The sequence below is a fragment of the Vicugna pacos genome, chromosome 20, assembly GCF_048564905.1.
Source record: "Vicugna pacos chromosome 20, VicPac4, whole genome shotgun sequence".
NCBI lineage: Eukaryota > Metazoa > Chordata > Mammalia > Artiodactyla > Camelidae > Vicugna > Vicugna pacos.
In genome coordinates this window covers 35,112,781-35,255,047 of record NC_133006.1, presented here as the reverse complement: position 1 = coordinate 35,255,047, position 142,267 = coordinate 35,112,781, and the positions used below count along the sequence as shown (strand labels likewise).

The 142,267-nt window shown below is 41.7% G+C and overlaps 2 protein-coding genes and 2 long non-coding RNA genes across 15 annotated transcripts; 2 read left to right on the top strand and 2 right to left on the bottom strand.

Annotated features, from left to right (window-relative positions):
- Nucleotides 1-25,032: 25,032 nt before the first annotated feature.
- On the bottom strand, nucleotides 25,033-47,515 carry MCUR1 (mitochondrial calcium uniporter regulator 1). Of its 4 annotated transcripts, XR_012062362.1 has the most exons (10): nucleotides 46,990-47,515; nucleotides 40,245-40,364; nucleotides 37,069-37,172; nucleotides 36,482-36,583; nucleotides 35,459-35,500; nucleotides 34,568-34,639; nucleotides 30,864-30,917; nucleotides 29,127-29,241; nucleotides 27,400-27,628; nucleotides 25,033-27,059 (listed from the first exon to the last, which is right to left on the bottom strand). XR_012062362.1 is itself a non-coding variant. In XM_006198690.3 (9 exons), exons 1-9 carry the CDS (start codon nucleotides 47,393-47,395, stop codon nucleotides 28,234-28,236), a joined length of 1,071 nt encoding a protein of 356 aa, XP_006198752.2. In that variant the 5' UTR covers nucleotides 47,396-47,515; the 3' UTR covers nucleotides 25,033-28,233. The 4 variants fall into 4 exon arrangements, 3 of the variants coding, with proteins under 3 accessions (XP_006198752.2, XP_072801754.1, XP_072801753.1); XM_006198690.3 differs by having other exon boundaries at nucleotides 25,033-28,289; XM_072945653.1 differs by having other exon boundaries at nucleotides 25,033-28,037.
- A 12,626-nt stretch (nucleotides 47,516-60,141) lies between these two features.
- RNF182 (ring finger protein 182) lies at nucleotides 60,142-119,149 on the top strand. 9 transcript variants are annotated; one of them, XM_072945644.1, is made up of 5 exons: nucleotides 85,552-86,883; nucleotides 110,962-111,090; nucleotides 112,229-112,489; nucleotides 113,336-113,414; nucleotides 116,013-119,149. In XM_072945644.1, the coding sequence occupies exon 5, from the start codon at nucleotides 116,228-116,230 to the stop codon at nucleotides 116,969-116,971; it is 744 nt and encodes a 247-aa protein (XP_072801745.1). In that variant the 5' UTR covers nucleotides 85,552-86,883; nucleotides 110,962-111,090; nucleotides 112,229-112,489; nucleotides 113,336-113,414; nucleotides 116,013-116,227; the 3' UTR covers nucleotides 116,972-119,149. The 9 variants fall into 9 exon arrangements, with proteins under 9 accessions (XP_072801750.1, XP_072801745.1, XP_072801743.1 ...); XM_072945642.1 differs by having other exon boundaries at nucleotides 110,962-111,254; XM_072945646.1 differs by lacking the exon at nucleotides 112,229-112,489.
- Nucleotides 119,150-137,757: 18,608 nt separating this feature from the next.
- On the bottom strand, nucleotides 137,758-138,612 carry LOC140687798 (uncharacterized). The gene is made up of 2 exons (XR_012062361.1): nucleotides 138,447-138,612; nucleotides 137,758-138,103 (listed from the first exon to the last, which is right to left on the bottom strand). It is a non-coding gene; the product is annotated as an uncharacterized lncRNA (long non-coding RNA).
- Nucleotides 138,606-139,533, top strand: LOC140687797 (uncharacterized). The gene is made up of 2 exons (XR_012062359.1): nucleotides 138,606-138,777; nucleotides 139,194-139,533. It is a non-coding gene; the product is annotated as an uncharacterized lncRNA (long non-coding RNA).
- The last annotated feature ends 2,734 nt before the right edge of the window (nucleotides 139,534-142,267 follow it).

The following is a 142,267-nucleotide window of genomic DNA, read 5'->3' as shown; positions in this document are numbered from 1 at the left end:
CCAGATTCACTCTGTACTTGCTCTGCTGCAGTCCTGGAATCAGCCATCTCTCTAAGGAGCCCTGGTTCCTTTTAGTTGAAAATGGCACTGAAGCCCAAATCTGGGCACTTGCTATGCTCCTTGCTGTTGGAGCGCTGTTCCCTTAGGGCTTCTCAGGAAGATGTAAGGTCCAGATACTACATGTGCTAGCTCTCTAGAGCTGCATAACAAATTCCCACAAACTGAGCAGCTGACGACAACACACAGTTATTATCATATGTTTCTGAGGTCAGGAGTCTTTCTGTGGCTTAGCTGGCTCCTCTGCATCACAGTCTCAGAAAGTGTCAGCTGGGGCGATGGTGGTGTCTCCAGGCTCCACTGGGGAGGGACCCACTTCCAAGCCCATGTGATGGCAGAATACAGTTCTTTGTGGATCCACTGGACCCAGAACCTCAGTTTCTTGCCAGCTGTGGGCTAGAGGTTGGGTTCTTTCTGCCATGTGGGCCTTTTCACGGGGCAAGTCACCAAGCAAAGCAGCTTTCTTCATCACAGCCAGCAAGGGAGAGAGTCTCCAAGCAAGATGGACATTATAATCTTATGTCACGTAATTGCAGAAACGACATCCTATTAGCTTTGTAGTCTATTAGTTGGAAGCAAGTCATAAGTCATGTCACACTCAAGGGGAGGGAATTACACATGGACCTGAGTACCAGGAGGTGTGGACCATTGGGGGCCCTCTTAGGCTCTTCTTACAGTAATCAGCTTACCAAGGGGCAGAGGCAAGGGGAGACCCAGGCCTCCCGAAGTGAAGAGTCGGAGGCCTCTTAGAGTCTGTCTGCTGCAGTAATGTGTGCACCTGCACATCTAGGCAATATTTCTGTCATCTGTCTAATCTCTCTCTGTTTCTGTCTTTCATTCATCTTTCTATCTGGAAAATCATGGTTCACGCTAATAAGTCCAGTTCCAACCCAACACCACCACGTTCATCGCCACCCCTCCCCTCTTACGGATGCTCTCCCCCCTGCTAGGGCTTTGATACCCGCCCAAGAGGATGCCTCGGTCATCAAGCTCAGCCTCTGACACACACGTGGAGCCACCCCGTACGTGGATGCCCCCACCCTGTGGGCTCTGACGCCCAGGTCAGGCCCCGCCTTGCACGGAGGGCTTCTTTACCTTGCTTGGGTGCAGACACACCACAGCTAAGCCTCTCTCCCGCACCATAGACGTCCACCTTGCTCTGTCCCGTCTAATACTTTAGGATGACAGAATCATTTGGGAAGAAAGGGAAGAGCAAGATGGGGAAAGAGCACACTTCTCTTTAACGATTCCATTTTTTTCTCATGGAACACAGTTCTCCTCCCCTCCCCCCGAAGATGGGAGAGTGGGTACGACACATTCCCTGGACAGATGGGGTACAATACAAGTGGTGAGTCTATAAATGTGCAGCCTATTAGCCGGAGGTGGAGAAACTCTAATGTGTGAAGCAGCAGAAAAAAATACAAAGGAAGGACAAAGGGAAACGAGCAAGCACAGTCTTTTCATTGGACCTCTGTGCTTTGCCTGCGCTCATCTATTTCTGGTCTGAAAAGCCCACTTTTCTGTCCCTTCCATTCATTCGCTTCCTCACTTCATTGAAGGGCCAGCTCACAAGGTTCTGTCTTCCACAGAAGACCCTCACTAACCTGAGCCCAGCCCTCTTATTCCCCCTTTTAAATTCCCATCCATGCTCCTGTCTCTGTCCCTGTGTTTGAGCACTCAGTTCTGTATGATCTTGTATCGATCTCTAGCTCTTTTATGGACACACATCTTTCCTCCTGAACTAGATAGTAAGTTCCATAAAGATACACTTCATTGTGTCTTTCACAGGATTGTTGAGTGATTGAAATCAGCTGCCCTGTGTAGGGACACGCTCTCGGGGCAAAGAGAGAAAGACAGGAATGTTTTCTGAAGGGTGGTCACTAGTTATTTCATCTCTTGATCTCATCTCATCTCTCAATTAGGTCATCTCTTGATTGAAGGCAAGCACAGTATCAAAAGGTTCAATAAATACCTACTGGATTATAATTTAGCACATCCAGTAACAATCTCTCCAAAATATGAGGGCCCCAGAAATCACATCCATCGTATTTCACCTACCCAAGATGGATGGTCAGTGACAGGCATATAAAACTGGGGAGATGGCTTTATTTATATCCCTGTTTTTCTGGACCCTGTATATAACACGAGCTCCATAATTTAGAAGAGTCTCACTGAATGGGGATGCACAATTATATTTATAAATCACTGAAAATGAGGGATCAAAGATTAAGATTGTCTTCTGGTACAGAGTGTGAGTTAAGAAAGGCAGCAGCTTTGGTTGCAGTAAAAAAATAGTGAGAACAATTTTCTAGCCTGACAGTCACCCTCAGTCCTCTATTGTGTCACAGCCATGGTGTTTAAGGCGGGTGCTTCTTGTGGATTCTTCAAAGCCATGCAGTAGCTGGAGCTGCATGTGATTTGAATTTCAGACTTATTTATAACAACCAACCAGAAGTTTGTCTTATCACAAAATCCCTAGTAACTGTGTAGGGGGTGGATATTAGTCATCACCGCAGAAATGTGAGCTAGTTTGACCCAAGTCACTGAGAAGCATCAGACCTGGAAAATCTTGACCTTCTGACCAGTACACTTCACTTTCCAAGAGGCCTTGTGGATAGTATCATTTTTTTTTCTTTTGGTGTTAGTAATGAATCAGATCGTGGCTTTGGGTAGTACTTCCTGTTCAAGTGATATTCTCAAGCCTTCCTTAATCCCTCCGATCTAACACTCAGCTAGTCAAAACAGACACAAAGCATAACATCACCTTGCTATTACAACATGCAGTGCCCCTGTCCTGCGGCTGCTGGGGTGACAGCCTGGTTCCACTCGGCTGCACGAGGCCCCTTTAAGGGGTGGAAGCAGGAAGGAAGGCGCTGCACGTGGGCTGCCAAAACACGTGAGCCTGGCGCAGAGGCTCCAAACTAGAGCCTGTGAAGAAGGTGAAGCAAAATGTAAACAGAGCTCTTTCTTCTTGGCAAAACCAAGAGACAAAAGACACCTCGGGATGAGGAGACTGAATTTTCAGATGGGCTAGTTCTAGCCATTTTTAGAGGATTTTCCATCAAATTCAAAAGTAGGCTTTTTTTTTAATAGAACATTTGATTCTAGTTCTATAGATTAATTGGATACACATGTACACACATACAAACACCACTTGCCCATTTAGTTGGCCAGGGAAAATCTGAAAAATGAAGCTGGCATTTTGACTCTTGTCCTGGATGTCAGAGACCACAGTGGTTGCCTCTAAGTGTTCTTGCTCCTTCAGAAGCTGGAAGGGAAAGGCTGCTGTGCTTTAGGAGAGGGTTAGGTCTACAGGGAACTGTTTGTTGAGGTTCTCTGAGTCCTTTGTTTGCTTTCCTACCATTTTAAATCAACATACTCTTGTGATCAAGAGGAGACCCCTTGCAAAAGGAGGCTGGACAATATTAGCACTTACCCAGACACACGTGCACTTGAAAACGTTCTCGATCCAGGAAAATGAGGAAGAAATGAGAAGCTTTTGCTTAAGAGAGGCTCTGTGATGAATTCTTCTGTTTAGCCAATACCCCAGTTATTTTTGGCTCTGTATCAGAATCTCCACTTATGAGGTTTACGTAGTGTAAGTTCTACCTGTATGAATCAGAATATTGTTGAAAAACACTGGAAATGATTGCTTTTTCGTTTGCCAGACCAGGAGGTAGTGGGCTTTGGAGTCAGACCTACTATAACCCGCCTCTGTCCCTAACTAATAGCAGGCGGGTCGTTTAGCCTCTCTGACCTTCAGTTTCATTTCCCAACCTCAGAGAGCACTCTGCAGAACCCAGGACAGCACGGGTACAGGGCAGCTGCTCGGGGAATGAACGTGACGATGGGTTTTGTTAATTACAGAGTCAGAAGCCTACGGAGGCTGCCTGTCATAGAAGGTCAGCAGTTGGACCTAATTCCTGCCTAGGACATGGACAGGGACAATCAGCAGCTCCTCAGAGGTTTCAAAATTGAGAGTGTGGATGCTGCAGGAAGAGCCGCTGAGAAACACATCCTTCAAAATCCACTGGAGACAAAAAAGGACAATTATTGGATAACTCTATTTATCTAAGGGACCTAGAATAGGCAAATTCATAGAGACAGAAAGTCGAATAGAGGTGACCAGGGACTGAGGGCAATGGGGAGTTACTGTTTAATGATACAGGTGTTCAGTTTGGGATAATGGAAAGAGTTCTTGAGATGGATAGATACTGGTGGTGGTTGCGCAACAGTGTGAGCATACTTAATGCCACTGAAATGCACATATACAACGGTTAAAATAGTAAACTTTATGTTGTTATGTATTTACCAAAATCCTTAAAAAAGGAAAAAAAATCCATTGGAGTAAAGCAAATCAAGATATATCCAATCATGGTCTACTATGTAGCTGTTAGAAAGAATGAAGATTTTATTCTACTAACGTAGAAAGATGCCCAGGATATGTTGCTAAGTGAAAAAACCAAGCTGCAGCCATATGTGTAGCATAATGCCAGTTCCAGATGCTGCTGCTTCCTCTCGCTTAAATTGCTTTACTTGACTAATCTTATCTCTCGTCATCACCTCTTTCTGCAGATGAGGAAGCTAAGGTTCAGATCCTTGCCCAAGGACATGGATTTAGTTAAGTGGTAGGGCCTGAATTTTGATCTAGCTCTGACTGCCTTGGTCCTGAACTCTGAGTTTTAAACTCTTTAGCATTGGCTTCATCTGGGAGCATTTTAGAAATGCGGATTCTCAGGCCCCACCCCAGACCCACTGGATCAGTATTGCAGAATAACAAGGTCCTCAGGTGATGCTTGTGTACATGGCAGGCTGGGGAGACTGAAAGCCAAACCACTATGTGACACTTTCTGCCAGTCTTAACAAGAAGAAGAATAAATACAGTTGGCCCTTGATCTACATGGGAGTTAGGGACACCCACCCTCTGCACTGTGGAAAATCCACATATAACATAAAATGTCTAAAGGGGTCCATAGTGTAGCAACATACGAGTACAACGTTGCTGAGAGGCAGGGGTAGATTGGAGTGTGGCCCTGGGGCCACCCAGACCCTGCATCCCAGCTCTGCCATCAGCAGCTGTAAGGCCTTCACCTTCAGCTCAGCTTACCCTCTTTCAACCCAAGTGTCTGTATCAGTGCAGCAGAGGTAATGGTGCCTACATCACAGAGCTGTAGGGCCGGAAAAGGAGACACTGCTCTTACGAGTGTTCTGGGCGCTTCGCTGCTTGTCTGCTTCTGATCTCACCAGCGGCAGTGTCCTGGAGGCCACTGTCTTCTCCTTCCACGTTGCCTTCTGCTTCCCTACATGCTCACTTCTTTCCAGAAGCCACTCGCTCCCACCACTATGATGGCGATCCTTTTTGCTCTCTGGACTTTTTTCTCTAGCATTTATTCTAAACCCTTAAACTGAACCCAAAGCAAGAGTCACCACCTTGAACCAAGGCCTAGGGGAAAGGCCAAGAGAGACGGAAGTTCAGTTAGATTATTTACCAACAATGAGCATCAGCTGTTTAGGATTAGCCAAAGACCGTGGTTTTGTCCTCATAATGTCTTTGTAATATACATGTCCCCAAATGTAAGGAAAAAATGTGTCCTGGGTTTTCCTTTGTATCATGTTTAGCTATTCCTTGCATCAAAGTTTTAAAGTAGAAACATTAATTGTTGCCACATTTAGTAATTTTTAAGAGCGGAATTTGTAAAAAAGAAAAAAAATTGTTCGTTTGTTCATTACGTGAGTCTACTCGACACCAGCTGCATGAGACATTGTGCTGGATGGCACACAGAGAGAAATAAGGCAGAGCTTGGTCCTCAAGGAATTTACAGGCTTGTAAGAGAAACAGAAGGAAATGGCAGTTGTACGGAGGGGGCCAGGTCCTGCCCAGAAACAGCTGTGCAGAAACCCTTGGGGTGTTCATTAGGTACCAGAGGCAGGAGCTGAAGGCCTGCAAGAATCTCGAGGCAGGTGAGAAACTTGTTCAAGTGGCTTCTGTCTACATCATGCTGTTTTTATCCGTCTCATTGAGACGGTAATTCTTTGGTTGTTGTGGAATCTTAGATCACAGTTCCCTGGATCCATTTTTTTAAAGGTAGAATTCCAGAATACTAAATGAAGTAAGCTAGTCAACATAACTGTCTATGTTTCTTTTTTTATAAGATCATCTTATTTTATTTTTATTTATTTTTCATTTTTGGTGGAGGGGGTAATTAGGTTTATGTATTTACTTTTTAATGGAGGTACTGGGGATTGAACCCAGGACCTTGTACATGCTAGGCACCGCACTCTGCCACTGAGCTACACCCTCCCCCAAGGCTGTCTGTTAGGTTTAAATGTTTATGAAGATAGACTGTTAATCAGGCATTTGAGAAAAACTGGAAGGATTTTTGTATGTCTGTTTCCTCCATCACCCTCCAGGAACCTTCGGGGAAGAACTGTATCATTTCTATATCCTGTGTCATCCCTGTATTCCACAGCTGAACACCACGCTCAGTAGCTCAGTCAATACTCAACTAACTGAAGGCCAGAGACACACTCCCAACCCCCCTCCCCAGCTCAGGCCTGGCTGGGTTGGGTGCCCTGTGGTGCCCAGGAGGGGGCACTGTGGACACAGGTCCAAGCCCCGAGGCTGGGCATTATAAGCCTTCTTCAGACCAAGGAACTAACAGCCTATATAATACTGTCCAGGAGGCTCAGACTATTCCAGAAAAAGAAAAAAAACAAATCCTGTGTTATGCCCCAGACCCAGGAGCAACCTTGCTCTAGATGGAAAAGCCAAACATGCATCAGAAACCCTGAACAAAAACTATCCTAAAAAGACAATCCAGAAGCCGCAAGAAGGGGGGGAAAAAAAAGAAGAAGAAGAAAAAAGAAATAAAAAGACAAGATTTTACTATATTAAAAAAAAAGCCTCTAGAAAACAAGACATTTAAAAACGTTAAAAGACATATGACAGGCTAAAGTATCTACACCACATATATTAGAATAAGGCTTAGTGTCCTAAATGCACACAAGGAGCCAGAGAGAAAAACTCAAAACTTAAGGGAAAGAGGCAACGGGAGCTGAACTAGCAATTCGTGTATTAGTAAAACAAGCGGCTGATAAACAGAGGGCTTACCTGCGATCCAAGAAACGCAAATTAAAGTGGCAGTGAGGAACTTTTTCGCCTCCTGGACTGGCAGCAGTGAAAAAGATCCAGTGTTGGTAAAGGTGGATGTCGAAGGGCCCTCTGAGGGAAAGGGCAACCCGGTTATTGCTGGAGGGCAATTGGCAGTTTCCACTAGAATTTAGAAGGTAAACATGCCTGTGCCCGAGAATCCAATTCTAGGAATTGAGTCTAATGAAACTAACATCAGCTAACCGTAACTGAGCGCTGCCTGTGTGCCAGATCCCACATCAGGTGTGTTACTGGGACCACTTTATTTCCATCACAAGATGTCCTGCTGAGTATAAGCCTGTAACTAACCTCCACTTTCCAGAAGGAGGAACTGAGGCTTAGGGAAGTTAAATTTTCACAGCGAATAATCAGTGAAGCCAGAATTTAAACCCAGGCAGTCAAATTCCAGAGCCCACACTTCTAATCACTCCCTGTCCCATAGCACAATTATAATACAGAGATTATCTTGAATTCTAAAATTAGAAGGATTGTTGGTTAAATCCCAGCCAACCGTGGGACATTATGCAGCAAGTAGGTAGTGTCGTTTGAATTGATTGGGAAACTACTCATATCATATTATTCAGTAGGAAAAACACATGAGTAGCATAATCAATGATTATTTTAAAAACCATACACTTGCATATAAAAGGTGAACACACACCAAATTGTTTACAGTAGTTATTCTTCTGATATGGAAGTGGGGGGACTTCTACTTCTTTACTTTAAAAATCTATCATATAGTTCTTTTCACCTAGTGAGTAACAGAAAACCTAACTCGAATTACCTTTAGTACAAAAGGGGACCTTTGCTCATGTAATTGGAAGGTTTAGAGGTCTGGTGTGATTTGGCAGCTTGCCAATGCCAGGATTGGTATGATTTGGCAACCTAATGTCTTCAAAGAGTTGGTTTCTTTCCACCTCTCTCCTTTGCCTTCTGTTGTGTCGGCTGAATTCTTAGGCCTGGTTCCCTCATGGTAGTAAAAGGGCTGCAGCAGTTCCAAGCTTCACATGTGCATCCCATGGTATCCAGAAGCAGAATGTGTCTGTGTCCCATAATTCTCAGCAAACATCTCCAGATTCAACACTGATTGAATCAATCCTGAATGAACCCCTGAAGCCAGGGGAATGGCAAATGCTGACTGGCTAAGGCGTTTTTGTTCATCTGCAAGATTGAAAAACCACATCTCCCTGTGGTTTTACTTTGCCTTTCTTCTGTCGTGTAGGAGGTTGAGAAGCTTAATATACTTCAAAGCCACAGGCATTTATTATTTTGTAAATCATCTGTTTGTGTCCTTTGCCATTTTCTCTTCTGTGCAACTGTCATTTTTCTTGGAAGGCAGAAAATGATGCATCCTTAACACCCCTCGATGGGAAGATGGAACTGAAAGTACATCATTATGTAGGCCGTTGGGTTACAAGTGGGTGTTGGAGCAACGGCGGTGGGTGGAATGGCCCAGAAAGAACCCGCAGGGTGAGGGGCACACGCAGACAACAGGAGTGCTCATCTAAGAAAGAGTTTTACCTTTGAAAGGGTTTTAAACAAAAGACAAATGAAAAACAAATAAAGAATATGCAATGAGGATCATGATGCCTAAAATCTTAACTATCTGGCCCTTTACAGAAAATGTTTGCTAAATCCCTGGAATCCGGGATGAAGGGAAAAAGAGGAGGCTGAGATGATGGTGTCGGGGAGGCAGGTGACTCAGACCCACCAGCAGCTCAGAAGTGAAGAATCCCAAGTTTTTATTAGATTGGAGGAATTATTGGCGTTGAGTTTGGCCAAGAATTCAGGTAAGATGAAGATTATGAGTGCTTTGGAAACAGCAATGAGGAAGGAGGTTACTGGGACCTTTGATAGAACAGGTTTGAGGGAGTGTTGAGGTTTTGAGTCACAAGAAGGAAAAAAAAAACAGGGAGGGAGGGCAGGAGAGACAGAGAGAGAGACAGAAATAGAGAGAGAAAGACAGAGAGAGAGTGAGCAAGCGAGCGCCTGGGCACAAAACATGAGTGCTTAGTAAAAGTGAGAAAAAACACGCATGACTTCTCTAAGACAAATCACTATTTTTGTGAATGCAAATGTTGTTCATTTCTTTAAAGCACACCTTGGATCTGTGTGACCTAAACTACAGATCTCCCCTTGTCCATCTCTCCCTCCATAAGGAAGTAAATCCCTAATAGGCGTACAAGCAGACAGTGCTGGGCTGGGAGAACCCTTGGGTGCAAGCCAGCCCCCGCCCGCGTGCTAGTGGGGAGGCAGCTGACAGCTCAGAGAGGAAGGTAACGTAGTCACCAGGCCGCAGTGCACTGTGCAGGAGCCAGGACCCCGGCGGTTAAGCCCAATCCTTTTCCTACTCTATGGCTGCCATTTTTATCTTCCATGACAGCATCTAACATCTTGCTGACATCAGTAGATCTTCCATAGATGTTTCCAAATATTATGTATTTATTTCTAGACATTGCATTTCACTCTTTTTCAAACTTCTATTTTGGACACACCCTCTTTCATTTTTGCAACATTATTGAAGTATAATTGTTTTCCTGTGGTAAAGTACATATGATACAAAGTTTATCATTTTTAAGTGTATAGTTTTATAGCATTAAGCACATTCACATTGTTGTTTTAGAAGCTCACATCAAGTACCATTTATTACCACCATGAAAAAAATGAATTTTTTCTTCTTCCCAAACTGAAACTATACTCATTAAACAATAACTCCCCATTCCTGGTTGGCTTATAATTTACATACAATAAAATCCCCATTTTAAGTGTACATTTTGTTGGATTTTGACAAATGTATACTCTTGGGTACTGACTATCATAATGAAAATATTCTCTCAAGGTACTTTGCAGTCAATTTTCAAACACACCTCTGACCTCTGATGCAGATTTATGTTTTGTTCAAAGCACATACTTTCGCTCTTCTGCAGACTGAAAAACCACACCACGTTTGAAATAGTAATGCCTTAGAAAAATATTCACCTTACAGTTCACACTTATCTGCCCCAAATTTCACCATTAACACTACTTTAAAAAAATTGGTGGGGGAAGGTATTTAGGTTTATTTGTTTATTTTTAGTAGAGGCACTGGGGATTGAACCCAGGACCTTGTGCACGCTAAGCACACACTCTACCACTGAGCTACACTTTCCCTGCTAACACTGCTTCTTAAGGTGCAAATACCATCAGCCATTAACCTATTGCTGCGAATTTGTTCATCATATCTTTGTTGATTAGGTAGTAATATCTTATAGGCAAGGAATTAGAACATTTTAAACAAGTAAGTACTTTATTCCAGAAAAACGATTTTAGCTAAATCCCACTTTGCGACATAGAATTGTTTAACTACAGGAACTGAAAAGGACTAGTTCTGTAACGTCGAGCCATGTGCTGCTGACATATAAAAGATAGTAGTTCCTTTTGTTCCTGAATCTGTGATCTTGGAGTTTTAGGCCTTAGGAGGAGAACAGGGTTGCAAGTAAAACAGAGAAATAATAAGGATATTGTATTGAGCCACTACCACGTGCCAGACACTGCCCGTGCGTGACATGTAGTCTTGTCCAATCACATTTAATCTCTGAGAACAGCTCTGCAGTAGATCATGTTCCCTGCCTCATTTACATCACAGGGATACTGAGGCTTGGAGAGGCTCTGTAAATTTCCTAAAGGCACTCAGCTAGTAAGTTGCAGCCCTGTTGCCAGAGACCATTCTTAAATTTTCACTCATTCATTTAACAAATATTTATCTGATCTCTCTGTGCCTGGCACCCTGCTACGAGCTGGATGTACAACAATGGATAAAGAGGGTTTGTGTCCTCAGACTAGGCTCACGCAGAAAAATGTCCAGTGCTGACTAAATGGCACTGCACCGAAGGCCTTTGGGAAGGAGGCTTCTGACATCCCCCCGTGGAGAGATACAGCCACAGGGGCAAGAGTAGGACTTCTTAATTTCTCAGAAACTGCCAGGCTGTCTTCACCTACTTTAATACCGGTGGGTGGCTCTGCTCTTAAGGAGTAAACAAAGGACGGCTTGGTGACAGCTGGCATTTTGTGGCTCTGCCCTACATCTAAAGTGGTGACAAGCAGTGGCTTGTGGTCTTGGTGGGTGAGGCCAGTCTGTGGAAGCCCTGGCCTTCTGGGAAGCAGCCACAGCACCACAGACTGAAGCTGTGAGAAGTCTTTGGCTAATTGGGTCTGAATTTTCTCAGCCATGTTTGTCTTTGGGGAGAAGAAAAACATGGTAGAAATTCAGCAGGCTGGGTGAAAAAGCTGGGGGCCTGGCTTTGTTTCAAGAGCAGGGCATCCGCATGCAGGCACGTGGCCCGTGTCTTGTCCTGATTATGGTGGGGGAGCGCCAACTGCGCTGGTGGGCAGCCTCAGAAAGTGACGACCTCACCTCTCTTCCCAGCTGAACATTTGACATAGTAAGTTATGTGGGGACCTTGAGAAGTCTTATCAAATGTTCATAAACTGCTGGGGCTTTAGTCAGAATCTCTTGCAAATTCTACATGGAAGTTCCCCATGAAGCCGTGGGAAGTTTTAGACCTCAGCGCAGATCAAAGACCTTCTCAGTGATTATTTGGAATATTACCCACAGGAAAGCCTTTGGTGATTATCTTTAGTCAGGAGAGTGAGAAGCTTCCTTGAAACACTTTCCCCTGCATGACTAGCAGGCAGGTGAGCATCTTTGTAGGAACTGCATATGGCGCTGCTAAGATGCTCTCGCCCACGACACAGGTGGGACTGGCCTCAAATGGGCAGCTCGAGCCAGAGGGGAGCAGCTGGAGACGGCAGTGTGTGAACAGGCTGCCAGGGCCTCACTTTAATCCAGTGTGAGCCGGGACAGCAGGTGCACCCAAACCAAGACATGGAGAAGAAGCCCGAAGACCATACCTGGGCTACAGAAAGGGCAACAAAAGGAAGTGAGGGGAAGTCAGCAGGATTCCCCTCACCTGAGGCCTGGGGGCCAGGGGCCGGGGTGTGATGGGCCAGGTCAGTGCCCTCCTTATCATTCGACATTAGTAATCCGCTGATTCATTCAACAAATATTTATCAAGCACTCTCTCCTCGCCAGGCCCTGGGGACACAACAGTCAACAAGGCAGACTCCCTACCGTCATGGGAAGGAGGAAGTTGGCCAATAAATAAATGTTCAAAAATGTCAGCAGAGACTACAGGGAACCACAAAGCAAGGTGAGGGGTGGGGGTGGTGTCTCCTGGGTGGATCTGCTGTTTTATGCAGGGAGTTCAGGGATGCTGTCTCTGATGGTGCTTAGCAGAGACTCAGAAGAAGCGGGGAGCAGGCTCTGCAGACCCTTGTAGGAAGAGCGCTTCAGGCAGAAATATTATGGACCTTAATCCCAGGAGACCCAGAAGGGCCCAAAACCTTCCATTACTGCTGGACTCCAGTGTCCACACAACCGGCCTAGCTCAAAAAGCATTGGTCATGGCTTCAATGATACCTGATTAGAATGAGACACTTGCATTCTTCAAAAAAAATTTTTTTTCAATTTATTCTAAGGTTGCGATGGAAGAAATAGTTGTAGCTTTCAAATTAACTGGTCCCGCAACTGGATTCAGGTGGAATGAGGCTGGCTGGTGCATTCAGTAAAGGCTTTCCTGACCAGGGTGAGACCAGAAGGATGAGAGAGTCAGTCAGGGCTGCAGGGAAGGGCTGAGTCATCCAATCAGAGGGAAGAGCATGTCGAAGGCCCTGCGGTGGCCCACTCATCTTGAAGACATCACTTCCAAAGGGCTACTCTTCAGTCTTGAGTCTCTAAGCACAGGGTGGGTACCACCTCCTTAGTGTAAACCAGAGCTGTTAGCCCCTCCGCCCTGCAGGCATTCTGGGGTGTCTTCTGTCCCCATGCCCCAGGCTGCTAGCCAAGGTTGTTTATATTAGGCGCTGAATTTTTTAAATCCTCCCCCAAAGCCTTGAAACCATTCCTTACCCCCTTGGGCCCTGAGGGTGACTGGTCTTCTGGCCTTGAACTCCTGTTCCCTTGCTGCATTGCCAGGCTTGGCCAGGTTTATTCAGTGACATCTGGAAAACGGCTTTCTTGCCCCATGTTTTAGTTTTTTCAAACTACGTGCCATTTTACCATCTCATGGTTATACTGGAATGGGCTCAGATGAAAAAAAAAGTTTAAGATCCTTTGAAGAAAATATTATGTCATGATATTCATTTTTTTTAAATTTTATTTAAAAAATTTGGGGGGTAATTATTTATTTATCTATTTTTTTAAAAATTTAACAGAGGTACTGGGGATCGAACCCAGGGCCTCATGCATGCTAAGCATGAACTCCACCACTGAGCTGTACACCCCCTTGTCACGGTGTTTAGCTTCATACTAGATGTTAATGTGGAACCGAAAGTGTCATGAGAGGTGTACCCCATTTTGGGGAAAACTGAAACATGGAAATTCTCATGACATAGTTACATTTGGAAAGGATTCCTCACATGAAGAAAATCACCCCTAATTTCCTCTAAATAATTTCCCCTGTGTCGTTAAAATAAGATCAGATTTTCAAAATAACTCAATCCGTAAACCACGTTTCAGCATCTGTAGGAAGAGAGTCATCGTACAAAGAGGGGCACATCTTGAATGGTTCTTTGGAGCAGAGCGAGCAAGGAAGCGGTGACAGAAAACACACCCAGAGATGTACGGCAAAGTGATTCAGTTATACGTGTGTGTGTACATATATTCTTTTTCATACTCTTTCCCATTACAGTTTATTACGAGAGGCCCTTCTTGACTCCCTTATGTAAGATGCACCTTAAGCACCACCATCAGCACAACTTCGATCCCCGTTTCTCGGCTGAATTGTTTTCTGTAGTATTTATCATATTTGATACAGGTATTTCCTTGTTTATTTTCTCTCACTAAACTCTAGCTCCGTAAGGACAGAGACTTCATCTGTTTCGTTCCCTGCTATTTCCATGGCAACTAGAAATGCCTGCCACAGAGCAGGCTGGAGCGGGTCTTGCTCTGACCTGGCTCCAGTCGCTGGCCTTTGCTATATTCCCTGTGGGTTTCCATCTTGACCCCTTTGATCCTGAGTCATGGCTTACATCCTCCATGACCGAGGGGCTGCCTTGTTGTCTCCTCCTCAGTCTGTCTAGAGATTGCAGTCCTGCCCCTATAGCCCAGTCCCTATATATTTGCTATTAGATTAGCAGGAATCCCACCTTTCACTCTCCAGATGCCATTGTATTGACAATTACTTGATCTCCCATTGCCAAAAGTCCCTCTCATCAATGTCCCATCCATGATCTAGGCAGCCTCCCTGAAAGCCATGTCCAAGGTGAACACACCTTGATCTTCAGCCTCAAAGAGGCATTGAAAGGCAGTGTCACTGCTGTAGGGAAAGAAGTTCGCATTTGGACGAGAACGGCCTGCGTGTGCAGCATCCCAGCTCTGTCACTGACAGTGGGGCACACTGAAAACAAGTCACTCACTACCCTGTGCTCCGTCTTCCACCCATGGACAGCAGTCAGTGACATCAGCCTCGCAGGGTGGCTGTCAACGCATGAAGCCATAAAGAAACACATGGAAAGGTCTGGCACAAGGCTGGCAGATTTTCCCCAGCTGTACTGAAATCCTCAGAAACATCTGCCCCGTCGTGTTCAGTAGAGTCGCACAATGTCCTCGGCCGAGACTGGGTGGCTCTGTGTGCAAAATAAAGTATTTCCCGTGGGAAAATATTCAGCATGACATGAAGTTCCATGATCATTTCAAATATATTGGAACAATACAATAATAACCTGCCCAGCAAAATTACACTGTCAGCCAAGTATCTGACGTCCAGGCATTGTCTCGTGCACAGGAAAGCATGGCTTCACCTCCACAAGGTAGCCTGTAGTGAACAGGTAGCACCAAGTACAATGAATAGACGGATTTCCCTCTCCCACCCTCCCCTTTTCCAGAGTGACAGGAAACATTTCTACTAACCCTTGCCAACTTCACAGAAGTTTTTCTAGTTCCCACTACTTTGCTACTCAAAAGGAAGGGAGTGATCACTTCAGCGGTAGGGTGTGGTGTATTTAACAGAGTGCTAAAGGCAAGTTCAACACAAATGACCGATGTTGGCAGATTGCACAATCCTAGAGTTATTTTTGTGATGGGCAATGTTTTCCTTTTTTATTCCACTTCCCTCCCTCCTGAGTTGGCGGATGATTTCCAATGACTAGAACTATGTCCAGTACAATCCAGTTAGCCTACACTGAATATCTGGGGTCACAGAGAGGTGCTGGGTTGACACTCTGTATTTTAATGAACTTCCAGTCTAGAAAAGATGGAAAATGACGCAGTTGGGATGTTCATTTGTAATTTGTACTCTTGGTTGAGAAGTGGGTCATCAGCTCAGCACAGAGAATATAAAAATACACAATAAAGTCACCACAATTTCTGAACGCTGAGCCATCATCTCTTGGGGAAATCAAACATGTGCAGACACATTATGAAATTGTTTAATATCCTACGTGACCAGGTACAGAGCTTCCCTGCCCAACGCAGATGAGCTGTTTCACATTGGCTTGGCAGGCAACCTCAGGTGTCACGTACATATCTAGCTCCCGGCAGTCAGTGGGCTGCTACGCTCACCACCAGCTGCCTTTTCTTTGAGATACTGTCGGGAAGAATGTGTTGAAAGCTGTTATTGATTACTATTGAATGTGACATAGTTTCTCCCCTCAGCACACTTTATCCATCCCAGTGGACAAGGGTCAGAGCATCCTTGAGGATGTGACATGTGCACCCAAGAAGGCAGAATCCACCTTCACATTCAGCTCATGACTGTTCAGAGATTCCCAAATTCTTCCTGGGGAGTTGAGTGCGGGAGTCAAGGCGAGTATTTGAGTCCATGAATATTTTCCAAGAGAAGCTTTGGCATTTAATCTCCAGATTTCATTTTTTAAAAGTATTACACGCTCGTGGTAAAAATGACAAACAAACAAACAATACATAGTGTAGAGTAAGTCTCCCTCAACCACTGACCCCTAGGTCTCTCCCCCAGGGACCACTATGACCATTTTTGTGTGTGCCCTTCCAGACAGAATCTATGCTGATCAGAGGAGCTTTGATTTCTGAAATGCATTTTTATATGTTAGCTGAAGTGGTTCATAAGACGCCTTTTCCAAATAACTCTCCATGGTAACATAACTTTGGAACACACACAACACACTCACACGGACATACGCCTGTACACACAGTCCTTCTTTTAAGCATAAAATAGAAGGGAAATGATGCAACAGAAACTGACGAGAAGATATATTACAGTAAACCACAGTGGTTAGTGATTCTCTGATGGTTCCAGACAGCTTTTTATACAGAAATAGCCCAGCGAGAACACGCCAGCCTATTCAGACAGCAGAACAAATCCCAGGGACTTGCTTTTGTGCGACCTTCCCTGTGAAGTTCAAGTCCAAACACATCAGAGCTTGGCAGGACTGCAGGGGTACATTAGCCGACAGACAAAACACTCAAGTTCCTCAGGCTCCCCTTGCTTTGACCCTCTGAATCTGCAGATTCTTCTAGTTTGCACCTGCTCCTCACCCACCCCTGCAAACACGCAGAAACTGACAGCCCCTCACGTTTCTCTCAGCTATGCAGTTGAATAAAAACCCAACTCACTCTCACACTCTGAAGGAAAGGAGGGTGGGGGGACCCAGTTAAGTACAAAGTTAAGATATATATGTGCATGTTTGACAGAAATTAGAAAAATCGTGCTAGCTACCAGACCATCCTGAAGCTAGGCAATGCATGGTGTTGTTCCAGCTGGGAAGGTGTCCTTGTCTTCAGGGTGGAGATCCCTGCAGGGGGTGATACACAGCGACTTGATAAGCTGTTGTCCTAGAGACTTTCTGTAACTGAAATGTGAACGAGGACGCTGGAGGACTAGCTTTTACCTAAGTAGTGATACAGAATAAAAGAGCTGTTGTAATTACTAGTAAGATCAGCCAGTCTATAGGAGCCTCATCAAAAGCCAACAGTCTAACATAGGAACCACGTGGAAGCCAATAGAAGAAGGTACTTTTCCACCGCATAGCGCCAACACTAGGCGGTAAAGATCTTCCTACCTGTTACTTACTGCTATTACTAAGGAAATAGTTACAGGTATGTATGGTTTTGGGGGAACATGAAAAGATCATGCTCCAAGAAAATACTGCCCCACCTGCTGGCTAGTGCCTGAAAATCCTTTACTAGTTGAGAGAGCCTTAAATTCCTCAATAGCAGATCAAGTGTAATAAGCAAAGTCCCCTGAATAGCAATAATAATGATGCTTATTTCCTGAGTGCTGACTTATGGTAAATGCTTTACTTATGTTCATACTCAGGATTTTACATAAATGATCTTCTTTAATCTGTGGGGTACTGGTCCCCAAGATGGCCCCTCAATGACTGTAGACTCACACGTAGCTAGTTAGAACAGGGCAGAAGTGACACCCTGGGAGGAGAGTGTAGCTCACGCAGTAGAGCGCATGCTTAGCAAGCACGAGGTCCTGGGTTCAATCCCCAGTATCACCTCTAAAAATAAATAAATAAACCTAATTACCTCCCTCCACCAAAAACCAAAAAAAAAAAAAAAGAAGAAGAAAAAAAGAAGTGACACTCTGTGGCTTCCAAGGCTAGGTTAGGAGAAGCCTCACAGCTTCTGCCTGCATCTCTTGGCCATTCTGGGCAAAGTCAGTTGTTATGTAAGAAATCTAGTTCTCCCAATACTACCATGTTGAAAGGAAGCCCAAGCCAGCCATGTGGGGTGGCTGAGAGAGAAAGAGATGCCCGGCCAGTCCTCAGCTATTCCAGCCGTCCCACACCAGGGACCAGACACGGGGAGGAAGATGCCATCCTGAATGTCCAGCTCAAAGCCTTTGGATGATTCTAGCCCCAACCAACAACGGACCCTAAAACTACACGTGAGACCCTAAGTGAAAATTGTCCAGCTGAGCCCAGTCAATCCACAGAACCATTAGAAGTAGTAATAAACTGCTATTTTAAACCACTACATTTTAGAGTGTTTTGTGACACAGCAATGGATCGCTGAAACAATCTCCATATTTACGCCACAAGATTTTGAACAGCACAGTTAACTCTCCAACATCCATTTCACCCTTTCCTCACTGTGCAGTTTGGAGAGCTGACCCCAGTCCAGGAGCATCCCTGATTAGTCTATGTTAGTAGTTCTCAACGTGTGGTCCAGCAGCCTGAGTGTCATCCCAGAACTGGTCAGAAAGGCAGGTCCTCAGGCTTTTCTCTAGACCTTCTCAGTCAGAAACTCCGGCACTGAGGCCCAGTTACCTGTGGGTTAATGGGTCCTTCAGGTAATTCTGATGATGCTCAAATTTGTGAACCAGGGGTCTATTTACCAATCGTGGTGATCCCGTCCCTACCTCGCTAGTAATTGGTTTAGGAGCCCAGGCCTAAGCCAATCAGCACATAGCATTCCCTTGGCATCAGCTATCAGTTCCTGGTTGAGGGAATGGCCTTCTGTCCTGCTGGCAGCCACTCTGACTGTGAAAAGAGCCAGCAGTCTTAAGATGCAGCTGACACTGAGGATGGAAACAGAGATGCAGAAAGAACCTGGGCCCCTGACACCAGGGATCAACCAGCTCAGTCCACCTCTGAACTTCTGATGATGTGGGTCAATAAACTTCCTTATTGGTTAAACTCACTTGAATTGGCTTTTTAGTTACTTGCAGCTAAAAGCACACCACCAGGCACGGTGAGTGTTATGATCTGTGTTTTGCATAGGAGACGTCGGGTAATTTGCAATAGTTCAGACAAGCAGGAAGCAGAAGAGTGAGGATCTGAGCACAGGTGTCTTTGTTGTCAAAGCCCACCCTCACAATGAAGCCACAAAAGGGTGAGATTCGCACTTCTCCTGAGAACAGAGGGTTTGGGGTTTGGTTTTGGTGGGTTAGGGTCTCGAGAATACATGAAGGGACTGGGGTCTGACAGAAGACTGGACACCACAGAATGAGGAGACGGCCCAGAGAGAGGAGGGAGAATGCAAACGCAGTTCCCATGGAATGCTGTTCAGGGCTGACCTGTGCTCTGGTGTTTCCTCAGGTCCTTAAGTTGAATGTTGCCCTTTCTCTTCTCCTTTTCCCCCAAACAGATGGACGTATCGTGTTGTTATGCAAGAACGAGGCTGGGAGGCTGTAAAGCAAGCGTTTCTCTGAGGAGCAGGCTGCCTGGTCCAAGCAGTTCTATACACGGCATCCGCCCACATCACGCTGCTTCAAAGGCAGGTTATGGTCACAAAAGGACCACTGCAGGGTTTCAGCTGTCAGCGCAGCCAAAACGTAGCAGCAGTGGGCCTCACAGAGTCACATATGCCACGATATGAATTCAGGATTTTTATAACTTTGGGGACCCCCAGGCTCTGGGGCCCTGCAGTGGGTGCCAACATTGGAAAGGGCTCTTGCCAATATCCCACTACCCTTCTGTCTCCACTGCAGGTCGGCTTCATCCATTCCCACCACTTTCCCCACCTTGCCTGCCCTGAGCACCATATTGGCCACCAGGGACGACAGAGAAACAAGTCTGGACTCTGCCCTGGGGGCGCCCACAGGGCTGCTGGGGAGACAGACTCATAAACGGACAAGTTGAGTTTCTCTCCCTGCACTGACCGGGAGTCGCCTCTGCCCCTCATAAAATATCATAAATATAGGGGGGATGACTAGATGACATCATTCAGCTATCGCTGAGCCCTAATAAAAATAATGAAAGATTTAACAGCAATCAAAGCGTCATCTGGGGAGGCTAGGCAGGAGTCACGTGGCTACGAGAGGAGCTGGCCCCTCGGATCCCAGTCTGGGCTCCCCGTCACCATTGTGTGACTCACACTGTCAACTGCATGATTCTCAGGCTTTGGTGCTTCATCTGTAAATGGAGAGTGTAGAATGGACTTTTTTTTTTTTTTTAAAAAAACAGCTTTATTGAGCTAGAGTTCAACATACGATTTACCCATTTAAAATGTGCCATTCAGTGGTTCTCAACACATTCACTGCGTTGTGCAACCATCACCAAAACTAGTTTTTAGAACATTTTCATCACTTGCTCCAAAAAGAAATTCTGTAGTATTAGCATTCACTTTCCATTTCTCCCCACCCCCAGGCAATTCTCAGTCCACTTTCTGTCTCTGTGGCTTTGCCTATTCTGGTAAAGTTGTGAGTGTGAATGTATGTATGTTTTATATATATATATATATATATATACACATATAACTTTTTAACACACGAGTTTGGGGTGAAAGTATGGTGTGCCCTCTAAGTGTACCCTCTCTTCCTCCACCTCTTTGAGATCTGAAGTCTTGCTTGGCTTGAGAAGAGTAGGAGACACATGGTTTCCACGGAAAGCTGAGAGCAAGCGAAGAAGGGTTTTATCCAAATAAAACAGACTTTGGATGAGATGTAAATGTTCCCAAGGGCCTGGTCAGGATCTGGGTAGCCCAGCTTTCTGGGAAACCTTTGAAAAGCAGCTGAAATTTTTCTCCTGTAGTCCTACAGATGGTTGACTTGGTTGATTAAGAATGAAATATTCTAGCTAACGATCGTGTCTCAAAAAGAAGGATGCCGAACTAAACCACAAGGAATCATTTAAGGCCTAAACGCTGGATGAACCAGTGGGCTTCATGCCAACACCAATCCTTTTATATAAAGATCTCCAAAGAAAACCAGAGTCACAGTCACCCTGGGGTTTCTGTGAAGGGCTGGGGCGGGGTGCAATCCCCGAGAGTGCACTCAGTGCCCGCAGTTACCCACTCTCCTCCAGCACCCGCTGCAGCCTCCACACTAGCCATTCAGAGCATTGTGCCCTTTGGCTAGGCTACTGCATGGCCTGTCCTGATGCTCTGGGCTGGTTGCTAGGGAACACACTCGGGGAAATTTACTTGTTCGGGTGGTGGTGTGGGTAATATTCCTCGTCACCGCTCGTAAGTGATGCCAGTTATCCCACATGGGCTGCAACATGTTTCTGTGCACGTGTGACTTTATAGTTTACAAAACACGTTCACACGTTTTGCCTCACTTGACTCTCACCAAGTGCTCTCAGTTGGGTCAGGCCCCTGTTCCTCGGAGTCCGAAAGCTTGGTTTGAATCTGGAGTCACCACTGGGTGCTCTCGGGCAAGTTATTCCGACTCTCCCTGCCTTGATCTCCTCATCTGTAAACTGGAGGTGATTATACAGTACTTACTTCATAGGGATGCCATGGAGATTAAATGAGCATGTGAAGACTTCAGAACTGTGCCTGAAAGACAGTAAACAAATGCGCTGTAATTATTCTCATTCTCCTTCTAATTGTTGTTATTTCAGAAATGCATGGACTAAGGCTTGGCAAGGTTAAACGTTTTTTCCAAGAGCACAGCAAGTGGCACGGCTGGGGGCTGAGCCCAGGGCTCCTGACTCATCATATTACTGGTTGTGAAATTATCTGCCTGTAAAAACTGGTGTTTAGCAACCAGACCAAGATATAGCGCTGCTGAAGCAAAATAATCATGGTTCTATTAATTGGCAGGAAGAAATCAACAGGCTTTTCTCCATCTTTTTCCCTTAAGAGTTTTCTTCAACCTTGTGGACCTAATCCTCCTTTCCCAACTGCCACTGGTTGATGCTCATGACCAGGCAAAGGCATTCACTTATGTATTAATGCAGAAAACCCAGAACTAACTGACCATGCTTAGTTCAACAGCTGTTTTTGCTTTCATGAGACCCTGACCTTGATTTCAATTGCATACACACATCAGAAGCAGACTTTCTGCAGGTACTCTTGTCCTGGGTTGTATGAAGTCATTAGACACGTCAGAATCTGCAGCATTTCACAAAGGACATATTGTCTGATAGACAACATGACACCTTCAAGGTCCACGGCCCCCTGAACAAGCCCAGGGGCCAACAACTGTGCCATAGTCATCCCTCGCCCACCTTGAATTCCACCAAACGTAGACTTGCTTTTTGCACTTCCCGCAACCATACGAATTTCAGATCAGGTACGCCTGTTCTGAATTATTCTGGCAGGAGACAGAGAACAGGAAACCCGGAGGCTGGGAAGAGAGCACAAGAAGGAGATGGAGTGTAGGATGCAGCCTAAGGCAGTGGGAGAGAAAGTCAGGGTCGGGACCCTGGACCTGCAACACCCACCCTGCTCCTCTGCACAGGAAGGGAGTGGTCCTGGGGCCGTGCTGTGCTTTGGCTATAATAATACAGCAAAGTTAAGGGTGTATAACCCTGTACATGGAGGAGGTGTTTTGAGAAATACTCAAATGTATAGGTGAAGTTTTTCACTAGCAACTTTATTTTTCTTCAAGCATGCTAGTTTTTTGGAACAATGGGGGAACGTGGAAACTAGTTACAAAATAAACACAGGAATTACGATTTGGTTAGAGAACCAGTGAAAATGTTATGTGGCACAGAATAAAATAAAATTACCCACATGTTATTGGAAATAAAAGGAAAGGACATTCTGAACTGTTTCTAGCCACTAAGGGATGGCAACTTTAAGCTACCCGGGTGGCTCTCTTTAGTGTACAGCCTGTGTTTTATTTTGTAAACAACACTGTTAAATGTCAACCCAACAACCATTTCCAGCCTCTTTCTTCAGTGCCCACCTCCTACCAGAGGGGCTGAAAAAGTTAAACACTATCTTTTTTGCAACCTGTCCTGCTACAGGTGGCCATGGGACCTAATCCTAGACTATGATACATAAAGGGAGAATGATTAAAGGGAGAAAGACATGAGAACTCTTTTGCATCTCTTTTTGCTTTACATGTTGCTGTGTAAGGATGTGATGCCTGGAGCTGTGGCAGCCATTTTGTGATCGGGTAACCCAAAGGCCGAAGTTGAAAGCTAACACACAGAGAAAGGCAAAGGAGGAAAGATGAAGGGTTGAGCTGCCAACCCAATCCTGAGGACCATCTATTGCTAGACTTCAGTAAGAAATAAAAGTCATTAGGTATAAGTCACTATTAGTTTTGTGTTACTTGCAGTTGAAAGCATTCAACTGACATAAATGTAAAAACAATTTTTTAAAGTGCTCTCTTGGGTTCACTGGATATCTGGATTCCCCCAAGCTTCTGTCTGTTCTCCGCAAAGTCTTACCACTGAGATTTTCACAGATAGCAATTCTTGAGGTTTGGGAGAGACACCGCCTATTATAGCACCTCTTGGAAGGCTGTGAAGTTTATGCAAACCGTAAACTAGGATAAAAGTAAAAGAGAAATAGTGAAAAATATTTCTGTGCTAGGCAAATGCTGACTTCCATGCTGAGGGTCAGGAGGCCGCTAAGCAGCTGTTTCTTTTCTCCTGGGAGAATGGATGTTGTAGAGTCTGAGATGGCTGGGGAGGAAAGTTTTTAAGACGTTTCTCTGAAAGACAGTAACTGCAGAAATGACATGCTGAGCTGAAGCTGTGAGTGCAGCTCCTGGGCTTTATGCTAAGCTGACTTGAAACTTCAGAGTCTTGAACAGCATATTAGGGTTTATCAAAACAGACTACGCAAAAAAAAATTAAATTGAAAGGAAAATTTAGGACCTTGTAAAATGTGAGCATGTGAGTATCAACTTCTTATTCCTGAGAGTGATGGCCTAAACATAGTTGTCTACATACCTGCGAAATGTCCAAGAAGACCAGCAGCTCACTGCTCTCAGCATATTAAGCTGAGGATGCCCAAGCTCCACCTGTGGTTGACAGTGGTCACCATGACCCCTCGCCAGGATCCTACAGTCTGAGATGCGCCGGTGGCAACTGCAGACTGCGGGCAGACACGGCTGCCAGCCCGAGGAACGGCAAGGCTGTGCTGTGGAATGCCAGGGGTGTAGATTCCAGAGACAAAGCTGTTTCCAGAAAATATCTTTCTTCAAAACAATTTTCTTAAAGAAATCAAAGACCTATGGCAAAGAAAAGGTCTGTCTGCACACAGCAGATGTGAAAGCAGGATCAAGGTGAGAAGGCAGGTGGAGGACCAACCTCTGAACACCGACGGCACGCCGTTTACACGTGAAGGCTGAGTGTGCAAACCATTCAGGGTCTTTGAGGAACTTGATGGCTCACCCTCCACTCTAGTTAGTTTATGTGACTCTCTAATTCTAGTAAAAGATTTCTGGTTGCAGAGAATGAAATGTACCTAAAATAGATTCCCGGGCTCTCTTTCCATTTCATTTATCCACTTTCCCACGACGTTCCTTTCTTTCCTCTCAAGCAGAGGTCTAGCACACGGAAGGTCGACTCAGAAGAGCTGGGCTCCTCAGAGGCGGGATGACAGCCATTCATTTCAGCTGCTGGCCTTGGATTCTTCCCTCCAGGCTCTTTCCAAGTGGAACTTTCCTATCCTGAGTTGTAGGGCAGGCGCTGGCTGCTTCCAATGCTCCCTACATGCAGTCAGTCAGAGAGGACGATGTCCACCAGAGAGAAAAGGAGGTAACAGGTGCCAGGAGGTGAGCTCTGATGGCATTTTCGTTTTGCAATTCCTGAACTCGGATCGTGTACGCCCAGAACCCTTTGCTAGAGCTGCTCTGATTTGGATTTCTATCACCTATAACCTGAATCTTCAGCGGGTTTTTAAAACTTGCATATATACCTTGTTTCTCCTCAAATAAGGAGCTGAAATACTTTACACGAGCATGCTAAAATAATTCTTTTGAGTAAGAAACGTTTATTTCGTAAGTCAAATAATCACTTTCGAATATATCTTCTATGTAAATCCATGTTTGGGCATTAGATTTTTTAAATAATATACCAGTGTTGTTATCATATACAATTGGAGGGAATAACAGTTGAAATGTAGTGGAGACAGAAGCTGATTTTTCCACATTCAATTTGAACAAACAGAAAAGTATATTGGTCACAAAGAATTCAATATTTTATTTTAGATAATAAAAATGTCACGCCCAATCTTATACAGTAAAATGTGACTGAATATTTGCTTAAGTAATGAAAGGGTTAAGAAGCGACCTGGGTTATACTCCGAGTTACAAATAAGTTATAAATCTGCAGAAAGATTGACATTTTCCGAGTGAAACTCCAATAAAAGACTAAACATTCTCAAACATTTTATATAAAGAATAAATCATCCCTGATTAACATGTTTTTGCTTTAGTGTCAGAAAAGTCACAACACATTTGATAAACATATGTTAAGAGCCAGTTTTCTCGGTGTGGGTTCCATGGTACCATCTATTGACATTTATTCAGAAATGACGCCAAAATTCTTAGAACAGAGCACATCAGGGTGGAGGAAGAGGAGCTCGCCAGCCTGACGCAGCCAGTCAAAGCGGGTGGGCGGGTGGGGGGGGTTGTCACTACGCAGGCAGCAAAGGGAAGGGCACAGCTGAGCCGGACGCGACCCCGGCAGGTGCATGGACACCAGGCTCGGGATTTTAGTTTTTAGAGTCCAGAGACAAATTCCAGCCAGATTTCTGGTTTGAGTCGAGCCTTTCTTCCTGAATTTGTGACTTCTCACCTGAGGTACTCGCATACTTAAGGGAAAAGACAAACACGTTGGGATTCAGTTTTGTTAGAATCTAAGCGGGAAACCAGCTGAGGACTAAGACCAGCCCAGGAATCAAAACTCACGTTTCCGGTAAAGAACTGTATGCACAAACGGACTTGGCTTGTTAATGGAGCAGAGAAGGAGTGGAGTCGGAGGTTAGGCTCTTAAAGAAAGAGAAAGAGCAGGGGAGGGGAGAAAAGAAAGGCGGATGCAGAGGAAGCGTCTAAGAACTGAGCGACATGCATCAACAGGAAATAGATTCGGTCCACTTGACATCCTGCTTTGAGCACCTCTGCCTAGAGGTGCTTTTCAGGGCCAAAAAGCTAATTTCCCATGTGATAGACAAAGGCCATCAGAAAGTTCTGCCAGGTTATCTTCGCCCTTCTGAATGCCCATGCCGAATTTCCTAAAGGGACCTGCATGCTTCTAAGCCGGACGAGCTCAGCCCCAGCAGGCTCACGCTGCTCACGGACCTGTATTTTTGGCTTCTATGCTTTTTGAACACATTTGACTCAATAAACCTGGTCCCGATCCCTCCTAGCCTCCAAATAAGCACGCAATCCACGCTACCAAAAGGAGGGTTCCTGGCTCCCAAGGCTGGGAGGAGGGGGGCTGCTCTGTACTGCAGGGAACTCCACAGCAAAATCAGTGGCCCAAAGGAAGGGACAGACGGACGCGGCCCACCACCACCAGTGCGAATGCCATGCGGAGTACTTTTGGCAGACGACAGAATGTCACCCAGCCAAATGTTACTTAAAAATATTTTATCAGGTTAAAAGATCACTTCGCTTTCTGTTTTTAATCTATAAAAATTAGTATTTGCTTAGGAACAGAACTGCCTACAGTACTTTTCTTCTTGGGGATTCTTTGTTTTGGAGGCGTGTCTGTGCCCCAGGCTCCTTCTCCAGGCTCCTACTAACCCAAGTTATGTTGCAAAGGTGGTCTTAACGGGATGTCATTTACTTAACTCTTTAAAACTATTAAGGCAACTGTTAAATGTACAGTTATTTCCTGGGGATTCTTCTCTGAAAGGGGAAGGATATACTGATAAAATGATATATTCTTCATGAGGCAGTTAAGATAATTTTGGATCTATTTGAAAAAAAGAATAATTATTTAGTTTGAAACTGGTATCACTAATGTCAAAGTATTTGATTTTCTTATTTATCTGCAGCTCAGACTCTGTGCTACACAAACGTTGTCAAACAAGGCAAAGAATTACACTTTCCAAGGTTTAGATTACATCCAGGGGACAGAAGGTAATTTTTGCCAGTGTGGACAGAACAGTGATGATGGGTACTTCATTGTACCAGTTTGATCAGGAGTCTCTGTGGTTCCTACACTGGACCAGATAACGTGAACACGTGTGTACCTGGAGAAAGAAAGGTGCTCGTCAACGTCATGGTTTCTCAAACGTTTATTTGCTCTACGTGCAAGTCATTCAACTAAGATGAGAAGGTGCGTCTCCCAAATACCCCCGGTTGTAAAATCTAGGAATTTACTTGTTTTAAATGTAGAGGTAAGGTCGGTATGAGAATGTCTTTAACAATCTAAGAAAGCAAGCTAGATTAGGATGACACCTGGCATGACCGTTCTCTAATTTTCAAAACCTACGACCTGAGCTTGTAACGGGCAAAGGCATATTCATGAAAGACATTTCTAAAAAGTGCATGCACCATCTAAGTGTCTAGATGTCGCTACAGAAGGCAAACCTTGTAAAAAAGGCTGATGAAGACCAGAAGGAAGTGGACACTGTCCCGCACACTGAAGCAGACTTCCACGCCGAGGATGAGCAAGGTGTCCAGGGAGGTAATGCCTCAACTGGGCCGTTACAGCGGCTCTCAACTCAAGAGGGAGAGGGAGAGGGGCCCAGGGAGCGGGAGGGAGGGAAACCAAGCACTTTAAGAAGGGAGGCCCCACTATAATCACAAGGTTCTCCAGCTGGAAGGCACATAAAAAAGAAACAGAACAACAACTTACTAAGACAATGGAAATTCAAGAAAAAAATCTCCTGCGGGTGTGAAGTACAGCTGTATCATGAGGATACGAACAAACTGGACTTGAAACACAACCTCTGACACAAGGACTGCCTGACGCCAGGGACTGGGTCAACAGGGAGCGAGGATTTGGTGCTTCTGACCGAGTTTCAGTGATTCTTCAGCACTCAGAAAAGCTATCGTGCCTTTGAAATGGAGACCCCAAATCCTCGATGTGACGAAAAGATTTTAAATTGTAGAGTTAATACAAATACTGAGTGTTGGTGTGTCCCATGGGTTAGACCAAGTTCACTGGTCCAGCTAAGTGGAGTCTTCCATGCTCTGTCCACCACCACTCAGAGTTATAAAGTCAACTAAATGGAAAAGACAAAAGGAGCAATTACGAATCTCTCACTTCTTTGCCTTGGTTACATGTCCATAATTTGCATAAAATAAATAATATGCATTAAACTAAAAATCAGCATTAAAATTGGAAATGAGAAAAGAAAAGCGCAGCAGTCTGGTATTCTTAAGGCCAAACAATAGAGTTCTCTTTAAATAGACACTTTATTATATCCACAGGCGATAAAATCCCAGAGCTACTGTTAGGCACGTAAATATAGATCCTGCAAGAAAACAAACAATTGTGCATATTATTAGTTCTATTAATAGTTACTCTGGGGGACATCTTTTTATTAAGAAAACAGACACTTATCCACCAAGAAAGTAAAACCAAACCCAAGAAACTTAGCTTGCTCACTGGAGTGAAACATTCCATGAAACACCTGCCTATTAAAAACCCCACGCCTTGAAATCATCATCTTCAAAATACAAATATATCCAAGAAAAATTTTCAACAGGAATGCAGAATCACAAAAATTCTGTGGGCACAGAGTACACGCATCTATACTACATAGAGACACTCTTTAACTTCCTGCGCAAAATTCACTTCTAAATACTATTATACGTCAAAATACTGATTAATCCAAAATGTTAAGATTTGAGTGCAAGTCATGGCTAAGTAATTTTGGGGGGGGGGGTACATGAATCTTCATTTCCTCTTTTGGCTCAAAAATTGCAAAAGCAAAATAGCTCCTTAAATGGAGGGCCACCAGTCGAAGCAGAGAGAGCATAATGCAGCAGCCTTTCATTCCATCTGTAGAATACTCCCTGACTTAAATGACACTAAAAAAAATTCTAGATAACTACAGTTCAATGATAGCATCTTATCAAATAAAGATTCACTCGATTGTAAAGTACCTCATTTTATTTACCACTAAGAGAGAAACAAATGCCAATTATGATTCATCACCTACTGGAAATTAAGACGCCTTCCAATTTCAAAGATGCTAAAATATGAAAAAGTGTTAGAATCAATGAAATGCAGTATCTATCTCTGACTTTATTTATACGTGTACTTCACTTTCAGCTTGCTGTAACTACCTAGGCACGAAGCGGCTTACCTGCTAAATATTTAATATTATCAAGCTTGTGCGACTCGAGCATGGTTTTGAGGCCAGCGACCTCGGTGTCTATCTTCCGGTCGGTCTGCGTGACGGCCCGATCCTGCTGGGCGTGCTTTTAAAACAGAGAGAGTCATGGCATTAGGCCACTTTGCATACATCCCCCGAGCTGTCAGTCCCGGAGCCCCTTCCCGTCAGGGTGCAGTCACGGGACGCCTGGGGTGGGACTAAGGAGACCCAGGCTTTAGTCTGAGTTCTACTAGCCTGATTCTGTGTTGCATTGGTCAGGGCCTCAAATGTCTCCAGGCCTGTTTCCTCCTGCTGGAAACAAGGGAAAAATACCGCCAGGCCTGCCTTCACATAGGCTGTTTCGAGAATCAAGTGTGCTAACCTACGGGAGAAGGCTTCTGTCAGTTGCAGACCGCTCTGCTGGTTAGGTTAAGGTCACGAGGCTTGTCCGTTCTCAGCGGCAATGAATATGCCTCACCCTTCTGACCTGCTCTCAGTGAAAGGTACACAAAAAATGCTGTTTTAAAAAAATGAACACAATCTTGTGTGGTGCTTGCCTTGACACTATTTCTATTCACATTCTTAAAAAGGTTTCTCCTCTTTCACAGTTCAAATGCCAAGTGTTTTTATTATTATTACGAGGCTTGGCTCTACTGAGAGCCTGTATGTGTTCTTTCCCAGATGAAATACAGTTAAACCAGATACAGAATTAACTCCCAAAGGGTGGAGAGTTCAGGTGATGTTATAAAGTGTCTGTAATATTTCATTAATGCATAAAAGCACTGGAAATACTTCACCAAAAATCCCAGGGCAAGGAAAATAGCTCCCTGTGGTGAACAATTCAGGTAATGAATAAGGAAATAAATGGATGAGTGAAATATTCCAGACGAATAGTTCAGGATTCTCTCATGGAAGACTCTTGCCGGTTTCAGAGGTCCCAGGTAATACAGGATGGAAAAGAAGTAATGCATGCCGTTAAGTTAAAAATTATAATTTAAAAAAAAAGCTCCATTCCTTATTATTCCTCAATGACCAAGGCTTAAACTTTCACTAAGATAACTAAGTATTTCATTAAGTACAAAAAACAAATCCTATGATATTCCACTTCTGGGTATATATACCCAAAAGATTTGAAAACAGGGACTCCAGCAGATTATATTTGCCCATGTTCATAGCATTATTCACAATGGCCACAAGGGGAGCAACGCCTTGGATAATCAAAACATATGTCCATCCAATGGAATATTAGGCAGCCTTAAGAAGGAAGGAAATTCTGAGACAAGCTACAACATGGACGAACCTTGAGGGCATTACACTAAGTGAAATAAGCTAGACACAAAAGGACAAACACTGTATGATTCCATTTAGATGAACTACCTAGAATAGTCAGACTCAGAGACAGAAAGTAGATGGTGGTAGCCAGGGGAGGAAGAAATGAGTTTGTGCTTAACGGGCAGAGTTTCGGTTCTGCAAGATGAAAAGCGTTCTGTGGTTGGATGGTGGGGATGGCAGCATAATAGTGTGAATGTACTTAATGACACTGAACCGTTCACTTCAAAACGGTTACGATGGTCATTTTTATGGATATTTTGGCACAATTAAACAAAATCCTATGACACTAAACCTGCACATATTTTCCTACGACACAGCATTACAAACAGCAGTAACCAGGCAGGGGTGAAGCAAAGATGAATAAAATGAACAAGAAAAGTCAGTCTCATGTCTTACCAAGGACACCATCTCTGTTTTTATTTCCAGGAGCTTCCTTTCATTTAATGAAAACTGAAACAAACACAGAACACAGGTCAGATTCTGATTTATTCCTTTCTCTCTCTCCTCCTCCTCTGGTGCCTTAAGTACGCTGGGCTCAGTACTTTCAAGAGTATGTAGTATGAGAAGCCACCCCTAATGAAGCAGCCTACTGCCTTCTCCTTTAGACCTGTTTTTTGAGCTTTCTTATTGATACTCATCACTCCAACATCTGGATTCCCCTTTGCCATCCTCTGCCTCTCTCTCTCTCCTTGTTTTCTCTTTTCAGCTCTTTGCTGTGGTGTCTCCAGGTCCCTCCCACTATTTTAACAGCGTTCCCAGGGACCAATTTAGATGGATGCTGAGTCATGGCTTTTCGGCTTTGAGAGGGTTGGAAAAAGCAGGGAACAGTTCAATCTAGGAGTTATCCCATCATTACTACAAACAAAACTCGTCAATATTTGAGGCTTAGACAAAAGACAGAAAAGATACAAAGTTGGGAAAAAATAGTTGCAAGGAATACTATTCTGTGACATAAATTTTGCCTTGTCATTATAAAACACTACGTAAATACGCAGATACAAGAAATATACTAAACCATCACATGCTGGTTTTAATTAAAAGCAAAACAAACCAAAAAACACAAACCCATGTGAAGGTTGTCACAATCCAGTGTTACTAATGGAACTGACTAGTTCCACCCAGAATTAAAACGGTATCTTGCCTTTGGCTATTAATGTCAGTGAAAAGACTTCTGTGCAATTTTGTTGACGCTGGGATGAGAAGCAGACGCGTCTCCTTAGTAGTGGGCATTAAGATTTAATTGAGCGAATTAAAATCTATAATTTAAGTGAGGAATTAAAAATTCTTCAATAAATTAATATTGTTATGGGGAAAAATTAATGCTTTGAAGTATCTAGAAACTTTCTAGCTACATAATGTTCCTCTGGGACTATCAGGGGGACACAGTATTAAAACAGCATTGCTCAGAAGTAAAAAAGGAAAAAAATCCCCAAACCCCAAACCCCAAACCAAGAGCTGGTCCCAGGACCCAAGAATGCTCATCTCCAGGTTTTTAAATGTCAGGGTTTCAGAGAGCTATGCACCAGATAACCACCAGAGGGCGGGGTGGAATGGGATTCTCCGCACCCCTTTAAACCAGTGTTCACTAAGGCAATATTGACTCAGCTGCAGGAGAAAAGAAAGGCCTCAATCTTGACATTGTGATGATTTTTAAAAATAACATCTATGTGGCCCCACCTCCCTGCACCCTAAAGCAGTTTCTAGGCCATACTGCTTTTGAAGCTGGCTGTAAATATCACTACAGTTAATTTTGTTGAAATAGTACTATACCTATTAAACAAGGGAACGAGAGAGTTAAATAACTCATTTTCATCAATGCATGTTAAATTCATGCTAGCTACATAATAATACACTGTCCTGCACGTCAGAGTAATCTGAATTTAGGATTACCAAGGATGACTTCTCCGCTAGGTTAGCAAATCACATAAATTCACTGGTTTTAATCCACCTTCCCATCTCACATTTCCCAATCTCCTAGGTACAGTTCTTCCCAGCTTGGTTAACTACAGGCATCTTCCTAAATTAAGTGAATTCAGAGTTTTCACTAAGCGCACAACCCTTAAGGAAAACGTAACCAAAAGAATTTTTCCTCTTGTAGATACTAGTCATATGCTAGTGATCATGATTGTATTTCAAGACTGGAAAGACTAGAAAAACAAGGACATAATAATTATTTTGCATAACAAAGCTCAGCTTAACTCATGAAATCGAGAGGTAGTTCTGAAATACAGTTCAGTACTTGTTTGATTTTTAATATTAGCTCCATTTATCACTGCAGCACATTTTGGTTAAAAGTAAATTGTGAAAAACAAGGAGACAACGAACAACTGTAAACACTATTTCTGCATGTGCATCTAGTTCTCTGTTAGCAAAAAATGCTATATACGCCCCATTTCTTATTATGCTGAGAATAAAGAAGGTATCTAACTAATATTATCAAATTCAAATACAGCCCAAATAGTGGCCCGTAAAATTCCAAACCAGATAATTCTAATTTAATTTCTGCCTATCAAACACCCGTTGGTAATTTAAACTACTGTGTGTAAATTTATCATTTCATTTCTCTTCCAAAACTACTGAGTATGACAGATGGGTTAAAAGTCACTAGAGGCAATCCAACACATACAAAACATCCAACTTATCTGGATGTTTACGTTCACTGCAGCACTATTTACAGTAGCCAAGACGGGGGTCGGGGGGAACCTAAGTTTCCACCAATGGATGAATGGAGAAAATGTGGTGTATATACAGGCCATGGAGTATGACTCAGCCATAAAATAAAAAAGAGATCTTGCCATTTGCAACAATATGGATGAACCCTGAGGGCGTTATGCTAAGTGAAGTAAGTCAGACAGTGAAAGACACATACCACACAATCTTACTCATACTTGGAATCTAAAAAAAACAAACAAAAAGCCCGAGCTCACAGATACAGAGAACAGGTTAGTGGTTGCTGGGGGTGGGGGCGGGGGGGGGAGGTAGGCAGTGGGTGAAATGGGTGAAGGGGGTCAAAAAGTATTAACTTTCAGTTATAAAATAGCTCCGTTCTAGAGAAGAAATGTACAGCAAGGTGACTAGAGTTAATACTACTGTACTGTAGAGCTGAAATTTGCTAAGACAGCAGGGCTTAAAAGTTCTCATCAGGAGTAAAAAAAGTTTTGTAACTTGTTATGTGTGGTGATGGACTTACTGGGACGATCATTTTGCAATATATACAAATATGGAGTCATTATGTTACACACCTGAAATATAATGTTATGTATGAATTGCGCCTCAGTAAAATTAGAAAAATTTTAAAAAAAGGAGTGTTAATGTGTGAGCTCTGAGGAAAAAGAATTGTATTTATATGCATTACCTTTGAAATGCATATAAACGGGCATTTCAAAGGGCAGCAAGGTTGCTCTTTCCAGTTTTTTCAGGCCCCAGGCATGATCCTACAAGCTGCTGTACTCACGTTATATATATATTACATATATATATATGTGTATATAAAATAGTTTATTCACAACCCACAATTTGTGAAAACTTTATGGCAATAAATGTACAGCACTACTTTTCCTAACTGAAAATTTCAATTTAACATAACTTAAAGAATCATTCAGAATTTGCATTTCAAAACAACACAATAAAGTCATTAAGCTTCTCTATTAAAAAAAAAAGACTATGTGGCAATAATTTAAATCTTGAATTTTCAATGTAGCATTTCATTTAATATTATGTAATATCAATAATTTAACATTATTCGAGTCAGATAACCAACTTCTGTAAAATCAGGGCCTGCGGAGGTTTAAGTCAAAGTTAAATAGATCAAGATTGAATTTAACTTCTTTATTCATGTCTAAAGGACCCATAATGTAATATCTCTGAAACAAACAAAAAAGATTCAAATTTGATTTGACCACGATTTTAATTTTAACGTTACTTCTGAAAGCATCAAATTTCAGCCCTAATCCAAGATATAATCAGAATAACGAAAAAACTGTGTTTAACAATGATATGCAGGTAAATACTTAACAATACTTATGTAAACTTAGACTTGACCAAGTGTTCCACCTTTCAAAGAAATGAACCCATACTCTGGTTTTAATAAAGGAACATACCAATTCTTTCACTCTGCTCTTTTCTAGACTGAAGTCTAATTTGGTATCTGTTCGGACTTTGACCACTTCATCCTAGTAGGAGGGCAAACGACAAAGAAAGAAAGAAAGAAATCCAAAGTAAGAAATGGATACTCTTTGAGGATGTAAGCCTGGGCCTGCTGCCTCTACTGCTCCCACCCGAGGGGCAGGGCCAGGGCGGGCAGAGAACTGGGATGAGGGACTAATGAGGCCAGGAGACTCTGGTCAAGCCATGCGTGAAGTCAGCCCTGTCTTGGGATTTCCCAGTTAAATATACAAATTATCCCCTTTCATGTTTGAGTCAATCCAGAGTGGGTTATTGTTATTTTTAACCTCAAGATTCCCAACAGAATCGCCTTGTGGAATTTATGAATCAAGCTGTTCTCTGGACAACTTTGAAAAGCTGAGATAGATTCAAAGAAGTAAAAGGTTAAATTCTCGTTTAAAAAACACCTTCCTTCTGACATCTGTCAAGATCTTTTCTTCTTTAACATCAATGACCTTTCCACTTAAAAAAAGAAAAATCAAACAGCTGTCACAGTCAGCCTTATAAAACCACATGTAATTCTTTAAAGACAGACTCTCCTAAGAGAATCTAAAAGTTCCATGTGGCTGTTGTTGAAGATTTTCTATTTTAAAATGTCTTCATTTCTCCTAGATCATAGTTTTCTTAATGGATTTCGTTACAGACATCAGTAATTTGACTGGTTGTGTTCTTAGTTAAATCCTCCAATGTGTACTTTTGAGACACAGCACACAAATATTTAAAACAGAATTAAGTTTTTAGGAACATACAAAGTATTTCTAACACTATATTTATCACTAAGCTAATGTGACCACAAACAAGCAAACAAACAGGACTGAGAATCTTACCGTTACTTGTTGTTTTAACCGATGTAGTTCAAGTTTGATTTTCTAAAAACACATTAAAAAGAAGTCAGTCAAGGATGTTTTGGAGGATAGAAGAAAAACATAAAGCTTGATAAGAAATATCAGAACATATATTTATGCACAGGTTCAAGTTCTTCCCTCATGACATGAATGAACTTGGCCACGTTCAGAACACATTAACTGAACAATCTCAGTGGCAAAAATGATTTTTTGTCGTGCCAAGGTGGTACTACAATCACGGATGTGTCTTGAGATATGTTTTAACTCATCCTGAAGGCCACACAAAATTAGTAACACAGCTGGTTTTTTTTTTTCAACATACTCATTTGCCTTCAGAGGCCCTGTTTTAATACTTCCTTCAATATTTTTTTAAATTCTGCCCTCAAACAGCTGACTTCAAGACAGCTTTGACAGTTTCAAACTTCACCTTCTGCTAGCAAAAGAAGGAATCTTTTTCTAAAAAGTTTCTTGTAAGAGTAAGATCAATAGGTAATAAATGAACATCCTTCATTTAAATAGGGCTAAAAATAAAAGGAAGACGCAGACAGCACTTAAATGCTGATTCCATACGCCCCACTTAAGAAACTAAGGGATATTTTACAGCAGTACTTATTCACAGTAACTCCAAACTGGAAACAACTCTAGTATATGCCACAGTAGAATAGTATGGCATATTCCTGTAATATTGTCAACAATGAAAAAGAATGGTCTATTATGCAAGACACACTATGTGATTCCATCATATGAAGCTCTGGAACAGCAGGGCTAGTCAATGGCTGTGTAAGCTGGGAGAGTGGTGTCGGCCGTGGGAGGAGTGACCACAAGGGGGCGTGAGCGGGGCTTTTCCGGGGTGTTGGCAACTTCTGCTTCTTGATCTGACTGACAGCCTACCCGGTGCAAATCCACCCAGATGTACACTTCCTTGTGCACGTCTGTGTGTGCGTGTTGTATCTCAATGTCTCAATGTAAAGCATTTTGTAAATGTGAGTGGTTCTTCAGTTTTACCTCATTTTCTGATCTGAGGGCTGAAAATTCACTCTTCTCCAAAATAATCATATCTTTTTTCACATTAGCAATCTGAGACATTACTTGCTGAAGAGTGATCTCCTGGAAAAAGAAACACAAAACATAGCCTAGCCCGGCCTAGAAGTCCACCTCCTTCCATCTCCACCTGGTGTCATCTTAAGTACAAACTACAACGGCGGCACAAGAGGTTCTGCAAGGTCCTCCTGTTTCAAAACAGGACAAGAATAAGGACTCAAGTCCAGCGGCAGCACCAGATGAATCACAGATAACAGGGTGGCGGTCAGACCAGCAGCTTGAGAACACACGGCTATCATTCTGGTCACACACATCTCCATTTATTCAAGTGTTGTTGACTAGAACAGTCAGTTTTCAAATGGGATCATTCTATAATAGCTCACTAACTCGCTTTGAGTAAATATTTCTTTATGCCTCTGGAATTATTTTCCTATGATGTATGGTTCAAAATTACTATATGCTTTTCAACAGAATGTTGTCCAAAAACATACATCACAAATAATATCCCATCTTCAGATTTTAAACTTGCTCGAGTGTGCCGGCAACGCTACCTGCTGCATCTTGGTGACCATATCTTTGTAGACAAGGTCCATGTTGGCTTCCATGATCTTGACCAAGGCAGAGACGATGATTTCTGCTTGCTGAGTAGTAAACCCTAGGCAAACACACAAAGACCATCACTCAGGAGACTCCAGTTATCAGGAAAAAAAAAAGCCTTCATAGGAAGGAAGAAAACGCAAACTCATACATGCAGGTGGGCATCTGAATTCAGAGGCAGGTGGAGAGTCTAGTGACGTAGGCGGGTGAGGAGTCAAGGCACAGGCTGTGATGTGTCTGTCACTTGGGACAAATGTGACACATCTGAGTCTGCCTCCTCGTGTCAGACGACGAGTTGGGCTGCCTGCCTCTGATGTCCTCCCTAGCTGTCAAAAACCATGTTTTCAGAGAATGTCTAATGACGAAAGGGATGCCTGCAGTGCAAGGTGAAATGAAAAACAGCAAGACTCAAAATTACAGATACAATGAATCGCTTTTGTAATTTAACCAAGATTCTGGGTAATTCTTATCTTCTTCTGTATTACCTAGGTATTCTACAATCTTAAAATGTATATGGTAGTAAAAAAAAATTTACTTCAGAAGAGAAAGCTTAATTATTTCATAACCGGCATAAATCGATCAAAGTATTGGCTATATAAATAATAATTTGGTGGTAACTTACTTAATGTTAAAAGACAAAATCAGTTCTTTCATTTTCCTACCCCAGTCCTCCTCAACCACTACTGAGAGGAGCCCAAACTGGAAAACATATTGTGATACTCAGTAAATGTTGCTGAACTGAATTATATATTCAACTCAGCAGTGCTACTGTTTTTAGTAACTTTAGATACTAACTTTATTTCACATTGTAAATTCTAATTAAAATGCTTAACACCAAGCCCCTGGAATGTAATTCTTTCTATTAAATACTTCCATCTGTAAGAACTTCAGCAGAATTTACTGATTCTTGTAATTAATTCATGGTACATTTGTTTGAATAAAGTTATAACTGATACAATTTGGATGAGATTAAGCACAGAACTATAGTTTTAAAAGACAAAAACACAGATTTAAAGGAGACCAAAAAAAGATCTCCAAAGGTCTACTTCCTTTATTTATTCAAAATCCTTTCATTTTCAACAGGTGGGTCATGCACAGCTAGAAAAATTGCCCAAAAAATCACCCACCAAAATGTTAACATTGTTCAGGTCTGGGGTACTGGGATTCTTGTTTCTTTTCTGTCCTCTTAATGTTCTGAAAATTACTATGCCTTTCACAATTTTTAAAACTTATTAATAAGAGTTCATCATTAAACATAATTAGTTTTGGAAATTATGAAGCAAAGAAAAAGAGACCGAAAGAGAACTTACGCTGATAATAAAACAAATAAACTCCAAAGTCTTGTAATTTAGAACCCCCTATGGGAGGAGAAAGGCTATGAAAAAGCAGAAGTTAAGCCTAAAAACCTCCTGTGTAGGAATGAGAGAACAGGACAGAAGCAGTGCTGGTGAGATTTCAGACACAGGAAGTTTTGTGAATCAGGAGACATAACTCTGGAGAAAAAAAGGATAGAGGATGGAACATTCCTTGGAGGGTTTTCCCTGGCCTTATCCTGACCCACATCTTAGACGTCCATCCTTCGCGTAAGCACCGTCATGCCCTCCACTTCAGTGGGGTCCTCATATCACTGGTCTTGAAATAAGCAAATATTCCTGAGTCAGGGCTTGAAATCAAGAAAAGCAGGAACTACATATACCAAAACATCACATTTTAAACATGAAACATATGCAATTTTTATTTGTCAAAAATAAATAATGAATTTTTTTAAAGGCGGGGGAGGGGGAACAAACGCCACCTCTCAATGAGAGAAAGGATTTGCATCCACTGCTGCCACCCTGCTGTGGTCACACTTAGCAAAATTAACGATGCTCCGTTGACATCATCCAACCCCTGTGTGTGTGTTGAAACACCCCCATTATCTCTAGTATGTCTTTTTACAACTGGTTACTTTGAATACAAGAATACAAGCTCCACCACCACACACACAAACACACACACACATGCGCAAAGAGAAAAAAGAAAAAGGAGAAAGACTTCTGCTTATCAAGATAATTTTAGATGCCCCTCTTTTCACTTCTACTTTTTTTTTTTAAATTCTGAGTTGAAAGAAGTTTGGTGAAAAAGGATTACTATTTCAAGTTTGAGAAGAACAGCTGTAAAAATGATCATTGAGTGTGTGACAATTTTCCTAACGTGCACTCTAGTACATTATCTAATGCTCAAATTCTTATTATGCCCATGCTACCAAGGAGGGAACAGGACCTGGGAAGGGAGAAAGGTTACTGTGGGGCCCCGCAGCTGGAACCTGGCAGAGCCAGAACCCAGAGCTTCTGCCCCACCCCCGCCCCATAAGCACAGAATCACCTTGCCCTGGGCACGGAAAACTCATCTATCTACAGGGGGGCAGCTTTTCAGGTATGAGCACGCACAACTGGATGAAAAACTGTGAAGTCCAAACACAGATGTGTTTATTTCAAAGGCATGAACTATGATATCTGAGATTCTGACTTGGAGAATATACGTGTCACAGGAGAGAGAATTACGATGTGTACTCAATTTATAACGAGTATTTGTCTAGATAAGATTAACTATGAGAATGCTACCTATGTATTAAGTGTACTTTCAGTAACTGCCATATGTCAGAGCAATCTTTTACATCAATTAACTCAAAAGCAGTAAGAGAAAATGTTAGCCTGAATATTTTCTTAAAAACCCACAATACGTTGAAATCATCCATACCTACTGCAAAGCAACATATTAATTTCATAAAAATTTTAAAAGCACACAAGAGGCACAGGAATAAAACTATCACTTTTATGCTTAGACGGTTGTCAAAGGAACCATTCTTGAGTTCTGCTGACTTGTGTCTAAATTTTTGTCTATAACGCTATACTTCCAGAGTGATGTTATAGAAACACACTTCACTTGGACAAAGAGAAAACGTGTGAGAAAAGTCTCAACTGTACTGAAGAGGTAGTAATGTCCTTGAACAAAAAATGAGGACTTGAGAAATGGAGACTGGTCAAAAGATTATCTGTAGACTTAGAAGTCAGAGCGGTGTGAGAAATTAGATAAGGTCATAAGAAGTCATGATCTGTAGTGTTTTTCTGCAGCAATGAGAGAGGATTACCATTTTCTTCGAGTAAACACACGAAGGCGTGGGTGTCAAAGTAGAGCTTCCTACACCCGGAAGAGGCGAAGTCCCTCCTTTTGCTCTCCAGCTGCAGGTTCCCAGCGCAGAGGCTCAGCTCTAGGGTGAAAAGACAATCTGGTAAACAAAAGTAACTCAGCACCAGGAAATAGTAAAGTATACCTCAAAAATTGGTCTTTTTTTTTTTTAAACAACAGCTTTATTGAGATACAACTCCCACACATACAATTCACCCATTGCAAATGTATATTTCCATTGTTTTCAGTATATTACAGAGTTGTGCAACCAACCCACTATCAACTTGAGAACATTTTCATTATCCAAAAGGGACCCTCCACCCTCCAGTGATTGCGCCCCAATCTCCTTACTCCCCCAGGCAATCACTTATCTCTTTTCCGTCTCTATGAATTTGCCTACTAGGAACACGTCATGTGAACAGACTCATTGGGTATGTGTTTTCCGGTGATCGGTTTCTTTCAAGTAGAGTGTTATTTTCAAGGTTCACCCACCTTGTAGTACTTAATACCTTACTTCCTTTTATTGCCTAATAATATTTCGTTGTATAGACCAATTTTTTTTTCACCTTGTCATCAGTTGAAGAACTAACCATAGGAGGGTTCCAATTTCTCCACCTGCTCAGCATTGTCAGTATCTGTCTTTTTTATTATAACTATTCTAGTGGGTGTAAAGTGGTCTCACTGTGTTTTGTTCTGAGTTTCCTTGATGGCTAATGATGCTGACCATGTGCTTATTGACCATCTGTATATCTTCTTTGGAAACATCCATTCAGACTCTTTGCCCATTTAAAAAAAAGGGTCATCTTTTTATTACCTAATTGAGAGTTCTTTATATATTTTAGATACACATTCCTTATCATGTATCTGACTTGAAAATATTCTCAGTCTGTGGGTTGGCTTCTGTCTTCTAGATGGCACCTTCTGAAGCACAAAATTTTTTAATTTTAAAAACTATCTTTTGTCCCTTGTGCTTTTGGGGTCGTATCTAAGAAACCATTGGCTAATTCAAGCCCACATAGATTTACATTTGTTTTCTCCCCTAAGTTCTGCAGTTTTAGCTCTTACCTTTAGGTCTTTAATCCATTTACTTTTTGTTTATGGAGTGAGATGGGGCTTCAACTTCACTCTTCTGCACGTGGATGTCTAGCTGTCCTGGCACCATCTTCTCCCTTAAATTGTCTTGTGACTCTCGTCAAAAAATCAACTGACCATAAATGCAAGGGTTTATCTCTGAGTTCTTCATCCTATTCCGTATGCCTGTCCTCAGGCCGGTGCCCCATTTTCTCGATTATCAGTAGCTCTGCAGTAAGTTCTGATGTCAGGAAGTGAGCCCTCCAACTCTGTTCTTTTTCAAGATTGTTTTGGCTCTTCCGAGTCCCTTGCATTTCCATATGAATTTAGGATCAGTTTATCAATTTCTGCAAAGAAACCACTTGAAACTTTGATAGAGGTCGTGTTAAAATCTACAGGTTAATTTGGGGAAGTACTGCTACCTTAACAATATTAAACTCTTCCAACCCACGTGCATGGGATGTCTCTCCATTTATTTAGGTCTTTAATTTCTTTAATAATTATGTGGGTTTCACAGTATAACTTTAGTGCTTTTTTTGGTTAAATTGAAGTATTTTATTCCTTTTGATCCTACTATAAAGGAAATTATTTTTTATACTTTTCAGACTGCTAGTTCACTGCTAGTGCACAGAAATACAACCAATTTTGTTTCTGTACAATTTGTATCTTGATCTTGGATCCTGTAATCTTGCTCCATTTGTTTTCTAGCTTTCATAGTTCTTAGTGAATTCCTTAGAGTTTTCTATGTACAAGGTCATGTCGTCTGTGAACAGTAATAATTTACTTCTTCTTACAACCTGGATGAGTTTTCACTTTCTTGCCTAACTGTCCTGGCTAGAACTTCTAGCACAACGTTGTATTGAATGGTGAGAGCAGACATCCTTGCTCCTGACCTTGGGACACAAGCACTCCTTCTTTTACCATCAAGTACAATGTTAGCTGCGGGTGTTTTGGATGCCTTTTATCAGGTGTGGCTGTTTCCTTCTGTTCCAAATTCGTCAAGTGTCTTTTAACATGAAGGGGTGTGGAATTTCATCAAAGTCTTTTTCTTTGTCTTTTGGAATTTTATCAAATTCTTCTTCTTTCTCTTCTTTTGAGATGATCATGTGGTTTCCATCCTTTATGTTGTTAATACGGCACACAGCACTGAACTGATCTTCAGATGCTAAGTGAACCTGCTGTTCCTGAGACGAAATCCCGTTTGGCCATGGCGGATCCTCTTTTTTTACATATTGCTGGATTCGGTTTGCTTGGTCAGGGTGCACAATGCTATTTCTATAACCAACACATTATTTTTCTATTCCCTCTGTGCAAAGGGAATCTAGCTTGTCCTTTTCAGCCAACTTGCCCTTGGGGCAGGAGGGAGGGAGGAGGCCACCTCTGGAGGGTCCATCTGATGGGGCCAAACCAGAAGAGGCAGGTCAACTGAGATGAGGCCCCGCAGAGGAATCCCAGGCCCTGGATGCTCACTTCCACTCCCTGGCACATTACAGCTTCCCAGCCTTTTCTCATCGCCTTGCCTTTCAGTGTCTCTGCTGGTTCAAACCCTGTTCGCCCTGCAAAGTTGGTCAGCACTGACCTTCTCCAAAAAGCCTGTCACTCTTCCTCTCCCTTTCCCATTTTGTCGTCACACTGGCAAGGCATGGAGGGGTGAAGGTGGGCAAATCATTAACCCCTCCTTTTCCTGTTTTCCTTATCTGAGGATCATCACAGAGTCTAAGTTCCCATCTGATCTGATGTTTAATGACCCTTTAAGAAGCAGGGGGCGAAAGAACAGAAACAGAAGTGTGTACAGCCAGAGTGTCAGTGCCCGTGTACAAGCTTATGCTCTGAAGGTCCTTCAGTCGCGTGTCTCGGATGGCGTCGCGTCCCTGAATGCCCACTGACGAATCACTGTGCAAATCTCTTCACGGGGGTCTACCTGGGACCCACAGCCCTCCCGAGCACCTAAGGTGGAGCGAGCCCTCTCGGAGCTCTTACTAGTATTTTCCTAGGAGATACTGGCCTGTAGTTTTCTTTCCCTGTCTCTGCAAAAGCCTACCTTTATGTAGGCTTTTTGTATTTATGTAGAAATAGAATAGTATTTATGTATTACCTTTTCTATGAATTTCTGTGCATCTAACCAGAGATCCAACCCATTGTGTAAACTTGTCAAAGGGCTCATTTGAAGTATTTTATTCCTTTAGTAATGGTTTCCTGGTTTTTGTGGTCCACAAACCACAAAGAGAGTTAAAAAAAAAAATGAAAAAACTGCAATGCGAATATGGAATTCTGTCAGGAAAGGACATTTAAACATAATAGCTCCTTACCCTTACACACTAAAAGAGACATTTTGGACTCAAAAGAAAAAAAAAAAGAGATGGACAATATAAAATAAAAACCCTTCACTTAATTGTAATAAAAACAGCTATACAGAAGTCTTGCTACATCTCTGTCCCTGCTTTTCTACGATGCCAGGTGTTGTGGCAGAAGAGGGAAATGTCATCTACTAACTCCAAGTTCAAAGGTGTTCCCAGCAGCTCTCCTCAATGACCAGAAAGATACTTTAGCTAATCAACTCTTAGTCTCAGTCCTTCACCCCTAAACACTCAAAGGAAACTGCAAGTAAGCAAAAGTGTGACATGATGCTGCTCTGTGAGCCCACAGCAGTGGTTCCCAAATTACTGGCAACCTGGAAAGGGTCTGTGACTGTGGTCACAGCAACAAGATAAGCTTAAGAGATCCAATAACCACTTTGTACCCAGCATTGTTTGTAGACTGACAAAATAAAAAAATGCAACAATTATACTATGTATATGTGTGGTCACCAGTTAAAAAAAAAAAGGCCCTCAGATTCAAAGAGCCACTAGCTTAGAGCACAAGGCCCTTGGCAAGGCATGCAAAGCCTGTCCTAATTCAGCCCACTTAACCCTTCCAGCTTTCTTTCTATCCACCTAAGCTACTGTTTCCTGCACTTTCGTACCTTGATACTCCATTCTTAAACCTGGCTTGCTCCACTTTCTCAACTGACCAATTTTAAGCATCCTTAAATCTTTATCTAATGTGACAATGTGCTAAGTAAGCACCCATTATGTTCAGGGCCAGGCACTGTGCTATTCTGTAAGGTTCTCACTGCTGCCTCCACCCAGGTCAACGAGTGGCCTTTACTGTTCCCTCATCTGTGTTCTCAGCCCAGGACAGATAACTCTAGTACAGCACTATTTTTCATATCTGTATATTAGTCCAAGCTACCTAAGAGCAGCCAGTCTTTGTCATTTTTGTTAGCATCTGCCAGAGGGCCTGGCATACTGCAGGCCAGAAATAACTTTTAAAAAAGAAATTCAACGGTATGGCCTCTAGGATCAGCATCATGAGACTACCTAGAAAGAAAATTTGAAATCAATTCCTTTCTCTTCTTCAACTCCAGTCTCCCGTTTCACACAAATGAGCTCACTTAAATCTGGTACCTCTTTTTTCACCCTTTATCTCTGGTCCTGGAACAAAAATTAGCCTCCACGGGAAAAGACCATGACACAGAACAGACCTAGCCTGAGACCCAGTGGTGGGTGACCTGAGACCCAGTGGTGGGTGAATGAATGAATGAATGAATGAATGAAAGCATCTCTCAAGGGGCTCTTCACAGGTTACCCCACCCATCTCAGAACCATGCCAGCCTGTCCCATGGGTCAGGGAGCTCAAAACACTTAAGTCTAGAACTGGCTTGTGGAAAGGGATGGGATTATTTGCGTCCCAAATTTCTTTCTTTTCCTCTTTAAAAAATTTTAATAGAACTGTTTTATATTCACAGCAAAACTGAATGGAAGGTACAGAGATATCCCGTATCTCCCCTGACCCTCAAATGCACAGCCTCCCCCGTTATCAACATTCCCCACCAAAGTGGTCCAAATTCCTTTTTTTCTAATAGCAAAATAATCATTTGTGAGTTAAAACAAAACACCCCCCTTATACACACACAAACCAAAAAACTATCACTTTTACGTTCTAAGCAAAAGCTAATTCTAATTTAGATACTGCAGATTTTTTTCTTTTCCAAAAATTGGAATTTATTTCAATCGCAAGTACATCTCAAAGAAATACTGCTACCTGAAAAGTGGAGAAAAGGGCTAGCCACCTGCTACTTGGCCCTCCGACCCCTGCGGATGGAAGGTGAAAGCCATCTCCCTTCCATAAAAGGGCAGCGCCCAAGGACACAGTTCTCCGGCCTTCGGAGCACTCCTGACTCACTCTTCCTCCTTTATTGTGACAACCAGTAACTATGGTCCAAGAACTACGAATTCCCACGAATAACCAGGAAACAAGTAAACTCAGCTATGTTACAGTGTAATATGTAATTCCTCTTGGAGGGGGGACTTCAGCCTATCAAAAGGATATTAAAACACACAAAAGAAGCCCAAAGTTAGCCGTGGACAGAGGACAACCCAGCACAAACTTCCTAGCCATACACATCCTTAAGTCTAAGGAGCTCTACTGAGAACCCTGGGCACCAAACAGGTCACAAGGCTGATGACAAAAGAACAAAACCCTCATTTGCTGATATAATTATGAGAGGAAAATAAATCACAAGTTACCACTTGCCAAAAAAAAAAAAAAAGAGCAACAAAAGACAAAGTACAGAAATAAAGACTCATAATTACTGCAGGACACTGCAGAGTTCACTCCTCATTCCCCATCCTCCGTATGTAAGGCTATCTTTACTCTTTTGCTCTGCCAGTTTCTCCCCCAGCCAAAGGTACCCTTAAATTTTAGATGCAAACAACACTAACAAAGCATTGCCCTTGAGAAAAATATTTTTAAAACAGCCGCCAGTGTGGTTACGGATAGCCATTAATGGATATGTATAAACTAACCAAAGTTATATTTTTGCCAGGTTTGCTAATTAGTAAAGATTACCCAAAGTGATTTTTTTATGAACAACTTGGGGCTAGTAAACTGAGCCTGTTTAGACTTTCCTAACCTAATGCACAGCCGTGACTGTCCTCACCTCCTTCAAGTATTTAATCAAATGCCACCTTCTCAGTGAAACCTATTTTGATGACTCTATTTATATTAGTAACTGGAGACCCAGACTACTTCCTAACCCTTACCCCCTCTATTTTTTCCCACATTTATCAGGTTATGTACATATATAATATAGGTATGCATGAATGATACACACACACCCTCATCTCCTCTGCCAGAATGAAGCTCCAAGGAAGAGATTTTGACTGATACATTCCGAGTAGCTAGAAAAGTGCCAGGCACGGATGAGGTGCCAGTGCTTAATGAATGAATTAATGAACCTGTGAGAGTTTGAAATTAAATGGTACAACAATCCTTCCATTTCTTAAAGCTTCGACTCTCAAACCCGCAAGCCTCCTGCACATCCCGTCACCCGGGTCGCGACACGTCGTGCACCGGACAAACAGAAACCTGCCAGCGGGCGCCACGCGGCAGCTCCACCACCGCGCGTGGGCGCCTCCCGCATCCCATTAAAATCTGCGCCGTACACTCCGAATAATTCGGATCCACTCAGCTGACCAAGCGCAGGCCAACGCGGACCAGAAGGGCGGGACCAGACAGACCGTCGTCCCTACGCTCGGGAAGAACCCGGCGACCTAGGCTGACCCGCCCTCCCGCCGCCCCGGTCCAGCCCTCACCTCTCCTCGAGGAAGCGAGCGCGGCCGCTCGGCCGAGGCACAGGGGGAGCGCGCCCGGCGGGCATCTCCACGCGCCGCCGCCGCCGCGCCCGGCCGGGACAGCCGAACGCCCCGCGCGCGAGCGCTCCCAGTCGGCCAGAGGCCTGCGCGGGGCGGCGGCGGCCAGGCGCGGGGAGGGCACGAGCAGGAGGAGGAGCAGCGGGGAGGCACGTGACGCGCCGCCGCGAGCGGCCGGGGCGCGGGAGCTCAGCGCCCCCAGACCCACCGGGAGCGCGGGCAGGAGGCGGCGCGCGGGGACGCCGCGGCCGCCTGGGCTTCCGCCGCGGCCGGCGGCCAGGAAGAGCAGAAGCCGTCGGCGCCCGGGCCAGCGCTTCGGTCTCTCGCCCGCGACGGAGCCGCAGTCCATCCCCGACGCGGTCACTGATCCGGGCGCGCGCTCATGCCGGTCACGAGCGGTTGCGGCCGGACACGGACGGCAGGAGTGAACGTGGGCCGCGCGCCGAGCCCGCCCTTTCCTGCCGGGCGGGGCTCCTGGAGGCGGGGCTCCTGGAGGCGGGGCTCCTGGAGGCGGGGCTCCTGGAGGCGGGGCTCCTGGAGGCGGGGCTCCTGGAGGCGGGGCTCCTGGAGGCGGGGCTCCTGGAGGCGGATCCGGAGTCCGCGAAGAGAAGAGTCCCGTCCCGCAGTAGGCCCCGCCCTCCTCGTGTAAGAGATCTGGAGGACCAAGAGATGGCTGCGGGCCTTCCTGGAACTGGAATGAGTTCGGTGCCCTCAAGATTTGCATATTCATTACACTATGTCCTTATAAAGACATTAACTACCTTGACGCCCTCAAGAATCCCAAGAAAAGTGCATGCACCACCGGGCTGCTGTAGGTTTTACTATTACAGCCCGAAGTCCCCCAGTGTGGCCCCTGGGGTGCATTTTAAGGAATTATTAATAGAACCAAGGGGACAGCACTTACATAGTCAATATATTTAAAGCTAAACTTTTAGAGATTTTGTTTCCGGATTAGTGCAACATAAAAATGAGAAAGTCTCAATCTGGGATTTAATACGTGGGGGCTTGAATGTTACATAAGACCTACTGGTATAAAAGGATATCTGATACTAGTGGCGTTCAGTTCAGTGAACTTTTTGAATGCCTATTGCACCTGTCTCAGTTACTGTCCATTGTGGGAACTCAGTAGTGTTCCTTGAATGACTGAATGAAATGTACGAGGCACCAGGCTAGGAGATACAAGGAAAAATGAGATACAAAAAAAGTCCTCATTCTCTAGGAGTTGTTTTCTTATACACCCATATGTGTACAATACATGCCGAAGAAGAAATGTGTCACAAGCCATAAGAGAGCTACAAAGTGCTGGTAAGAGAGAAGAGAGGGCACCTGGTTGTGGAAGTGATGTAAGTGACTTTTGAAAGATAAAGAATTAAAAATACTAAGTTCCCTGTTATGTTTTAGAATGTTTCTTAATTCACTAAGATAGATCATACACTGAGACCATAAAACAAATAATACATTTCAAAAGACTGAAATCAGATATACTCTGGCCAAGTTAGAAATAAAATGTCAGGGGAATAAATCAAATATTTGGAAATTTAAAAACATCCTTCTAAATAACCCATGGGTCAAAGGACACATGGGAAATCAGAACTTTTAAACTGAATGATAAAAGTATATCTTCCAAAAAATTTTTAAAAATTCTAAGGTGCAAATACACATTTTCATAAAAGGTTAGTAGGAGTTATACATTTGTAGAACTGGTAGGTAAAGCATTTTAGCAATATGTATCAACAGAATTTTATGTTCATAAAGTTTGCTCAAGTCACCACCTCTGTAAACTTAACCTAAAGGAATAAATCCAGAATCTTAAAAATCTATAGGATTGGACTATATGAACTTGTCACTTTTATAGGTCAAAATATTTAAGACTGGTAATTTCATTTGGATCAACCTGATATATGCATAAGGATATTCATTGTATCATAATTTATGCTTGTGAAAAAAAATGGAAGAAACTAAAGTCCAATATTAGAGGAATGGTTAAATAAGCTATGGCACAAACTTTATTTAATGAAAGCCCTTTGTAATTTTTTGAGGTTGAGGTATAATTTGCACATAATAAACATTCACAGTTCTTACTTCAATTTGATGATTTTCAACAATTGTATACCGCACATAACTACCACCCAAACAAGACATAGAATATGTCCATCGCTCCAAAAAAGTTCCTTTGTGCCCCTTTCCAGTTTCTTAGATAACCCCTCTCCTTCCCAAGAGACCTCTATTTTCTAATTTCAGTGACCAAAGATTAGTTTGGTCTGTTCTTGAATTTCATATAAAGGGGAAACGACTTCAAATGGCATTGCCATTAAGTTTTCCCGCCATTCTCCACTAGAGGGAGTTTCTCTCTTTTTCAGCAAGTCCTGCCCCTACTGTGTTCACTTCCACCAACCTTCCTCCCGTATCCGCCTTCTTTCTTCCAGAAGAAAGCACCTCGAGAATTTCTTGAGACTTCATCGTGTATTTGGTCTAAACATTTTCCATATAGATTCTGCCCAGGCAACATTGCGTTTCAAAACCAGATGGGTCCCTTTCGGGGTTTTCCAAAAGGTTAAACTGCTCAAATTTCCATGAGCTCTTTACGGTAACACCATTTCATTTGGTTATGCTAGTCTTGTTTATGGAGGGACAGCTTTGTTTATGGTGTTAAGTCTCATTAGGAGCCAAGCTCTGTTGTATTAATAGTTCTCAGATAACAGACAGGCTTTTGTTCTGGAATTCTGTCTACATTCCGAAAGTAAAGATCGAATGGCTATTGGTATTTGCAAAATATCACAGTGGTTAAGAGCATGAGTGCCCCACTGAGATTTACTATGTGTCCTTAGATGAATTTCTTTCTCTCTCACACTGAATCATCCCATTATTAAAGAGAATTCTGGCATAATAATACCATCTACCTCTTAGGTGAGAATTAAAATGAGATCATAAATGATCAAGACTTACTACTATGCATGGTCTATAGTATGTGATCAATAAATGGTATCTATTTTGTTTATTAATACCATATAAGAGTGCAAGGAACCTGAGTTAATAAGAGATTTATAGCTCTGTTGTAATGGAGTGTATCTTTTATAAATGCTCCTGGTTGCAGACAACAGAAAGCTTGACCTATGGTAGCTCAAACAATTAGGAGTTTATTTAACTTATAGAATACAATTGGAGATGGCAATCTGAGGCTGATTCGGTGTTCAGCAAAGCCAAGAAGGACCCAGACTCCTTCGGTCTTCCTACTCTGCCCTGCTCATTTGTTAGCAGCTAATGAGACCCCTGAATTGGAAAGCCCACCAAACATGCAGGCAACCCTGCCACCCCCAGATGTGTAGGTTCTTGCTCACCAACTGAGAACAAATTCTCAACAGAGGCAGAGGGACAAAGTGAAAAAGGAAGCTGCTTTATTACCCAGGGAGAGAAGAGACAGACAGACAAACAAACAAACAAACAAACAAACAAACACTGGAGCGGGGAGCTGTCAGCTGGGTAGCTAGTTGAGACAGCTCCAGCCCTGATTGGGCCATGGGGTCTTTTATTGAAAGGCCCTCCCATTGTTATTATCATTCTGATGGTGCCAAATTATGGGCTCTTTCCTCCCGTGGAGCTCAACTCTTAAACAGAAATTTCGGTAGGAGGAAGAGAACAAAGAGATACTGGGGTATGTCCTTGAGATCAATGCAGCAGTTGTGGGACATAAAATGTCTTGTATGGCTATGTCCTTGGAATTAAGATGCCAGCTGTGGGACAGAAAAATGTGGCTGTTTGTGTGGCTATGTGGAACCAAGAAGCCAGCTGTGGGATAAGAGAAAAAACCTGTTTTTTATAGCCTGGCACTTTCTTTCCCTCGTTGTTAATCAGCCAGGGTCAGTAAGCCTGCCTAATCACCTCTTTGAATGAAGGATCCAGACTCCTTTGGTCTTTCTACTCTGCTCTGCTCATTGTGTGGTTTCATTCTCAGTCTTGTTGGGTTCATGGTCACAAGATGGCTGCTGCACCACTAGGTATCACAACCACATTCCAGGCTGGAAGAATACAAAAGATAAAGGGCCAAAGACTTTTTCAAACTAGGACTTGCCTTTTATTTCAGGAATGGATGTTCTCCCCAGGGAATTCAAGCATTTACCTTCTCTGCCTCAATAGAAAAGGCAAAGGTGGAGAATGGATGTTGATCCAACCTATTTCATCTGGTAAGGAGTTAGTGTAATTTGGAGGGCAGAAATGGCAGCTTCTATGGAAGTGGCATCCTTTCCCTACTTCAGGGACCCATGGAAACCAGAGCTGCAGGATGTGGGCACAGGCATAAGCATTTAACTTCCAGCCAAGACCCTGGGGAAGGAAGAGAGACTCTGCTTTTTTCTTTCATAACACTTACCGAATGGCTGCTGTGAAACAGTGACCACACAGTTGAACAACATTGGCACAGTCACTGTCTTCGACGCTGGAGGAACACATACTTCTCACACTGTTTGGTATCCCATCCAGAGAGATAGTCATAGGGTGTTATGCGGAAAAACACAGAGGGGGCAGTATTTGGCTCAGATTGAAGAATAAGGGAAAGTTGCCCGAAGGAGGTGACAGTGGAGCTCTGTTTTGAAAGGTTACAAAGATTTGGGGAGGGAAACAAGGAGGAAGAAAGGTGTAACAGGCAGAGAAAACATGTGCAAAGGCCTGGAGGCAGAAAGACCACACAGATGACTCAAAGAACTCTGGGGAGTTTGTTGGGACTGGAGCATCGGGTCAAGTTGGAGCTTAAAGAGATTAGGACTCGAGAGGTAGGCAGAGGCAGGCTCAGGGAAGCCTTGTTATTATAAAAGATGCAAAAAAAAAAAAAAACCAAAAGAATAGATTTTGGGTGCGAATCTTGTGTGGTGATCTCATGAAATATACAACCTAAACACATGTGCACGGTGGCCCTGGGTGTGCGGACACTGAGAAAAGGCGGAAGACCGGGACCCACTGCCGCTTAATGTGAGGGAGGAGGGGGAAGACCAGCCACTCTCTGCCAGAGTGCCCTGAGTTGGGGTCATGAGATTTACCCTGGGGATTATTTTCCCTCACTCCCTAAGGCTGCAAAGGACCTTTTAGCCTCCCTTTCACCAAATTCTTTAAAGGGACAACTTGAGGGGTAAGAACGTTCAGTGTAGACATCTGTGAGGCTCGGGTGCACCCAATGGGAAAGGCACTTTGAGGAGCCCCGCCGGGCACTTTGGAGGCAGCAGGGGTGTTGTCACCTGCAGGGCTTACAGCAGGTTTGCAGAAGTACCACTTGTAGGCTCACTCTCCAGGGACCAGCAAGGAAGGGTCCTGGTGGTTAAGGAGAGGGGCACACCGATCTAAACGCCTGGGGAACTCCTAGGTAGATGGGTGAGAGCATCCTGTGGCTCTGATCCAGTCCTGCCAAATGAGTCATTCGGGAAAGCTGCTGTGGGAATAGGTCCAGAGATGAAAAGGAGGAGATATTCTGAAAATCGAAGAGAATAGCCCTTTTTCTTTCTCTCCTCCTCCTCCTCCTCTTTCTCCTCCTCCTCCTCTTCCTTCTCCTCCTCCTCCTCTTCCTTCTCCTCCTCCTCCTCTTCCTTCTCCTCCTCCTCTTCCCTCTTCCCCTTTTCCTTGCATTATTGGATGCTGGAGGGAAAGTAACAGTTTCTGCCACAGAGTATGTTCCATTATTTACGGCTGAGAATCTTTACTGGTTAAAGAGGATTTGGAGACTTTGTTAAATTGTAAAACTCATCTAAACTCTTGGGCTTATTTTTCTTTTTTTCTTTCTCCTCCTCCTCCTCCTTTTTTTTTTTTGCTAAATCAGAGAAGAAGCAGGCCAAATCAAAATAATTTACTTCAGATTATTAGTTAGGTTTCTCTCTTTCTCAATCCACCCTACATATTTCTGTCTTATTAATTTTTGGGGATTATAGCTCTGATGACTTTACTTCCTTCAACATTTACAAAAGTTCACTGGCTTTCCAGTCCTCCCAGAAATAGCACATGCAGAGGATCTGAGGTGGGGACGAATGTGAAAACCGTGGGCAATGGCAAACAGCGTGGTGTGACGGCAGCAGATCGCGGGATGGAACTGGGATCGGTGGATGGTGAAGCTGGAGACGTAGCAGGATCTTGGATTTTGGACTTTGTCATAATGACATGGGGACCCACTGGAGCATTTTAAGCAAAGCCAGGACATGATCAGCTTGTAGTTTAGACAGGTCATTTTATTTGCATTAGTCTAGATTCTTGCCAAAAAACTAAAAGCTGACTCTGGCTGGTTAAGCAGGGAAAAAAGGATTTAATTATAATAACATTGAGTCACAGAATTATTGGGAATCTGGTTTGAGGCTCAGCTTCCATGAACGGGGTCCCAAATCAAATGGCAGAACTGGCTTGATAAGGAACCTGCTCTTCCATTGTCACTGTCGTCATGGACCACGAGCTGCTGTCAGTGAGTCTGTGTAACCAAAACTTCTTTAGACGCCAGCACTGAAGCCATTTCTGCACCCTGGAAATCCAGGTGTGCAGACATTGCTGTTCCCTTAATAAAGGAGAGTCTGCATGGGCCAGGTTCCTCCAGCTCTCTACTGCGACGTCAGATTCTCACTTAGGAGTCAGGTTGGTGGAGTTTAGGTTGCAACACACCTGCAAAAAAGCCTGAGGAAGCAAATTTTCCAAGTCGATTCCTCAAACATAGAAAGGATGTTCAAAAGGTACCGGCCAGCCAGAAAACATAATAAATATCCACACTGGTAACTTTTTCACATTGTCCAGTTTTGTGGAAATATACTATCTGGACCCAGACATTTGTCTCGTGTTTTGTTTATTTGTTTGTTTGTTTTCAGACATTTATTTTGAATTTAGGCAAGAGGGAGAAAACAATGCTGTTTGCCAAGTGTAAGTAGGACTTGTCTTTCCAGTTCTGCATTTTAAATAACAACCACAGGGACACAGAGAGACAGAGAGAGGAGATGACAGTGAAAAGACACAGAGAAGGGGAAGGCCATGTGATGGAAAGTTGGAGATGGGAGGGATGCATCTGCAAGCAAAGGAAAACTAAAGATTGCTGGCAACCACCAGAAGCTAGAAGAGAGGTGTGGGACAGATTCTTCCTCAAATCTTCTGGAAGGAGCCAACCCTGCTGACACCTTGATTTTTCACTTCCAGCCACCAGAACTGTGAGAGAATTAATTCTTGTGGCTTTAAGCCACCCAGATTATGGCACTTGTTACAACAGCCCTAGAAAACTAACATTCTCCTTAAATTCTGTGACTCGTATGTAAAGAAGATATTTAAATTTTTAATTTTTCACTTCTAGGAAACAGACAAGATCTCTGAATTACAGTGGTGCAACTTTTACACTTTGTATAACTTTACATACTATTTATATCTGTAAACACAGGCCTTCATGTTTGCATACAAGTTCTTACCTCTAAATGAACATGTCTAGATGGTTTCCTTCAGCCAGCTTTGGAGTTCAAAAGAAATGACTATGCAAAAACCAATAATTTTGTATAAATATATCTATGTAGCTATTTTGAATTCACATATTACTCGTCTGCATCTCTCCTTTGGAAGAAATGGCATGATACAAATCCAACAGTACATACTCATCAAGGTACAGTACATTTTCTCTTCTGAGAAATTAGTCAGGCCATTGATAGAGGATAGAAGGAGAATCTCACAAATTCCAGAGCAATAAGTGGATCGAAATTGATTTCAACCTGTTAAAAATACTCAGGGGCACCTGATCAGTGGGGGAGGAGACTGGGGGCAATAAAAGCATATTAACCCTTACCCAGCAATGAAGATAAGTTTACTCAAGTTACTTGATTAATCAACAAAATTGCTTAATCAACACTATTTACTGATTGCTTACTCCCTGCTTATGACAAGATAATTACCATCATTATCCTTATCGTAAGAATATTGCTGCTATGGGTCTTTTTCTATCACGCTTGCTTCACCCAGCTCAGGCTACAGGGCATTCCAAGTCCAGTCCCTTAGGGAAGACTTGTTACAGTAGTGATACAAAGAAAAACAAGAGTCAATCTTTAGCTTCGGAGTTTCAAACCAGACTTCTGTTCTACAATGCAGGTTTTATTATTATTCAGGTCGGGTGAGTCTCCTGTGTGATCCTGTGCCCTAATGGCGACAGTCCTGTGCTTCTCAAACTAAGAAGTCTTCTCTGATTAATTTGTAATTTTTTTTCTGTCTTCAGTTGGGAAATAGTCATTTATTTGGATATAGATAAGCTTCTCCTTTATATATATCCAGAACTCGTTTTTCTTATCATTATTTTTCTTTTTTTTTTTTTTACATTTTTTAGTTTTTTACATTCATTATTTTTGCCATTTCTCTTACCACTAGCATAAGTGCATTCTTTTAGTGGATTGGAATATGGTTAGAAAAAGAATAGATTCTACTTGCTTGTGCTTTTCTTTCCTTGATCAACAGATATTTATAATAGACTTAAGGGATATTTATGTCTTCTATTTAAGATGTATAAGTGAAAGAACTATATGGAATCTGAATTATTGTGCTTTGAGAATATAATCCACATGGACATAAAGTAGTCACATAACTCTAATTATTTGATACTGGTGATTTTGGAAAACACACTTTTTTCCAAATTTGACTATGCTTTGTCTTGATAAAATGCCATTTTTGTAAGTTGCTCAGCACAGAAGACCTCCGTGAAGTAGCCAATGCAGGCATCCGACGCTAAGTCTGTATTAAATGAAGCATCTCTCCTAATGAACTTCAGGAATCCTAGAGTCTGTGGGAAGAATAAGAAGGAAGAAAGGGCACCAGCTCTCCCTCCAGATGGAAGGTTTGACTGTGGCCAGAACTGCGGTCACTGCGCTGGCGGGAAGAGAAGGCGCCATCTGTGGTGGCAACTGAGCTCTGGCCTTTCCCCAAGAGAGCCACATCCGTGCCATAGCTCCCTGTGAAACCAGAAAAGATAGCTACACTTTACAACTTTTTTCTGCTGTCCCCAAAACAATGACTTTGATTTTATATGAAAAGATACATGTTTACAAAACTGAGAAATTATGTGATGAATTTTCACTTGAGCATAAGGGTTAAAACTCTTAAGTTCCGGAGCCAGAATCCCTGAGCCTGAGGCTTGGTTGTATCACTTCCTACCCTCAACTTTGGGTAGTTCACACTATCCCTCTGTGCCTCAGTCTCCCAATCTGCAAAATGGGAACACTAACAGTATTTATCTCCAGGCTGTGCAAATAAAATGAATTAAGTAGGCAAAGCATTTAGAGCAAAGAGTAAGCATCCAATAAATACTATTATTATCATTGTCATTTAAATACTGGGCTCCTTTATTATATTTGAAATGTTTTATTATGGGGCATAGATGAAGGATCCCTGGACTTGGATTCAGAACCAATGGGTTTTGATCCCAGTTTTCCATTATCCTCATAAGACGCCTTGAGCATGAGCCTTATCATCTCTGGGCCTGAGCGCCTCACTTATAAAATGGGATAAGATGATATCTAAGTGCTCTCTCAACGCAGGTATTATTTGCCTCTTTTTATGACTTCTGCTGAAACTTACAGCTACCTTAAAAGACTTGTCCTAGAATTAAACCTACACTAATAGTATCTACACACACGCTCGCACACACCTTATGTGGGATTTACTTTACACACCCCTAGGCTGATGCAGAACCATTGAGCAAAACAGGAATTGTTTTCCTCCTTTTCAGGTCACAGTGATACCACATTGCAGAAAATTACTGAGTTCTGTGGCTTACAACACATACAGGCATAACCAAACAACCCCAAATTCCTACAAATAAGATTTTTGATATGAGCCCATAATATTTTGACAAGCCATTCAGCCTGGTCATTTTGATATAGATTCACTTCGACACAGCCTTCAAAGCTAACACCATTAAGAGGAAGAAGGAAAAAAAGTTAACATGAAACATACAGGTTTTGGAAAAAATTGTCATCATAGTTTGAGTCCTTCTGAAAGTTGAACCTGAATCAAAGACGTGAAGGAGGGGTGATTCTGGGAAACCAAAAAGAAGGGGTGGAGAGAGACCAGGAAAGAGGGAAAGCTGATTTATAGGTGAGATATCCAGGTGATGGGGGTTCAATTCCACCTGGATTCGAGAAGGGTACAGGTAGCCTCCCAGAATTGTCTCTCTGCAGGATGAGACGGTGGGGCACTCTCCACCACCAGCTCTGTCGTCCTCCATTGGTGGAAGGTCACCTGAGAAGTGTTCATTGCAATTGCCCTCCGTGTCCAGGCTGTGTTTTCACGAAGTCCAAGTGGGCTCCTGAGGGTTCAGAGAAGGACTTGTGGCTGGTCATGGAGATGGTCGTGGGCTCTGTAGGTCTGACTGTAAACCTGCAGGAACCATCCACTGCAAGTGTGACCAAAATCAGAGCAGAGTTAGGCAGGTGGGACAGAGGGCACCAAAAAAGTTTCTACATTTTGCTGTTAAATGGGTTAATGCCTCACCATGTCCGAACAGGCATTTTCCTCAAGACTTTTTCCATCATTGTTGGGAAAATGAGTGTGAGGAACGGGACGGGGCTGCCACAGGGGTAAAGATCAGGGGTATCTGTACGTCTGCGGCGAAAATTGATGAGAAAGGAACAGTTTTTACAATTTGGATGCAGTTATTTTGATGTGGGGGTAAGGCAGAAATGGAATGGGGCTCAGGGTGGGGGATAAGTGTCAGGGATGTTTGTTTGGAACATTACTAAGCCATAAAAGCAGTGTTTCTTCAAGCAATGTTTTTATGCATTTGACAACCAATTGGTCAAACGCCTTCCCCTCACCCTCCGTGTTAAAACAGCCGGTTGTGACCAGCAGTGTAAGCACATCCCACCTAGCTGGATGTAAACTAATTGAAATGAAAGTGGATTTTGGATAAGGTAATATTTATGCCAATATCTGTACAAAAAAAGCTACCAGGAGAGGGCTATTTGGGTGACACGTCATTCTTGCTACATAGCCATGAAAAGGGTGATCAATATTTTGACACAACTATTTTGAGAGTGATAATTTGTTACATTTAAAAAAGTCATTCGACTTTCAACTTTTTAAAATTACCAAATCACCTGCTTAACAGATACTTCCACCTCTCCAGGCCCTCTTCCTACCCGTGACTCTCATTCTTTATTCCTTCTCTTTTTAAAAATACTTCATTTTTAAAGGTAGAGTTTTGTTTATCGAGTTTTTCTAATTTTTAAAAATTCTGATGAAAATATACATAACATAAAATTCACCATCTTCGCCATTTTTTAAATGTATGATTTAGTGGCATTAAGTACATTCACATTGTTGTGCAACCATCACCATCACCCATCTCCAGAACTCTTTTCTGTCTTGCAAAACTGAAGCTTTGTCCACGTTAAATACTAGCTCCCCATCCCCACTCCCCCAGTCCCTGGCAACCACAATTCTATTTTGTCTGTGTGAACTTGACTACTCCAGGTATCTCGTATAAGAGAAACTGCAGTATTTGTCCTTTTGTGACTGGCTTACTTTATTCAGCTTAATGTCCTTAAGGTTCTTCCACATAGTAGCATGTATCAGAACCTCCCTCCATTTCACTGCTGAATAACATCCCATTATATGTGTGTTTCACATTTTGCTTATCAGTACACCTGTTTCTGGGGGCACTCGGATTGCTTTCGCCTTTTGGCTGTGGTGAATAATGCTTCCATGAACACAAGTGTATACATATCTCCTTGAGAATTTGCTTTCAACACTTTTGAATATATATACCCAGAACTGCTGGATCATACACTAATTCTAGTTTTAATTTTTTGAGGAACTGTCTTACTGTTTTCCATAGTGGCCGCAGCATTTTACATTCCCACCAACAATATGCAAGGGTTCCAATCTCTCCAGATCCTCACCAACAGTTGTTTTCTGTGTTTTTGATAGCAGCCATCCTAATGAATGTGAGGCATGCCTTCCCTTTTAACTGGTACAAGGATGTGAGGATTCCAATTACTTGAGATCAGTTGCCCGGGAGAGCTTCTGGGTAAAGACAGCCAGCAGCTCTTGGCAGCGGTTAAAGAATCAGTGCACAAGATATATTGAGCTAGAAAATGCATCACCACCCAAAAGTTAATTGGGATCACAGAAAACAGGCTCATCACAGTCACTGATGGTATTTTAATAGACTCAGTCAGGACAGAGGGAAAACAAACCCTACTGCGTTATGGTGCCGTGGCAGGGGAGAGGGTGAGCAGGAGTGCACACTTCTGTTTTGCTCCAGAAATTCAGCCAGAAGTAAAAAGCAGTGAAGAGATACCCATGAGGAATAGGGGTGGGACCAGTCAAAGCTGCTTTGACTTTTACTTTAGCGAAATGCTTCTTGGAACAAACCCACCTCTCACTCTCATTAGTGCTCACCTGGGAGCCTTAAGGTAGTGAAAGAAAAGTGTCCACCGGGTGGTGTCACCCCAGGTGAGGTCTTGGGGCTCAGCCCGCTCCAGCACCGTTGGCTTCCTCTTCGCTTTGTGCTTCCTCTGAGGGTGGTCCCAGGGATTTTTTAACCTCGTGTCTATACTTGTGGCTCACCCTCTTGGCATGAGTGGGAGTTACTTCTGTTGTAAGAAAATGTTTTGTTTTCCCCACACCCCCACATTTCGTTTTACCAGAGTTCAACCCCTGGAAACAAGTCTGTGGCACCCATCTGAAGTAGTTAAGATGGATCTGCACAGCGATATTTGTGAAGGAGGGGGATTAAATATGGAAAACTGAGGGATGGGATGTGTTTCCTGTGCCAAAAACCTAAGGGCCACCTGTGCACAGAGTTAAGACCAGGTGAGGACAGAGGGAGAAGGCGGCCGTCTGCAAGCCCGGGAAAGAGGCCTCTGAGCCAACCTTGCTGACAGGTTGGTCTGGGACTTCCAGCCTCCAGGCTGTGAGGGCATACATTTCAGTTGTTTAATTCCACCAGTCTGTGGTTCTTTGTTTCGGCAGCCACAGCTGACTCACACAGTGACTTTGTCCTGGCGAGATAAGAAAACCAGTTTGTCTTCTTTTCTTCTGTGTGTGTGTGTGTGTGTGTATGTGTGTGTGTGTGTGTGTGTGTGGTAGAGAAAGAGACAGATGGAGGGAAAGAGAGAGATTGAGAGAAAGAGAAATAAAGGTGGAGGAGAGAGCAGGTGGATCCTTTTTTGGAGAACAGAGTTAAGGAGGTGGTAACTATTCCTTCCCTCTGCCCTCCTTTGGTAGCCATCTCCTGGGCGGATGGCCTCGACCACAGGCTGAGTCACGCCGGGGGCGGGGCCGGGCAGGGATGGCTCGCCCACTGGATGTCGCGGAGGAGCGGCGCCTGGACCAGGATCTGCGCCAGAGCCTCGGGCGCCAACTCTGTAGACCCGGGCGAGAGAAGCCCACCCACGACTCCCCCCACCAAGCCCGCAGCGGCCGCCCGCCACGTGGGGGCTGGGACACGCAGGGAAGGACCTGGGGCCAGGCGAGGTGAGCACAGGTGGGGCGCAGGTGAGGCGGGGGAGGGGGCGAGGGACAGCGTGGGCGGCCTGGCCCCGCGCAGGTGGGAGGAGGGGGGCTGCCCCCTGGACAGAGACCGAAGCTAAGGAGACCCCAAGTGACACATTCACGGCTGGATGGAACTGTGCTTTACTCAACTGGGCTGAAATTGCCTAAAAGAACTGAAACTTAATTACTAGCTTTCAGTTTTCTCTCGTCCTGCTTCTGTGGCGCCCAGAGGGAGAGTGGGCGAAGTTTCACAAACCAAAGTCATTATCCACTACTGAGAAAAAGAAACCGCCCAACCCTTGGTCTCAGTGAGCTAAGAATCCTGTATTCTGAGATTCCAAAAGAGTTGGTTCAAGGACCACTGTTGGACAAGGACTATTGTGATAACAGAGCCTTTAATACACAGAGGAAAAAAAAAATAGGAGAAATAGACAAATCCAACCTCACAATGAGACATTTTAATACACTGTTTTCAATTATTTAAGATCAAAAAAGTAAATCAATAAGGACATAGAAGATTTCAAAACTACTAACAATATCATAACATGACATAGTATGAACTCTTGCATCCAAAAATTGGAGAATATATATATATATACATATACATATAAAAAGGAGCTTAACTTCACAGAGGGATTTACAGTGATAACATAAAAATACGGTTTTTAAAACCTTCCTATTACCCAAAGTCGTTACAGGATCATCTCCCTAACGGGCAGGCTGTGTCTGAGTCATGGCGCACTTCCCGTCCTGCTTCACAGCTCCTTTACTCAGAGCCAGAAGATCCCCGGCACAAACAGCACTACCACTTTATTATTCCCTGCTTGGGAGCTGCTGTGGTTTGGCTTGTTGTTGGAGAGATTTTTAAAGACAAACGTTCAGGATCCTTGCTGGTTGGAGATTAATGAAAATTGAGATGATGCATTTCTGGCTGAGTCACTACTTTTTGCCCTCAGAGTGTAGTTTATACAACAATGAGCCTTTCCTTGACTTCTCACTTGAATATGAATACTTTAATATTCATGATAGTTACAGAAAACAGTGACAGACAATGACTTTGAGGCTCTGAGCAGTGCAGCTACCTCTTCTGGCTAGCAACTTCTTGAAATTCCTCCTGGCTAAGTGTGTATGGTAGAGTGTGTGTGTGTTTGTATAAGCACTGTGTATGTGTGAGCAGGTAAGGTGTGTGTGTGAATGTGGGATGTACGTGCATGTGGGGGGTGTATCAGTATGTGTATGTGTGTGAGCATGTGGGGTGTGTGTGTGTGCGTGTGTGTACATGGTGGGGATGCTCTGAGACTTTGGGATGCGTCCTGACTGCTGCTTTTTCCTGGTACCACCTGCCCCTGATGCTCTGGTCACCATAGAGACCGTCTCCTCATCCCTCTGTGGCTGCTCCATGTGACCGTGCTTTGGAGACTTTCTCCTTCAATGAACTCCATGTAACTCTGTGCTGCTGCTGCCCCACTGCCCCTTGCTTTTAACTTTACCACTCTCACTGCTGTCATCGACTTTGTTTTTTCAGGGAGCTGTTGGTAAAAATTCTTCTAGTCCAACACAGCTGCCTGCGTAATAGTCCACAGAAAGGTGGCCTTGCGTTTCCCTCTTAGGGCCGGCTAGTCCCCCTCATCCCCCTCTCCTTCTCCTTCGTTTTGGTCTCTTTAGGAAGATGCTCCACCCCCTCCCTCCCACTCTCTTCTTCTCTGTTTTGGAGTTTGAAATAATTGTAACTTTTCAAAAACACATCAATTCCACAAAATAGGGTACGAGTCATCTCCTTAACACAAAAGCTAGGTTTTATTTGATAAATTATATTTTCATGACTGATACAAATGTTTCCCTCACTTGTAACTTTAGATTTTAACTGTTTAAAACAAGAAGCTTATACTTGGAAAATGAAACATTTTTCTCCTCTGGAGCATTCTCTGGGGCATTTCATTTTTCTCCCTATTATCATTACGGAACAGAGGACGTTTAGCTCTTGGAAACATTATGTACCAGTTTTATAATTTTGCTAGTTCTTTTCTCTTCTTAATTGCTCTTTGGATTTTCTCCAAAATGTTAACATTTCTGCCTAATTAAAAGGTGCCAAAAACACGGCCATATTTCTTGCCCTAGCTTGAAGCTAAGCTAACTCGATTCATAACTGAGTGAGTCCTCATCTAACTCAGAATTCAGCCAGTCAAGCTGTGAGGAGACAAAGAATCAAACCTCAAATGCCAAGAAAGACATTTTATAAGAAGTACAGGACACTTAAAAATTGAGGCTCACAGTCCTATCTGTAACACAGTGCTTCTCAAACTTAGGAATCAGAAGGAGAGCTCATGAAAAAGGAACAAGTCTAGGCTCACCTCATGCTGAACTAGAATCTTCAGGGAATAGGGTCCAGATAACACTGAGAACTACTGTCAAAAAATGCAAACAGCTGAAGATAAAGGGCCTATCGGCTGGAGTGAGAATCTTGAGATCAAACTTGTAGCAAATTGAGTTCACTTCAGTAAAGGAGAGAAAGAATGAAGGGGACTAATGATTAGTAGGCGCCAGCCTCAGGGCCTTTGCACTTGCTATTTCCCCTACCTGAAATGCTCTTTCACCTCCACCTCTTTCAGTGTCAGCTAAAGTGTACTATGGCTATGGTCAGAGAAGCCTTCCATGATGATCATATCTAAGGAAGCAACCCCTCTTCTGGCTCCCACTTTCTATTATCTCCCCCTGTTTTGCTATCTTTATAGTACTAATCACTGTCTGAAATTATCTTTTTTTTTAAGGTTTATTCTTTATTGTCTGTCTCCCTCTACTGGAATGTACCTCCTGAATCCTTGACAAGGGAGCCAAAACCACTCAATGGGGAAAGGATAGGCTCGTCAATAAATGATGGTGGTAAAACTGGATGTCCACATGCAAAAGAATGAAACTGGACCCCTATTTTACACGACTCACAAAAATTAACTAAAAATGATATAAGGGCTTAAATGTAAGACCCAAAACCATAAAACTCCTGAAAGATAGCATAAGGAAAAAGCTCCTTGACATCAGACTTGGCAATAATTTTTTGAATGTAACACCCAAAGCACAAGCAACAAAAGCAAACATAGACAAATGGGACTATGTCAAACTCAAAAGCTTCTGCACAGCAAAAGAAACTATCAACAAAATGAAAAAAAAAGCAACCTATGAAATGGGAGAAAATATTTGCAAAGCATCTATCTCACAATGAGTTGAGAACCAAAATATATAAAGGAATTCATGTGACTCGGTAGCAAAAACCCAAATAGTTCAATCAAAGAATGGACAAAGGACCTGAACAGCCATTTTTCCAAAGAAGACATACAGATGGCCAAGAGATACATGCAAAGGTGCTCAACATCACTAATCATCAGGAAAATGCAAATCAAAACCATAATGAGATATCACCTCCCACCCATTAGGAAAGCTATTATCAAAAGGATAAGTGTTAAAGGCCCAAAGAAAAGGGAATGCTTGTGCAGTGTTGGTGGGAATGTAAAACAGTACAGCCACAAAGGAAGTTCCCCCCAAAATTAAATATAAAACTACCACTTGATCCAGCAATCCCACTTCTGGGTACAAATCCAAAGGAAATACAATCACTATCTTGAAGAGATATCTGCACTCTCATGTTCATTGCAGTGTTATTTACAATAGCCGAGTCATGGAGACAACCTAAGTGTCCGTCAACAGATGAATAAAGAAAACGTGGTGTATGTGTACAATGGAACATTATTCAGCCACAAAAAGAAGGAAATTCTGTCATTTGCAACAACATGGATGGACTTTGAGGGCAATATGCGAAGTGAAATGTCAGACAGAGAAAGATGTCACATACATGGAATAAAAAAATGTCAAACTCACGGAGAGTAGAATGATGGTTACCAGGGACTGGGATGGGGGTAGGGAAAATGTGGAGATGTTGGTCAAAGGGTACTAACTCCCAGTGATAAGATGAATACGTTCTGGGGACCTAACGTACAGCACAGAGACTATGGTTGACAATACGCTATTGTATACTTGGAAGTTGTTATGAGAGTAGATCTTAAATGTTTCCACCATAACAACAGCAAAATGGTAGTTATGTAAGATGAAGGATGTGTTAAATAACCTTATTGTGGTAATCATTTCATAGTATATACATGTATTAAATCACCTCCTGTACACCTTAAACTTACATCATAATATATTGCCAGCTGTATCTCAATGAAGATGGTGAGGGGGGTGAGGAATGCTGCTGGATGCAATGAACAGACTACTCAACACTCGCGTAAGCAGTAGAGAACTTCATTATGATCTGCTGGGTGACCTGAAGCAGGAGCAGGGCAGGCATGGTCTGCTCTACTCTTATCCCCTCTAACCTTGTTGAAGGGCATGTTCTTTCTCTGGAACACCTCTCTCTCTTGCTCTTGGATCTTAGTTTTTTTTGTTTTTTTGTTTTTTTTTGGAGTCAAGGGATGGGAAGGAGAGAGAGGGAATGGGACAACCGTCTCTTATTCACTGACCCGTGGAGGTGGTTCCCGCTTTGTTGGTTGTCTCTGTTTTTCTGGCTCCCATGGACTGGCCTTTGAGGTCGGCTGAGTGGCAGCGTCCAAATGCTGGCTTTCCTGGGCTGCTTGTATGTTTTCTGTTTGTTTGTTTTGTGTTATTGGTTTGTATTTGAGAGCGGCGGGCTTCTCCACTGGATGATTCTCTGATGTTGGAGAGTGTGCTCCCCTTTGACCATCTGCACCCCTTCTTAGCTCCTGCCTCCCCCTGCACACCCAGGCTTCTGGCTGCCTGGGTTCCTTTGCCTGGTGGATACAATAAGAACGTGGCTCACGGCCAACTTCCTTCCCGGGAAGGACACTCCTGTGTTCTTGCTGTGCCGACGGTGGAAGGCAGGCTGGCCCACTGTTGCTCTCTCTCTGCTTTGCTTTCTCCTGCTAGTCATTACTGTAGTTATTTTAATTTAAGGATATTCAATTGGAGCTTTACTTAAAATACCCAAGAATTGAGAATGGTTCAACTCTTAATAATTGGGGAAAAGTTAAATGGAATGTGATTCGATTTTGCAGTGAAATACTTGACAGTCATTAAAAAGTCATGTTTTTAAGGAAGAGTTAATTGCTTGGGAAAATATTTGCGATATGGCAGAAATAGGAAAAATGGTGAACAGTTTACAGTAAATCCCAACTTCACTTAATACATTGTGTGCATGCATACACACACACACATACACACACACATGCACATCCCAGAGGAAATACAAGGCAGTGTTTGTTAATTGTGGGCTCATTTGGGTGGCAGGATTATAGATGACTTTAATATTCTGCATTATACATTTTTTCCCTTTCCTCCAATTTTCTGTAATCAATATATATTGCTTTTATAAGCAAGGGAAAAAATATTTTCAATCCTGTCGGAATTTTCAGCAATTTTATCATGAGTCTGATCATTTTCTGCCTCTTGTAAAAGGCTGTGATCTAAGAGACTTCTCTGTTGGAGACAGTGTAATGGGCACTGTGAAAATAAAAAAAGGTGAGGATGAGCAAAGAAGTGACTATCTACACATTTCATCAATAGCTAAACAGTTAAGATCGGACAGTGTTCTGTTATTTGTAATTGTGGTATACAATGATTAAATTCACGGTATTGTAAATTGAATGTAGTTCTCACTCCCTAGAGTGGTTCCAGTTATACTCAGTGGATCCTTTTGCTGCCTTAAAAGGTTTGATAATAAAAAACCCTTTTCGCTGTCATTATAGATTCCAATTATTTTTTAATCAACGAGTTCACTCACCAAGCAGTTGTTGGACCCAGGAATGAGATGGTCTTTAATGCCCTTTCTTATGGACACACAATCTCAGTGAGAGATTCTCTTGGGGATCCTCTCACTTTGCTTCAGGGTGACGGTGGGGAGGAAACCTTCCTCCCCATGACACTGCCTTCCCTGCCACTCCCCAGATTCCCCCTGCTGTCCTCCCAGAAACAGCCCCAAAAGGCAAATTACAGTGAGGATAAGACATGAAAGGGGAAAATAAAATAAGAGAGGGGCAATCCTGATAATTGATGATTATCAGTTTTAAATTGAGGACTGTAAGTAACTTGAATATGATCTGAGTTTAAAAAAAATTATAAAGTAAAGTAAATATATGACTGGCATCAAGAGATGTGGGTTCTGGCCCTGACTCTAACTTGCTAGCTTGCTGTGTAACCTGGACAATCATTCGACCCTCTGAATGCTCAATTCCCTAATCTACAAAATCTTAAAGAAAAGAAGTCGGATTCAGCCTGGAGCTGATTCCTAGCTCAGGCACTACCTTGGTCATCTTTCTCACCCTCTTTAGATGTTCGTTTCTTTGTATGTCAAATAAAAGTGATAGTGTCTATCTATTCTGTTCCTGGCACAAAATAGGTACTTCCTATTCCCTTCATTTTAGGAAAATTCGTAGTCTAAAATTCAGACTCTAGTTCAATACAGTTCTTTTACAAGTGAGAAAGTTGAAAAATGGAGCAATTAAATAACTGGCAGAAAGAATATTCACTAAGTGTCCAAACTGTGCCTGGGAATCAAATCGTCTGACATTAGATGGTCAACCCCTCCAGCCATCACTGGTTGCTCACTTGTGACGCTAAGCTTAATCGTTAGAAGAACAGACCTCCTTTTGTGGGACTTTCATTTTCCATAAATCATTCAGTTTCTCACTTAGCCTGATGAAGTGGTCTAATCTTACAGCTATTGAGTGAAAGGATTGGGGTTTGCTGTAGAGCACTAGGGCAGTGAGGGGCAGGAGGAGGAGGAGAACTCGCTTTTCCTTAAAATGGGTCGAGTAAAAGAAAAAATGTGAATAAATTTCTATGCCAAGACAGTAGTAAGGTGCTACTACCTACAATATCCCATCAACAGCACTGATTGCGTTATTTTCCATTTTATGTCTAGTAAGTGATCATTAGAAAACTGGAAAATATGGAAATGGGTGAGGAAGAAAAATCAACAAGAGAACGGTCATCGAAACAACATTATTCTCAGCTCTGGTAAATTTCTCTCTGTTTTATTCTCCATTCAGAGATCTTACTACACATCTTTGAGTATGTAATTTTATATTTTGCTGTTTACCCTTAACATTATAACATATGCATTTCATGTTATTTCACAGTCTTAACACTTCTTATTACAAGGCTGTATAATATTTTATTGAGAATGGCAGTTTATTTAACTATTTTTCTGTTAACCACTTGGGTCATTTCCAATTTTCTGCCATTACAATAGAATTGTAATAAACATTTTTATGAATAAAGTTTTTCTGTATGAAAGATCACTGGACTGTAGAGCATGAATGTATACAGTCCTTGCGACACACAGTAACTCTCTAAGAAGATCATGCTCAGTTTGCATATAAACTGTCATTTTAAACTTTCATTTTATTGATTTCAAATGTTTTATGCCTATTTATATTTAAAGTGAGACAGAAGACCTTTTAAAAAATAACAGAAGTAATATGTGATGATTGCAAAGCTTTACATGATACAGAGATGAATATGGTTGAAAATGAAATTAGCCCATAATGTCATCCTAGAGTAAGTACTGTCTATAGTTTGTTGTATATTCTTGCAGATTTTTGGATATGCATATGCTGACATTTATTGCTGCTACCATTAGTATTAGAAACATGCATAGCATTTTGCAACTTGCTTTTTTCATTTATTGTAGATGTTAATCATCGTGTCACATTGGCACGTGCAGATATACTTCATTCTTTTTAATAGCTTCATGGTATGAACATAACACAATTTCTTTATCTCATCTCCTTTGATAGACGTTTGGGTTAGCTTCAAGTTTTCTCTTCTTGCAAACAAAGCTGCAATGTCTATATGGTTTATTTTTAATGAGCATTTGCTGCTGTGAAAATGCGACTTGGAAAATCATTGTTGGCAAGATCCTTCTCTCTCCATGTGCTGAAACACACACTATTTCAACGTCATTTAAATTTTAAAACTTAAATTGAGTCATCTCCGTTAAAACCAGGTTACAATCACAATGATCTTTTCCTCTCATGTAGGAATGAATCCTCTTGCTCCAGATGGGGCATAAAGCTCCTTAAATTGAAATTCATTGCACAGGGGCTCGGATGGCCCTCAACAGATGGAAGTCCAATCTCATTTGGATGGTTATGTAATTCAGGGATTATCGTGGAAGCTTTCAGATAGCCTCAGACAGAAAGTGGACAGAGTCAGGCTCTGTGGCAAAGGCAGGTGAAGAGCTGTGGATTCTCTAGTTTCTTTGTGTGTGTTGATTTGCTAGTGTTAATAAGACTAGAATCTGAGATCCAGGCCGTATAACGTGGTCTGGTCTAGTGACTAACCTTGGGATCTCAGAAATCGAGCATCTGGATACCAGCTGGAATTCAGAATTTCTTGTTAAATGACCTTGGGAGGATCATTCCGTCTCTCCAAAGGCTTCATTTTCACAAGTATGCCTGGCAATGCCTCTCTTAGGAGGGGATGATATTAATATTTATTCATAGATATTTACTAAGCTATATGTGCCGAGAAGTGTTCCAAGTGCTAGAGACACAGCTATAAACACAGGAGATGAGAATCTATTTTCCTTTCCCCCTAAACGTGAGCTTGTTGCCTTCCTCAGCTGGAAGTAATCAATGAATCTGCTTGAATATACTCAACATACATCACCAACGTCTACCCTTTGTGTGTTACATCTTCTTGGTAATGCAGGCTAAACCACAACCAACTTATTAGCCAAATCAAATGACCTCTTTTTCACTTATTCATTCAACAAGATACTATTTCTCCTGCCTTATATCATGCCTGCATTGCAACAGTTAGCATTCATCTTTTCAACACACACTAGAATTCCCCCTTCGCCCCTCCCCCCTCCCTCCCTTCCTTCCTTTTACCTGTAACAGTGCCTAGAATAAGCACTTAGAACAGTGACTGGTACACAGTAGGTGCAAAGTAAATTTTTGTTGCCCAGTTATCCACAAATATTTATCGTCTAACCTTCAGGCACTGGGAATAGCTTTGGAGGACACAAGAATAAATCAAATACTATTTCTGCTTTCAAAGATCTCGTATCTACTTAGGAGAGAGGCATGTTAACCCCAGAAATATGGTGACTGCTTTAAGAATTGTGTGCAACTAAAGTGGCCATTTCCTGCTTTCTTGTTGTATTCACCTACCTACCCCAGACTTTTTAATTTACCTAAAATCGGCAGACTAGATAAGCTCAAACTTTTTTTGTCTCTGTTTTTCAGTGAATCAGAGATTACATTTCCTATCCTTCTCAAGGATTTCTTTGGAGGCAGAAATGGTAAATCTTTTATCCTTATTTGAAAAGCTGGTATAAATATTTCAGCACACAATCGAGCTTTTCTCATTAAAGCCCATTCTTCTGCCTCTGTACACGGAAATTTCTAGCTGTGGAGTGAAAGGACTATTTTAAAATAATTATGAAGATCCCAGTTCCATGGTAACCATGACAAATGGACTTTTGCTATAATAGGTTTTGATGAGCTTATTTTTAATCAGAGCCATGACAATTTTTATTTTAAAAAAATCCCTTAACCTAATTTGATCTCTGTTTTTCAACCTGCTCTCTGTTAAAGGCTGTGGTGGGCTGAGACAAGTCAGAAACCATTTATTTTTCAAACCAATAGCATAACCTGTGAATCACTGTTCTCAGGCAGACTTGATGATACTTGTTGTAGAGGTGCTAGTTATCCTAAACCTTCCTCCTTATGTTTCTGCATATTAGAAAAAGCAACGAATAAGCAAAAATCTTCTTTGGATACTTTCCGTAGAATTATGTTCGCTGGTGCGGTAACGGATGTGAGGAAGCTGTCATTTCCCCTTAGGTCACTTTTAATGTCCTACCCATAGATGGCAGTAAGTGACCACTCTGCTAGCCCCTTCCTATCAGGCCGTGTGTTGTGAAACTATGGTAAAGGAAAGACGTACCAGAAGACAGACAGCATCTCTGAAGGATGCTTCATTTGGTTGCCTGAGAGGCAGCTCTTCTCTCCAGAGCAGGAGAATTCTAATCTGTTTTGATTCTTCTTCTGAGGCTTCGGAGAAGCACCCCAGCAACATGGAAGTAGTGGTCAAGGCCAAACAGGGAGGGTCAAGGCTGGACACACAGGGCCAAGGGAAGGCACCTGGTTGAGAGCTTCCCAGGATTGCCCAGTGCCTCTGCCTTCTGTTTTGACTCATTCAAGTCGAGCATTGTGAAATGCAAGTTCCTCTGACAGTTCAGCCTCATCTGTCTGGTCCCTGTGGGTCTGGAGACCCTCTTTCTGATTTCCCAACCTCTGAGCAAACTGTATGCTTGGGCAGCCCCTCTCTAGGCCTTGATGTGCACCACTGGCCCCAGAAGGTTGGAGAGTCAATGTGCAGATGATTTTAGACAGAATAATTGAGAGTAGGTATAAACTGAGTGATACGTATACACCTTTTATTCTGTGTTTATGATTCGTCTAGCACTGTACCAAATACTTTATATACAACTTCTCATTTACTATTCACAAGAGCTCTGTAAATTAGAGGTTATGAATCTCGTTTGACTAAGGTGGAAATGGAAGTGAGTTAACTTGCTCAAGTTTATAAAACAGGTTTAAACTGCTTTGGCTAGTTTAAGGAGCCCCTTCTTGAGATACGGTAAGACTCTGAGCTTCTGAGTCAGTGTGTAGAGATTACATCCACGAGCATCAGGAAAGGGAGGAATGTTTCAAATCCTTGAAGACTTTACAGTGGGACGGCTTTTACACACCAAAAGGACATCAAGGGAGCAGAATCTGAGAAAACCCAAATTACAGTAAGTAGGGCTTTTGGAAGATACTGGAATAAATGAGTTTCATAGAAATGAAAGAGACTGGGATAGAAATGGAAGCAAAACAGGAGCCATGTTGAGCTCAAGATGTGCTACTGTGTTCTCTCAGTTTCCCTTGATCGGTACAACATTAAAAATGTGGCTAGTGTCCTCACCTGGTAGGGGCCAAATTGTATCAACTGGGTATTTTCAAACTCTCATGGGAACCTAGGATCTGGATCTGCTCTCAGAATATCTCTGGTGATATAGGTCTCCTGAAGCATCAGCAAGAGGTGTTTTATAAGAACTCATAGCCTACAAGTGGCCGATGAGCACATGCAAATGTGCTCCACATCATTAATTATTGGGGAGACACATTCAACACCACAGTGAGATACCATTTCCCTCCCATTAAGGATGGTTACAAGACAAAGTCAGACAACAGCAAATGTTGGTGAAGATATAGAGAATAATGAAAAAGAATATGAAAAGGAACATATGTATGTATACGTATGACTGAAACATTACGCTGTACACCAGAAATTGACACAACATTATAAACCGACTAGACTTCAGTAATAGAAACAAGAGACATGGAGACATTTGAATGCTCAGGCCATACGGGTGGGAATGAAAAATGGTGCAGTCACTTTGGAAACACTTTGGAGTTTCCTTGAATGATTAAACAGTTACAATAGGACCTGGTGATTCCACTCCTCAATTTACACCCAAGGGAAATGAGAATGTGTGTCCACAAGAACTTATATGTGAATGTTCACAGCAGAATTGTTTGTAAGAGTGAAAATGTAGAAACAACCCAAATATCCATTAGTTGCTGAACGGATATATCCATACAATGGGATATTATTCAACAATAACAAGGAATGAAGCACTGATGTATGTTACAACATAGACCTTGGAAACACTACGCTGAGTGAGAGACTGCAGTCACAGGAGACCATGTACTGTATGGTTCCATTTATTTATTTATTTTTTTCTCCCAATTTATCCCTTCCCACCCCCTTTCCCCCTGGTAACCATAAATTTGTTTTCTATGTGAGTCTGTCTCTGGTTTGTAAGTAAGTTTGTGTCTTTTTTTTTTAGATTCCACATATAAGTGATATCATATGGTATTTTTCTCTCTCTTTCTGGCTTACTTCACTTAGTATGATGATTTTCAGGTCCATCCATGTTGTTGTAAATGGCATTATTTTATTCTTTTTTATGGCTGAGTTGTATTCCCTTGTATGTATATATACCACAACTTCTCTATCCAGTCATCTGTTGATGGACATTTAAGTTGCTTCCATGTCTTGGCTATTATAAATAGAGCTGCTATGAACATTGGGGTGCATGTATCTTTTTGAATTAAGAGTTTCCTCTGGTTATATGCCTAGGAGTGGGATTGCTGGATCATAGGGTAAGTCTATTTTCAGTTTTTTAGGGAATCTCTATACTGTTTTCCATAATGGCTTCACCAAACTACATTCCCACCAGCAGGGTAGGAGGGTTCCCTTTTCTCCACACCGTCTCCAGCATTTATCTTTTGTGGACTTTTGAATGATGGCCATTCTGACTGGTGTGAGGTGATACCTCATTGTAGTTTTGATTTGCATTTCTCTGATAATTAGCGATATTGAACATTTTTCATGTGCCTATTGGTCATTTGTATGTCTTCCTTGGAGAATTGCTTGTTTAGATCTTCTGCTCATTTTTTGATTAGGTCATTTGTTTTTTTGTTATTGAGTTGTATGAGCTGTTGGTATGCTCTGGGAACTAAGCCCTTGTCAATCGCATTGTTTGCAAATATTTTCTCCCATTCCTTCCGTAGGTAGTCTTTTCATTTTATTTATGGTTTCTTTTGCTGTGCAAAAGCTTGTAAGTTTAATTAGGTCCCATTTGTTTCATGGTTTCATTTATATGAGATGTGCAGAACAGGCAAATCTGTAGAGACAGAAAGTAGATTAATGGTTGTCTGGGGCTGGGGGTGGGATGTAGGAGGATTGGGTGATAGCTAAAGACTATGGGGTTTCTTTCTGGGGTGTAGAAATGTTCTAAAATCAATTGTCAGGATGGTTGTGCAACTCTGTAAATAAACTGAATCATGCATTTGAAATGGTTGAATGGTGTGTATTTGAATTATAGCTCAATAAAGCTGTTAAAGAAAAAAGAATCCACGGTCTGCAGCAGCTACTTCTGGAGAACTTTCCCAGGTACTATGCTAAGCACTTCACAAGTGTTCATTCTTGTGATCTTCACAACAATCTCATGTGGTAGGGACTTTAATCGTCCCTATTTTACAAGTGGGGAAACCTGGCTGTGGACCCAAGGGAATGAAGGATCCCGCCCAAGGTGCCTTAGCTTGCGAGACGCCGCGTTAGAGTCTTGGGTAGAAATGGGAGGCTTTGAATCTCTGCTCTTAATCATCGGCCACACTGCCTGTGAGAGAGGAAATCTTTGTGTGTGATCACCTAGTTAAACTCTTCCTCATTTTATATACGAAGTGGGGATGGGGAAGAGGTCACCCTTTGGGTGGAGCTGGCACAGAATCCCCGTCTGCTACTCCCTGTCTGGGATTCTCCATTGCATCCTGTCACCCAGGTACAGAAGGGTTAGCAAGGATAGAGTCCGACCCGTTACCATACACAGGAAGACATTTTTTCCCTTAAACTCTATTATTATTATTTTTGAGTCTGGGAGGAGAGGTAAGTCAAAATGCGTAGACGGTGGTGGAGGAGTGTTCAGAAGAAGAAAATGATGAAGCAGGTAACAAAATTGGTTGGGGAATTTGGGAATGTACGAGAAGTAAAGTGAGATAATACGCCAGCGTGTACGTGAAAGAGTGCCTGTTTCAGCCTTCATGTTGTGTTATCAGAGGGTTTCAAGGCAACTAAATTTGCAGAAAGATCTTGCCTGAAGTTAGAATGATTCTTTTTTTATGGGAGAAACTATTAGGTATCCCCTATTCCACTTCTGCTTCACTGTTAATTCTAGTGAAGTTGTGGATGGGTAGCAGCAGGCGATGAGAAAGACGGGAGACCAGAAACAAACCTTGACATTCCATTAAGTGACAAAGTCAATTGAGTACCTAAGAAAGCCTTCTGAATTAGCATATGATCAAATTCCCATCACTGTTCCTCGGCTCTCTTTCATGCATCATCCTCTTGTTTACCTCTATCAGCCTTCTATAGCAGACCTCCGACAGCTCTGCTGCTCCTCCCGTCTCTTTACAATATGGGCAGTCATTTGGCTCAAGGTCTGCATGTTCTTTGAGCCTGAGCTGTCTCTCTGTTCCCTGGCATGTTAGTCCTCCCTCTTGAATTGCTCAACTGCTCCGTTCGTTCCCATCACTGTCTCCTGAATGACTCAAAATGGAGCAGAGCTTCAGAGAACACTCTGATACTTGTAGTCTTACACTGGATTTGTAACCTTGAAGGTTTCCCTTGGGGGGAATTTACATGTCTGGGGGCAACATCAGATGGCAGCGTGTTCAGAGGAACATGGCAGTGAATGTGTGAATGCGGGACATGAGGGGAAGGGCAATCCGTATTAAAGTAAAGGAAATAAATTTGAGATGAGAAAGAGCCACAACGGAAGTACGGCTACAAGGAAACCTACTGGAAGCAGTGATCAAAGAGCCAGGACAGCTGTAGTCAGGCTACCAGGGAGTGACAAAGGTTGGGTGACTCCGTTTGAATGAAAGCTCATGGTGGTGAGTGGATGGAGAGGAATTTCCCCGCAAGTTGGGAGAAGCCTCCAGGCCCAGTAATTATACATATGCCACTACTTAATTTAGCAGTCAACATGAAAAGAATGAAGAGTGATAGCCTTTCAGCTTAATATAAGCAAGCGTAAGATAAATGTTTCTGTAACTCCGTATGAAAATACCCAGGATAATAAAACAAACTCCAGCTTAAATCAGGGAGACAGTCTTGGTCTTTTAGAGTCAGCCCTTCATCCTCACCCTTTTTAGGATGATGATGGTAATAATAACAACAACAATAACAATACTAGGGTTATTATTATTATTTGATTTGGTTTGGCTTAATCTATATGGAAAATCCTTCGTTCGCTCTTACTGGTCCTGATTTATTGCCCATAAAATTCTCAGTATTGAACTTGATGAAGAGTGGTAGGCAGCACTTGGCAGGTACAGTGGGTTGCCCACCCAACAACTATTTCCCCTTTTTCTTGCTCTCAGAACCCATTTCTTTTTTTAACCTGACAGTGTGCCCAGCTCCAGCAGATGATGTCATTGGCCTCCACCAGCCAGGGCTTTGGAATTTCTGTTCAACAATGACTGGCCCAGGGATGAGCATGGGACCCAATTCAGTCCACTAAGTCTTCGGCTGCTGAAGATTTCTGGGAAAATTGGTCCTTCCTGATGAAAGCGGGCAGCACGATGAGAAAGGCCTTTTGTCACGTCCCATTTCTTCCTATTTGGGCATTGCTGTGTGAGGAGACATGACGTTTGCAGCCGTGCCAGCCATTTGGGGACAGTGCCAGTTACTGGAAGAGGAGGGCAAGGAGGCAGCAGGAGCCCATCTTTGGCTGAAATGATGAGAATTATCTCCCTGCAGAATTGTCTTCCTCTAGACAACTTTTTTTATGAAATAAACACAAACTACTTTTAGCCAGCTATTTCCTTCCTAGTAGTTGAAAGCATCCAACCTGCTCTCAGTTGCTGTGGTCTGAATGTCTGTGTTCCCCCTAAATTCATATATTGAAACCTACTGCCCAGTGTGATGATATTAGGAGATGGGACGTTTGGGAGCTGCTGAGGTCATGAGGGTGGAACTTTCATGAACAGGATTTGTGCTCCTATAAAAGAGACCCCAGAGAGAGCCCGTCTCCTTCTGCCCCATGAGCTTAGCGCAAACAGACAGCTGCCTATGACTGGGAAGTGAGCACTCGCCAAGATGAATCTGCTGGCACCTTGATCTTGGACTTTCCAGCTTCCAGAACTGTCAGAAATAAATGTTTGTTGTTTAAGCCAACTAGTATGTGGTATTTTAGCCCAAATGGATTAAGACACAGGTATTTGAATAATTTAACATTTTGCTGCCACAAAAGTGGAAACAGTCAAGATGAACACCAGGGATGTATGCCTTGGTTCGTCCCAGTGTCCCCGGAGGCTGAGCTGTCTTTCTGCTCCCTGGCATTTCAATCACTTTAATCATCTGATTTGGTGCACATGTATTCCAGTTTTACAAATAAAGTCCCTGAAGAGAAAACAAAACCAAATTAAAAGTTTTCTTAAACAAATTGATCCTCTAAAATCCTTTTGGAGTAAAAGTTGATGAAACAAATGTGCCTCTAGCGTTAGGGTGTTCAGGGCTGTTAAACCGGGCAAAAGTCCAAGAAGGAAAAAACCGCCAGTAAAAGCAGCCTGCAGGAGTGATTAGGGACGCAGGGAAGGAAGCTCAGATTGCAGCTCCAAAGCTGGGCTTTTGTGACAATAAGAGAGCCTTCAGAGCAGTGAGATGAGTTAATTTCCAGGCCACATTTTACAAATTGGCACCTCTTCAGTTTGCCTTCACCCAAACCTGCAACAGCCAACCACCACGTCCCACACAAAACAGAAAAACGAAACAAGTCTTTGATGTGCACTCTCATCGGACAACAAAATGCCACAGCAGTGACCCTGATGGAATTTACACCTGGGCTGGGAGTGCTACCCTGGACCTGGAATGAAATACTTAACTAATTAATTCAACAAACAAACTGCCCTTGGAGGGCAAGAGACTGTGCTAGCAGGGAAGAAGCCATGTTAGGGGCTATAAGGGATTCAAAGAGAAGACACCCAGCTTTGTGGTTTAGGAGTTCTTATTCCTGACATATGTAAACACCACCCTGCACAAAATGCAAGGTAGAAAGCTCTGTAAGAGAGATGCAAGGTCATGGCTCTGGGAGCTCCCAGGAGGGAGAGATTCCATCTCACTAAAAGGATGAGAGATTGCTTCAATGGAGTGCGGGGGTCTGAAGCGAGCTTTGAAGGGTGGGTGCTATTTAAACCTCCCGAAAGCTGGAGAAAAGGGTACCCAAGCAGAATAATTTTGGGATTTCTACGTGACAGCCCTCATGGCCACAGATTTTCTGATGACCAGCAAGCATTTATTCTTTTGATCTGATTATTGTCTTCTGTACAAGTGAATTTATTATTGTCCCTGAAACCATGTACTTACTAATAGACTATTTGCTATTCAAATAAAAGTAACCCCTGTCCTGTCACTACAGAAGGACCCTGATTTTAGTTCATCTGTGACATGAAAACAACGTAGTAGGCATCACAGCGGGAAAAGTGAGTTAGTGCCGGAGCATAGAGCATAGACAAGTTGGGAAAGGTCTTCCTGTAGGCAATAGGGAGTTACAGAGTGTTCAGGAGCAAAATGTGGCATGTTCAAAGCCATGCCTTAGGGAGATGAAGTCAGAAGCAATGAGTGAGACGCAGTAGGTGAGGGGAGACGGAAGACCACATGACCAGTTACAAAGCAATTATGGTATTTCAGATAAAAGATAGTGAAGTCCCTACTAGAATTATGAGAATGAAAGTGAATAGAAGGGTAGGTTTGAAACTTAGAGAATGTGGCAAATCGCCAGATGGTGGAGAAAAATGTTCACCCAGGGTTTCCTCTATACTGTGAGTTTCTGAAAGGACAGAGCACACTCCCAGCCAACAGGTTTTGTTTTCATGAAAATCAAACTGTTCTAATGAATGTCTTTCCTGTTAAATGAGTTAACTGAAGCCCCTTGTGATGCTCTGATCTCCGTCAGCCTACACAACAGGCAGCTTTGGAGGATTCCTGGCTCGCTGCCTTTCTCCGGCAAGCTGTCATTGAGGAAGCTGACAATGGCGCTGGTCTTGGCGACACTGGATATCCATCCATGGGAACCTGGACTGGGACCAGCAGGCCTCTTAACTTCCAATACACTTCATTATTAATCACATTCTGCTTTAATATTTGCTCAGCTCTTTCGAAGGCAGTCTGGTAGAGAATGTCAAAGTGCATTCAAGTAAGGCCGTGTGTGTATGTGTGTGTGTGTGTGTGTGTGTGTGTGTGTGTGTGTGTGTGTGTGTGTGTGTGTATGGTCACCTAGAGGATAAAGTCCCAGCTCCTCAGCTGGAAGGGTAAGGATCCCCTGAGGCTGCTAGTATTGAGAGTTACCAGGAAATGGGAAAAATCCAGGAGGGAAAAGAATTAAGCTGTGTGAGGTCCTGTTTACCAGGAAAGGATTTTTCCAGGGCTAGATTTTTACTATCCTGGGTTTTAATTTTACTAAAGAAAGTGACCTTTCCTTACAAAAGTCCATAGGGCCTGGTCTTTGCGACTGTCCCAGTATTATTTCCTGCCACTGGCCCCTAAACGCCCTGAATCCTGGCCACGCGGAATCAAGGTCTCAGAACTCGATACGCTGGCTCAGCGTCTCGGCGCCTTGTACCTGTTGTTTCCTCTACCTGAAATGACCCCCTTCCTTTATTACTTCAAGGACCAGTGGGAAAATTTCCTCCTTGGTGGCCCTCGAAGCCTGAGGCCTGATCTGAGACTGCTACAGACCACCGACTCTCACCCTCCCCTGCCCTCTGCACGCTGCCTTCCCTCATGGCTGGGCTGCCTCTCCATCTTTGGCCTCACCCGGAGATTGAACGTGGAAGGAGCATTTGAATTGACTAATGTTCATCAATAGGTTGTCGGCTAGAGTCTTGCTTAGTGGATTAGTCTTCTCTTGATACATCTGTTCTAATTTTTTAAAAATCAGTGGCTTTTCTTCTTACTAGAGGTTCACATCTTGGGCACACCCCCTGGCCCCCATCCCCTGGCCCCTCTGCTGATTTAGATATCTGCGTATGTTCTAGTACAGACCTTTTGTTGGTAAGGACAAGAAGCCACTTGAATGAGAACAAAGAAGAGAAAATTTTTTTATAAGGACATGGCTACAGTGCAGCATCGAAGGGCAGAAAACCATCTAGGGCCAGCTCTCTGTGAACTAGGGCCTGGAACTGGGAAGCCATCCATTCAGAATCCCTTCCCCAGGCGTTTGCTGACTGCCCACCATGCCAGGTGCTATTCTGTGGCGGTGGGGTGGGGGTTGGGGGAGTTGGCATGAAAGGGCCAGGCATGTCCCTGGGGTCTGGGAGCTTGTGTTCTAGAGGGAGGTGGTGGACAGTACACATGTAAACGAATGACAATTTTAGAAGATGCTGTTTTGAAAACCATACAAAAGGGTAATGATGGGATGAGAAACGCGTACTGGGGCACTGTTGCAGACTGGGTGGTCAGAAAAGTTTCCTTTGAGTGGTTGATATTTGAGTGGGTAGCTGAGAACACAAGGGAGATGGGTCTGGAAGAAGAACATTCCAAGTTAGAAAATAAATGGGCAGGGGACTCAGACTGGAATGCACTTGATGTGTTCAGAGAACAGAAAGAAAGCCTGTGAGGCCGCCCTTTAGAGGCACAGAACCCTAGTCTCCGTTTCTCTCTTTGCAGTTGTGTGTCTTCCTCGTGCCCGGGGTAGGGGAGCATGGCGGTCAGCCCTGGTCAGGCAGCACCCACCCCAGCTCCAGCCACTTCCACCTGCCCATCCCTGTCTCTTCTTTAGGGATCTAATCCACCCTGGTTCTTCTTCATCAGCACCGACTCCTTTGAGGCAGGCTAGAAACCTAGAAGACATTCTTGGCACACTCCTGTCCCTCATGTCCCAGAGGGAACCCCTTCCCAAGATTTCATTCTTCCTCCAAAAGGCCTCTTTAGTCTTTTCCCTTCTCTCCGCCTCTTCTGTACCACCTGCCCAGTCCAACTCAAAATCATCTCTCACCTGATCTACTGAATTGATGTGTCTCCCTGTTTTCATCTTGCTCACCACAAATCCCCTCTCCACAAACTAGAGTGGTCTTCAAAACATTGCTACTTGGTTAGGAGGATGGGATTAACAGATACACACCACTATATATAAAACAGATAAATAATAAGGATTTACTCTAGGGCACAGGGAATTATATTCAATATTTTGCAATAACCTATAATGGAAAAGAATTTGAAAAGGAATATATATATAACTGAAGCACTTTGCTATACACCTGAAACTAGCACAATATTGTAAATCAACTCTACTTCAATGTGAAGAATTGCTCACTGGGGAGACAGCTTTGTTTGTAGTGGTGCTGCCTGTTAGAAGCTTTGGGGTGGATTTTTCAGACTCTGTCTCCTTCCTGGGAAATTTGATACCTCTCTGCGTTCTCTGGGTTCTTTGGTTTTGTGAATGGTGTGGTGGCAGAAACATTGAGAACCACCCTTCCAGCCCAGTATTTTGGGATTCACTGTCAGCTCATTCTTAGCATAGCCTTAATCTTGTCCCCTGTTGTAATTACTGTGTTATTCCTCTCCCGGTGCCTCCCTGCATCTGCCCTTGATTCCTTTGTGGACCACTTACCTACGCTACCATTATTAGCCATTGACCATGAAGGTGTTCTGCCCACTAGAAAAGGTTCTTCCCAGGAGCTGCATCTGTACCTGTTGAAACCCTCCCTGTGCTCTCTGCCTAGGGTTTCCTGATTGAAAAAAAAAAAAAATAGAGGATGCCCAGTTAAATCTGAATCTCAGATAAACACAAACAATAAATGTTTTAGTATTGGTATGTCCCAAATATTTCACGTCCTGTATTTTATCTGGTAACACTATCCTGCCCTTTGCCTGGAGTCTTCTCCACCCCACTGAGCACAGTTTGTCCCCCACCTCCACCCCTGCCTAAGCTGCCCTGTCTGGCTAGTTAACGAGCCTGCGTCTGAGTCTTTCATGTGATCAGTGCCTGTCTAGCAAAGCGAGGTGCGCTCTCAGAGTGACAGTGAGGCATCAGTGGAAAAGCTGCCCTTTGTCTTTCCTTCACATCGCGTGCCTCATCCACAAAGAGCCTGTTTGGTCACAACACCCATGGCTTTGATGGCGTAGAGTTCTTCATTTATAATGTTCAAAAGATCTAGTCACAAAGGGGGCCTTTCAAATCGTTTTCCTGTTACAATGTTGTGTACAGCACATGGTTCCCTTTGATACCAGTTGTAGTCTCTCACTCTAAAAGTATTACAGCATTCAAGCTGCATCGAACCTTTGATCAACGAGCTTTACTGAACGATCTAATTCCAACTTATGAAATCCTTTACTGGGGATAAGGCAAGCTTCCATACTCTCGTTTTATAGACGAGGAAACTAGAAACAAATCATTTCCATTCTGCTAAGACCTAATTTGCAGCTGTTTCAGGGATCAATAAGTAAATGAACTGTGAATTTAAAACGTCATATTGGAACTGGTTTATATTCTGACACATTTTTGCCTCTGGAATGAGATCAGCTGTGAGTGTGGAGAAGGTCTGATGACAGGGAGCCCCGAAAAGAGGCGTGAGCCTCTATTCATCACCCGAGAAAAGGAAGCAGCTTCTCTACGCTGTCCCGAATACATTTTTGAACACAGCCCAAAGTTAATTTATTCGAAACAAAATTCATTTAAATCAGATTAAAGCACATCAAAAGTTTACTTTAATGCGATCTGGTCGATATCAAATTATACTTTTGGCTGAGAGAGTTTGTTGGATTTCTCCGTAGGGAGCTCTTGGCAAAGAACTGTGATGAATTTGTTTGTTTAACTCTCTGCTTCCCTGCTATTTTCCTCATTGGCACATTTAAACTGGGCTGCACGATAATCACCAGGGGCTAAGAAAGATGAATAAGACAGTGCTTCTCAATCCCATCTACTTTACCTATATTCTCCAGGATTCTAACAGGGTATGTTAATTACCAGCAAATTTCTCACACTGATACTGATATGTCAGATAGCTCAGTGGTTAACTACATCGCCACTTCCAGTTACTGACAATAGTTTTTGCAATATCTGGTTAAATAACAAGGTAATTCCAAAATTCATCTTGTCTTTGTGGAACAGATTGTAGTGAGAAGTTAGTCCTCCTTCAGTCAGATAAGAAATCATGGAACTCTTTGGCATTGGTAAGAAAGCTGGCTAGAGCCATTTGGTAATTTAGAGCCTTGTGTCAACCAATACATTGTACAAAGTGTTCATTTCCAGTTAGCTGACATTCTTGTCATTTGGCTGGATCTTTTATTTCTCTAAGAGATTCACTGTGATGAAGAAATTAAGAATGTTAATTGGGCATCTCTTGGTGCCTTTGAAACAAATATGATTAAAACTCTCCTGTATGGCTACAAGTTTTTCAGTCCAAGGGACCCAAGAATCTTCTTTGAGCAAAGATGTCCATCCGCTTAGGAGCAGTGTATAAAGGAGTGTGTTTTTCTCTACTTGCGGGGATATGATAATCAATATTGGCCTTTTAAGCAGATTTGCCTAGTGACCTGGGATGGGTTTTGGGAGGAGAGGCATTTGTGAGCTCTGAATTTTTGGCTTCTGTAGACTCTGCAGAATGTTTTCTTTTTCCAGCCTTCTGAATGCCTGGAACTGGGTTTTTCCAATCAAATTTTAAAACTATCCATGAAGAAAGCTAATTGAAAGACAGACAACAGAAGTATATTTTTTTCATGTATTTTGAATAGGTTGATATCCTCTCATTAAACAATGTCAGAATATGACTAGAAGGCAGGGGTCAAAGGGGATATCACTTAATGAGGTTGTGATGAGAGAACACTGAAGTTTGGTCTTTTTCTCTGCTTATTCCCAAACTCATGGCTTAATGAGATAAAACATTTGAGCTCAAGCTCTCAAATAACTTAAAGGAATTTCCTAGTGTGTAGTGCTTGAGAGTCTAGTAATTTGGCTACTAAATAACCATGTGACCTTGGACACAGTGTGCAATAATTATTAGCTATTATTAAGATTTATAATTGAGAAAGAAATAAGGCTTTGGGTAGACGAATTCCAAATTATAGAACAGAAAAATTCTTATACAAATGTTTCAGTAGGGATATCTTATTTATTTTACACAATAAGGATTTGACAAAAATATATAGAATGGAAACCACTGGAGGATATATGTTACATTTTGTTAAAAGTGGAAATTTTATTATTTATCAAAATGAAATTATAATGAATGCTGATGTGTTAATTGAAAATTTTTGTTTATTTTGCTGTTTTAAAATGGATCAAAATATCTCTTTGATTTTGATAATAATTTTATAACAAGTTTAGGGCTGAGGAGAATTCAATTTTGATGGCTCAGTCATAGTTCCAAACTGCTTATTTAAAGGAAGATGAAAGATTTGTTACAGAGATTAACTTGAATTGAGGGTTAATAGTATAAGTGACAGACCTGATAAAGTGTAATAAAAATAATAGCTAAATTTTATTTAACATTATATATGATCAGGCATCACAATTAGAGTTTTTCAAACATTCACTTCTCTCATTCTCACAACAACTCAATGAAGTAAGTACCAGTATGATGCCCATTTTACAGATGTGGAAACTGAGGACCAGATGTATTAAACTGCTTGCCTGGGTCATGTAGCTGATAAAGACGAGCTGGAATTCAGGCCCAGGTAATCTACTTTCAGTGTCTGTGGTAAAATCTTTCTAAAATATAAACAAATGAGCTAATATTTGTATATACCATTTTTCTAATAAGTTGAAAATATTTAAAAATAAATTGCTAGATTATGGCACATATATGAATTGGGAAGAATTAAAATTTTTTTTTATTATTGGGAAGCATTAATGAGGTAATTATATTTTGTTTTAACTAAAAGTTAGCTTTAGATTTATGATGATTTTTAACATAAACACCAGTACTAAAATAGGCCTGTCCAATATGCCACATATGTAATTTAAAAATTTCTAGTAAACGTGTTAAGGTGAAAAGATACTGTAATAATTTTATTGATACATTTTATTTAACCCAATATATTAAATCATCATGTAGTCAATATAAGGGTTACTAATGAGATATACTTTTTGGGGATTATTGTTCCAAGTCTTCAAAATCAGGTATGTATTTTGCATTTCCTAAACATGTCAGTTTGGCCTGGTCCATTTCAAGTGCTAAATAGCCACATGGGGCTAGTGGCTGTGAAGTGGATGGTGCAACTCTAGAATATATTTTTAGGAAAGTAAATTTATCATTTTATATATTTCAAAAATGGTGAGAGAAAGGCCAGTCATCCATCCACACAATAATTTCTCAGCTCTACTACCTTCATTTCCAATTTACCTTACTGGGTTAGTGGCTGCTACTTAACCTGTTCAGGTGCTATGCCCTGGCAGGTAAGGTGACACATTTTAGAAGGCTGGTTTCCTTACAATCTTATGATTTTGTCTAAGAGCTAGAGTGGAGTAGACTTTAAGATTAAACTAAATCTCCTTGGGAAAAGTGAATGTCTAAAGAATACCTCACAGCATAAGGCAGAACCAGGTCACTACGGAATTCACTCAGTGTGGACCCCATGTGGGCTTTCCCAAGCCTTCAGCCTCTGGGGGCAGGGATGGCCAACTCAATAGCCCTTCCTGTTCTGTATTCAGTTCTCTACCAGGCAACAGTGTATAGGTCAACCAACATTTATTAAGGATCTTTTTGATCTGTCATTGACAAATTACTAATACATGCTCAATGGAAAAAAATCAAACAAACTAATAGTAGAATTCTTCAATTCTGAAGCCATAGTTTCAGTGATAACCACTATTAACAATTAGGTACGTATTTTTCCAGACCTTTATTTATATATGTCTACATTTCTATCCATCTAGAATTTCTTTGTACAGAGATGGGATCACCTGATTTATATTGTTCTGAAGCCTCTCTTTTGTATTTAATAAGAAATCAATATCTTTCTATGTATTATATATATTTTATTCTTTTTAATGGCTACATAGTATTACATGGTATGAGTGTGCCAAATTTATGCAACCACATCACTGCTGATGGACATACAAGTTGTTTCAAAGTTTTGCTATTATAAAATTGCTACAATGCACACCCTTACACATCTATCATTGTACACTTATGCATTTCTGCATGACAAATTTCTGAGAATTCAGATAGCTGGGTGAAAGGTACGTGCATTTTAAATTTTGACAAGTACTGTCAAACTGCTTAACAGCCTGTGGGATAAACCTTGTCTCTTGACTTCAGCTGGAAGTACCAATGTTCCCAGTACAGGGAAGTGGCCAACCTTTCTGAGGAACAAGCTCTTTCTATTCTCCACCATAAAATGAATCTTCTATTTTCATTAATTAATACATGTAGCTTCCATCGGTAATAACGTTGTTCTGCTTTATGGCTCCTCAGATAGATAGCAAACCCAGAAAACATCAGCTACCTCGGGATTTTATTATAAGTTATTGACATTCCTTTCGTGATTCACAAGTGCCAGAAAATAAATGTCACAGTCCCTGCGGTCTACATGAAGACGCTGGAGGTTTTGGGTTCTGTAACTGATCTTTCAAGAAAACATGGTATGGGTGATGACTCACCCCGTGGTAGCTGTCCTCTAGCTCTGTGCTTTAGAGGAAACATTACTGTGGGTGTACTAGTACTTTTCCCTCCTCTCCAGGAATTTCCTTAGGAGAGGGTGTCCAGCCTGCGCCAAGGTTAGCCTCACCCTTATCTCCTCCGGAGCACCATGGCCTGCAGTGTCTGGTCAGGGCTTGGCACAGAGAAAGCCAGCGCTCATGGTAGATGCTTAGCAGTCACAGCCAGTAGCTGAGCAGTGGCAGCAGCTGAGATTCACACTGCGGCCCGAAAGTTGTTTTAGCGCGTGAGGTCACAAGCGTATCCTGTGTTTACAATACAAAACAAAGCCCCCTGCTCTCTCTTTCCTACTGGCGTCCTCAAGAAGACAGGTATCCGATTTGGGTGGAAGGAGCCCAGACCCAGCTGAGGAGAAGCTTGGTCAAAGAGAGGGGAGGCCGAGGAGGAGGCGCGGTGCCGCTTGGCAGCTCCGAGCGCGCTGCGGCAGTGGCAACAGGAGCGCCCAGAACCAGTTGCTCAACACTTGATCAGTTTGCACTGCTTTCTCCTTTCTTCAGTGAATTTCCATTTTGAGGGTACGGCTCCTTAGACGAAAGGTGTGGCGGCGGGGTGGGGTGGGGGAGTTCTCTGGAAGGTCCAGTGTGGGGAGCCAAAGGCGGCGCCTACTAGGATGCAAACAGAAATTAGCCCTGGGCTGGCTCCTCTCGCCCCGCTTCCCCTCTTGCTGAGGCGAGACTACTGGTTTGGCGACGGAGCCAGAGAGAGAGGGGTGTGTTTGCGGTGGTGGCGGCTCCTTGAGGGCTCCTTGTCCCCTCGGAGCAGACAGACTGCTGCGGAGAAGGGCGGGGGGTCCCGGCGGCGGCCCGCTGGGTCCCGCACCCCGGGTGCCCGAGGGTCCCCTCTGGGCTCCGGGCCCCGGGCGGTTGCCATGGTGACGCAGGGTCGGCGGCTCCGCGCAGTGGAAACAAAGCCGCGCGCCCGCTCGCCCGCCCGCTGCTCGCCCGAGCTCCTCCTCCGCCGGCGCCTCCCTCCCCTCACAGGCGCCGCCGCCACGGCCCCCGGAGCGGCTCCCGGCCCCGCGCGCGCCGCCACCGCCACCGCCACGGCCACCGCCGCCGCCGCCGCCGCGGGCCAGGTAAGGCGAGCGCGCCCGCCGCCCGGAGGGCTCGGGCCGGGCGCCGGGGGTGGGGTCCGCCCGCCGCGGGGAGCGGGCGCCGGGGCCCGGCTGCGCCCGAGTCCCTGAGGGGCGCGTCCCCGCCGGGAGGCGGTCTCCCCGGCCGCCCCGCAACCTCGGACGGCGCCCGGGGCACGGCGGCGGGGGCGGGCGGCAAACTTCTCGGCCAGCTCGGACCGCAGCGTCCTCCCGGCACGACAGCCGGTCCGGTCGCGGGTCCGCTCAACGGCGTGCGGGGCGCGGGGCTGCCCGGAGCCGGCCGGGCGCTCGCGGGGTGCGGCTGTGCACGGAGGCAGGGTGCTACCTGCCTACGTTATCCTTTTCTCTCTCCTTCTCTGGTGTGTGTTATCGAGGCTTTTAGGGGGAAAAAGATATGAGCATATTTACCTTTGGACTTTCATGTTTCCCTGGTTCTCTTTGAGGACGGGGTGATGCTAGGTTCACCAGGGGAACAAACGACACTTTTTTTCTTCTTTTAACAATCTCTGAAAAGTGAGCCCAGGCTTACTTGCCTGGGACTGGAGCATTTTGACGTGATTTTGAAGTTCATTTGGATTTTGAGCATAACAGCCTTTATCTTTGGAAGGTGTGGTTGCACCTGTAACTAAATGGGAAAGGTATCTCGGTTTCGCATCCAGCAATACCAGAGTTAATAGGACCAATACTTTGTGGGTTAGATAGTTGGGATCGTTGTCATTGCTGTTGTTTCTGGAAGGTATTGTGTTCATGCTTTAAGGAACTGGAAAATGCCTTGCGTTTCTGTGTGTAAGGAAGCTCTCCAAAGCACCTCTGAGGGGAGTATCTGGACGGTATTTGCATCTGTTTACGAGTGTGATGAGAGAGTTACGATGCTGTTGCCAAGGGCATACAGGTACTGGATGGGGAATTGCTCAAGTTATGGGTACCCTCCTCCTTTCTCAACCGCCTCAAGCCTTGTCATCACTTCGTGATATTTAGTTTGTTGCAGGCACAAAGAATGGATTAAAAATAGGATTGTGAAGACTGTTTTGTGGCTACTTAGATATCTTAGGTGTACTAATCTGCAGGAAGACAGTTTTCATTTTTAGAAATATAGCTGATCAATTCAGAAGGAAATAATATATTTGTTAATATTTTTTAATTGGGGAAAATATCACACTGATAACTGGAAAATGATTCCGTTTTTTAAATTGTACACACAACTTAGTAAAATAATTTATAAATTGAAAGAGATCAGTTAGGGAACATTATATGGAAAGCAAGAAATACTTTTGCTAAAAGGTGGTTAATGAGAGGCAACCAATGGCACTGATCATTTTGAGTTGCTGTTAAGTTGATTAGAATTATGAATATTAAAGCTACTTGAGGCGTCAGACATAAAGTGATTATATTCCTCGTCCCTCTTTTGGGGTTTGAACACCTGTTAGCTGTCTGATTACTGGGTTTCTAGGTCTGTTCATATTTGCTAGTAATTTTAAGTAATGTCATCCCATTAGAAGATTGTATTGGAAATGAAAGAATTGAGTTGCAGCAACAATTTGCAGATTATTTCACAAGTGGGTTTGTTATTAAACTGAATTTTACCTGTAGAGTAGTTCACAGATGCTCTGCTAAATACTCTTTGATGATGGTAATGAAATGGTACATTGATTAAAATGAAGTCTATCCGTTTTGAGAAGGTAACCAGGAGAGAAAAATAAGTATTTTCTCATTTAAGCATGGAAAGGCAATCAGAATATTGAAGTCTGGACACATTATAGAGACACAATATAGTTTCCTGTTTGATACTAGAAATCAGCATTTTTGTGGTCTTTCTGAGGCACCAAGATTACAGCTTTATTCAGATCTTTTTTAGCATATCCAACATTCAAGTGCAAAGGTTCTGGACTTGCTTTTCGGCCACATGGGACGCTCACTCTGAGTTCCAGCCTGAACATTTGTGGCCCTTAGTTTGTATTCTGAAGAATGGAGACAGCCAGTGTTAATTCAGCCTAGTAAGGACTCAGGCTTTGCCTTTGCTGCTAGCTCACAGAAGGCACAAGATTCAGAATAGTTTGGCATCTCCAACACTGTATTGCTTTCTGCCAAAAAGATAAAGTCAGTAAACATCAGAAATAAACAGTCTTGTATTGCAAGCACTGCTTTGTGCTAGTGGTTTATTTATACAAGTTCTGAAGCATGAAATGAAGCTTTCACCAGTGCCGTGAAAAACAATAATTTGGCGTGTTTATATATGTTACTAGCGTTCTGAGGTATGTGCATAACCAGATAATGAAAGCAAAGAATACTGTGATAGCCACAGAACCTCCTTAGGACATGCAAATGGGAGTGTGCTGTGTGCCTTTGATTGAGATCAGTCACTTTGTGGAGTGGAGAACAGCACAGAGCGTCATAAGGTGTAAAATATTAGTTGTCACTCTTGCTGGTTCACAGTAGTAGGAAGCTTCTGCATTTCTAGGCTTTAAAGTCTGAAAATGATATGTCTTAATTTTATACAGTTGTTTTATTATTTTGTAAAACCTTAATTTTATACAGTGAAAAAGGTCCTCTTTTTGGTATATGTTCTAAAATATGGTCTGATGTTTGTAACTACAGCCATTGTTCTACCTGGAGAATTCTGTAACTTGACTGACCAAGTCTGTCCAGAGAGATAAAAGGAGCCAAGAAATGTTCTTGTTTAAGTTAGGAGTAACTTGTACATGTGCCATTGAAAGTCAGTTGTTTGTAACCATATGAACCCACACGGGCAGCATAAGGCCATTGAAGCCTTTGTTGGCTGTTTCTGGGTCAGTGTTCTCTTGCAATTTCTAGTAGTTGTACTGTGATAACATGATGACTGGTTGCTAATTTAGCGCCTCGTACAATGTGTTGTAGCATTTGTAAAAGCACATTTGTGAAGGATGAGATATATATATATATACACATACATATATATATGATTTTTTCATTACCAAAACACTTAGGCTTGGATTTGTGGCTGGGGAGCTAATGTTAGCCCTGAGACCTAGAGGAAAAATGCTCTAAATGTGAGGTGTTGTTAACTGGCCTGCTGTGCGTGGTGAGTATCGATCACAGCCACTGCTGAGAAAAGGTGTGGGAGACACACGGTGGTGGTGCTCATAGGAAGTGGTGTTTTGTGCCATGGCTTATTGATAGAGATTGATGGAGGCTCAACAACTTTTGTGGACACATATTTCATTTATTTGTGCTCTCAGTCAAAATGAGGATAAGATTCTGAAGCCATTTTGTAAACCACAAGTTTGGAAAATGGGGAAAATGCATCCATTTATACAGTCTGGCACAGAATCGGAGCGTTATAAACACAGTTGGAGGTCAGTGACTGATTGTAGCAATTTTATAGTGTAGTTTTGGACATCAGTCAGCAAATGTTTATCAAGTGTTTCCTTCTGAATATTCCATGTTGCTTAATAAAAGGCATCTGAGCTCTTATGGTTGAGGAATTATTTGTTTTCCAACTTTTATGATTATTCTTTTATTGTATGTGTAACTCATTACATGGGATACCCAAATATTCTCCTTTGGCCTAGTTTTCAGCCTTCCTTTTCTTATGGGAAAAAAGTAACTGGTTAATTCTTTAATGCTTTTTAAGTAATTTTATATCCCCAGGGCTTTAAAAAAATATGATGTAGTTAATTTGTTATTCAGCCAGAAGAATATCAGAAACTTAGTTTATAATGGTATGCATTAAAAAAAAACCCCACAGCACATGTTAGAATCCTTAAGCTCACATTTTGGACAAGTGCAGAGTGTTGTGTGGTGGTTGGGAAAATTTGGGATTCCGTTAGGTGATTGAGTGCTCATTTCCGCGACTGCCTGGACCTGGATCTCTTCCTCTTTACCTCATAATCAGTAGACATGAACACCAAAGGACCTCGAGGTGGAAGCTTCAGTGAATCAAAAAGTGTTAAAAAAAAAAAAAAAGGAAGATTAATACATGCTGAGAACCTTCAGGGCTTGTGGTGATGGGGAGGGAGGAAGAAAGACGGATGGCACTGATCATCTTTTTTGTGGTCATCACCTTGTGGTCCAGGCATGAAGCAATCCCCCAGGGGCTGTGTACATGCTTGCCAGCAGGCTGGCCACTCCTGCAGCATAGATGCTGTTCTGGTCGCTTACCCCTGCTTGTACTCCGCACTAACTGAAAAGTGACTCCCTTGAACTGCAGTTTAAGTGCATGTTGACTATTATCAACCACAAATTAGGACATAAGAATAAAGATTTTCCACATCGTTATATGATATAATCGAATTGGTCAGGGAGACCAGCTAAGATCATCAAGACGTATTGGAGCAATAAAATAAAGCTATGTGTTTGTCTCATATGGCTGATGTGCTTAAATGAGAAATTGTTTCTCTGAGTATCAGCCCACGAGGAACTGTCTTCCCTCTCCTACAACCACAGTCATTCAAGGGAGACATGGCATTTTACACAATTTTTTCACTACATGATGTGTCAGGCACAGTTATGTTGAAGAACGGATGCTTACTGAAACTCTTGAATTGTAAACCTGCAAGAGAAGGTTTCTGTGTGGCCTTACCTGGCATTTCCTCTTGATTCCTATGGTTTCCTGCGACCCTGTTTAGTATGACTGCAGCTCTGTCTTTTTCCTGTCGATGAAACCCTTCCTGGTGCTTTCTAATGGGCCAGGCATGGTTCTAAACACTTTACAAATACTAGTTTATTTAATCCTCATAAGAGCCCTCTGAAGTGGGTACTACTATATAATATTGTAGATCAACTATACTTAAGAAGGAGGAAGCTGATATGATTGTTTCTGTTACATTAACCCAAATTTAGGTACACAAAATATAGCAGAGTCCTGGCTTCACGTCAAGGAATGCAGCAAGCTTTACTTTTTAATTCACTGATATAAAGTGTAGAAATAAAGGCACTAATCATTCTGGCACTTGGGCTTTTTTCTTATTTTAATAAAAAGAAACAAAACCCAAAGTCATAAAACAAGAAGCATCTCTTCATGGCATGTAGGCACATGTCCAGTATTTTCTGTAACACAGAAACTAGACTAATTTACAGAAGAGATACTTTCTGAAGGTAGTTGTTCTTTTGCTTATTATTTGTATTCATATGTTAAAAGAATATATATTTTCTATGGTGTGAGCCTTGCTGTATATATGTAAATATATCTTTTAAAGGTTTGCCTGTTTTGCTTTGTCTTATGTGAGCTATCTTCCGTCTAGGCTCACCTGTTCTTTTTAAATTGATGTATAGTTGATTTACAATATTATATTAGTTTCAGGTGTACAGCATAGTGACTCCGTATTTTTGCAGAATTATACTCCATTATAAGCTATTACAAGATAATGGCTGTAATTCCCTGTGCTATAGGCTCACCTACTCTTTTTTTTAGTAACTTTAACCTGTTCTGAGAACCAAGTGATGCTCCTTTCTCACTCTCTCTTCCAAGAGAACTCTGTATATACTTAAAAAAATAATTTAGCATGTTGTTTGATGATACATATATCTGTATTTTGTGCTAGATGTAAACTTCTTAGGAACAAGAACCATGTCTTACTCATTTCCAAAGATAGGTACAAGTGTGCTTTTCTCAACTGAATATGTAAAAATATCTTTATGTGACATACAATTATTATTTTTAAATCTAATTCCAAAGTCAGTATTGCGGGCCTTAAAAAAGTCAATTTTAGGGCCTTAGGAAAGGGACTCAAGTTTCTTATAGTAGTGTTACTTCAGTTTTCTAAGTTTCCAAATGTATTGTAGGGACCCTATAAAATTAATTTGAGCTTTTAGTTATTTGAAGTACCACATTAGAAATCAAATATCACGATTTTGTTTTTGACTTGTTTGGATTCATGATGGTCATATTTTAAAAGGTTATACATAAAAAACATAAAAAACCACTAGCTAGATTAATTTTATACTGGCAGTTATGAATAAACTTTTGATTGTTCTAGTTAAAGAGAGCAAAAAATGGATCTTTAAAAATCATTTACACTTGTCTTTATGATAGTTTTAGTGTTTTACTTCCTATCCCCTCTCCCCCACCCCTTTATAAACACATGTTCTCACTGTCTCTGTAGATGAGTGATTAAGCATTTTAATTTCAGGGGGCTTTTCTTATTTAGGCTATATGAAAAATAAGATTAAATAAGAGACAGATATCCATAAAAGCAAGTAATGAAACATAGTTCTGTGGGTTCTTCTAGTAATATTGTAATAGCTGTCATTTATTGATCGCTTACCTCGTACCAGGTACACTTAAGTATGGAACACAAACTCTCTCTTTTGATCTTCACAGTAACTCTTGTTTCTTCATCTACCAAATGCTAATAAATAGCTTATGCAAGGTTTCACAGAGTCGGTAAATTTAAAAACATGATTTGTGTGGATAAATCACAATCTCAAGTTGCCTGTGATTGCTTTGTTAATTATCAGCAGACAAAGAACGCCTTCCTGCTTCAGTGAAGATGCCTTTTGATTATGTATGCTTTGGGAAGAGTGGCAGTTGATGCCTGCCTGGTGGGGCGGATTCAGAATGGCAGCAGTGGTCAATTTCGAGAGGGGAGATGGTTGTCTGGAAGTAACCAAAAACGTACATCCTTGTTTGTGCTTATCACTGCAGACTCCGGGGGGGTTTTGGTATAGAAGGGAGGGGACGAACACTTCCCTCAAATCTGATTTTAGAATTAAAAACAAAATTAAAAGGAATTATCTTCTCTCTCCTGAATTTATTTTGTTTTATTTTGTACTGTGCCCTAGACAAGGAATTAATCCAGAGAAGGAACATATGAGATGTTATAGGATAGGAAGAAATGAAGTGAAAAGTAACTCAATAAATGTCATATCCCTCAGGCTGGACTTCTCCAACGGTCAGAGCAGCACGTTCTCTGTTACTGTGGTAGAGTTCCTTGTCTTAGGATGCTTAGGATGCTGGAGGCCTGGAGGACAGGGGTCAGGATGAAGTTAGAAGCCTAGAAAACTGTTTTCATCTGGGTCATTCTCTTGTACATCATGGATTTTTCTTGGAATTCCTAGTGCAGACCTTTCTTGATAGCTACTGGGAAAAAGGGGGAACAAGAGACTTTTAGTTAAAATCTTAACAGCGTGTAAAAAGCTCACTTTTTGGAACAACTAGTTATTTTTGTCAAAGTGACTTTTTTCCATGTTCAAGGGCTGTCTGAGAGTCAGTAAAGCACAGTGGTTTTGAAGCCAGACAGCCTGTATTTGAATGCTACCATCTAGCTATGTGGCCTTGGGACAACTTCTTAATCGTGCTGGGCCTTCATTTCTTTACCTATAAAATAGGGAGAATAATATTACTTACTTCGCTGGGGTGTGAGTATTAAACGAACCGTTATTTGTAAAATCTTAATTATTATCTGTTAAGAGTAAGCTTTGTGAGCAGAAATGACACCTAATATTTGATGCTTTTATAGGTAAAAATAAAAATCTAGTTTTCTTTAGGCCTTTGAATTCAACTTATCTTATGATTCTGCTTATAAATCTGGTAAGTGAGCCATCACCTTCACTTTTTCTTTGATGAAACTTTAGTTCCAGTTGAGCAGAATTGAGTTCCTTAAACTATCAGTCTTATTTATAAACTTAGTTCAACTTAAACTCTTAAATATTTTCAATTATATATATAAATTTAATATATTTGATTTTCTGTTTAAACAAATCAGATGCTTAGTGGGCGAAAGTATGACTCAAATAAGTGAAACCTTTCCAAATGCTTAGCTCAAGTTCCTTGGACTGTTCCATCGCTTACAAAATTAATATTTTATAGACATAGCCAAATCCTCTTAAACATTTCAATCTAAATAAATCATATGTCTAAATATATCACATTTTAAACTAGGATCACAGGGCTATTCTGTTAGCTTTGTTTAAACATTAAAATCCTAATAATTATGCACAAACTGTTCCACTTGATATAAAACATATTTCTAAACTTTTCTAAAAAGTATTCACGTAAGTCTGATTTTCTTCATCATCTCTATCTATATTTAATTCTAAACCTCCTCTAGATTGGAGAGGCACTTACTCATTAGAAGGAAGTTTATTATCTCAGGTAAGCTGGAGGGACCATTTCACATGAACTTGTGTTCTCATACTGCTCCATGTTCATTTCAAGTTACTGCTTGACCGTTTTTCATTAAAATATGGCTCCTTGTTGATCACAGATTTAAGGCCTGGAGCCTGTACCTGGGCTGCATACATCCTGGATGATCCTTCCTGTGTTATCAGTGGATGGGCTTTGCCCTCTTTTATAGTTGCCACGACAACAGGTGACTCCTAACCATGCTTTTCAGATGATACTGGTGTTTTAACCTTTCGACCAGTGCTGTTCAATATGGAATTTTAAGTTTTGGGTAGCCGTATTAACAAAGTAGACAATAATTTTAATGATAGATTTTATTTAACCCAACACATACAAACCATCTTAATTTCAACACATAATCAATATAAAATTAACAAGATTTTTGACAGTATTTTAAAAATTTTTTTGCATGAAGCCTTTGAAATCTAGCATGTATTTTACACTTACAGAATGTCTCAATTTAGATGCTAAATTTCTAGCAGTTACAATAAAATGTAGTCCTGCCAGAATGGTAATATTGTAGTTGATGGAAGAATATTTATATTGCTTCAGTTTCTAAATTAAAATTAAATAAAATTAAAATTTCTTTTCCTTAGCTGCCCTAGCCATATTTCAAGTGAGCCACACGTGGCTTGTGGCTGCCATCTTGAACAGTGCGGCCCCAGTCTGAATTCAGATTTGCTCCTCACCTCGTTCTTTTCTGCGCTCTAGACTGTGCCCCACTGCTATTTCACATGGCTTCTACTCACTTGAATTCTTCATTTCTGCAGCTCACAGTAATTTTAATGGCATCTGATTGGCTTTGAAAGGCATTTTAATGTCATTTCATTAAACCCCAATATTTCAACTTTTGTCTGTTTTTCTGAATGGTTTCTCAATTTTTTTTATGTGTCCATTTACAACAGTAGTAGCAAAGGAAATGCAGTGTTTTATCATAAGTTGTTTGCCATTTGGAGAGGAATGTTGAGGCTTAACTGTAACCCACGCGTACACCCAAATGGCTGAGTCTGGCAACCCTCCTCCTTCCTTGTCCGCTCGTTGTCCTGCCATCCTTGACAAACGTTTGTTGTTTTCTTTTCTCCCCTCAAACACGTGCCCCTCCTTGTCCCCTTGCCCTCTGCAGATGACCTTGCTTCTAGGGAACTTCCACAGGCTTCCACCACTGCGTTCTTCAGTCTCATCTGCTTCTGAACCCACACCTACTGCTGTCTCCCTAAGGGACCCTCAGTGGCTGAGCTTATCCCTAAGCCCACCCCTTCCATTTGTGCGTTGTGTCCCTTCCCCTCTCGTCCACTCACAGGTAGCAGTCTTTCTTGATCATCAGTTTACCCTACTATTGGATAATTTCCATCTGCTTATATACTGTAATATTACAAACTGTAACAGTTTAAGCTCATCTTAAAAACACATACACAAACACAACACAATACTTCTTTAACCATTTTCCTTTGGTTTCTACACCATTTCTCTGCCCTCCTTTATAGCAGAGTTTTCTACAAGCATTGTCTACACTGCTCTTTGCTGTTTCTCTCCTCCCATTCTTGAATCTATGTGCATACCCACCGTTCCGTTGAAAGTGCTTCAAAGTCACCTTGCCAAGCTCAGGATCAGTTCCCAGTAGTTAGATATCTTACCCAGGCTTGCAGTAACGTTTGAGTGCTGCCTTGTTCAAAGTCTTTCTTCCCTGGGCATATACATTAACTGTTGCTTTAGTTGTGCTGTATTACAAGGCATCCTAAAACTCCGTAGCTCACATTTAAGTTTTGTTTATGCGTCTCCTGGGTTGGCTGCATTTCAGCTGACCTGGGAGGGGCTGAGTTGGATAGCCCTGCTCCAGGCTGTGGATTGAGTTCAGATCTCTTTTAAATTCTGTTAGTTTTTTCAAATGTATTTTGAGTATCCTATTAGATACATAGAGATTTGTAATTGTTGTATATTCCTGTTGTATTGGATCCTTTTATTTTTATTAAATAATAAAATGCCTCTTTAGTTCTAGTAATGGTTCTTGACCCATAGTCTCCTTGTCTGATATTAGTATATACAGGCTTCCCTTTGGTTTGCATAGTTATGTTTTTCTATAACTTTCAGACCCTTATTTTTGAGTTCTTTTATAAGCAGAGTGTGGCTGAGTTTTGTGGTTTTTCTTTAAATCTCACTGACAGCCTTTGGAGTATCTAATAAATAGTCCATTTAATTTAAAGTAATTGATAATATATTTGGGTTTAAATTGACCATTTTACTATTTGTTTTCTCATTATCTAATTTGTTCTTTGTTTCCCTTTCCTTTTTTTCTTGCATGTGTAAATTAATCAAGTATTTAACATTCCTTTTTCTTCTCTATTGGCCTGTTATTTATATATCTTGATATTATTCTTTTAACCATTATCCTAGAAATTATAACATTCGTCCTTCACTTAGGAATTTATTCTGAATCAGTACGTTAACCACTTCCTTCACAATGCTTGGTTCTGAGAATACTTTAACTCAATAAAAGCCCCTCCTCCCTTTTGTACTGTTGCTGTCATTTATTTTAATTTCACATATGAATAAAACCTCATGACATATTATTATTGCTGTTTTATGTAGTTAGTATTTATTTATATTTACCATCTCTCTGTATTCCTTTGTGTAAGTCTGTATTTCCCTCTGGGATATTTTCTATCTGTTGGAAGAACTCCTTTAGTATTTCTTTGTATTTTTGTTTGAAACTTTACTTTTTCTTAATTCTTGAAGTATACTTCTGTTGCATGTAAAATTCTGGACTGTCAGTTTCTTTGACTGCTTTGAAGATGTAATTTCATTGTCTTCTGTCTTCTATTATTTTTGTTTAAGAAGTCAGCTGGCAGTCTTGTTGTTGGTCTTTTGAAGATTATGTACTGTTTTTCTCTGTCTGCTTAAAAATTTTTTTAATCTTTGATTCTGAGGAATTCTATTATAGTGTATCTAGATACATTTTGCTTATTGTTTATCCTGCTTGGGTATTATAGAGCTTCTTTAATCAGTTTTAGAATATTGGCCATTATCTCATCAGATATTACTTCTTCGGGTCCAGTCTTTCTCCTCTCCTCCTGAAAGTGCAATTTTACATATGTTAGACCTTTTCACTGTGTCCTCTTTTACTCTTAAATTCTTTTTGGTATTTTCCATCATCTTTTTATCTCTTTGCTTTAGTTTGAAAATTTTCTAATAATCTCTCAATGCACTAATGCTCTCTTAGTCTTTTATCTGCTCTTAAAAACGTCTGTTGAGTTTTTATTTTGTAACAGCTTTATTGAGGTATAATTTACATGCCATAAAATTCACCCAATGTAAGTGTACAAGTCGATGATGTTAATTAAATTTATAGAGTTCTGCAATCATCACCACAGTCCAATTTTAGGACAAAAATCTCTTGAGCCCACTTGCAATCTCTGCTCCCATCTCTAATCCCAATCACCATTTTTCTATAAATTTGTATTTTCTGCTCATATGAGTTACACAATATGTAGTCTTTTGTATCTGGGTTCTTTCTCTTAGAGAATGTTTTGCCTATGTTTTCTTCTAGGAGTTTTATGGTGTCATTTCTTATATTTAAGTCTTTAAGCCATTCGGAGTTTACTTTTGTATATGGTGGAGGGAGTGTTCTGACTTCATTGATCTACATGCAGCTCTTCAGCTTTTCCAATACCACTAGCTGAAGACGCTGTCTTTTCTCCAGTATGTGTTCTTGCCTCCTTTGTCGGAGATTAATTGACTATAGGTGTGTAGGTTTATTTCTGAGCCTCTAGCCTGTTCCATTGATCCATGTGTCTGTTTTTGTGCCAAAACCATGTTGTTTTTATTAGTGTGGCTTTATAGGATTGTCTGATGGACAGTTATGAATCCAGTGTAGTTCTTTTTCATCAGAATTGCTTTGGCAGTTCTGGGTCTTTTATGATTTCATATAAATTTTAGGATTATTCCAGTTCTGTGGAAAATGTCCTGGGTAATTTGATAGGGATTGCATTAAATCTGTAGATTGCTTTGGGTAGTGTGGCCATTTTAACAGTATTAATTCTTCCAACTCAAGAGCAAGGGATATCTTTCCATTTCTTTGAATCATTTTCAATTTCCTTTACTACTTTTTTATAGTTCTCAGCATATAGGTCTTTCACTTTCTTGATTAGGCTTATTTCTAGGTTTTTTTTTTGGAGGGGGTGGGGATGCAATTTTAAAAAGGATTGCTTTGTTATTCTCTCTTCTCATAGTTTATTGTTAGTGTAAAGAAATGCAACAGATTTCTGTATGTTAATCTTGTATTCTGCTACCTAGCTGAATTCGTTTATCATTTCTAGTAGTTTTTGTGTAGAGCCTTTAGGGTTTTCTATATACAGTATCTAGTCATCTGCCTATAATGACAATTACATCTCTTGAAACAGGAAGGTCTTTAGCCATCAAGTTCAGAATCTTAATTTCTCAGATGAAAAAGCCATGACCCAGAAAGGTTAAGTGATTTCCTCAAGTGATTTACTCAAGCTCCCAGAGCCTGCTTATTAGAGAAAGCTGGGATTGGTTTAACCAAAAATTATTGTGGCCCACTTTGGGGATTTACCCTAAGATGCCCTTATCGCAGAATGTATTTGTCAAATGTCAAGCCACCACAATGTTGCCCCTGCATTCTTTTAGAAAATAACCTTAAAAGGTGAAGTTGCCGGTGAGTGGAGATGGCAGTGACTCAGCAGTGTCCCTGGTGGCTCCATCAGGTGATTTATTAGAGCGCTCTGTGTCAGATGCTTCTGCCTGAATCTGCAGAATCTCTCCTGAGTGGCCCTCCCCTCTACCTTCCCACTCCTGACACGACAGTTTAGGCAGAAATAAAGTAACCGCAACATGACAGCAATAACAAAACAACCAACACAGATGTAAAAAGAAAAGAAAAAGAAACAAACTTTAAAAACTTTTTTTTTGCCTGAATGTGACCATTAGAATATATTAAAAATTTCAAAGATTAAAGCATACCATTTGTCTTACTTATGTCAAAACTTGTTCATCTATGCTGTTTTAGGTGTTAAACAGTAAGCTGGTTTTTCCCTCCTTGTTTTCCATCTGTACTGCTGTGCCTGAATTTCATCTTGACAGTTTGCCTCTGTATTTTTTTCCAGTACTAAAATAACCCATTTAAAAAGACTGTAGTAAGAACACTTAAGATGAATAAGATCTACCCTCTTAATGATTTTTTAAGTGTTCAATACATTCCTGTTGACCATAGATTCAGTGTTTTTCAGCAGATCTCTAGAACTTATTCATCTTGCTTAGCTGAAACTTTTTGCCAGTTGATTTAGTAATTCATTTCCCCTTTCCCCCAAACCCTGGCAAGCACCATTCCATTCTTTGATTCTATGAATTTGACTACTTTGGATACTTCATATGAATAAGATCATGCATTGTTTGTCCTTCTGTGGCTGGCTTATTTCACTTAACATAAGGTCTTCAAGGTTCATTGATGTTGCTGAAAATGGCAGGATTTCCTTCTTTTTAATGGCTGAGTAGTATTCCATTGCATATATATCACATTTTTTTTCATCCATTTATCCACCAATGGACATTTAGGTTGTTTATACATACTGGCTATTGTGAATAGTGCTGCAGGGAACATGGAGTGCTAATATCTCTTTGAGATCTTGATTTCTGTTCTTTTGGATAAATACCCAGAAGTGGGATTGCTGGATCATACAGTGTTTCTTCCATTATGTTTTCCATAGTGGCTGCACCATTTTAAGTTTCCACCAACAGTGTTCAGGGGTTTCAGTTTCTCCATGTCTTTGCCAACATTTGATACTTTCTGATTTTCAGTCATCCTGACAGGTGTGAAGTGACGCCTCATTGTGGTTTTGCTTTGAATTTCCCTGATAATTAGTATGCTGAACTTTTTTTCTTTTTCTTTCTCTTTTCTTTTCTTTTTTTTTTTTTTTTTTTTTACCTTTTAGCCATTTGTATGTCTTCTTTGGAGAAAAGTCTTTTCAAGTCCTTAGCCTACTTTTAAATCAGATTATTAGTTTTTGCTATTGAGTTGAAAGAGCTCCTAATATATTTTGGATAGTAACCCCTTATCAAATATCTGGTTTACCAATATTTTCCCCCATTCTGATTGTTTCCTTTGCTGTGCAGAAGCTTTTTGGCTCGATGGAGTCCCACTTCTCCTTTGCTGTTTTGACATCCTTTTCATTTGAGTCATACCTGTGGATCCATCCCTGGGTGTGGAAACATCCAGCGGCTCTTCATCCTGTGGGTCATACGGTGGGAGTTGGAGGTACCAGTGAAGCTGTAGAACAGAAGGGTCATCACTGCATTGGATGTGAGTGTGAGGTTGTTAATGACCAATGAGTAGGTAGGAGAGCACAGAGCAAGGATGTCAGATTAAGACATCAGAGAAGTAAAGGGTCCTTGGGGAACTGAGTGGAGGCAGAGTCCAGTGTTTCACTTTCCTGGAGTCATGGAATAGGCATTGGGAAACCTCTGGGTTATAAGATGGGATAAGTCAGGGACACTTAGAGAAAGGAAATCTGTTCCTTAGGAGAGGAAGGTAGAAAGTTAGGATATGTTAACTGTAATATGAAAGACTATTAAGGGATGGGAATGAGGAATGCAGGAAGATGTGGAAGATGTAGTCCCACCCCCGCAACCCCTGCATTCCCTAAGCATCCTTTGACTCCTCCTCTTGCGGCATTTCTCATCAGGTGCTGCAACATGAGTTACTTATTAGGCTCCACCTCTAACTTACATTCCTTGAAGATAAGATTACCACCAGCACCAAGCACAAGGTCCAAAAAATATTTGGTTTATGAGCAGATACACATGGTGGATGGGCAGCTGGAGAAACCAAGCATCCCTGAACACAGATGTTGAAAAGTAGAGACAAAGTTTTGCTAATGGTTCTAATTTTTGTCTTTTTATTATGGAAAAACTTTAAACATATTCAAGAGTAGAGAAAATGATAGAATGGATCCCATTTTTACTAATCATGAAGCCTTAACAATGATCAACATATGGCCAATCTAGCCTCATTTATCTGTCCCTCTCCCCACTGGATTGTTTTAAACAAAGCCCAGACGTCGTATTATTTCGTCTGTGACTACGTCAGGGTGTATCTTTAAAACAATAAAGAGACTTGCCTTTTTTTTAAAAAAAATGTAACCACAAGGCTATTAGCACACCATAAAACAGCATTCTATGCTGCCATCAAATATCTGATCAGTATTCAGATTTCCCTGATTATCTTGTAAATTTTCTTCTCCAGTTGGTATGTTAGAATCAGAATCCAAATAAGGACTACCCTGCCTTTAGTTGATAAATGTCTTAGGCCTCTTTTATTTTAATCTATAGGTTCACCCCCCTTTTTTTTTTCCCTTCCTTGCAATTTGTTGCAGAAGCCAGACCCTTTGCCTGTAGAGTTTTCTACAGTGTGAATTTTTGCTAATTCTATCTCTATGGTGAAGCTTAATTTTTCTGTCCCCTGTATTTCCTGTAAACTGGTCATTAGAGCCAGAGGTTTGACAGATTTTCCATTTTTTTTTGGTGAGAAGACTCCGGGGTAGGGATGGGGTGGGTATGTACTTTCTACTGCAGGACATGGCAGGGGGCCACGTACTACCTGGTCCCCCTCTCTGTGAGGTTAAGTTTGACCTGTGAAAGGTGTCAGCCTGCTCCGTCCATTATAAACCTACCCATCTGCTTGTGCCTGTTTTAACAGCCAGTGCTAATTATTGTCTAGATCAGGGGCTGGCAAACTTTTTCTGTAAAGGGTCGGATAGTGAATATTTTAGGCTTTGAGAGCCATATGGTCTCGTCCCTGCAGACAGCAGCCTTGGGCAATACATGAATGAGTGGGCCTGGCTGTGTTCCTATCAAACTTTATTTACCAGATTAGATTTGGCCCGTTGGCCATGATTTGCCAAGTCCTGACCCACATCAATTATTTCCTTAGGGGTTGCAAAATAATAATATAATATGGTCATTCTTTCTTTGTTTATTCATTGAAACGCTTCCATAAAGAGGAATTTTGCATCATCAATTACTTGGTTACTCCAAGAAACTGTTTATAAAGGAAAGGCAGGAGAAATGCTTGAGTCTTTCCCTCTGTTTTCCATCATCAGAATAAGAAGTTAGTTTCCTAACAACAACTTTCCAAAGGCAATCAGTTTGTTTTTTTAAGGATCATCATGAAACTATGGCTTTTTGACATATTTGATGTTTCAGTCCTCCAAGAATTAGGCCCTGTAGACCCACAGAAGAGCCCAGTGGCTGGTGTCTAACAGTCACATGGTAGTCATGTGGCACTTCCAAAGCATTTTTTTTAACTCCCTGGCAGAATGTCTTTGTTTCACAGTTATTATAAAATGAATCAGTGGTCTCCGCCTTACAGTTGTAAAATCTGTGATGCTATGGTTTTCAGCTTTATTAGGTAAGAAAAACATTTCATATTTTTTGGATTCAGAAATTAGATTCACTCTCAAGGTTATCCATAGTTATTTATCATTTACGTCCATTAAAACACTTGTTTTTATCATGACTAGGTCACTGCTAGGCAGAATAGGCATTTAAATGTTCATAATGCGTATTATTTAGTTAGCCTACAGTCTGGAATTTGATTTAATATCCTTTGGTATTTCATTAGTGCCAAGTGGAAAAAAATGGACATATTTAAAGAGCTCAAATTTAACATTTTTGTACATATGAAATGTTCTCTCCTGATTTATCAACCATATTTCACTTAAATCAGTGGCCTATTCTTGCTCCTCCACGCTTCTTTTCTCTGTGGTTTTAGCTGTTTGGACTCCTTGCCTGCATTTTCCTTCTGCGATGTCCAGACTTTGACCCTAAACCCACAGTGGTCTGTCTTCGCCTTAGTTGTTTGTGGTTTTGTGTGTCGTCTCCTTTAAGTGCTTGTATCACTGACCTGCCGCTGCTGTTGACACCTCCTTGTCCCTGTCTCTTTCCTTGGATTCAGGAATGACCTTTATTTTTTTTCTCACCCTCTTCTGGATTCCTTTTCTCTCTTCTCTTTCCCCAACCCATTAACAGTGTTCCCGAGTCTTGTTTTAGCTCTTCTCAGCATTTCTCTCTTTCGTTCTCTCCGAGCTTCTTTTACTTCCTTGGGAAGCTCATAGTTTGCCAGCCTTGTTGGCATGATTGCAGGGACCCCCACCCCCCACCCCCCCCCACATGCCCATGACCTCTAGAATGCTGTCTCCACTGCTGAGCTCTGTTTCTGTTTCTATGTTTATTGTCAAAAATGAGATGTTTAAACTTTGACTCTTGTTTTTCAACAGCTGAAAATAAAACGCAGGAGAAGAGAGTACATCATGTTCCAGAGGAACCTTTTAAATGTATTCACGTCCCTCTTGGAGCTCCCGGTAGCTAGCTGATCAATGGACAGATTTTGAAGACGGGTGTAAAGCCTTCCAAGGGTTGCCTCCTGTTAGGTCTCCATTTCCGTCTTCTGCCGCCCCCTGGCTCTGGTACCTGCTGGCTGTCCTTTGCTTTAAAAGACTACTCTGTATGGCATTTGTCCACTTCATGTATCTTGCCTCACTGCACGTTTCCCTTCTTTCCAGGAAGATTTTTTCTGGCTGAGTGCTGACCATCTTCAGGGGACACCAGCGGCTGAACCCTTTTCCTCTCAATCAGAAAATCGGGAGGAGTTTTTTTCATGACTTAGAAACTTCCCCAAACCCATTATTTTCTGGGCTGATAAGAATGGAAGCAATACTCTTCCTTTTGAAGGGATGTCTGACTTTTGGGGATGCAAGTGTTTAGTATGCCTGGCACACAACACAGTCACTTAACCTTAATGTGTAATAAATATAAAACTAACTTTTCTAACAGCGTGCTTCTTTTCTTATACAAATACCATTTTTATCTCATTAAACACATGGCAGTTCTCTAGCCTAGTCTTCACAGGTGAGGATACGTCAGTCAAAGCTACATTGTGTAGCTGTGTTGCAAAGTGACACGTTCATTAAGATTGAAGCTGAAAGGCCTTTTGGGAAAAGCCATTCAGGGCAAATAGATGCACTAAAATTAAATTTGTATTTCTGTTTCTCCTTGCCAAACTTGGATTAAGGCGTATAGGAAATGTGGTAAAATTTAGAAAGTGATTTTTTTTTCCTTTAAGAATCTGTTTTGTCCATTATTAATCGAAGCATTTCATTAACTGTCTTGGTCACATTTTACTGAGTCAGAGCACAGTCAGACTTTGGTAAGTATAAATGTACTCCGTTCCAGGACATGTTGTAGCCATTTTTATTAATGCTAGAGAAGAGATGGTATATTCTTTAGACTTATGGGAGGTGAGCAGAACATTTTGGGAGAGATGAAAAGACAAATGTTTTTGTTTGTGACTTTGTTTTTACTTTAAAATAGTATTATAAAAAGAACATATTTCTAGCTTTTACTGTATTTATAAGTTTGAGAAAGCTGTGAGTTTTGAGGATAGTAGTGATGACTGTTTTGCTTAGTATATAAGGAAACATTTGGAGAAAATTTAAAAGTTTTAAGGACAGTATACCTCCCCAGCTTGATGTCCAGACACTTACAGAGAAACAATCCTATGGGAGTTATATTCTATGACTTTCGTTAGTGGGTACTTTTTTTTTATTCTTGAGTATCCTTGTGATGAGCCTAAACCTGAAGCTTACTGTGGATAAATATTTATGAAAATGGGATTTTTCAATGATGAAGATAAAAGAACTCATTCATTTGCTCAACATAGATTGAGGGCTTTCTAAATGCTATGATTTATGAATATTTTACATATGTTATTTTATGGGTAATGATTTCTGGGGAAGTTTAGCCAATCATATTCAATATTTCTTCACGGAAATTACGGAATATTAGATTTATAACTTTAAAAATCTAGATTAAAAATGTATAGTATTCAAGACTGTTTAACAAGACAACATGCTGACTTTATTACACTTGGAAGGGTGTGTTGTCCCATCACACAGAGGTGGAGATCGGATAAGTCTTGGAGACAAAGTAATATATTTATTTATAAGGCAAGATTTAATGAGTATTTACTCTGTGCTGGCTTCTGATAGGTGTTTGTGCCTCGTGGTAAACAGCTTATCAATGGCTCTTGTAGTCTTAGAGTTGTTCTAATAGAATGGAGAGCAGACAAATTATCAGTCAAATTGGGCTTGTAGAGGTTTGTTGAAGAAAGTAAGCAGGGTGCTGTAATAGAAAATAAAGGATGAGAAATTTAAAAAATAAGGTACAGGTTTTCCTTACTATCTGAAAATAGAACATTCCTATAAAACCTTTTGTAAGCCGAAATGGCACAAAGCGAAAATGCAACAGCCTTAGGACATGTCTTGCTAACGGCTGCACAAAATAAATGGAGATAAAGCACAGATGCTCAAGGACACAGATCAGAGCTCTGGCGGTGGATGCTGAGATGCTGAGTGTGGTTCCGAGGAAGGAGCTTGGCAGGGCCGCTGTCGCCGCTCAGGGTGCCGCTGCCTCTGTGACAGCTGCTGCAAAATCAAGGATGAACGCTCTTTTTGCTTTTTGCCTTTTTTCTTAAAAGTGAAAATTCTCTTTGGATTTCTTTCGATTAGCGAAAACAGGTACTAACGTAGGTCTTCTATAAAAGCAAAGTGGCGTAAAGTGAACTTTCGGAAAGCAGGGGGATACCTGTAACTAGGCAGGCCCTCCTTGAGGACTTTATATTGAAGGTATATATTGAGATCTAGAGTAAGTTATGAGCTCGATAAGGACATTTCATTTCAGCCTAAAGCAGGAAAGAGGTTGGACTGTTCGCAGAACTTAACAAAGGCTATGTGGCAGGAAGGCAATACGGGCAGTGTTTCCAGACAAGACGTGAGAGATTGTACATAAGTACCTTGCTGTATGGAATTCGGATTTTAATCTCTACGTAATGGAGAACTATTGAACAGTGATGACTGTTTTGCTTAGCATATAAGGAAACATTTAGGGAAAATTTAATAGCCTCAGTGACAAAGTATATACCTCCTCAGATTGGTGGGTATAAAAGTATAATATCATTTATATTTTCCGAAGCTCGTATTTGGCTGTTGCAAAGAAAACAGTTTGTAGCAAGACAAAATAGAAGCAGGAACATCAGTTAGAAGGCAGTATTGTAATGGACAAGGTCAGAGGTTGGGTGAAATTGGAAGACTGGAGACACACTTTGGAGGTAGAATTGCCTTGTCTCACCAGCGGGTCAGATGTGAGGAGTGAGATGTCTGTACAATCAAAGGTGACTCCTAGTTTTCGGCCTGAAAAACAGAGAATGGCGATGCCATTTATTATGATGGGGAAACTGTGGTGCGTGCGGTGAGAAGTCAGGATCAAGACTAAGATTTAAGTTTGAAATGTCGATAAGAATACAAATGGAGGTTGGAAGTGTCCCGTAGGCAGTCTAGAAGTCAGAGGCAAGGGATGAGCTGCAAGGACACAAAATCAGGGGAGCTGTCAGGTGGTATTTAAAGCCATGCGAGTAAACGAGATGATCCAAGGGAATGGGTACAAGTAAGAAGGAACAGCGGCTCAAGACCAATGCTAGGGGGCTCCTAAGGGAAGAGGAGGAGCTGGCAGAGAACACTGAGAAAGAGTGGTCAGCAAGTGAACTGGGGAAGCGGGACGTCAGAAGGGATGAGGAGCGAGGGCTTCGGGAGGAAGGGCCTGGGCACTGGGTGGAAAGCTCTTGAGAAATGAAACAGATTGAAGGCAGGAAAGGATCCCTTTACCTTTATAATCAACTTCCGCCTTCAGAAACCTCGCCTTATTTGTCTTTGCATCTAGCACACAGCTTGACAAACATAGTAGGCATTGAGTAAATCCTTGTTTTTAAAACATTTTTCAAAATTACTTTTAAACTTTTAATTTTTAATTGAGGTGTAGTTAGTTACAATGTGTCAATTTCTGATGCACAGCATGTTTCTAGTCATATATATATATACATACATATATTTGTTTTCGTATTCTTTTTCATTATAGGTTACTATAAGATACTGAATATAGTTCCCTGTGCTAAACAGAAGAAATTTGTTGTTAAATCTATTTTAATATAGTAGTTAATATCTGTAAATCTCGAACTCCCCAATTTATCCCTTCCTACCCAAGTAAATACTTGTTGAATGATTAAATGAAAAATGTAATACCAAAAGAGGGCTACATCGTGTGTTTACCAAGAATTAAAATCCAACTGTTGCTCTGTTAAGTGGATTTCTGTAGAAGTTGAAGATGACTTTCCTGTCAGTTACTAATATACTGATAAAAATGTTTTGAAAGTCTGATTTCAGCTGTGACTTCAAAAGTATAGTCGTGTAGTTTTTTGACCAGTAGGTATATTACCTCTGTCTTTCAAAAGAAAGGCAGTTCCGTTGATTTGGAAGAAGAGGGAACATTCAAGTGTGTGTGAGTGTGTGTGTGTAATACTGGTTTCATTTAGTGAAATTGGCATCAAAATAATTAACTTTCTTCTACCTAAGTTAGAAATTGTAGAAAGGGTGCCAAGCACCTATGTTAGTTCTTTAGCCATTTAATTCTTTCTTGATATGGTTAGAGAGTTTATTAAATTTTGGCCAAGAGAAATCATTGGGGAAGGGATTAATAGCAAAGAGATTTGTCCAGTTGGGGAGACTCAGTCACTTTTAATAGTGTAAGTTGCAGCCTGTTTTCCTGTTAATCCTTGATCTTTTTTGGGGCGGGGGTAGGTTATTAGGTTTATTTATTTATTCTTTAATAGAGGTACTGGGGATTGAGCCCAGGACCTTGTTGATGCTAAGCACGTGCTCAACCATTGAGCGATACCCTCCCTCCTTGAGCTTCTTAAATTATATCTTTGCTTCTTCCAAGTAAAGAGTAAGGTACCAAGCATGGCCTGAGGTTGCAGGTGTGGATATACACAGGGCGAGGAGGACCTGCTGCTTCTCCCTCGTTGCTGGGTAGTCACTGGTTTAAAACCGCTGGCAAACGATGCATCATCAGTTCCTCCCCTGTGTGTATAAATTGTGGCTTCTCATCCAAAATTAACAGCCTGGAGTTCTAGATCATTAACTTGGCTGTATTCTAATAAATAGATTATGATTCACCATCAAATTAAATTGCTTAGTCTTGGAGGAGGGGTACAGTAAGAGTTCCAATCTTTGAGGAGAGTTTTCTGGAAGTGCTCAGAATGCTGCCAAGCAGCCAGCCATTAAAGGTTATTGGTGCTGGAAGTTAAATTCATTTAGAATCAGCTGTTGATCCTTCAAGAATGAGTGCTCTGCATCTGCAGAACTGCTTCTTCCCGGGTTTGCTATGTTGGAGCCTGTGATTTTAATGAGAAGGACTTCTCTTAATGAAAAGGCATAACCAAAACCCCCATCCCGAGACTGTCACGCTACCCGAAAACTTAAAATATTGTCAATGTTCCCTAAGGGAGAACTATGTTAATCGGGACTGAGACCAGCATATTATTGGCGATTTGTAATTATTAACAGTGACGTGAGTCTTTCAAACTCTAACTGGAAGCCAGCTCATGAAACTCCAGAAACTGGACTTTCCTGAAGGTAGATGCCACGTGTATGGTTTAAGCTTAATTGGAAACTCAGGTGCCATAAATACTAAGATCTGGAGTGTAGGGTTCTGTGAGTGAGAGAGTTGGCCTTAGAGAGATGGGATATACGTGTCATTTATCAGTAGCTGAGCTTAAAGCCAATGTTCTGCCTGGGTTATTCACAGAGAAGAAGGGTGCTTCAAGTACCAGACTCTCTCACATATTTTGGGGGATAGAATTATTAGAGAACTTAGGATGTCATAAAAACTGATGATCAAAAACTGAAAATGTTTGAAGAATGAGGTTCCGTTTAGCGCAAAAAGAAATTAAAGATAGAAGCAAGTCTTTAGCGCCGTCTCTGAAAACAGGAACCATAGATAATGAAAATGACAGCTTCTTAATTTGTATCAGTTTTTTGGTTAGAGAGCCCTTTTAAATTTATTGTCTCGCCATGTAGGGAGCAATGTTAATATTGTTTATTTTCCAGGATGGGAGGAGGATCCAGGAAATGAGAACTCAAACTTGGCAGTGGTTGCTGTTTCATAAGGGGGAAAATAGAACCTGCCCTGTTAATGCCAAATCAGAATGGTTGATGGACTCTGTGAGCATGATTCAGGCTAAATGAGAAATACATGGAAGAAACGAAACTCACCCTGAGATGTTTAAAATTAATTTGCATGGATAGCAGACTGCGACACAGGCTTGAGCCCTGAACAGGCAAAAAATAGGATCGCAGTGATGGCTCATCTTTTGAGCTCCCTTTGTCCTGACTTCTTACGTAATCTTGGGAAAAAGGCTTACCTTTTATGGGCATTTCCGTGTCTATCAAATGGGAGTTACGTTGCCCTTCACGGTCGTGAAGGTTATGCAATGTTTCTAAAATTTATGAGCTTCTTAGAGAAACTCTCTTAATTAACAGAGGTCATTATAATAAAAATGATAAAACTTTATATACAGAAGAATATATAGGAACTTTGTCTTGTCCAAGAATTTTCTAACCCAAACAAAAATTGCCAAAGTCTCAGGGTTGGGCAGCTTCAAAGTATGTAAGGAAGTCTTCTTGGTAGGCACGACAGCCGCGGATAAATGAAGACCGTTTCTTTGGGACAGAGATTAACTCTGGAATAGTTTGGAAAGGGGTAGTTTGCATAAGGTGTTGGTTATCTGTTGTTACAAAACAAATCACCTCAAAACTTAGTAGCTTAAAACAGCAACCATTTTATGTGCTCAGGATTCTGAGGATCAGCAATTTCTGCTGGGCTCACTAAGGGTGATTTTTCTGCTGGTCTCTCTCTCAGGGTGCCTCTTTCAAATGGCTATTGTCACTAGTAGTTTCTCTGAGGCTGGCTGGTCTGTGATGGTCTCACCCACGTGACTGGTATCATGTGACTGGCTTTTGTCTGGGCCTTAATCTCTCTCTCTGGTTTCTCATCTTCAGGGAGACAAACCTGGGATTTTTCACCTGGTGGCCCAGAGTCCCAAGAAGGAGGCCAAGAGCAGAAGCTGCAAGGCACCCTGAGATCAGGATTGAGAACTCTTACAAAGTCACTGCAACTTTATTTTGTTGGTCAGAGCAAGTCACAAGGCCAGCCTAGATTTAAGGGGTGGGGAAGTGGATTCCTCCACCCACTGATGGGCTGAATTGAAAGTCACATTGCCAGGGCTGTGGAGGGTTACTACAGCCATTTGACTACCCCCACGCATGATGGAGGAAGGCCAAAGGATATTCTGGTAAAATGGTTTACTAAGAAATTAAAGATTGAAGTAGAAGAGTCACAACCAGCTGGGGAGGAAGACCCAAAACAGCCTGAGACCCAAACAGCAAAGACCCCAAACAGTCAAAGTTATAAAATGTAGATATGAATGTTTTTGAAGCAGAAAAATACGAAGAATTCTTCTCTCATGGCTTTTTGATAAAACTGGCATGTGCCAATACAACTCTTTGAAATAAAATGTAGAACACTAGAGGTATTATTTCAAAAAAATATCCAAGGGAAAAGTAAAAGGGTTCATATACTCTCAGGTGTCAAGTTTATGGATTCTTGAGGTCAGACAGTTTGCTACAGAAGGAGAACAGAAGAATGTGCAGAATGGAGAATTTCAAAAATAGTTATGAACTTAGGGATTAAAATCAGTTTGATACATCCCTTATGTAATAGTCTCTGAACCTGATACGTATCTTTATGTAATAGTCATTGAGCATGATTAGGACTGCCAAGGTTCTCTCAAATTAAACTTGTATCACAAATTCCCACATTTCCCATCTGGATAAATATTTGAAAAAAAAAATCCAGGAATTATAGTTGGCAAGGATTCTGGGAAGATAGCAAGGTAAAGTGGCCTACCATTCTCAATTCTTCTGTTTCTGCCTCTCCTGACCCAAACCATTCCTGGAGCCAAAAGAGCCCTGGGGTCAGGTGAAGCCCTGAGCTTTGCGGAAGTTGAGGGTGAGGGGGAACAGGTGGAGGTCTTCTTCCTGGGCTGGGCAGGGCTGGCAGTGAAGACTGGCATCCGGTGAGCCTGGGAGGACCAGAATGCATTGGATGCTATAAAGAGCTTGACCTACAGAGACTGGGGGACTCCTGGGAGGAAAATCGAAAATCGCCCTCACCCCATTGTATGTGAATGAGTGTGTGTGTGTGTGTGTGTGAGAGAGAGACCAAGGAGAAGATGAACACTGAGACTGAATCCTCCCTGTCTTGTAGGCTGAAAGAGTGTGATAAGACTTTAGAGCAGAAAGTCTTCCTTCCTGGGGACTTGGCCCTGGTGCCTGCCTTCTGTCGCACAGCTAGGTCACCGGAGTGGAGACCACTGCGCTCCCTGCTCTCATAGAAGTGCAGTCACGTGGGTCCTCCAACGATCAGACCAGAGCCCCAGTGATGTAGCAGAGGAATAATGGCTCCATGAACACATGGTTAATGCGACAGAGTGGCAGCTGGGGACAGATGACTACCTGACAAAAAATAGTAAGAGCACATAAGGAGATTTAAATGCAGCACAAGGAGACTTCCTAGAGAGGAAAGGCATGGTTTTCCAATCAAACGTTTCAGTACGTGAACTGATGGAGATGATGCTCTCTCCTGAGGCTTGAATTAGTAGCCTGGTCGGTCAAGGGGAAGAATCTGAAAGCATAGACCGAAAATTTAAAGGGATGGGAATCACAAGAGAAAACAGATCTAGGAAATATAACCTGTGAGGAACAGGAGAGCCAGAAGGAGAAAAGGGGACAGATGGAGGAAAGGCAATAATTACATAAATATAAGAAACAAATTTTCTGCGCTTAAAAATCAAGACTTTAAAGTCTATACATTCAAATGGTTCATGAAGTTCCAGGCAAGATATATGAATTCTCTGTATGTACTGGAAACGTTCTTAAACTCTTAAGAATAAAAAGCAAAATTTTAAGAGTTTCCAGACAGAGAACAAATTACCCCCCTATTAAGGAGTATCAGACCAGCAGCAGATTTCTCATCCATGACACTGGAAGCCGGAGATTGTGGAGTGACTTCTGTAGACCATGGAGACAAAAAGCCAGCAGCCTGAAAATCACATACATAGACAAAAAGCATCCAAACATAAAGTTAATCAGAAATACCTCAGAAAGAGGAGAGATAACAGCAGGGGAAATATTTCTTTTTCTTTTTTTTGGGGTGGGGGTGGTTTTCTAGATTAACCATTTAACTCAAGTGGGAAGGAAAGAGTAAATTCAAATAGAACAGTGTCTACCTTAAATGTGAACTGAATTTTCCCATTAAAGTTTGATATTGTTGGACTAAGTTAAAAAGCAAACCCAGTTATGTGGTATTTTTCAGAAATATTTGAAATGAAAAAAAAAGGATGGACAGCAATCCCGGCCCAATACAGATAGTCAGAAGAACTAGCCATATTAAGGTAAGTATTTATGTTGAAGGCATGAATAGGATAAGGAAAGACTTTGTATAATGATTCCAAAATGGCGCAGTTTATGAAGGAGATAAATACATGTGTATGTATTAAATAATGTAGCCACCAAATCTGTATGGTGAAGTATTAGGAATGCAAATAGTTACGGTGAGACGCTTTTAATAAACCTCTGCCACTTGTCTCAATCCATCATAACTTTATGCAGACCCCTATGATGCAGAAATTGAATAAATAAAAAAGTTAGATTTAATAGATAAGCTGGAACCACGCATCCCTTGAATGTGGAATACTCTCTTCTGGATTACTTGGAAAACTTGACCATGCACTTGACTACAAAGAAGACTTTGACAAAGCCAAAGGGAAAGAGATTTTTATAGATCTTATTCTCTGATCATAATCCAGTAAGATGAGAAAGAAATAAGAGAAGGTAAGAAAAAAAAAAGCTTTACTACTTGGAAATTTAAAATCACTCTTTATAACCTTTGTATCAAAGGAGCAGACAAAAGTCAATTTACAAGATACCTGGATATCAGTAAAAGGAGCGTGATTTATTCTAAGAGCTACGGGATAGAATGAAAGCTGTAGCCAGTGGAAATTTTATGGCCTTTGAATGTGTTCATTATTTAAGACTAAAGACCAAGTGTACCTTATCATGAAATGAGAAAGAAGAATGACAAAACAAACTAAAATAAATTAGAAAGAGGTCATAATAAATATTAAAGCTGAAGTTAATGAAACAAAAAGTAGTAGGAAGGATAAATATAATAATAGCTGGTTCTTTGAAGCAATAAAGTAAAGATTTATGTGTCTGACTAGGAAATTAATAAAGGGTAAAAATGTACAAGACTCGAAGTGGGAAAAAGGACATAATCAGAGATGCAGGAGCCATTCAAAGAAGAAACCAAGGTAACTGCATTCAACTCTGGCAATGAATTTGGAAAAAAAAACAAACAGGAGAAATGGATTATTTTCTTGCCAAATATAAATGCCTAAATTTGACTCGGGAAAAAATGGTCAGTTTGAATAAAACAATACCATGAAAGAGATTGGAACTGTGATTAAAGATCTTCCTTTTAAAAAGGCAGTGGTATTATCTGGAGTTACAGCCGAGTTTTAGGTAATCTTTAAAAAAAATAATTTTATCATTATTCGAACTGTTTCAGGAGATGATGAAAAGCTCCTAATTCATTTGTAAAATAAGCATACATTTAATTACAGAACCTGATGGAGAACAATAATAGTCTGGAGACCAATTTAATGTTGAATATGGATGCAAAAATTCTAAATAAGATATTAGCAGATAGAGCCTATCAGTATATTTGAGGACCCAACTGTGTGTGACTAGGTAGAGTGTCTTCCAAGAACACAGGAGTGGAAACCTGTCAGTGCACTCTCTCACATGATCTAATTAGGACTAGAAGACCACATGGTTACATCAATAGATGCTGAAGAGCATTTAATAAAATGCATAGGCACAACTAATTAAAAAATAGAAATTAAGAACAGAAAGAATAGAAACTACTTTCATTTAAAGCCAGTGGTAGTAGCAACTAGGGGCCGCCGTCAAGGACTGTGCTCTCTGTTCACCGTGGAGAGAGTTTACATGAGAGCAAGCAGGCAAGTAGGCGAAGTCTGAGTACTTCTTGGAAGCCACACGTGCACGGTTCTTCACGTTTGGAGACGTAACTGAGCGTACGTTCTGTGTTTATGTCTCTGTCTTGGGAATTAGCGACCTGGTTATAATGCTTACGTCAGGTGTCCTATGCTTCAGTCTTCCTTGAGTGAATGTGTATGTGTCAAGCATGGTTTTCAAGACTAGTATCGAAACAAAAAGTGTGAAATTGAATAGTCAAATAATGGAGGCATTTATAACAGATTTCTTTACACTGGGAAAGTGAGAACTGTCTGCTGTTTTTAAAGACACTCTCATCTTTATCAAAGCACTTTCTGAAAACACATTTTAAACATTTATCCTTAAGTTTTCCCTTCTTTTGTGTGTTCCTAAGCACTCTTGAGGGTATTTAGACAATTGGTATTGATACCAATTAGTCTCTGAATTAGTCTATGTTGAATGGAGTTTAATTGCAAATATATGTATTTCTGATAAGTGTCTCATTCTGTCTTCAGAGAGGCCAGAATTTGTTACAAATTTCAGAGAGAAAAATCTCTGTATCTAGCCGTACCCACAATGCTCTTGGAGTGTACTTTATATCATTAAGATTCTTAATTCCAATATGAAAACGAATATATGTATGTTCATGTATGAATGAAGCATTAGGCTGTACACCAGAAATTGACACAACATTGTAAACTGACTATACTTCAATAAAAAGTATATATATAAAAATAAATAAAAATGCTAATATTGGGGGAAAAATGATTCCTTAATTCCTTCTTTACTGTCATATTTGTGGACTGAAAAAGCTAAGCATGGAGACAACACTTTCCTGTCCTGGGGGCAGGAATGCATGAAAAGATGAAGGGGATTTAACCTTTCAAGTCTACCGCTGCTAACAGCTGAAGCTCAGAAAATTCCGTACAGCACTTTTCACTGTTCACTATATTAGAATCTCTTTTCCTTTGCAGACCCTTCATGTGGCCTTTGTAAATATGCGTTTGAGACAGAGAGTGGTATGTAGAAGCTGAAAGTGCCTGGAAGATTTCTGGTTTCTGTCCCTGCTTTTCCTGCCTGTTTGCACCTCTGCCTAATTTGGATGATGTGATGCTCAGAGAGATAGCTTAATCGAAGCCGTCTTTTGACGAGACACATCTGGCCCAATACTGTGTACCCCGAGCTCAAGATGGCCAGTCAGCCACCGGAAGACGCCACAGAGTCTCAGGTCTCCGATGAGCTTGAGTGTAAGATCTGCTACAACCGCTACAACCTGAAGCAGAGGAAGCCCAAGGTGCTGGAGTGTTGTCACAGGGTGTGTGCCAAATGCCTCTACAAGATCATAGACTTTGGGGACTCCCCGCAAGGCGTCATCGTCTGCCCTTTCTGCAGGTTCGAGACGTGCCTGCCGGACGACGAAGTCAGCAGTCTGCCTGATGACAACAACATCCTGGTGAACTTGACTTGTGGCAGCAAAGGCAAGAAGTGCCTGCCCGAGAACCCCACCGAGCTGCTGCTGACCCCCAAGAGGCTGGCCTCGCTGGTCAGTCCTTCCCACGCCTCCTCCAACTGCCTGGTCATAACGATCATGGAGGTGCAGAGAGAGAGCTCCCCGTCCCTGAGCTCCACGCCCGTGGTCGAGTTCTACAGGCCCTCCAGCTTCGACTCGGTGACGACCGTGTCGCACAACTGGACGGTGTGGAACTGCACGTCGCTGCTCTTTCAGACGTCCGTCAGGGTGTTGGTTTGGTTGCTGGGTTTGCTGTACTTCAGCTCCTTGCCTTTGGGGATCTACTTACTGGTCTCTAAGAAGGTCACCCTCGGGGTCGTCTTCGTCAGCCTGGTCCCTTCCAGCCTCGTCATCCTGATGGTGTACGGCTTCTGCCAGTGCGTCTGTCACGAATTCCTAGACTGCCTGGCACCTTCCTCTTGATGGAGACACACACTAGGAAACTTGACACACCTTGCCACGTTTGAAGGGAGGTCATTTAGCCCTCATTTTCTTTCATACTCTCTGTGTTGGTGCCCATGGCATTAACAAAGCCATTGGGCATGTTTGTGGTCCGTTTTCCATCAACATGTTGACTCAATTGGTCTTCCTGTATGCTGGAAGTAAAAAATGTTCATTTCTACTTACGTGTTAGCAAAAAAGAAAAAGGTATCGGCTAAGCCTCCCTCAAGCTCTTCTCCTGAGCCTTCCCAGAGAAAGGGCAGATTTCACTCCGCGCTGCTAGACAGACACCAGGGGCCGGCGTGTTATGCTGCGGGAGGGGTCTTTGTGGACGGTGAGGCGTGAACCGATTCCTCTTCTCGTGATCGTGGATAGCCTGGGAGGCAGGGTGGACGCAGGAGGAGAGCAGTCCCCAGACACATCAGTTTGCACAGTGCTCACCTCCCACCCCGTTGTTGGCGCTTCCCTGGGTCCTGTTAAGCCCGGATGCTGGTTCCCTCTGCGCATGCTCCTTGCAAGAGGAAACTCGCCTCACACCCTTGTGTGATTTCACTCACACACCTGTTTTGCTGCTTTACTAAAGAGAATTACAGACATTGAGGAATTGGCATCAGAGTAAACTTCAAGGCAGAATGTGGCCACTTGTTTTTTGAGACACACCCTTTCCTCCACATTTGTTTTCTGCTCTCTAGTCTTTTATGAAATTCTCATGGAGCAGTTATAGTTCATGGAGATCTCATTTGAGCCTTTTCTTAAAGCATTTTAGTTTCCTTTCGTTTCTTTCTTTTTTTTTTTTAACCACATTGTTCAATCAGCCCCATCCCTTATCTTGAATGAGGTTCCATTTAAATTAGTTGCTATAACTTTATGAAGATTTTGGTTTTTCCCCCATTGCATTTTAAATTCAACTACGGACTCACTTAACTTAATCCTATAACATTTTGGGGTAAATCGCGTCAGTGGAAACCCAGAAACAATTTAGATGTTCTAGCTTATGGTTCGATGTGCTGAGAACCTAAATATTTTGCTGTGTTCTACTGAGCTGTACCAAAATATAATGGTTCCAATTTACGTGCAGGACTGTGTTGCAGTAGGTCAGGCAGAAAGATGGGCACCAAAACACGCAAAGCTGATGCCCTAACTGAAGAGACCCTTCAAGGAAGTAAAGTGGAGGTGGCAGGGTGCAATCTAACATATTGCTATTCCTGTAAAGTCCATTTTAGAATGGATTCAAGTTCCTACACAATTTATTTCAGATAAAAGCATAAGCTATGTGACTTGAGTTAATGAGCTTCTTTTCATGATGTGGGGGAATTTGAACGTACATATTTATGAGAAGAAACTGGTTAGCGGATTTTAGGTTTGAGGGATTTGAGTGTCCGCAGAAAGTAGGCAAAAAAAAAAAAAAGCTTTTTAGTCTAAAACTCATTACTGATGATAAACATTAAAATATTTATAACTCTTAGAAAGGGGCATTGCTAAGACTAACTTGTTTGTGGTGAAACATTTGTTGTGTGAAATACAGTGGACCAGTTCCAATCTCTTTATTCAGGAAAAATGGACACTTATTTCTAGAATAGTATTTGATTTTAATTGTGTCACTATTAACTTTGAGAACATGTATGCCCAGGGTAGGTATGATGATAGGAAATTATTCCTGGAATGTGGCCCAATGAATTTTAAGCCCAAAGGCAGCTAAATACATTCATGATTTCATAAAATCTAGTTTAGGTAGCATCGTGAATGCAATTTCCAAATATCCATTTGTACTTAGAGTACTGGCTGGGAGATGTTTTGTGGTTTGGATTTATATATTTATAAGGTTTTTAAAAAAATGTTCATTTTTGTCTGAAATGTAACATCAGATAAATTGGTGGGTTTATCATATAATGAGATTTCTAGAAAGCTCTGGGTGTGGGTACTGAGTGTTTGGCTTATTTGTATAATGTCTGCAGTGCTAAATTTGTGTCTCTCTTTCTGTTGTGATAGTCTTTTTTTTTTTTTTGGTTGCCAGTAAATTAATTTGGTGTTCAAGAGTTTTAAATGTATGACAACAAAAAACTTTTCATGCTGTTGAATGAAAAAAAGACAACGCTTCAATGTCTTATTTATTGTGGTGATGTTTGGTTTGTCCATTAAATTGTTCTTATTTCCAAGTTAGACGTTTGATTTCTCTGACTCATGGCTGAGATTCAGTCATTACCTTGGACTACTGTTAACATTAGATCATTAGATGGGTACAAACGCGAGCTTTGGAAACATGGATTAAGCTAATGCCCTTATCCTATGAATGAAGATTTCAGAACTTTCCCACGAAGTAAGTCTATCCCATCCCACCTCTAAAAGGCCTTCATCCTTTTTCTTTTTTTAACTAAGGCAGAAAAATTAGGGAAGGTGAAATTAAAAAAAAAAAAGTGTTTATCTTTAAAAATGAATTTTTTGGTTTTAATTTATTTGACTTGTTTGCCAGATTTTTGCCCTAGCTTCTTTGCAAAATAGAACCCATTTTAGTTGGGGAAATCACTAACTTTATGTGAGCTGGGCAAATTTTAAAAGTTACCTGATGTTGAAATATGACCATTTTAGGCAAGGTAGAAGTAATTTAGGAATATGTAGCATTTTTATGCTTATGGTAATTAGTGATTTGGCACCACGTGTTAATCAAGAGGAATGGTTTCATTCACTTCCAAAATCTACGTAAACGAGGAAGAATGGGGTTAAGGGAAACAGTCACCTGTGCTGGCTGAACTTAAGGCTGTGAACTCCTGCGTATCCACCGGGAGACTCTCGAGTGACGTGCATTTCCCTGGTTGTAAACAGATGAGGAAGCTTCAAAGACACCCTGAGTCTGAAGAAATTTCCTAATCTGTCGACCAGGTAGACGTGGAAAGCAAAGGGATCCTGTATTGAAAGGCAAACTAATTTAGTCATCAATATGAGCTCTGTGAGTCCTGGGCTGCAGAAGAGAGAGAAATTAGTTAACCTGAAAGAGTGTAATGGAAACAAATTATAATTCTATGTGTTTCTGCATTTTGGGGCACTTGTTCTTTTTTTAGGCTTCTTGGTAAAAGCAAGTGCTTGCTTCAGTTTTTTTTTTTTTTAACACTGTAGAAACACCATGAATTATTTCTCAGAGCCTTCCTCAAAATCAGTGAGGTTTGGTTAAAAGTAAGATTCTGAAAAAGTTTAATCATTTGCTCTTGAACCTTGAGTCTTGCCTGTTTTCCACATCTCTGACCCTATATTAGACGGTTACTTCTCTTTGCCTCAAATCTTTTATGAATTTTTACTCCTCTTTGAGATGCCTGAATATTGGATCTTCCTTTACAAGTTTTGGTTTGTGTATAAGAGATGGAAGAAAGAGAACGGGAAAGAGAAATAATAATAATAATAACAATAATAACAATAATAATAATGTGGGTAATTAAATGTTAAAATTTGAGTAAATTCCAAGTGAGTCTTGGAGACAATACAGATTCAGCTCAGTTGCTTATATCTTTTAAATCTGTGTTACAGTCCCAAACTAAGTATACTCAGTGCATAGATATCTGTGGTTCTGATATGAAGGTGCTTTAAATTTAGGAATAAAAAATTTCAAATTATATCCTGAATATTGTATATATTAAGTAGGAAGAGGCGCTCATGTATGTATTGAAGTGGTTGAGCCTTGATTTAATCACACATTGACGTCTGCGGAAACAATTAACTCTGTAAGCATTTTAATTAATCAGAAGTTTCTTCGATTTGTGACATACTGACATTTTCCCTTTAAACTGAGGTGGTTGGAGTTTCCTAAGAGAAAAGAATATGCCCTGACTTAGTGGGTCGTTTTGGATCTTGGTTTGCTGGGAAGTGCAATGGTTTAGGCACGAAAGTTTCTTTCTGTGTTCTGATCCATTTACCCCAGATCAGCAGTCTGGCCTGAAGATGTACGTTTGTTGAGGTGGGGGTGTCTTTAGCATTTCAGTAGCAGCTGAAGTGAAGGGAATGGAGAAACGGAGGGAGCAGAGGGCCAAGGCTGAGCCCTGAAGCTGTAACTCTGAAGGGTCAGTGGAGGATCTTGCAAAGGGACTGCCTGGGAGCAGCCAGAGCCCAGGGAAAGGGAAGTAGGGAAATCAGAACCTGTGGCCCCGGAACCAAGAGACAGGAGGTGGCATTAGGATTACTAGGCGAACACAGACAGAAGCAGATTTCAGATGAGTTTATTAAAAGATTTTTCAAGCTTTTTTGCGTGAAATTTAAAAATTATGCAGAAAAGCTGAGAGACACAATTATCAGTGATACACTAACCATTTAGTGTCATCAGCAGTCAATCTTTTGTTCCATTTGTTTTTTCTTTCTCCCCCCTGAAAATAAGAGACTTCTAATTTGACTAAAATATCCTCATTGTATCTAAAGCAGTTAAAAATACTCTTCTAATATCATTTGATATGCAGTCTACCCAGATTTTTCTATTTGTTCCCAAAATGTCTTTGATAGTTTAAAACACAAAGCACAAACCAGGGTCTAGTAACACTTCATGCACTGCATTTGATTGTTATGTATTTTATTCTCTTTTATTCTGGAACAGTCAGAATAAATGTTTTCCCTGTGACATTGACTTGAAAAAGCGGGCTGGTTACCTTATATGATATCCTACATTTTGGATTTGTCTGACTTTCAGACAAAGGGTGGCGTTTAACTTCTTCTGTCATTGTATTTCCTCTAAACTGAAAATTAGATTGAGAAGTGTGATTAGGTTCAGATTTGAGGGAAGAGGTTTTCTTAGATGATGCTGGAATGGAAGTTTGCCCCACCGTTGGAAATGCTGTCTGATCACTCAGTTTAGGGGATGACTTCTGGGTGTCTCCATTCTCCCCGTGCAATTAGCAGGTAATCTGTGGGGTGATACTTTGTGGAGTGGGGTGATATTTTGGCACTTGTCAAATATCATGCATGCAACAGTTTTTACCTGATGGTCTTAGCATCCATTCATGATTCTTGGCTGAATCAATGATTTCATTTTTCCAGAGATTTGAAATCTAGTCTAACCTAGTGAAAACTAACTTCTCTCTCCTTAAAAGTTTTCAAGAGAAGGTGGTCCGGTTGCCTCTTGGCAGGTACATTGTGGAGGAGGTAGAATCACAGGAGCCTCCACCTCTCTAAAGCTTTGGTAAATCTTAAAGTTGGAACACGTCATTATAGTCATCCAATTATTGAAGGAATAAACTGAAATGGATAATAATCTTATATCTCCTGAGGTACCTTCTGTAAGCGTGGAGAAGAAGAAACCCAAATCTTCTATGAAATAACATTTTTTTAAACCTGTAAATCATGCACTTGACTCTAACCTCATACTTTCAGTGTATCACAGGTTTCTTAACCACACATCCGAAACACATTATTACTCTCTTACACAAATTTTGTAACCATCTCTCTGTTTATCTTCCAAACCATGTTTGGACTAGTTGTCATTTCCCTTGAAGACTCCTTTGCCTCGATCTTTATCAGATCTTCTTGAACTCTGCACTCCAGACAGCTCAATCTTCTTAGTTCGTTCCTCAATTTATTCTTCAGAGTGATCCTGTTTGGTCAGAATAACCTCTTGTTTATTGTTTGACCATTCCCTCCCTTCTTAAATCCCCTCTAGATGGTGGGTTCGTTCATCAAGTTCACTCTAAGTTCCCAGTCTTGAGACATTCTAGAGCTTTCTCTCTGTGCACACCTGCTTTTAGATTTTTAAATCCTTTGAGTAGTAGATGGAATGCGCACAGAGCTATTAGCGGCTCACGTAATAAATTCTATCGTCTTTAGATAATGTTTTAAAATGTTTATTAAGTATTATTCTTAGGTAAAATTGTATGCTGTATAATTTGAAATCTAATGTCTTCCCCAATTATTGCCAATACAGTTCTAATTTGGTTGAGCCAATCATGAATTATCTCTTGGCTAATAAACATATACTGAACTAGGGTCAGATCATGAGTTGGTTTAATGCCTCAATTTCCTTCTCAATAGTTTAGGATAAATTAGGCTGTTTGTTGTTTCATATCTGTGAATAAGAAAGCTTAGCTTCTAACATGGCATCTTAAGTGAATTAAAATAACACTTCTGCTATGAAATGTTATTTTTCATACTAAATAACATTATTAGCCAGTAAATGAACATCTGTTTTTTGTTACTGATGGTTTTGTGCTGAGCCAAAACCTCCCACACTTTTCCTTTTTCCTCATTTTCTTTAATTTCTTTCATGCCATTTATGGAAGAGCCTAGTGCTCCTCACCACTACCCTCTTCCACATCTCCTGCACACACGCCCTGACACACACACAGACACAGACACACGGACACAGATAAACACACACACACCCCCAGACACATACACACAGACCCACAGACACAGATACACACACACACAGCCAGACACACACAGAGACACATACCAAGTCTTCACATTTTATGAAACAGATTTGAAAGGGAACTACAGAACCACACTGAGTCTCCCGCCAGTTGGTAATTATCCATTTAAGTCCCATTTTAAAGTATTCTTGTGACCTCTGACAACTGCGTTTACGATTCTCGTAGAATAATGGCTTCAGCTGCTCGTCTCAGAGGTCGTAATTTCTTGTCCAGCGTTCGCCGTTACTGAGCAGCGGAGACGATCCTGTGCCAGGTGGTGGACTGGTTGTTGGCAGTGTTTCCATTTGGTGTGACTTTTCGAGATATTCCAGCTGTATATTTCTATGGTTAAATGTACTGTCATTACAAATTTTATTTTCAGTTAGAATTGTCAAAATTATAAAATTATTCTCGGCTCATAATTTGACCAAGTCTGATCACTAGTTGAAAGGGAGCAAAAGGTACCATAATTTTGTGGGTTTTTTCTGCTGCTGGAGGAGAGGGTGGAGTGACGTGGCATCAGGAGACCAGTTCTTGGAACTGAGGAGGAAAATTGCCTGCTGATTACTTAATCCTCTTCCTGACCTTTATCTCTCAAATGGGAACCTTGTCAGATTTTTTGGTAAAACGAACTAAAGTTTCATTATTTAACTCATATTACTGGCTATCTATCATGCATAATATACAAATATTCCTTGACTCTTTGACATGATATCCATGCATGTCACACTTTACTGAAAAAATATAAAGACAGACAAGCTGTTTAACAAGAGCATCTTATTAAAGCAGTTATTCTGAAATATATGACGTGGAACATATCCAGGTAGACAGTTCAAGAAGAAAGGACTTCCTGGCTGTGCATCTTTAAGTAGCAGTGTGTACTGTGTCTTCTCTTAGAGATTTCTGATCATCAGCCCCGCCAGCTGACTGTGAAGACGTTCAGTTAAAGAAACCTGCTTAGCGATTTAATCCAATGTTTTCTCAAACTTAGGGAACATCACACTTTTCCCTCAAAACATCTATTAGTATTTAGTGGAATGAATGTTCTGTGGAGCAGCTTTTGTTTAGTTTTCACTAGAGAGTTAATAAAACAGTCATAATATGGGATCTGACCACAAATGTAAATCACTGAACCAGTACATGAGTTTGAAAGACAGTTGATTGCAGCAACTTGGATGGAACAAGAGATGGTCATTCTAAGTGAAGTGAGCCCCGAAAGAGGAAGAAAAATACCAAATACCATATGATACCACTCATATATGGAATCTAAAAAAAAAAGAAAGAAGAAGAAAAAGCGGACACTAATGAACTTACCTACAAAACAGAAACAGACTCGCAGACGTAGTAAATAGTTTTATGGTTACCAGGGGGAAGGGGGTGGGAAGGGATAAAGTTGGGAGTTTGAGATTTGCAGAGGTTAACCACTACATATAAAAACAGACAAAAACCAAATTTCTTCTGTATAGTATGGGAATGATATTCGATATCTTGTAATAACTTATAATGAAAAAGAATATAAAAATGAGTATCTGCATGTATACGCATGACTGGGACTTGATGCTTTACACCAGAAATTGACACATTGTAACTAACTATACTTCAGTAATTTAAAAAAAGACAGTTGAGAAGAAAGTCATAATTAGACAGTAGGTCCAAGGAGAATGGCGAAATACAAAGGAGGAAAGGAACAGGCTGGCAGTAGCAGGCAGTAAAACGCTGATAATTTCACTTGTTTCCAAACTGAACAATTTACATTCTTGTCAAAGGTTTATGCAGTGACGCATTCAACTTACGCCTCTAACCCAGCTTTGGTCTTCACATTACCTGCAGGGAAGTATCTAAATACGTGCAGAAGGAGGGCCCAAGCAGAATAATTAACTACTGGTTATTTTTTGAGCCTGTGAAACTTCCTCAGTTAATTCTCAAAGAATGGAACCCAAGAGCCCAAATGTTGAAAAACTTGTACCAGATTTAAAGCTTTGATCATCAAATGTTAAGGCTGGAAAGATTTCAGAGATCACAGTCCAACTGCTTTATTTCACAGACGGTAAAACGGAGGCTCTGAGAAAAGGTCAGCGGAGTCACATGACACGTGCTAGAGCCAAGTTCTAACCAAAGCCTTTGAAGCCCAGGTCTGCTTTTTACCCTACACTTCCCTGCCACTCCGGCAGCATCAGCCACCTTCTGTTTTCTATGTGGATCATCAAGTTATGGACAATAAAATATGCAGCTGGACAGACATGATTTTATTCTAGCTGTAAAAATACGTAATGAAGACAAGAAATAATCATCGGAAGTATTCCACCTCCCTCTTTGTTCTGGAGAAGTGAGATCAAAGCATTTGGGTACCAAAATCTTATCCATAAAGCAAATACTAAGAGCTTTATCATGCACAAACAATCAGGTAGTTGTGGTCATTAGGAAAAGGAGAAAGGGTATTGAGGTGAGAAGTGACAAATTATCAGAATCTGGAGACTCTCACATCTATCTCTTCTTTCCCTATTGTTAAAGAAAAAATATTATTCTGTTAAGGAGAAGATTATTCAGTGATCCTTGTTGAAGAACAGTAAAGCTGACTTTATTTGAGGGGGAGCCATCTGTCGCAGGGGGTGTGGGGACCGAGGTAACGGGGTCTTGCAGTGGGGGAGAGAGATTGGACTAACTCTGGCTCCAACAGGGATAAGCGGAAATTTATATCCAAGGAGCAGAGTTAAGGTCAGTGGATAGAAACTACTAAGAGGAGACATCAAGAGTCAGGGGAATTCTTGTTGGACCAACTCAACAGAATTCTTGCTGCAGGCAGGCCAGAGTGGGAAGACGTCATGGCTGGTCAGATACCAAGGGTAGGGGATTTTCGCTAAACTATCTTAGCAGGATTCTTGTTCCAAATGGATTCTCCAAGGACAGAGAAGGAAGCCCAAGGTCAGGTCTAGTTGAACAGAGGGCTGAGAGGAGCCTGATTAAAGTTAGGCCATGGAGAAAGTCTTTGTCAACACGCACTATCCTAATTTAGACCCTTAAACCTGGACAATCGCGATAGTGTTTGAGGCATTTTTCCTGCGTGGTGAATAGGGACACTCTATGCCGTTCTGACCTCCTCAGTGCCTAGAGTCATTCTCACATCCAGGAAGATGCCCCTCTGATGCCAGGTCCCTCAGTGCCGGGACCTCAACTCCGGTGAGTGGTCCTCCTTCCCGGCTCCCCACCCCTCACATCTCCCCACCCAGTCACACTCTTGAAGGGCACACGGTTGGCTGTTACTACTACAACTGTAATGAAACTCCTTTTTCAGAGGGACTGGTAACTTTTTTAAAAAGTAGCTTCTATTTTCACTAGTTACATATGTTCATGGTGTTAAAAGCTAAACGGATAAGGGCATATAATGAAAAACAGGTGCCTTTGACCCATCCCTCCCTGTCCTCCAAGGGCGACCACTTTCAACTCTAAAGTCTATTTTTTTTCCTCTTTACTTCCATATTTCTGAAAACTGTACTTATGTGATAATTATTTAAATTTTCTTCAATTCTAGTTATTATCTATTTTCTGTTGTGGAAATGAGGATTTCATTTCTTACTACCTGCCCTCTACCCCCCACCATTCATATGCACATACATTGCACTTCTATTCTTTTTTTTAAAATAATTATCTTTTTGGGTTTTGTTTGTTTGTTTGTTTTGTGGGGGGAGGCAATTAGGTTTATTTATTTTTAGAGGAGGTACTGGGGATTGAACCCAGGTCCTCGTGCATGCCAAGCATGCGCTGTACCACTTGACCTATACTCTACCCCCTGCACTTCTGTTCTTTATATCTCAATATAATTATATCACATTTTTTTGGTAAAATCAATATTCAATGCTTAGATTATTAATGGCCATGTAATATTGTTCATAGGTGAGATAATAATGTATCACAAATACATTTTCTTTCTTCTAAAAACAAGCTTTCTTGAGGTATAACTGATATACAAAAAACCCCTGGACATTTTAATGTATACAATTTGATGAGTTTGGAAATATGTATATACGTGTGACACCATCACCATACTCAAGGTAATAAACAAATCCATCGTTTCCAAAGTTTCCTCTTGTCCCGCCTCCTCTTTCGTGGTAAGAACACTAAACATGAGATCTACCCTTAATAATACTGAGAACTTACTCATCTTGTACGACTGAAACTTCACTCCCTATTTCCCCAACCTCTCACTCCCTGGCAACCACTACCATTTTCTTTCATATACAATTTAAAATTTTCCCAGGAATTAATTGCTTCATTTTAAAATTTACTTGGTTTTCTCTGTACTTACAACTGAACCATCCCCAGAGTCTCCAGCTACTGAAAAACCTTTCCTTGCTGTCAAATGCGGGATGGATATTCTGCCGGTTTCCCCTCCTGGCGCCCTTCATCGTCTCCATCTGATCTAGATTAGTTGCTTTCTGCACAGCTGTCATCGGGGACTTCCTTTCGACCTGGGAATTCTCTTTTCTTGAATCACATGCCAGCTTTTTCTTGGTTTATTCACTTTTTGATAAAGCACATTCTCCAGCAGCTTGCCGGGTTAAAAAAAAAAGGAGGCACAAAAGGTGAACTTTTGAAGACCTCATATGTCTGAAAATATGCCTGCCTTAGGATTGATGATCGCTTTGTGTACAAATAGTTCTCCCTCGTTGCCTCTTTGCCTTGTAACCTCAGTTTGCTACGGAGAAGTTCTCCAGGACTTTAATCCCGGAGCTTTTGTGTGAGATCTTTTTTTTTTTTTCCCATTGTGGAAACTGTTAGTGTCTCTTTTTTGTCCATGTGGTTCTGAAATTTCACAGTGAAAAGCTGTTATATGTTGCCCCCCACCCACCCCCAACCTGGGGTGATCAGTAGGTCCTTTCTGGAGGGAAATCCATTCCCTCAGTTCTAGAAATGCTTTTATATTCACTTTTACAAAATATCCTCCCCTCTATTCTTTTTTTCTTCTAGTTTCTGGAACTCATGTTGGTCAGCTTTTGAACCATCCTGATTGATCTTCTGACTTTCTTATCCTTTCTCTCCTATTTCTCATCTCTTTCATTTTTGATCTAATTCCCGAGAATTTTCCTCAATTTTATCTATCAACCGTTCTCTTTAACTTTATAATATTTGCCATCATTTTAAATTTCTCAGAGTGTGTTCTTGTTCTCTGAATGTTTCTTTTCTTTTTTTCATATATATGTTTTTATTGAAGTATAGTCATAGTTTCTTTTCTTCTTTTAAACAGCGTTCTCATTTCGTGAACACAGCATCTTCTCTTGCCTTAGTGAGAATCTTCATTCTAAAGTTTTTAATGTGTTCTTCTGCTCCCCAAATTGCCCGTTTCCTCTGAGTTAACTTGGTCTGTTTCTTTTGGTCTCTGTCTTAAGTGGAGAATCACCCTCAACTGTCTGATCCTTGGCTGTCTTTTCAGTTTAATGAGGAGCCAAACACGCTGGTTCGAAACTGTATGCATGGCTGGGGCTTGTCAACAGATGAGCCTCTGGGGCAGGTTCTCCTGTTTCACTGGCAGATGCTCAATTCTCACTCCTTTGAGGTCTTTCTTTTAAGTTGATGAGTTTCTCTATGAGGAATGCTGGCTGCCAGTGCTTTGGAAGCTGAGCAAGGAGAAGAGGGTGTCAGACTCCCTTTTCAATGTCATTTAATGCTCTCAGCAGGACTCCTTACCTCCACCCTCAGGTGCTCCCGGTGCCTCTGGAGACAGATTTCCTCTGATGCAACTCCTGGAGAAAACTCCTCCCGTCCTCAGTGGGCCAGGGGAGGAGACAAGAGGATCTGGGAGGCTAATGTCCTCTGAGCCAATGCTAGCAGCTCTGTCACCCCATCTTCAAAGATGGTGCCTATGTTCTTGAGCTTTCCCAAGGTTCTGGTTCACACATTGACCTGCTTCTTTTTGCCCTCCCTTCTCCTCGCTGCCTCTGTCCTTTGCTCCTACTGCACGTCTAGGGGCAGCTTCCAGGAAAAAGTATCCTCTCTCTGTTTATTAGCTGCAGTGATTGCAAATGAGTTTCCACGAGTCCCAGAAATTTTAGAACTTATTCTTATAATGTGGTTGAGGTATGTACACAATACCATGAAGGTTAAACATCTTCAAAAAGCACATGCAGTGTCTTGTACTGATTCCACCTGAAACATGGATGGGTTCCCTTGGAGCTCAGAATTGCAAGAGACACCCGTCCTCGGTAGCGTCTCACCAAAGAGGAGGATTTTAACATCAGTGGAAGTTACTATCATCTCATTACATCCCGGGTATGAAAAATGTGCAGGTCAGCCTGGTAGGTTTTTTTTTTTAAGCTTACTCTTTCCTATATTTAAAGGAGAGATGGGGGAATTGGTGGCTGGTTTAGAAATTAGTTTTAATAGAATTTGAATAGCCATGAGCAGAAACCATTTTCTTCTTTAACTTAAGTCTAATAAACATGTCATGGCCCTAAGGATGGAAAATAACTCTGTAGCAGAAATGAGACGTAACATTTGCCATGATTAATGACCTCATAAACTGAGGATCTCAGATCATCAAAGCCAGTATTTTTCTTTTAAAAGGTTTGCTGTGGCCAAGTTATTCATCAAATCTATTTTGCAAGATGCTGACATTGTTCTAATATGAAATTCAGAAATAATTAAGCATTTGTCAGGCATCATTTGTTTTCAATTACGCAGGTAAATGCGAGGCTGGAGTCTGTTGTTGGTGAAAGTATTGGACACATTGGTACATCAGCCAATTACCACTTAACACTGGGCTGCAAAATTCTAACATGCTACACATTAAGCAGAATTCAAAACAGAAGCGGTGTCCTCTTTCAAGCAATAAAGTTGTTTCCTGCACTTTCTAAGTTACACTGCGCTTAGAACCCTAAGGAGTCTGAGGCCCTGTTCCCTCTTCCTGTAGCGTGTGCTTGTGGAGGTCTGTGATGACAACTTGTCTGGGATTTACTGGACACTTAACCATGCGCCGCCCTCTAGGTGAACTGCCTTTAGTGCCTTATCTCAGTCGGTTATCACAGCAATCATTTTATTATCTTCATCTAGCAGCTGATTCAGGATGCTACCAGGTGAAACATGAAAGTTTTCTTTTCCTAAACTTATCTGCACTTCCTGGAAGTATTCCCTTTGAACCATTAAAACAATTTTTTTTAACATTTCTACTTTACACAATACTTCGAGATTCCCCTGAGAGGGAGAGTGTTTTACTCACATTCCCTTCTACTTTCTTGTCTCTCCAGTTTCATTCGTTATTATATTTGTAATCTTCCTACTGATTGTGTTTATAACTTAATGTGCTTCAACCTCCCGGCTTATTTCTCCATGACTGGCTGCCTTTCCCTGTTCCCTAAACTCTGGTTCTTAGATCCCATCTTTTTGTTAATTTGGAATAGAGACTGAGAAAGGCTTAATGCCAAGCTTCCGAACAACATTAAGTACATATTTCTGAAATAAACTTTTTCTTTTAGAAAAGCTTTAGGTTTATGGACAAATTTAGACAGTAGTAGAGAGAGTTCCCATGGACTCCACACCCAATTTCCTCTCTTATTCATGTCTTATATTATATGATACACATATCACAACCAATAAGCAATATTGATATATTATTTTTAACTGAAGTCTATACTTTATTTGGACTCCCTTGGTTTTGCCCTAATGTCCTTTTTTGGTTCCAGGCTCGCATCCAGGACACCGCGTTACATTTAATTGTCCTGTCTCCTCCTCAGCTGCCTGTTGGCTGCAGCAGTTTCTCAGAAGTTCCTTGACAGTTTTAAGGAGACTGGCTAGTAGTTTTAAGGAGTCTTTGACAGTTTTAAGAGGTTTAGGGATTGTGTTCCATGTCCCTCAAGAGGGATTTGTTGGATGTTTTTCTCGTGATTAGACCGGGGTTATGGGTTTGGGAGGAAGGTCACAAAGTCAGAGTGCCACTTTCATCGCATGCTATTGTGGTACATCCCGTCAACGTGACTGACTTTGGTTGATAGGGGCTGTGATCACATGGCTGAGGTAGGGTTCATTAGATTTCTCCACTTTGAATTTACTCTTTCCCCCACGTTCCATGTTGTCCTCTTTGGATGGAAGCCGCTGTGGGCAGCCCATGCTTAAGGAGTGGAGTTATGCTTCACCTTCTTGAGGGTGGAGTAGCTACGTCAATTATTTGGAATTTTCCTCTATGGGAGAGTTGTCTCTTCTTCTCTCATTTATTTATTTACTCAGTCATTTGTTTATTTCAGTATGGACTCATGGATGTGTATTTTATACTCTGGGTTATAATCCAATGCTACTTTATTTATTTGGTTGCTTGAATTGCACCGTCTTTGGCCATTGGGAATTCTTTCAGTTGTCCCTTGTTTCCCTTTGATATACTTCCTTCATTGTGGAGTTTTGTTTTGGTTTGATTTTTCTTACTTTCTGGTACTGCAAGATAGATGTTACAGGCTCATCTTGTCTATTTCCTGTCTCAGTCCTCAAACCAGCCGTTCTCCAGAAAGCCCTGGCTCTTTTTTTGGAGACTTGTATTAGAGACCAAGCTCTAGGCACTAAGTATGCTGTTATGACTGGGGTGTTGTTGCTTCTAGGCTCCCTCAGCTGATAGAGCAAGGCTGTCTACGTGGGTATAGTAACTTCTGTATATACATGAATCTATGAATATTTCTGTATGTAACTGTCTGTATATTAAGCTAAACATGTGTTCATGCTATTGTCTCCAAATCTAATTCATTACCTCATTGATCATTCTAGCCTCCTCCCTTTCCTTAGCTGTAAAATCCCTCTCTAACCATCAGAAATCTAGTTGCAACCATCCATGTCCTTAACTGTTCAGTTCCAACATACATGCGTGTCAGTATCAGAGATGTGAGCCCATATCCCTATGGGATCCAACTTTATCAGTTAAAATATAGTGCTTTTGTACATTTGCTTTTGCCTTTATTCTTACAGACTCTTTCGTAAGTTATTTATGTCACCACTATCCCCTCTTCAGTGAGGTTGTTTCAGACATTTATAATACAACTGTTATTTAGTCACATTCTGCATTCCATCCTGGGATTCTACAATACCCTACGTGACTTTTTAATTTGTGTACATTAAGGTTTACTCTTTGTGCTGTCAAGGTCTATGAATTTTGAGAAAAACAATATAACATAATGTCGCATACCCACCATTACAGTATCATATAGAGTAGTTTTACCACCCTAAAAAGTCCCCATTGCTTCACCTATTCAGCACCCTCCCCAAACTCCCGGCAACCACTGATCTTTTTACCGTCCGTATAGTTTTGCCTTTTCCAGATTGTCCTATCATGACAATCGTACAGTATGACTCTTCAGACTGGTGTCTTTCCCTCAGCAATACGCACTTAAGATAGATTCATCCGTGTCTTGAGAGTTCATTTCCTTTTCTTGCCGAATAATATGCCATTGGGTGAATACATCATATTTTGTTTATCCATTCACCTACTGAGAGACATCTTGGTTGTTTCCAAATTGTCGGTGATCATGAATAAAGTTGCCATAAGGAATGCAAGTTTTAGTGTCGGCATAAGTTTTCAAATCAGTTGGATAAATATCTCGGAATATGATTGTTGGAGCATGACTAAGATTACATTTGGCTTTGTAAGAAACTGCCAAACCGTCTTCCAAAGTGGTTGTACTGTTTTGTGTCATTCCCACCAACAACGAATGAGAGTTCCTGTTTCTCTGCATCCTCGCTAATAGCTGGCATTATCCGTTTTTTGGATTTGGACCATTCTAGTAAGTGTGTAGTGATATCTATTTGTTTTCATTTTTAATTCCCTAATGAAAAGTGATTTTGAACATCTTTTCCTATGTCGATTTTCATTTATATGAAAGTGAGGTGTCTGTTCATGTCTTTTGCCCATTTAAAATTGCACTTTCTTATCATTGAATTTTAAGAGTGCTTTGTATATTTTGGGTACATACCCTTTATTAGACATATGTTTTACAGATATTTTCTCCCAGACTGTGGCTTGTCTTTTTATTTTCTTAACAGTGTCTTTTTTGGGGGCATAAGTTTTAAATTTTAATTAAGTTCAATTTATCAATTAATCACTCATATCAATATATATCAAGTGGATATAGCAAACCTACATCTGTTTTTCAGAAATAGCCTACGTGTGCCTCATGAATGGAGGCCATGTCTTATGCGTCGCTCTGTCTCCTACACATCTAGCATTTGGTGGACGCACGCTACATGTTCGCCTGAGGCACGGAATGTGGTCTGCTCAGCCAAATCACCTGATAGGCTCCATCCTGTAGTTCTTTATTGCTTGGATATCTAGACTCCTCATCTTGTCTCTTCTTTATACATAAAAGAAGGATTTGAGTAAATATATAGCTTTGAAAATGATGAATATAGACAATTGGCTTAGTAATACATGATATGCATGAAGAGTAACAGTAGACCTTGAAAAATATAATTCAATCTGAAGTCAGGAGAAGTCTCATTCAAAAAAAAAAGTAGTTTGAAAGGTTGTGGCTTTGTAGTATGTATCTTTCCCTCTACTGTAAAAAATTAAAAAAAAAGCATTTTCCATTCATCACTTTGATGGTGTTTGTTATTTGACCCATTGAGATAATGATTCCAGTTAAGAAGAAATATTGAGAAATCAGCAGACCAAGTTGCTGGCTGAAGGGCTGTATTTTGGGTGTAAACATACAATTTTGGCTTTTCAAAATTCCAAGCATGCCTTGAAATAAGATAGGCTGAGAGAGCAGCATAGATTACGAGCTGTTTCACAGCGTAGTAGTCAGTGGCTTGGAGGAGAAGAGGGAAGGAAGGCTGGGGCACCGGGGGGAGGATGGTGTTAAGATGCTCAGCCCACTCCCAGCATCTCCGCATCTGAGCAGCCTGCTTGGTGTTCACTTCTCGTAAGATCATCTGGGACAGGAATAATTTTTACTTCCATAAAAGATATTAGAATTTTATTTGTCAGTCCTAAGGAGAAAAATCACTTATTACTTCTATAAATCAGATACTAAATAGGGTAATTTATACACGTCATTCTTATTTAATTCTTCTAGCAATCCAACAAAATAGGTGTTATTAGCCCCATTGTACTGATGGATTACAGACTCTTTCCTAAGTTATTTGTGATTGCAAAGCAGTGGCAGACCTGAGGTTCTCCCCCACAGATTCTAAAACGTGAGTTTTCTGTCCCGTTTCTCCGAAAGCACTCGTTCTCCACCTTGGTCTTTAATCACCTGGAGTTTAATTTGGGGTTTATTTTACTATTCGTTAGGAGGGGGCTAGGTTATACGGAAGAAACTCACAACCCCAAATCTCAGCGGTTTAACCCTCAGTTTCTATCTCATTGTGCCGCTGTCCACTGTGGGTGTGCAGGGTCTCTGCCCATCACGTCCCTCAGGGACCCAGGTAGATGGAGGCTTATCAAGACGGGCATCCAGGATCCTGGGAGCAGCGAGGGGAACGTGGCGGGTCACACACTGGCACTTAGGGCTGTGCTCGAAGGTGATATATGTGTCTTCTGATCACATTTCAGGGGCCAAAGCAAGTCACGTGACCGTGTAAGCCTAACTTCAGAGGGGACAGGGAAATGCAACCCTCTCTGGGTCTCAAAGGAGGAGAGAACTGGAGTATTTCATAAATAAAATTAATTTTTTATTGGAACGATTGATTCTCCCAACACCATTTGGGAAGCATCCATGCTTTCCTGATTGACTTGTAATGCCACCTCTGTCACATGTCACGTTTTCACATTGGCGTGTGTGTCTGGCTTTCTCTTGGGCATCATTGTTCCATGACATCACATCATTTTAATCACAACAGCTCTACAAGCTACTGATCTCATATCCTGCAGCGAAAGACCCCTCACCTTGGCCATCACCTCTAACATTGTCTCAGCCACTCCCCATCTTTTGCTTTTCCTAGGAATTTCTAAATCAGTTTGTCGAATTTTATGAAATTCCTCCAGGATTTTGCCTAGTGTTCCCCAGGAAGCGAATACTGGTGCTAGACTGTGAGCTTAGGTCTCTCTGATTCCCATGTGAAGAAGACATTGCAATGTCAGCCTAGCAGCTGATGTCAGCGGGTGAAGACAGAGAACTTGTCTTGCTTTCTGCCCAGGCTCCTTCGGGGCATTGGGTCTTATTTTCGTAGCTTCTACTGCACCTAGCATGGGGCTTGCCCCGATAAATACCACTCACTGAATGTTTCTGTGTGTGCATGTAACTGACTGTGAGCGTGTGAGTCAGGAGGTGTTGGGACCCCCAGTGGAAAGGAGCTTGAAACATTCTTAGTAAGCCTGAAAGGTGAAAATACAGAATCTGCTCCGATGTGAGGTGGCTAGATCTGAACTCATCACTGGATACTGGAGGAAGGACGTTACAGGGTAGGGACAGGATTTCTCAGCATCCAGAGCCAGGCATTCCGGCAAAGAAGTCTGTTTGCCACCCCTTCCTAAGGCGTTGATCTCTGATCATGCGCCCCTCAGCCCCAGGTGCCTCCTTGCAGCTGGCTCAGAAGGATGAATCCGCTCCATCACTCGGTTGTTTCTCCCTGGGGCAAATGGTCAGTGTGTATACAACAAGTGCTTATTGAATCTGACTGGAGAGAGACGGCTGCAGCTGAGCTCTCAATCCATTCTGAAATATGGCTGGTTGGAAAAAAAAAGAATGCAATCGAAGAAGATGTTTCTTCTATCCCTTTGACTGACTACCCTGGTGGGATTTTCCCATTATCAGTGGTCCTCTGTGACTCACAGCTCTGTTCCCTTCCCTGCCCTCTTGGAGCGGGAAAGGACAATTCTGTGGTCTGGCTCATGAATTGTGCTTCTTATGGCTCAGTCGGCCGGGCGGTTAGCATTGATTTGTTCTTGGGGGCCCTGCAAGTCACCGAGGAGACCGTGAAGAGTGCTCTTGTGTGTTAGTGTGTCTTAGCGAGGGCAGAACACAGACGCTGTCTATTCCTATCTGAGTACCTGGTACTTTTGCTGCCTCTGAACCAACGATGGTGCCTTGGTTGTGGGCTAAGCTGCCGATGCCCACGTACTTTTCTATGCAGTGCCCTTTTATTGAATGTTAAATAGAGCTTTATGTAAAAAAAAATAGCAAAGCTTAACATTAGCTAGCATAGCTAATAATTATATTGCAAAACATGATATCCATACAATGAAATAATTGGAGTTTTTCAATAATTGCATGCATCGCCCCAGGAGCAGTGGCCCCGTCCCTGGAAATGGTCCCCAAGGGAGCATGTAGCCACTTTGGGAAGGAGATCTGGATTCAGCCAGAAGTGGGATGAAATTGCTTCTAGAGCTCCTTCTGTATTCGTTTCCCCAGGCTGCTGAAACAGTACCACGAACAGCGTGGCTTAAACAGCAGAAAAAATGATTGTCTCACAGTTCTGGAAGCTGGAAGTCTGAGACCAGGTGTCAGCAGGGCCACCCTCCCTTGGAAGGCAGCAGGGGAGGATCTGTCCGGGCCTCTCTCCTTGACTCGTGGCCGCAGAGCTCCAGCCTCCATGCGGCCTTCTTCCCGGGTCTCTGCCTCTGTGTCCAAATTTCCCCTTTCATTAGGTCACCGGTGGTATCAGTTAGGGGCCCACCCTACTGCAGTCGCCCATGACTTAATAATTACATATGCAAACAACACTATTTCCAAATAAAGGCACGTTTTGAGGTACTAGGGGCTGGGATGTCACTATATGAAGGGGAACACAATTGTATTGAGATTCAGTCAGATTCAAGAAATGTAAAAGTCGAATTAAAATTAACTGCCATTGACATTACTTCCAAACCTTTTTTGGTTATTGCTCATCTAACCCTGGTGTTCCCGATGTCTGGGCTTAAAGAAGACATATCTTTCTTTTAACCCTGGGTTCCTTTCAGAAGCCCTGTCACTTTCCTGTGTTTCTTTAGCCCCCTAGAGGACGAACTGCTTGCTACCTTTCTTACCTCTAATGAGAGATTCCTGGACCTGATTGTACTTCGTGGGAGTATAATCTGGGCTTTAGATCAGCAGTTAATTTGATTTTCCCAATAATCCCTCTGCTCTCTCTTTGTCTCGGCATTTGCCAGCCTGAAATCCTGGCTCTGTCTTTCCCAGTCCGAGGGGTGAATTCTTCTCTGTCTTTGCCCTTTGAGTCTTGGGGGTGTGCCTGTGGAAGGCTCCCTGTCACCTTCTTACACTCAAGACAGAAAACAAACTCGTACAAAACTCAGCAATATTGGAACATCACTTTACGATCCCTGCTTAATCAGAATCTAATGAAACTTTGAAACGAAAGCATTTAAAATGCGATGAATGATTCTATCACAGGAGGGCAAGAGCAAAACAACCAATTAGCAAAAAATCTTGTCCGCAGGGTTTCTCTAGTAATAGCAAGAATATTATTCTCATAATGGCACAAGAAAAATAACCCGGAAATAAATTTATATATTCAGTACAATTTCAACTGTGGGGAAGAGAAAACAGAAAAAGGGCTGGAGTGAATTGAGGCAACATGTTAATAGTCATTCTCAACAGTTCATAGAGTGTGGGTGATTTTTTATTTTTTCTTTATAGTTGCCCCTGTTTTCCAAATGTCTTGAAAATAGGCTATGTTTCTTTTATCCTTTATCTTCCTCTTTTTCATTCACCCTTCCATATTCAGTAAGCACAAGGATGTGAGTTCCTGATCCTCAAAGGCTGTGCTCTGTGTCACATAACCTGTTGGACTTAGCTCTTGGCTGGATGAAGATGTTCGTTCATTGGTTGAATAACTATAGGAGAAAAAGATGGTTTGGGCTGGGGAGCTCTGTATGAGAAATAGTACAAAGTGGCCATTTTTCATTATCCTGCCATGCTTCCGATGCGTATCATAGGCTGCAGTCGGAATGGAGTTCCCAGGAGCCCAAGTTTAGATGAATGTGAGAGTTTTGGTTGAAGGCCAGAAATGATCCCCTAAACTGCTAGTGATGGAGACGAAGTCTGCAGGCTGCTGTCTTTAAATGATCCTGATAAAAGAAACTTGCTGTTGTGTTGCTGGAAGTCAATGAGCTGGGGGAACACCAGTGGAGAGGGATTTAAGATTTAGGTGTCTGACGTACCAGATCTCTTACTTACTTTATGTAGAGGTACGTGATCACTGAGGCCCGATCAGCATACATAATCTTATTTCAAATCGCAGGGTGAAAGGAAAAGTCAATGATCTTCCTCCACCCGTGGCAGATCTCCATAGCAACGGAACTAGACGAGACTCTCCCCAGCTGCCATGACTTTTCTCAGAAAAACCTGCCATTCTTGCCCCCGGTGTTTAACTCTGTGGTAAACTGTTCTGAAGGCGTGAAATGGAGGAAAATGGAAATCTTGTTAAGATTCTTATTTTATGACCTAAGTAGAGGACTCCAGGCTGCTTTCGAAATGAGTGTAAGTGAACAGCTCCGAGTGCCCCAGGGTAAGTTCTCAAGGCAGCGCGAAGACAGTTGCTCAGGTGTTTCTGTTCGTGGCTATGGGCATACCACCATCTCCCTGCTCTGCCTAAGGCTTCCTCTCATGCCGCCTAAGAATAAGGAGTGCAAACATCTCCCTCCCTAAATTTGAAGGTGGCCTTTCCTAGTGGAAAGCTGGGTTCTTCTTTTCTGTTGCTGCAAAAAGGATTCATCCTTGGAAGTTCAAGGCTCCTTGGACACAGCATCCCAGGAGTTGCTCTTTGTCCCAAATGAGAGGTGAATCTCACTGAGACTCCTCAGGAGACAAACGAAAGCTCTAGAGCAGAGGAAGAAACGTGTCCCTTCAAGGTGGGACTTTTCGTACCTAACGCTCTGCACTTAGATTTTAGATTTTACTCAAAAATAGCATTTTCTTTTTCAGAAAGAAAAATCTTCTTTTTTATCTTCAAACTCACCTGAATTTTAAGACGAGTGGAGGTCACCACGGGCCCTGCACATGGTTTGAGAAGAACGCCCCCACAACCATGCCTGTCCTCTCCCTGAGTGTGCACCCGCCTTGGTCACCTGTTGGACTTGTCCTGCCATCAATTTGACATCAGCAGTTCCACACCCAAATCTGCCTTTGCTGGTCTTTGCCAAGTGAGGAGGTCACGCTCCCTACAGAAACAGAGCTTAAGACTCACCCCCCGATAACCGTGTGTCAAAATTTGTTTTGCTAGGCTATTGATTTTCTTCTAACATAAAAAGATTTACTAATTTGCTCTTTGGATTCTTGCACCACATCTTCCGTGTTTAAGTCACAGCTGGCAGGTGAAGTGGGTACACTGGAAGATGCTCCCAGCACAGTGTGGAGGGCGTGTTTTTATAGCTCGGGGTGAATGCATTCCCTTCTCTCCCCAACCTCTATTCCTCTCTTCCCAGATATGATTGCTGAAGATTCATATGCCTCCCCTCAACTCCCTCCCTCCCTAATTCGTGTTCTCTCTCCCTTCCTTCCAAGGGATGGATGCTTTTTAGAATTCATGGCTCCCTTAGGGCGGACGGAATGAGTTTCCATAAATACAGTTCTTCTTATCTTGTCTTACACCCTCCTTTAAATTGTCCCGATGGACAAACTTCGTTTCAAGGATGCGCCCTGTCTCATCATCCTGTCCAAACCTTTTCCAGCTCTGTCACTGGTACCTTTCTCCACCAAATGCTTTGGTGGTAGCAGGAAAGCCAGCAGGGGGGCCTTTGCAGTGGGGCTGCCTTGATCTTGTCCTTGGAATCAGTGCACAGCCGACTGTGGTTCCTGCTGGCGTGTGAGAGAGACTAAGTGGGTTTTTTTTCCCTCTTTCTTTCTCTCTGTCTTCTTTTTTGAAGCCTGACAATTTTCTCCAACTCACCTGAGATTTAATTTTAACTTCATGATCCTTTACATGTTTTGACATTTTAGAAATCAAAATGTCAGTGAGATTAACTCCCAGCAGAGTTTGATCAGATATAACACAGACTTTACCAAAACAGTGATTAGCCTTGCCTGTCTGTTTTCTGTTGAAACAGGACTTAAAAGAGGGATTCAGCTTCGAGTCTCTCCACCTGAGGCGGGGACAGGGCGGGCCCTGGAGGCCTGATCCTTGTCCAGCTCTGCCACGTACTTGCTGTCGTTCACCTTCTCCGCCTTGGTCCCTCCACCTGTGAAATAAGCATCCAGGTCCCTTTCTGGGAGGATGTTTGCTCTGTGCCCATCTTTTACTTAATAGCGAGTCCCTTCTTTCACTTTCAAGCATCTTTCTGAGGTAAAGGCTAGGGAGTTAGTAAAGCGAATCAGGAGCAGCGACAGTTTTCTAATCCTTGGGTTGGACGCCTTAATCTCTGTCTTCACCGGGAAACATTTCTAGGGGCTTATCTGCTGCAGGCCCTGGGGGGCCTGCTACCCCGTTTTCTGGTGTAATGTTGCCGTAAGGCTTTGGGAAAGTCATTTCTGGGTTTCTCTGTTTCTGCTTATAAAATGGACACACTGGATTTTCCTCTCCCTTTTGTCATAAAGCTGTTCTTAAGTTACCTGGGAAAATGTTAAAATGCTCTGAGCTCATTAGAAAAGAAAGACTTTCTGTTTTCCTTGTGGACTTGATGAGAACCAAAAGCACCCCTGTAGGGGTTTATACGCAATATTAATCTTATAAACACTGCCATTAGCAAGCTCTCTGAAGGCGCCATCAGCCTCAAACAGCATGCTGAAGTTACTTCCGGTTGCCTGGACTATTCCACACTGCAAGCTAGGGAGAGAAATGCTGGAACCGAGGCTTTTTGTGTGTTTGATTGATTTTTTTGTTTGTTTATTTTTTGGAGAGAAAAGCCTGTCGGTAGCGTGCTGGAAATGGGCACGTCCATATCATCAAAGTAAGTTACTTCAGTGAAATTACCGTGAAGACCATTACCTTCCAATAACATGGGACTCGAACTTAAGTAATAGAGGAGGTAGCAGGCTAATGTTGAGTCTAACAGCCTCAGATCTTTTGCAGCATCCGCTGTCGGATCTGTTTTCATTCCTCCTGGCTGCCTGTGGGAGACACAGCCCCAAGCCGGCAGCAGGTCAGTGCCCCCAGCACAAAGGCCACAGCCCCCAGATGGCTCCCACCTCTGCCCGTGACCCCCCAGCCCTCCCAGCTCAGTGCTCACGTGAGTTTGCTGCCTCCACCGCATAGATGTCATCAGCAGTATTTCCAAAGCCCTCCCCGTACCTGTCTCTGTTAAGCTTGTGCTTATGTTTGAAACATGCAGGGAGTCTATCCCAATGTAAGCATTGCTGTTCCCTGACAAATGTCGTCTGTCTGTGGATGTCCCCAGTGTAGAGCCTTCCCCTAATGTAAGACAGAAAAAATGTCTCCTGAGAGCGGGTCCTACCAGTACACTCTTCTCCCTTTATCCCAAAGCCTTTTTATTTCCTTGATACAGTCCGTTTTTGATGCTTAAAATCTCGCCACATGGTCTTTCAAGGCGTTTCACTGTTTGCAGTGTCCAGCAGCTAGAGTTGTGGTCAGGAGTGAGCACACCCTGTATTACAGACCCACGGGACTCTCAGCAAGGTGACAGTTTTCCCAGTAAGAAAACACTTAACTCCACGTGTAACTTGAACACAGAGTCAGGGTCGGTGTTCTTAGGACTGATGCACAGCGTGTGAAACACTGAGAGGAGCAGACGTACATGTCCACAGAGATGCTAATGAATAGACAGGATGTGCTGGGGGTGTGCAGGTGGGCATGGCCTTTATTTTTGTCCATCTTCCCAAGGAAGAGTGAATTCACTAATAAACCTCTTAGGCAATCAGTTTGAATGAATACATACCTGTTGGTGCAAATCAGCAATTATAGTTTTTTTTTTAATGTGTGTATAAAGCTTCACAGATTACAAAACATCCCAGTGCTCCTAGAAATCAAATGAGTAGACAAGAGCCAATTACACAATGATTTTTAATAATGACCCACTATTACTCGGCCTTAGATACTCAAAAAC

Bases quoted from the DNA above. Each gene is read 5' to 3' on its own strand.
- MCUR1 (XM_072945652.1), bottom strand. From the start codon at position 47,395: ATGGACTGCGGCTCCGTCGCGGGCGAGAGACCGAAGCGCTGGCCCGGG. The intron at 37,173-40,244 runs GTAATCCTCTCT...GTGTTTGCCTAG, and splicing joins GTGTTTACTCGAAGAAAATG to GGTTTACTACTCAGCAAGCA. The intron at 34,640-35,458 runs GTAAGATTCTCA...CCCTCCTACTAG, and splicing joins GGTTAAAACAACAAGTAACG to GATGAAGTGGTCAAAGTCCG.
- RNF182 (XM_072945649.1), top strand. From the start codon at position 116,228: ATGGCCAGTCAGCCACCGGAAGACGCCACAGAGTCTCAGGTCTCCGAT.